The sequence below is a fragment of the Musca domestica genome, unplaced genomic scaffold (assembly GCF_030504385.1).
Source record: "Musca domestica strain aabys unplaced genomic scaffold, Musca_domestica.polishedcontigs.V.1.1 46, whole genome shotgun sequence".
NCBI classification, from domain to species: domain Eukaryota; kingdom Metazoa; phylum Arthropoda; class Insecta; order Diptera; family Muscidae; genus Musca; species Musca domestica.
Window position 1 is genome coordinate 761,284 of NW_026712336.1, and position 144,179 is coordinate 905,462.

At 34.4% G+C, this 144,179-nt stretch overlaps 7 protein-coding genes and 1 long non-coding RNA gene across 13 annotated transcripts; 1 reads left to right on the top strand and 7 right to left on the bottom strand.

The window, feature by feature from the left end:
• Window positions 1–12,331: 12,331 nt before the first annotated feature.
• Window positions 12,332–41,316, top strand: LOC101890283 (protein EFR3 homolog cmp44E). 6 transcript variants are annotated; one of them, XM_059127539.1, is made up of 10 exons: window positions 12,332–12,522; window positions 19,864–20,068; window positions 23,724–23,877; window positions 33,783–34,034; window positions 36,118–36,159; window positions 36,297–36,427; window positions 36,496–37,359; window positions 37,827–38,289; window positions 38,368–38,526; window positions 40,906–41,316. In XM_059127539.1, the coding sequence occupies exons 1-10, from the start codon at window positions 12,438–12,440 to the stop codon at window positions 41,038–41,040; spliced, it is 2,490 nt and encodes an 829-aa protein (XP_058983522.1). In that variant the 5' UTR covers window positions 12,332–12,437; the 3' UTR covers window positions 41,041–41,316. The 6 variants fall into 6 exon arrangements, with proteins under 6 accessions (XP_058983522.1, XP_058983524.1, XP_058983526.1 ...); XM_059127543.1 differs by lacking the exon at window positions 12,332–12,522 and adding an exon at window positions 14,277–14,434; XM_059127542.1 differs by lacking the exon at window positions 12,332–12,522 and adding an exon at window positions 19,367–19,599.
• LOC109614164 (uncharacterized) lies at window positions 18,504–19,352 on the bottom strand. Its single transcript, XR_002195410.2, has 2 exons — window positions 18,758–19,352; window positions 18,504–18,680 (listed from the first exon to the last, which is right to left on the bottom strand). It is a non-coding gene; the product is annotated as an uncharacterized LOC109614164 (long non-coding RNA).
• On the bottom strand, window positions 30,834–31,708 carry LOC101895455 (large ribosomal subunit protein uL16). Its single transcript, XM_005192099.4, has one exon. The coding sequence runs from the start codon at window positions 31,650–31,652 to the stop codon at window positions 30,996–30,998; it is 657 nt and encodes a 218-aa protein (XP_005192156.1). The 5' UTR covers window positions 31,653–31,708; the 3' UTR covers window positions 30,834–30,995.
• A 4,130-nt stretch (window positions 41,317–45,446) lies between the features above and the next one.
• Window positions 45,447–90,107, bottom strand: LOC101887761 (protein germ cell-less). Its single transcript, XM_059127573.1, has 6 exons — window positions 89,760–90,107; window positions 56,385–56,734; window positions 56,100–56,320; window positions 50,103–50,874; window positions 46,092–46,310; window positions 45,447–46,031 (listed from the first exon to the last, which is right to left on the bottom strand). Exons 2-6 carry the CDS (start codon window positions 56,525–56,527, stop codon window positions 45,581–45,583), a joined length of 1,806 nt encoding a protein of 601 aa, XP_058983556.1. The 5' UTR covers window positions 56,528–56,734; window positions 89,760–90,107; the 3' UTR covers window positions 45,447–45,580.
• Window positions 90,108–91,086: 979 nt separating this feature from the next.
• On the bottom strand, window positions 91,087–92,357 carry LOC101887923 (protein lin-37 homolog). Its single transcript, XM_005189187.4, has 2 exons — window positions 92,123–92,357; window positions 91,087–92,023 (listed from the first exon to the last, which is right to left on the bottom strand). The coding sequence occupies exon 2, from the start codon at window positions 92,005–92,007 to the stop codon at window positions 91,219–91,221; it is 789 nt and encodes a 262-aa protein (XP_005189244.1). The 5' UTR covers window positions 92,008–92,023; window positions 92,123–92,357; the 3' UTR covers window positions 91,087–91,218.
• Window positions 92,358–93,063: 706 nt separating this feature from the next.
• Window positions 93,064–96,200, bottom strand: LOC101887420 (uncharacterized). Its single transcript, XM_005189184.4, has 2 exons — window positions 95,413–96,200; window positions 93,064–95,355 (listed from the first exon to the last, which is right to left on the bottom strand). Exons 1-2 carry the CDS (start codon window positions 95,774–95,776, stop codon window positions 93,461–93,463), a joined length of 2,259 nt encoding a protein of 752 aa, XP_005189241.2. The 5' UTR covers window positions 95,777–96,200; the 3' UTR covers window positions 93,064–93,460.
• Window positions 96,201–97,939: 1,739 nt separating this feature from the next.
• LOC101887597 (peptidyl-prolyl cis-trans isomerase Fkbp12) lies at window positions 97,940–99,609 on the bottom strand. Its single transcript, XM_059127575.1, has 2 exons — window positions 99,448–99,609; window positions 97,940–99,199 (listed from the first exon to the last, which is right to left on the bottom strand). Exons 1-2 carry the CDS (start codon window positions 99,486–99,488, stop codon window positions 98,914–98,916), a joined length of 327 nt encoding a protein of 108 aa, XP_058983558.1. The 5' UTR covers window positions 99,489–99,609; the 3' UTR covers window positions 97,940–98,913.
• Window positions 99,610–102,166: 2,557 nt separating this feature from the next.
• On the bottom strand, window positions 102,167–112,287 carry LOC101888095 (longitudinals lacking protein, isoforms H/M/V). Its single transcript, XM_059127609.1, has 3 exons — window positions 111,733–112,287; window positions 105,535–106,824; window positions 102,167–105,340 (listed from the first exon to the last, which is right to left on the bottom strand). Exons 2-3 carry the CDS (start codon window positions 106,645–106,647, stop codon window positions 104,279–104,281), a joined length of 2,175 nt encoding a protein of 724 aa, XP_058983592.1. The 5' UTR covers window positions 106,648–106,824; window positions 111,733–112,287; the 3' UTR covers window positions 102,167–104,278.
• Between the last annotated feature and the right edge of the window lie 31,892 nt (window positions 112,288–144,179).

Here is a 144,179-nt window from a genome sequence, read left to right on the forward strand (position 1 = left end):
GTCTTTTCTTTATCTTTAAAATGAGATTTCCAGAGAAATTCCATTTATGGCTGGACATTATTTAGGCTACGAAACTTGGCGTTTTTTTTTTTGGATACGAGAGCCATACAAGTGCCACGACTATAGACTGGCTTGACGATGGCTGTCATTATAACAGCTAGCACCGCCATCAGATTTACTTATTTTTTGCGATTTTCTTCTGATGTCTCGGACATTTCGGGCAAGTAAGCAATCAAAACGTATCGCACATTGAGATCGCTTACAATGTGGTTGCCAAAAAGTGGCTACTCTTTTTTTGACAAAAAAAGTGTTCTTGGCCAAAATGGAAAACATTGCTGAAGTACAGCAACAAAAAACAACCGCCTCAACAACAACAAAAATGACGTTGAAAGACCATTGAAGGTAATAAAGCTTAAGGTGGCGACAACAATAATTGCCATTATAAAGAGACGAGATATGTATATGACGATGATGATAGAGCTCGTGATACGGTGGTGATGACGGGGTACACCGATGACGATGTGTGACGCTGGCATATATGAAGTGATGAGTCGTTTTGGGTGTTTTGCTGAGGCACTACTCGAGATGGATGGATTATTAAAATTCTCCACACATTCAACACCCCACGAAAAATTGGCAGCACACACACCGCAACCGAAGACAACATCCCAGTAGTAATAATCATTTTTGGCTTCTTGAAATAATTTTAAGTTTACAAAAAAAAAAAAACACGAAGAAGATACAAATTATGATCTTCCGAACTTGCCATACACATAAAAATAATAATAATTATTATTAATATTTTGCAGGAGACTTTGTTATTTATTCGAGAAAACTAATAACATGATTTACCGCAAAAAAAATATTGAAAATAATCTTTGCTTCTTCAAAGCAAAGACATTGAAATGGCAAGAGCGCTACTTTGTCGGCATTTCAATGACTCGATTTTGGAAATAAATTTTATATTATTATGATAATAATTCTAATGTCTGCAGTCAGGTCTTGTGGCGTTAATGATGGCCGAGATGGGCGGGATGATCTATCATGTCTAAATTGTAATAAAATATTTTAAATATTATTTATTACTAGTCATTAAAAATATGAGTTTGTTGCAGAATTTCAATTCATCACCCAGTGGCTCTTCTAGGTGAAAAAGAGCTCTTTCCCTTTTAGGAGAAGAACTTATGATTCTCTGGGAGTAAAGCTCTTGCTCTTCTATGAGAAGAGCTACTAGTGCTCTCCTATGAGAAGAGCTACTACCGCTCTTCGGTGTGAAGAGCTACTACTGCTCTTCGGGGAGAAGAGCTATTAGTGCTCTTCTAGGAGAAGAGCTACTAGTGCTCTTCTATGAGAAGAGCTTCTACTGCTCTTCTGGGAGAAGAGCTACTGCTCTTCTGGGAGAAGACTTACTGCTCTTCTGGGAGAAGAGCCCTTGCTCTTGTATGAGAACAACTATTTCTGCTCTTCTATGAGAAGAGCCTTTGCCGCTCTTCTATGAGAAGAGCTATTGATGCACTTTCATGAAGAAGAGGAGCCAGTGCTGCTCTTCTATGAAGAAGAGGAGCCAGTGCTGCTCTTCTATGAAGAAGAGTAGCCATTGCTGCTCTTCTATGAAGAAGAGTAGCCATTGCTGCTCTTCTATGAAGAAGAGTAGCCATTGCTGCTCTTCTATGAAGAAGAGTAGCCATTGCTGCTCTTCTATGAAGAAGAGTAGCCATTGCTGCTCTTCTATGAAGAAGAGTAGCCATTGCTGCTCTTCTATGAAGAAGAGTAGCCATTGCTGCTCTTCTATGAAGAAGAGTAGCCATTGCTGCTCTTCTATGAAGAAGAGTAGCCATTGCTGCTCTTCTATGAAGAAGAGTAGCCATTGCTGCTCTTCTATGAAGAAGAGTAGCTCTATTGCTGCTCTTCTATGAGGAGAGGAGCTCTATTGCTGCTCTTCTATGAGAAGAGGAGCTCTATTGCTGCTCTTCGATGGGAAGAGGAGCTCTATTGCTGCTCCTCTAGGAAGAAGAGGAGCTTTTGCTGCTCTTTTATGAAGAACAGAAGCTAATGCTGTTATTTTATGAGAAGAGGAGCTATTGCTGCTGCTATGAGAAGAGCTATGGCTCTTCTATGAGAAGGGTTATTGCTCTCCTAGGAGAAGAGTTATTGTTCTTCTATGAGAAATGCAATTTTCTCTTCTAGAAAAAGAGTTCTTGCTCTCTTCTTTGAGAAGAGCCATTGCTCTTCTATGAGAAGAGCCATTGCTCTTCTATGAAGAAGAGCTATTGCTCTTCTATGAGAAAATGGGCTCTTGCTCTCTTCTATGAAAAAAAAGAGCTATTTCACTTCTAGGAGAAGAGTTCTTGCTCTTCTGTGAGAAGAGCTGTGGCTCTTCTGTCAGAAGTGCTGTTGATACTAAAGTAGGCCTTTAAATTTTGATTTTTTGTTGTTAGGCCCCAAATAACATTCTATGTCATTTGCTTGTAGAAAAATTGTTAAGCCTTTTATTTGTTGTTGTCGTCGTCATCATCGTTTTGTTAAAAGGCCTCTAGACAAAAAAACACACAACGAAACGCTTTGTTAGCAAATAAAGTTGTCGTCTAATTATGGTCACAACACGCACTTAATGTGTCAAACTGACGGAAATGTCAATGTTACAATCTCTGTTTAGGGTCACCTTGGTGCGTTTAAGATGATCGCTATATTAATTGATTTGGTACGCTTTGTCGACATTGATGATGCTTTGGTTTAGAAGCGAAAAAATGCTTTGCCTGTTTTGTGAAGTGCGAGATGTGTGAGGGTTGGAGAATTCGTGTTTTTGTGATTTTTTTTTCGTCAAAGTTTTACAGAAGCTCAGAAGTGGATTGGTGATTAATTTAATGAAACAAATCAATTGAGGTGTCTTTTGTGAGGGGATTTTAGTGATGGTGTGTTTTTTTAAGATGAAGTTGAATTTGGGTGGAGGGAGAGACGCGGATACGAAGAGGATAATTTTGAGTTATTTTTAGGAATGCAACAGGAAAAGTTCTTTGGAATTCCGATTTCGAAAGACATTTTTCTACTACAGCCTGGCTGAATGGCGATTTTGGTAGGAAATCTTCAATTCATCTTTGGCTGAATGGGAATTTCGTTAGAAAATCTTCATTCAGCCTTAGCTGAATGAGAATTTCGTTAGGAAATCTTCAATTCAGCCTTGGCTGGATGGGAATTTCGTTAGAAAATCTTCAATTAAGCCTTAGCTGAATGGGAATTTCGTTAGGAAATCTTCAATTCAGCCTTGGCTGAATGGGAATTTCGTTGGGAAATTTTCAATTCAGCCTTGGCTGAATGGGAATTTCGTTGGGAAATTTTCAATTCCGCCTTGGCTGAATGGGAATTTCGTTAGGAAATTTTCAATTTAGCCTTGGCTGAATGGGAATTTCGTTAGGAAATCTTCAATTCAGCCATGACTGAATGGGGATTTCGATGTATGTTTTTCTATTGAAATATTTTTCTGTTTGACAATTTGTGTTTCGTCAACTTCGTTGCGGTTGGATAGCGACTTTAATGAGGTAAGGTTTCGAAAACAAGCTTTTTTTGGCAAGCCAATTGTCGGCAAAATACATGTTATTAAAGGGGACCATCTAATTGCCAATCTAGCATAAATGTGTGAATTTTCAAACCATTAGTTTTATTTATAGAATCAATTTCTAGTTCACATTTCGTGTTTTTTCTCGTGAGACCCAAAATTTGTTTAAAAAGTTTTTAAGATTTTTTGCTGTCGCACATTTTGATTTGTTTTATTCGAATTTAAAGGAATGCAGAACTATAAAATTTGAGATCTGTTTTTTTTTTTAATAATTAGTGGCCTGTTCCAGAACCTGCAAGAATCTACTAGTTTTGCAATTTTCTCCGATATCATAATGGGAAAATCGGTTATCGAAGTAAAAACTTTTACATTCTTGCAGTTCTGGAACATACCAAAGGTAACTTGCAATTAAATTTTATTATACCCTCAGCCATATGGCTACAGAGGGTATATATAATTTGATACGGCCAAAACGTGCCACATCGAAATAACGTTTTTAGACCCTAGGTATCTTTGCACCAAATCCGTTTCAGAACATTTGGAGTCGATCAGCGATATTCGTCCGTCTATCTGGCTGGCTTGTGCTCACGATAACTCTCGAAGTGAGTACCCGATTAGGTCAAAACTTGGTAAATCGTAATATTTTTGGCAAACTCCTTCTGGCACCTCCCCCTCAAAACGTCAAAACATATATTTTTTTGTACAGAAAGAGAAAGGATAATCCAATTTTGCTGCAACTTTGCGGATCCTAATATTTGCGTCAGTGCTAGATCAGGTGTGAAAACTGACAATATCGGTCCACTCCATCAAGTACCTCCCCCACAAAGGGTCAAAATTTTGAATTATTACAACTCTTATAAAATGTGATGTAGGTGTCCGAATGTCTTCAAATTTTACACATCCTAATAATTTCATTAACCCAAGGTCTGGTGTTAAGATTTAGTATATCGGTTCACTCCTTCTGGTACCTCCCACACAAATGGTCAAAATTTGCAAAAAAAAATATATTTTCTGCACAGAAAGAGAAGCAATAATCTGATTTTGCTCAAGCTTTACAAATCCTAATATTTGCATCAGTGTTAGGCCTGGTGCAAAAATGGACAATATCGGTCCACTCCATCAAGTACCTCCGCCACAAAGGGTCAAAATTTTGAATTTTTACAACTCTTATAAAATGTGATGTAGGTGTCCGAATGTCTTCGAATTTTACACGTCCCAATAATTTCATTAACCCAAGGTCTGGTGTTAAGATTTAGTATATCGGTTCACTCCTTTTGGTACCTCCCACACAAATGGCCAAAATTTGCAAAAAAATTATTTTCTGCACAGAAAGAGAAGCAATAATCTAATTTTGCTCTAACTGTGCAAATTCCAATATTTGCGTCAGTTCTAGGCCAGGTACAAAAATGGATAATATCGGTCCACTCCATCAAGTACCTCCCCCACAAAGGGTCAACATTTTGAATAATTATAACTCTTTTAAAACGATGTAAGAGTCCGATTGTCTTCAAATTTCATACATCACAATATTTTCATTAACCCAAGGTGTGGTGTGAAGATGGGATATATCCATCTACTCCTTCTGGTACCTCCCCCACAAAGGGTTCAAAATTTTGAATATCCATGAAGCTCATAAAACACGAAATTAACATTCGATTTCATTCAGACTTGACACATCACAATTTTTCTATCAGCCCAAGATTTGTTATAAAGATGGCAGAGATCGCGCCATTCCTTTTGGTACCTCCCCCACAAAGGGACAAAATTTTAAATAACCAAAACGATCATAAATTCCGAAATAAGCATCCAGTTCTCTTCAAATTTCACACATACATTATTTTTGTTAACCCATTTTCTGGTGTTAAGATGGGATTTACTCCTTCTGGTACCTCCCCCACAGACGGTCAAAATTTTGAATATTCATGAAGCTCCTAAAACCCGAAATTAACATCTGATTCCATTCAGATTTGGTACATCTCAATATTTCTATCAACACAAGATCTGTTATAAAGATGGTAGAGATCGGACCATTCCTTCTGGTATCTCCCCACACAAAGGGTCATAATTTTGAATAACCAAAACGATCATAAAATCCGAAATAAGCATTCGGTTCTCCTCAAATTACACACATTACAATATTTTTATTATACCAAGAACTGCTGTGAAAATGAGATATATCGGTCCACTCCTTCTGGTACCTCCGCCACAAAGTGTCAAAATTTAAAATAACAATGAAGCTCATAAAACCCTAAATTAAAATCCGATTCCGTTCATACTTGGCACATCCTAAAATATCCATCAACACAAGGTCTTCTTTAAAGATGGTAGAGATCGGACCATTCCTTCTGGTACCTCCCACACCTAGGGTTCAGGATTTTGAAAAACAAAACGCCCCAAGAAAGCGAAATAAGCATCCAATTCTCTTCAAATTTTACACAACCAAATATTTTTGTTAACGCAAGTTCTGTTGGGAAGATGATATATATCTGCAAACCCCTTCTGGTACCTTACCCGCAAAGGGTGAGAAATTTCAATTCATTTATCTGCCATAACTTGAGAAACAAATCAGCGATTTTTTACAACTTACTATATCTAGATATTTCTCTCAACCAGAAACCTGAGATGATTATGGAATTTATGGTTTCGCATAAAATTGGATATAAAAATTTCAATTTTCTTGTAATTTTTCCCATAGTATAAAAATGGAACACTTCGGTCGACTATATCTGGTACCTCACGCATATTTCCGCATTTTCCAAAAAATTATCACATATCTCATATAAAATGAAGGAATATTTATATCATATTTATTTAGATTTGATACGAAATGGACAATATTGGTCGATTTCTTCAGAACCTACTCAAATGTCTATTTGAATAATAATAACAGAGGTCAAAATATATTTTAATAATCGTACATTTGCTGATGGTATTGATAAATCCATCTGTCAGCAAAATCGTCTGATACTTTTTAATTTGTTTTTTTTTTTTTTTCAATATGACAAATTCCACAAAGTAACGAGTTTTTGGCCCTCATTTTGGAATTTAAAATATTTCATTTAAGCAAAAAAAAACATGTTAAAGATTAATTACATATTTTAATTAATTTACACACCGCAGACTACAAACTGAACATAATTAATGACATTTAAGGGCGTGTAAATAATTTGAGAACTACAACAATTTATTTACATATATCTTTAATTAATCGTTATAACCCAACTTCCTCCTTCCCCTATTCCTCTTCTCTCCAATATTTGTAATGGAATCTATTTAAAAAAAATAAATCACCCAAAACAATAATAAATCACAATTTAAATGCTGTAATAAATTTAACGCGCTTTAACCTTGAAAAGCCTGTTGAGTTGTAAAACTCCCGGTGAGTCTTTATGTAAATCTAAGCTCAAAGAGTTAAGCAGCTACAGCAATAATCGATTTATTCACACTCTCCCTGTCAATATGGGAAAAATACATACTTACATAAATATATTATTTATTTATTTTCACATAAATATATTATTTACAAAAATATGGGGAAGTATGCTAGGGGTATTTTGAAAAATGAGAAAATATCCCATAGTGTTTGATTAATGATGGTTGGGAGACATATGAAATGCGGAAAATGTGACGATGAGTAATTAATATTCTCTCGGGAGAGAGGGAACTCATTTCTCTCAGAAGAGAATAAATATGATAAATATGAACGGTTAGTGTAGAAAATTACAATTCTAGTAAATATTGAATATTAGGGATTATGATAATTCAAATTGTTGATCCTCTATGGAGTAGGTTCCGAAGGAATGGGCCAATATTGTCCATTTCGTATCGGATCTAAATAAATATGAAATAAATATTGCGGCGTGCCAGATATAGTCAAATATCGACCACTTCCTTTACTTTATATGAGATATGTGATGGTTTTTAGAAAATGTGCGTGAGGTCGACCGAAGTATTTCATTTTCACATTTCATATAATACAGATAAAAATATTGGCATGGGCAAAATTACAAGAAAATCGAATATTTATAACCAATTTTATGGGAAATCATAAATTCAATATTCATCTCAGGTTTCTGGTTGAGAGACATATATCTAGATATAGCAAGTTGTTGCTGACTTGTTTTGCAAGTTATGGCAGATAAACGTTTTGAAAATTGTGACTTTTTGTGGATGAGGTACCAGAAGGTGTTAGCAGATATCTAACATCTTCACAACAGATCTTGTGTTGGCAAAAATGTTTGTATGTGTGAAATTTGAAGAGAGTTAGATGCTTATTTCGCTTTCTTTGAGCGTTTTGTTTTTCAAACTCCTGAACCCTATGTAGGGGATGTACCAGAAGAAATGGTCTGATCTCTACCATATTTATAACAGATCTTGTGTTGATGGAAATATTGAGATGTGCCAAGTCTGAATGGAATCGGTTGATAATTTCGCGTTTTATGAGCATCATGGAGATTCGAATATTTTTAATCTATGGGGGGAGGTACCAGAAGGAGTAAACCAATATATTCCATTTTCACATCAGATTTTGAGTTAGTAAATATAAAGGGATGTGTAAAATATGAAGAAAACTTGATGCTTATTTCGGATTTCATGATAGTTTTGGTTATTCAAAATTTTGACCCTTTATGGGGGAGGTACCAGAAGAAATGGTCCGATCTCTACCATCTTTATAAAAGATATTGTGTTGATAGAAATATTGAGATGTGCCAAGTCTGAATGGAATCGAATGTTGATTTCGCGTTTGATGAGCTACACGGATATTCAAAAATTTTGAACCCCAGAAGAAGTGGACCGATATATATATATTCCAACGTCAAAGCAAATTTTGAGTTAGTAGAAATAATGGGATTTGTAAAATATGAAGAGAACCGGAAGCTTATTTCAGATTTTATGATCGTTTTGATTATTCAAAACTTTGACGCTTTGTGGGGGAGGTGCCTGAAGGAATGGTCTGATCTCTACCATCCTCAGGATAGATCTTGTGTTGAAGGAAATATTAAAATGTTTGAAGTCTGAACGGAATCGAATGTTAACTTCGCATTGTATGAGCTTCATGGATATTCGAAATTTTTGACCCTTTGTGGGGGAGGTACCAAAAGGAGTGGACCGATATATCCCAACTTCGAAGCAGGTCTTGTGTTAGTGGAAATAATGGGATGAGTGAAATATGAAGAGAATCGCATGCTTATTTCGGATTTTATGATCGTTTGATTTATTCAAAACTTTGACCCTTTGTGGGGCAGGTACCAGAAGGAATGGTCCTATCTCCACCATCTTCATAACACAACTTGTGTTGGTGGAAATATTGATATGTACCAAGTCTAAATGGAATTGGATGTTAATTTTGCGTTTTATGAGCTTCATGGATATTCAAAATGTTGAACCCTTGTGGGGGAAGGTGCCAGAAGGAGTGGACCGATATATTCCACCTTCATACATGATCTTGAGATAGCAAAAATAATGGCATGTGTGAAACATGAAGAGAACCGAAGGGTTATTCCAGATTTTATGATCGTTTTGGTTATTCAAAATGTTGACCCTTTGTGGGGGAGGTACCAGAAGGAATGGTCCAATCTCATCTATCTTCATAATAGATTTTGTGTTGATAGAAATAATGAGATGTTCCAAGTCTGAATGGAATCGGTTGATAATTTCGCGTTTTATGAGCTTCATGGGAATTCCAAATTTTGGACCCTTTGTGGGGGAGGTACCAGAAGGAGAGGACCGATATATTCCATATTCACACCAGAACTTGGATTTATAAAAATATTGCGATGTGTATAATTTGAAGATAATCGGTCTCTTATATCAAGTTATAATTATTCAAAATGTTGACCCTTTGTGGGGGAGATACTTGATCGAGTGGACCGATATTGTCCATTTTTGCACCGAACCTAGCACTGAAGCAAATATTAGGATTTGCAAAGTTGGAGCAATATCGGATTATCGTTTCTCTTTCTGTGCAAAAAGTATTTTTTTTTTTTTGAAAATTTCGATCTTTTGTGGGGGAGGTACTAGAAGGAATAGACCGATATGTTCCATCTTCACACCAGACCTTGGGTTAATAAAAAAAGACAGTCGGGCTCTTTCATCACATTTTGTAAGAGTTATAATTATTCAAAATGTTAACCCTTTGTGGGGGAGGTACCAGAAGGAGTGGACCGATATTGCCCATCTCCGAACTCGATCTAAGTTTGACCAAAATATTACGATGTACCAAGTTTGGATCAAATCGGATACTGCCTTCGAGAGTAATCGATTTGGTCCAAATTTGGTACAGCCAGACGGACATCGTTAGATCGACTCCAAATGTCTTGAAACGGATTTGGTCCAAAGAGACCTAGGGTCTAAAAGCGTTATTTCGATAAGGCCTAGTGTCAATGAGACCTAACGTCTAAACCATTATTTCAATGAGACACGTTTTGGCCGTATCAAATGACATATATCCTCTCTAGCCACATGGCTAAGGGTATAAAAATAGCATACTTTAAAATTGCCATAACTCCTTAAATATTGACATTTCGGGGGTATTTAAGAACAACAAATTTGCGAGAAATTATAAAATTTGGACTCTTCCTTGACCTTCTTGACGTTTATGAATGGCAATTGCTTTTATGAATGAAATAAAAATAACAACTAAAACGTGACCAAATAAAGATAAAAGCTCTCAGCCTAAAAACCCACAAAGCTTCCGTAAACACACAAAAAGTAAAAAAGCTCTAGAAACCTTAAAAAAGTACCCAATAGAGGTAAAGCTTTTTGGCCAAAGAAAAATTTCACTGGTAGCAAACAGTTGTTTATAGATAATCTTAGGATAAAGAAATAATTTAATAAATAGAAAAATATATAAGAAAAAGAGAAATAAAAGTAAAAAATTATAGAGAAAGGAATAGCTATCAAAAATTGATTAGTGAAATAAATTGAAAATTAAGAAAGTGTTAAATTTGTAAAAGAGAAAATTAAAGCCAACTCGTGATATTTTCCCCGAGGTTGTTTGCAAAAGAAAATAGAAGAAAACGTTACAAGGTTTTTCCTAGTGCAAAATTAGCAAAAAGAAATTGTTATGGAAATAAGTTTTAAGATTTCCGAAAATTACGTGATATGTTAAAAACGTGTTACATAAATTATTGTTGTTATTGAGTGTTAATACAATTTTGATTCTAAAAAAAATAAAAGAAAAAACGACAAAAAGTTCTTTATGACATGTGGTCTTACCAAATAAGTCTACCTTCAACCCAACTTCCATAAATTATTAAAAAAAAAAGAAATGTTACCGTTAATCATGCCTATAGTGACAGTGCGACTAGACTCTCCACTTATACACACAAGTCCAAAGACATTCACAGCAGACTCGGTGTCATCGCCATCACCAGCAGCATTGTCTTTGTCATCAGCCATCCACATCCTCTGCAGGCAAGAACCGAGTCAACAAGACGTGGGTGCTGCCAACACTTTTTAAATGGAATAACAAGTCATTTTCGACTCAAAGATTCTAAAGAAAACAACTTGAAATTTTTTTTTTCAACATTGAAGTGAACCTAAACCCTACCATAAATAGCATAAAGCTTTTTTGGTTATAAAAGAGCAATAAAAACAACAGCAACAATAAACAATAGCAATTTTAAACAACAAAATCATGCCACCTATGTCAGCCAACAAAGATAGTTCTTTAAAATAAAACAGCATTTAAAATTAAAAACTAAAATACTCAATAAATAATACTCTAAAAAATGCAAAAATATTAAATAATCCCTTGGGAAATTCATGCAGCAGCAGCACTAACAACAAAAAAAGAAAACAACCCCCTTTAAAATATCTGTGTCAATAAAGCTCATTTAAGATAAATACCAACAACAACAAAACAAAACCTTCTAATAGGGCAACACAAAACAGCTGATTTCTGTGACTCTTCTTCTTCTGCTCAACAAACAAACAAAACGTCATTTGCCCTCTTTCTCTCTCTTTCTCCACCATTTCTCTGACCCTCGCATAATAACTAACCTACCAAAACACCCCACTATCACTGAATATAAACACAACAACAACAAAACCACCGTCGTTATCGCCATCCCAATTTGTTTGATAACAACAAACCATCAAAAATCAACACACACTCTCTCTCTCAGTATTACAACAAACTGCCTGACTGCATATGTGTGTTTTCGTTGGCTGCCTTGCCTGCCCCACAACGTTTTACAGTTCAAGGTTAACCAACGACAATTTGTTGCTCTTTGCACTTGTTAAGCTCTTGTGAGAGTGTTTCGCACCCGCCACAGGAAAACATAAACAACATCAAAGTAAAAGTGCTGCCATCCCCCCATTAAGACAGACGCAACGCATGTAAACAACATAGAGGGAAAAACTAACAACAAAATAATGTAAAATGCATAACGGAGCAAAGTAGTAGAAGAAGAGAGCACCTGGAAATACTGAGGTTACAGTTACTGCGTTAACCATAAAAAGTATTAAAATTTAAAGGAAACTAGGATATTTCAAGAAAATTGTTGTAAATTCTTGGTGTTGATGTTAATTATTGTTAAGAATCCAACAGTTAAGAAAAATATATATAAAGGTAGACATAACACAGAGCACAGCAGACAATACTCAATAACGAAGAGAGGTCACAAGTATTACATTAACCTTGGATAACATTGGCGCCAATTTTTAAGGAAACGGAAATATTTGAAGAAGTTTGCTGCAAACTCTTACTTTTGTCATTCTTTGTTATTGTGGGGTTAAAAAAGCAATTGACTAAAATGGAGGGCATATAAATGTCTAATAGTGTTTGAGCCACAATTTGAATCATCAATCAAGTTATTAATTGCAACATTAAAAGCAATAGAGTATTCGACCAATCAATTCGTAGAAGAAAGTAGCAAATATGGCCCTATTCACGTGCTGTTTTGAACCTGTGGAATTTCCCGAATTTCTTGATACATTTGTTCAGAAATGTACCGATCCTTCATGTAAGTATCAACATATCAAAAATATATGCATACATACATATATATCAGATAAATATACTCATTAAAAATCTACATATTTGCATACGTTATCAAATATCATTGCTGTGGATTACATAATACGCATGTGACGGACTTAAAACCCCAAATCGAATGAAACATATATATAGGAGCTATAGCTATATCGGAATCGGTTTTCACCAAATTTTGAAGTACTTTTTTCTAGACTTAATTCGGTCGGATGTGCCGAAAATCCGTCCATTTGGGCTGATATTAGCCATTTGGTGCACAAAAAAATCTGAAATCGGATAAAGATATACATAGGAGCTATATCCAAATCTGAACCAATCTTGATAAAATTTGGCGGAGGTATTTTCGAGCAGTATTTGATGCCCGGTATCAAATATCATAGCTGTGCGATATATTACGAACTCATACTGGTTCTTGCATACTTTTTGACCTTTGATAATTTAAATTTCATTCAAGTTTATATTCTTCAATTCAACTGTTCAATCACAATCGGAATTGTATATAGTAGATGGCACTTACTATTCGACACGAATAACTGCGATGCTCAATTATTGAGAAGAGGAATATCAAAATAACTTGGTGTTTTAATATAGATGTCCAATTTTTATAATTATTGCACATATTTCTTTTTTGACTCAAACGTTGTCATTTTAATATTTTATTTCTGCTGCTGAATACTTTCCATTTCAAATCTAGCAGTTTTTCCACAACCAACTACTTTGAAAACTTGGCACCACTTTATGTCAGCTGATGTCATGCTACAACACTTCGATAACAAATGTGTGTTAATTGGGTGACACTTAAACAAAGACGCATGTACTTTCATTGGTCAAATGTAGATATAATGACAAAAATTTAATAATTTGAAAAAAAAATAATATACATTAACCGATCAGAATTTTCTATAAAGGAATTTTTTATATCGAAAATATATTTGAAAATAAACAGCTGAGAGAGTGTAAAGGAGAAAGTTTGTCGAAAATGCTATTGCATTTTTGGGGCTGTCTATATTTAGCTTGTATTGCACCTTGTATGGAACCTCCCATAGTACAGTAAAAAAAGATAAGGTAGAGCTGCTTAACATTTTTTCTAAGTGTGCCCGACTTCTGCCAATTTTTGCTTTGTCCCAGAACCTGGAAAAATCTACTACATTTTCAATTTTTTTATACCCTCTACCATCGTATGGAGGGTATATTAACTTTGTCATTCCGTTTGTAACACCTCGAAATATACATGTAACGGTACCTCCCGATATTCGGTTTTTTGATGATGATGGGGCGCGCATTAATGATATTAACCAAATACTAACCCTGGAATTGACAGGTTGAAGACTTTAAATCACATTTTTTGAGAGAAATCCTTGCATTTTTTTCGCGTTATTTAACTCATTTTAAAAACGAACAAAATATATCAAATAAATTAAAAAACTTGTTGTATATAATTTTAAGTAATTTCGACAGGTAGCGGGCATAGTCTCAGGGCTGTATTTTTGTAGTTTTACCTTCTTATAGTATTATGGGACCTCCTTAATACATAAATACGAATAAATATAATAAGTATTTCAATCTGCTGCTCTATGAATTTATTACAGCGGAGTTTAATTGTACATGTCGTCCATACTAGGCAAACGCCATAGTTTAAGTATCCCTTAAACAACGGCGATAACAATGTACTATCGGTCATCGAGCAAATCCGATCCGTTGAAATATTAATCGACATGCTGTCATCACAATTGTTTGTGTCGATGTGTTGTGTGTTGTGATTAATTTTTTATTCGAGTTTTGCAAGTAAATTATTAAAATTCTGTAGAAATTGTAACAACTACAACGAAACTTTAAAGTTACTTCACACATCAATTGGGTTCAAAGTTTATCCATAATGTCAGGTGAGATTTGTGGCCAAGGAAAAATGGAAAACGAGTGGAAGAAAATAAAAAAGTGTGTCATAAACCATCTCATAAGAAACGAAAAACGATGAAAAATTGATTAACTGATGTTGATTTGTGTGTTGCTGCTGCGGCCTGGTTAACGGGCTGACTGTATGTTGTTATTAAAAGTGGGTGATGAGGTGGGATGGATTTGGCCCAACTAGTGATACTGTTCCATTCAAAATGGTTGGCCGTCATGTAAACCCTGCACGGAAATAAAGGCTATAAATTTTTTGTTTTCATCAAATCTGCAAAATGATAAGATTACTTTTTGGCCATGCTTTTGCCAAAGGCAAAGAAACTAGCTATATATATGTAATAATTTCAGTGTGTTGTTGCTATTTTCTATAGATATGGGCATATGTTTATTTATGTCCAAGACTGATCATCACACTTGAATGGTTATATTAAATTGTGGGGTGGGGGAAGAAATGTTGACATACATATGTATATTAACCAATATTTACATTTATAATGTCTATTTCCATTATTGATGTTAAACGAAGGCTGCCTTATTTCCATGACCCTGAGTGATTGATTTTTGATTAGAATTGGTTTGATTAGAAATAAATAAATACTAATAAATACTAATTTATCAGTTAGACTGATAATGTGGCGTTTCCACTGCACTTGATTCGCTCTCTATTCGTTGTTTGACCCTTAACTATGAAAAAACTACATTATTCTTCACACAAAATTTCTTGAGCGAACACTCATATTTGTACGTTGTTCAAATCAAATTACTCTCAGAACAACGAAAAAATATGTCCCATCCCTAACAAATGAGAGCATTTATCGAAAAAATAAATTATGACATTTAAAAATTAAAAATAGAAAAATTTAATGAAATTTTAAAAATTTTTGGGAAGACTGAAAATTATGAATGAAAACTACAATATTGAATGGCGTATGTACATTCAAACGAAAGTACATTTTGTTTTCTCTCTCATTCGAGGTACGCATTTTATCCACGAGTTGAAATTTCCACAGAAAACTGCAAACAAAAGAGGCAATATTTTCAAAAACTTTGTATCGGCAGAAAAAATGTTTGACAAGTGTCTCTCCAGCAAAATTTAAAAATAGAAAAATACAAAAATATGTTCAAAATGTCAACATTTGCACAAAAAGTTGAAAACGTGAATGAAAATTATAAAATTAATGATATAATAAATCTTTGGGAGAAAAACAATCATTTCTTCTATTCATATTAGTGAGAATTTCATGTATTTTCGTATGAATTCCCATTAAAATCAACAAACAAAATTTTTGAAAAAAGGAATTATTTTACTATGAATTACGAATCGTGCCGTATGAACGGGTTAATTCGTGTACATAATTCTGAGAGCGAACAACGTTGTTCGGTTTCCAATGGAAACATGCTATAAGAAAGAGTATTGTAAATGTAATTTATTTGTAATTGTCTGTAAGGGAGTTGGCTAGCATATGCGGTTTTATTTTAAGTTCAATGACTTCTGATTGTAAAGGGTGCATGTCTTTGTTATTGCAAGGTACATATGTCCATCATGGTGTTGTCATAGCATCCACCCAACCGCTTTTTGCTATTGGTTGTATGGGAGTTTTTGTACTTGGCAATATGTATGTTACTTTACATAAGGAAGGTTGTGTGGATATTAGAATGGCTTCAACATAACAAGAACAAATGGAAAAAAATGCATAACATATATTAAAAAGAAATATTTTCAGTGACTGGTAATTATGAGTAACAAAATTCAAACTAAAATTAAAAAAGTAATTGCAGGTTACGGCAATTGATTAACACTTGACAAAAATATTTCTAAGTAAGTTTTTAGAACCTTCCAAAAATCATTATTTACTGGTATTTTTTAGGTATGTGGTTTTCATGCCCTCCACCATACATAGTATGGAAATAATAATTGTAGACCCAACAAAGTACATATATTCTTGGCCAGCTTAAAGTTTTGAGACCATTTAGCCATGTCCGTCCGCTAGAGTCGAAACGATAAAAGATAGGAAGCTAAAATTTTGCACCAGTCTGTCCTTTGTCTGCAGGCAAGTCAAGTTCGAAAATGCACTATATGGGTTCACGATATCGTATAGCCTCCCGACATTCGGTATTTTGATGATTATAGTCACATTTTTCAATGACATTGTCTGAAATTCTACACAAGATATTTTCTGTGAGTACTTTACCCCCTGAAAAAGAATTTTCTGTATAGATCTACGATATTGAATAGCCCCCATACAATGGTGCCCCCCAACATTCGGTGTTTTGATGATTTTAGCCATATTTTTCAATAGAATAGTCCACGCAAGGAGTTCCTTCTGAGTACTTTACCCCCTGGAAGAGAATTGTCTACATAGGTCTATGTTTTAGTATAGCACCCATATAACGCTACCCCAAGATATTCGGTATTTCCAGGATTTTCGCGACACTATTCACTGGAATTGCGTCAAATTCCGTATTTGAAGTTCGTAATGGGTACTGCAACCTATGATGGAAAATTGTCTATGCAGGTTCATGTCTTAGTAAAGCGACCATACAATGGTACCTTCCTTTATTCGGAATTTTGATATTGGTGACATTATTCACCGGAATTGTTTTGAATTTCGTATTTGAAGTTCGGAATCATTTCTACAGGGTGAGATAAAAATACAGCAACAAAGTCAAACGCCATAATTTTTACAATTTTTGTTATTACATTTTATTGAATGAACCCAAAAAATGTCGGAAATAGCATCAAATTTTAGAATAAGTTTAGATTTGTTCGAATTGGTCACCTTTGCCCGAATGTTGCTCTGCGGTATTTTGGCCCATTCCCGGCGAAGCGCTTGCTTAAGGTGATCGACAATTTTGTTTTTTTTTTTTTATAGTGCCAGCCTTGCTTTCCAAAATACTCCAAACACAATAGTCCAACCGATTGTTATCCGGAGATTTTGCTGGACATTGTGCGTTGGAAATGAATCGAGGAACCTCATTTTGTAACCTTTCTTGGGTGGCGCGTGCTGAATGCGTTGATGCTGAGTCCTGTTGGAATGTCCAAGGTCTGCGGCCAAAATGTTTGCCTGGCCAAGGCTTAATTACACCCTCCTGAATATTTTCGCGATAATATTCGACATTTATTCTGATACCTAGGTTGATTAATACGACCATCGGCTGTTATGGCGACCCACACGTTCACCATGGCCGGCGCTTGAGTTCTAGTGGCCAATCGAAGGTGCACATTTTCAGCTGACCTCTTTGGCAAGTAAACACGTTCATTTTGTTTGTTTACAAACTGCTGGACAACGCTACCAGTATCACGGTATCACAAGCGATGGTATGAGACACAAAAGATTTATTCACATTTAAATGCTGGAGTGCTCTAACGATAGCCCCTTGTGGGTTTCCAGCCAAATATAAAGAAATCACTCTATCACGCTTGAATTCCATCAGGAATAACTTATTTTCTGGAAAATTTCTGGTACGCTTGTAAACAATATAATGAGCTGTCACTGGAATAATTTTAACAGCTTTCGGACGAGTGGCTTAGAAATGACAGCAGTCTGAAGTTGGTTGCAGTTTTTTCGTCTCACCCTGTATATACTTTGTGGGGTCTAAAGCATATATTTCGAGGTGTTACAAACGGAGTGACAAACTTAATATACCCTCCATACAATGGTGGAGCGTATAAAAGTATTGTCATAGGTCAATGGTATGAAAGTGACAATTTGTAGGCAAAGCTACATTTTTAAACCTTACACCTACGGCTGTGATGTGCAAAAGAAATCGATGCAGTCCTATAGTTCAATTTCATTATCTGCATAGAATCACATTCTGCGTCGACGTATCGATTTACGCCCGTCCATCTGTCTATCCACGTATTTTTGTATGCTAATTACAGGTCATATTTTCATATTCATATTCGTTTTCTTTGGCCCAAGGTCAAACCCTATTGAAATTGGTGGCAATCAGTTCAGATTCGGATAAAACTTCCATATATATCTCCACCCGAATCCACTCCATAACTTTGATACTCAGTACAATGTATCAGAAACAGCCTAGAAATACCTTCGACATAATTAATTGATATCGGTTTAGAAGAGTTATATTTCATCCAGTCATAACATAAACTGTAAAGAAGTAATATTTGGTATCTCCAAATATCTCCAAATGCCAATTCGACCGACTCATTCAAATAAAGGAGGTGTACAATCTTCAAACTTTCGCTCTCATATGAGTACCCTGCAAAAATAAAACAATACCAAAAAGAAAATTAGATAAACCTTAAATAACTCTTATCTTTAAGAAACTTCGCCCACCTTCAGCAAATAGATTTTTTTGTTACTGGCTGGCTACACGACTAATTTGAACGATGAACGACGATATAGACTCTGCTGATGATTACTTTCAGAACGATAGCCAGCGAATGAATGGCATTGCGGCGTTTGCATGTTAACTGGGGGCCGCAAAAAAAAAAGAGAACTCCAAAAAACGCGCACACACTCTAGAACATCGATATCATCATCATCATCGGCATGGTGTATTGTAGTAGTAGCCGTCGTAATAGTCACCGCCAAAACAAAGGCCATTGCCGCCGTTTTGCCGTCACAGCAATCGTTAAACAGTGGAAAGGGCTCTCATAACAATTTGTAAACACAACAATTTTCTTATTATTGCTGTTGTTGTTGTTGCTGCTGCCTGCTACTGTTGGATTTTCATTGTGAAAATAAACGTCACTTTTATATGTTATTTTGCTAAGCGCGAAAACGAAGAGGTAGAACGGTAGAACATAAACATTCGCAGTAATAACAGCTAGCCAGTCGACCAGCAGCTAACAACTGCGCCAACAGCAGCAGCAGCAGCAGCAACAACACGACCAACCGACCATTGCCTAGACACCTCTAAAAGGCAGTCGTCACTCAGTTCGTCAGGGAGACACTGATATGCACAATCTAACCGCTATGTGTACTTTAGAAATGTTAACGGTTGTTTAGTACTAAAACGTCTTCCTCGGCATAAAGACCGGGCCAAAGATTCTTGCCAAACCCACACACACATATATTTAAATATTCATATTTTTTTCAATTCCCTCATCGGGTCCAAAAACAAAAGAGATTACAAAGCGCGGAAATGTTTTGCAATACATTAATGGCCAGTGTTTGTCAGTTTGTCACAATTTAATGAATACTCTCTCTCTCTGTCTCCCCCATCTGTTCGGAGATAACACCTATTTAGAATAAGCCAAAACAATAAACAACAAATTAACATCATCTATCTATCGTTCATCATCACCACCACAACCACAACCATCATCTAACCGATCGCGGCATGTTTAGCTACAGATGCATGCGTCTTATAATACCGCGTCCCTCCGTATCGCGTCCACCATGTTCGTGTTGTTTTCAACCCTGTCTTATACCCTTAGGTTGTTGCGGCTGTTGTTCGGCTTTGAGGCCGCGTTACAAACGTCTGGTGGATAACATCTTTCCGGTGAATTCGGAAGATGGCCTGGTCAAATCGAACATGGAGAAGTTGACATTTTATTCGCTGAGCTCACCGGATAAACTGGATCGTATTGGTGAATATTTGTATCAGAAGGCCTCGAAGGATATCAATCGCAAACGTTACAAGTAAGTAAATGATGTATGTCTATTGCTTTGCTTTTAAATTTGTTTTTGCTTTCTTTTTTATTATTCCATAAATGAGTCACAACAGTGTTATGTGGCAATTGCTTGGTGGCGGGTGTTTCCTGTTTCATCAATGTTTTAGTTATCCTTGTTATTGAAACACTCTTTGCAACAGTTAGCTTGGATATGACTCAGTGGCGTTAATGCATTTTGTTGGTCTTTGGTGATATAAAACAGCATTAAATATGGCTGTTTGTCTCAGGAATGCTTAGGCCTATTGAAATATAAGGACTCTTCTGGACCATGTGGCAAATGTGATGTATTTTCAAGTCTTTCATTACTTATTGAAAAAATATAGACCAAAGCTGTATTGAATTTATATTTGGTTGTCGGTAAAGTTTATATACCCTCAGCCATATGGCTATCATTTGATGCGGCCAAAACGTGCCTCATCGAAAAAACGGGTTTGACCCTAAGTCTCTTTGGACCAAATCTGTTTCAGGATAATTTGAGTCGATCTAGCGATGTCCGGAGTCGATTTAGCGATATTGGTTCACTCCTTCTCATACCTCCCCCACAAAATTTCAACATTTTCAAAGAAAATAATTTACTGCACAGAAAGAAAAAAGTGATCCGATTTTGCTCCATCTTTGCAAATCCAAATATTTACATCAATGATAGGACGTGTGCGAAAATAAACAATATCGGTCCATTCCATCAAGTACCTCATGTCCATTCATCAAGCAGGATTAAGATTGTTAATTATTATAACTCTTATATAAAATGTGATTTAAGGATCCGATTGCCTACAAATTGCACACATCACAATAGTTTTATTAACCCAAAGTCTGGCGTAAATATGGAAAATATCGGTCCCCACCTTCTGGCACCTCACACGCAAAGCGTCAAAATTTTGAATATTCATGATACTCATAAAACACGAAATTAACATCCGATTCCATTCAGATTTGACACATCTCAATATTTCAATTAACACAAGATCTGTTAGAAAGATGGTAGAGATCGGACCGTTCCTTCTGATACCTCCCCCACAAAGCGTCAAAGTTTTGAATAACCAAAACGGTCATAAAATCCGAATTAAGCATCCTGTTCTCTTCAAATTACACACAGCACAAAATTTATTTTTGTTAACACAAATTCTGGTGTACAATTGAGAAATATCGGTCCACTCCTTGGACAGAGTTATATCTAGGTCCTATTGATTTGCCCGAAGACTCTCAACAACGTTTTTATGGTTCAGGCTCAGGCCCGCACTTTCTTCAAGCATCCTGTTCTCTTCAAATTACACACAGCACAAAATTTATTTTTTTAACCCAAATTCTGGTGTACAATTGAGAAATATCGGTCCACTCCTTGGACAGAGTTATATCCAGGTCCTATTGATTTGCCCGAAGACTCTCAACAACGTCTTTATGGTTCAGACTCAGGCCCGCACTTTCTTTCCAAATTTGGAAGCACGGTCCCATTGATCTGTTCGAAGTTTCTTATAGTTCATGCCCTATAGTCTCCAAAAGTTCGGTCAGAGTTATCTAGTCCCATTAATCTATACAAAGTTATCGAGTTTATCATACACTGGCAGACACCTCCTAAGTATTCTTATGTGGAATCAGCGTAGTATCACACTATTCGACAAAGTAGTGTCCTATAATAGCCCATCAGAAGCGCTTTTCCGGTTCAGGTTCCCTCCCCATCCTCCTTGTCGCAGTTTCTTGTGGTTCAAGCTCAGGCCCTCAATGTCCTCCTAAAGTTTGGACAGAGATATAAATTTAGGGTCCCATTGATTTGCCCGAAGACTCTTCAGAGAAGAAAGTTTTTATGGTTCAGGCTCGGGCTTGCACCTTTTTTCAAAAGTTTGATCAGAGTTATTATATGGTCCCATTGATCTGTCCAAAGATTCGTGTGGTTCAGGTTCACGTTGCCATCGTAAAGTTTGAACAGAGTGAAGAGCTTTAAAAGGTTCTGTTTCAGGCCCGCAGTCTCCTCCCAACGCTTGGGCAGAGTTATTATTTGGTCCCATTGGTTTGTCCGGCGACTCCCAGGAGCGTTCTTATGGTTTAGGCTCGAGCCTGCGTCCCCTCCCAAAGTTTGTGCAGAGTTATTTTCTGGTTTTATTTATCTGTTCGATGTTTCTTACGGTTCAGAGCCGCACTCCACTTCCAAAGTTTGGACAGAGCTATTATCTGGTTCCATTGATCTGTCCGAAGACTTCCAGAAGCATTCTAATGGTTCAGACTCGGGCCAGCACTCCCCTCCCAAACTTTGCACAGAGTTAGTATCCTGTTCCATTAATCTGTTCGATGTTTCTTATGGTTCAGGCACAGGCTCACATTGCCATCCTAAAGTTTGGACAGAGTTAACAGCTTTCAAAACTTCTGTTTCAGGCCCACAGTCTCCTTACAAAGTTTGGTCAGAGTTATTCTCTCCTCCAGTTTATCCCATTGGTTTATCCGACGACGTTCTTATGACTCAGGCTGGGGCTGCACTCACTTCCCAAAGTTAGGACAGAGTTATTTTCTGGTTCCATTGATGTTATTTGTGGTTCAAACCCTCATTATTCTCCTGAAGTTCCTTCATGGATATTAAGGAGATTCTCTCCAGAAATAACCTTTAATTCATATTTTATTAATACAGGACCTTTCGAAGTTTATAACTGGTATTCCTTTAACTGATATTCTACTTAGATAAAGTCTTTAGGAGTTTTCTACTCATAGAAGATTAATAGGAGGATTTCTAACACATCTTAAAAATGCTCCTCTTAATAGGAGATTTAAAAGGGTTCTTTAAAGAAACGAGGTATAAAAATGACCTGTTTAGCAATTTACTGATTGCCCTATAAGTACTTTAAGCGGGCTTTGCACTGACAGAAAATCTTTCAAACTTCCTCCAAGTTCTTCCAAATTTCAATAAAATACCTTGACAACATTTTCTACCGGGAATGAACCCTCCAAATGATTTTCGAAATAAATGTTTTTAATGTATTTTATATCAATGGAAGATATTGACGTTTAAAAAATAGATTCTCTGTTATCCTACGCCGGACGCATGTTTACATTTCAATATTTTAACATTTTCCTTTTCTCCACTCTTCACCAAGGCTTCATTCTAAAAATATTTTGTATTAAGATCGTATTTTCCCCCCCATTCACGTTGCCAAGTGTATTCTAGCCTTGATATTCTCCTCCTCCTTATAATTATTTAAAAGGCTAAATAAAGCCTTCATTTGCAGTTCAATTGTATCAATACACATGTAATGGTGTTATCACGTTTTCTTCCTGCCACTTACAGCTGGGTGTCATTTGCCAATTTGTTGCTGAGTTTATTTTTATAACACGCTGTGGCTTCAAGTCAGCCAGCTTGCTTGCCTGCCACTGCCACTGTGGCAATTACCTGACTGACATTGTTGTTTCAAACATTATTGTTTGTTATTGTTGTAGTTTGTTTTTATTATTCTTCCGATGTATAATTTGTATCATATTACTGTTACGGAGGAGATGGTTTTAAAAACCAACAACCTCTCCCGTATATTGTATTATGCTGTTTATTAACTATTTTCTCTCATACTATTTTATTATCGCTGCTGCTGCCGTTGCTGCTCTGGCCTTTATCTTCAACAACAACAAAAAAATCAAAACAAAAGGTTTGTGGAAATTGCCATGGAAGCCATGGATAACTTGTTGCAGGCATGTCATGCCCAGACCACTTTGAATCTATTTGTGGAATCATTTTTGCGCATGGTTCAAAAACTGCTGGAGGATTCAAATCCAAATTTACAAATTTTGGCCACCAATTCGGTAAGTTGCGTTAACTTAATTTGTTTTAATTAAATTAAGGAAATGATACCAAACACATGTACACACACCCGCACTTTGTTGACCTTGCCCAATATATATTAAATTAAGGATTAACACAAATATGGCCACGGACACAGCGCATCCTTTTTCCTGTGTGTGCATACATGTGTATTATTATTTATTTGCTGTTACTAAATTGTCCATGACCTCAATTAATGAATAGCCCTTCTGGTAATTAAATGTCATGTGCGTTAACATGTTCCTCCTTCTTCTATTTGCTATTTACTATTTAACAAAATTCTTTAGCGAATGTTATCACATTTGATGTTGATAAGGGAACGAGGGAGGTTTTAAATAGCCAGAACAATGTTGAAACGATAGAGGTGTCAGTTTGGGTTAAAAGTGTTTGGGATTATTTAAAAGTGGGGACGTATTCAAATATCTAAAAGAAATGTATTTCGGACAGGGGTATGAAAAATTCAAGTTGAGAACAAAATTTAGTTGACATTGATATTTGATCTGTTCCGGAACCTACAGGAATCTACTACTTTTACAATTTTTTCCGATATCATAAAGGGAAAATCGGTTATCGTTGCAAGAACTTTATTATTCCTGCAGTTCTGGAACAGAAGTTTCCCAAAAATTTCAAAAATACAGGGTGAGATAAAAAAACTGCAGCAAAGTCAAACGCCATACTTTTTACTTATTATTGAAAGAAGGCAAAAAATGTCGGAAATAGCATCAAATTTTAGAATAAGTTTTGATTTGTTCGAATTGGTCACCTTTGGCACGAGTTATGGCCTTCAAACGGCCAATGAAACCGTCACACGTAGCCCGAATGTTGCTCTGCGGTATTTTGTCCCATTCCCGGCGAAGCGCTTGCTTGAGATGATCGACACTTTGGTATTTTTTAGTGCCAACCTTGCTTTCTAAAATACTCCAGACACAATACTCCAACGGATTGGTATCCGGAGATTTTGGTGGCCATTGTGCGCTGGAAATGAAGCGACGAACATCATTTTGTAACCTTGGGTGGCGCGTGCTGAGAGTTCTGTTGCGATAATATTCGGCATTTGTTCTGATGCCACGGTCGATTAATACCACCATCACCATGGCCAGCGCTTGAGTTCTGGTGGCCAACCGAAGGTGCACATTTTCAGCTGACCTCTTTGGCAAGTAAACACGATCATTTTGTTTGTTACAAACTGCTGGACAACGAATGTCATCGGAGAAAACGAAATTCGGCAGTTCACCACTTTCTGCCAAGCGAAGCAACTCTTCGTCTCTTTTGGGTCTATTTTCTTTCTGTTGCGGTCTAAGTTCTGGTACTTTTTGAAATTTCAATGGGTTTACCCCGAGCTCATTTTTCAATATTGCCGATATGTTCAGCTCACGAGCCATTTTTCGGCCACTGCGACGCGGGTTTCGATCAAGTCGCATCTTTACTTTTCGAACCATTTCAGCTGATGTTGCTGTTTCTTCCGTCCACTTCCTTAACGTCGGGCTACGCTACCAGTATCACGGTAACGAGCGATGGTACGAGACACAAAAGATTCATTCACATTTAAATGCTGGATTGCTCTAACGATAGCCACTTTTCGTTTTCCAGCCAAATATAAAGAAATCACACAATCACGCTTAAATTCCATCACGAATAACTTTTTTTCTGGAAAATTCTCACCAAAATGCTTTTGTACCCCTTTAAACAATATAATAAGCTGTCTCTGCAATAATTTTAACAGCTGTCGGACGAGTGGCTTAGAAATGACAGCAGTCTGAATTTGGTTGCAGTTTTTTCATAAGTAAGTCTTCGACATCGGGGAATTACTTTAATGGCTGACCTTCAGAGTTTTGATTTTTTTTCACGAGTCCAAAAAGAATTAGTATTAGATCTTGTATTCACGAACAAATAATTCATTTATTTATTGAGCCAATCTATTTACCCATAACCTGACAAATGGATTCACATTGCTAGCAGAAACAATCTCCAGAATCTAAGAAAATATGTCTATACAAACTCCTTTATTAACACTTTATTTGTCGATCAAATGGAAATACATATCCCTCAATGTTCCAAATATAGAAGCTTTTGTTTTTAAATGGAGTAAAGCGACCACTTAAACACAAGTTTTTTGGAGCCTCTACTCTGCACAACAGTTTTTAAATGTGTTTTTTTAACAATAAATAAAACAATTTTGAAAGTTATTTCCTCTCGGAAAATAATTAGATTTTGTGGGAACATTCCTTTCGTGTTAGTGTTTGTCATTCTAAATTTACGACATTTGTAATGAGACTCTACTGCAGAGCTCAATGTTTTCCATTTCTTTATACGTTTTTTGCCAGAGTTAAATCAGTTTATTTCAATAATGACATGCGAAGAACATACATTCGCCCATTTTATAAAATTATCGTAAATTTCAAAATTGCCCGGATTGAATTTTTCCCACGAAACTATATAATTTGGAAGACCTGCAATACTTTTAATTTGGCTATTATTATCATATCTCGTTACGTTACATTACTCACTTTTCCCCCATTTTGCACGTCACGACATTACTAGGTGCAATGTCACACATTCTTATCAGAAAAAAAGCAAGTCGTTACACGATTATTGCTTTTGTCAATAAGCGAACACATTTAAATTGTAATTATGATATAACTTAATTCATGTGTACTTACATACATACGTTTCCATTACAAATAAACAGATTAGAAAAAATTAGTTGTGGGATATAAGTTATTTTCAGATTTAAAACTGTACGTAAAAAGATTTTTTATTTTTTTAATTTTTTTGTTAAATAGATTTTCATAAATTTTGCCCAGCCCTCCCACCGAAATCTCTACAAACAGTGACAAGTAAATAATTGAATAGCTTGCAAATAGTTTGTTTCCGATAAGACTTTATTGATCAATAGATTTAATTTAACATTGAAAACAAAGGGGCGAAAAACATGTTATGTTACCGGTGTATGATAAAATGGATAAGGGAATTCTCCGCAAGAAAAGGTGGAAAAAAGTATCGATACGAAACAAGATTTAAAGAGTAGTGACACGCCATGACTAGCATGTTTTTACTTTGATCAATGTACAAAATTCTAAAGTTTAAAAATGTACGTAATAAATTTGGTGTCGGTCCCCTATTGAATTATCATTCAAAAGATGAGATTTATTTTCATAGAAAACATCGATTTCGGAGCACACAGACTTTTTAGGGCGCCGAAGACAATAAGACTTAAGTGTGAAGTTTAAAGCAATTTTACATTTTTTTTTTAAATTAGCAATTTATTACAATTTTAATTGAAATAATTTCTAACACTTTTTTATTTATTACGAAAGTGCAACTTAAAGCTTGCATGTCCGATAATAAATAAATTTCTGGCGTTAAGATAAAATTTCGACATTTAATGTCTTCTGGGGGACATATAGTAGAATTTTATGAAAAATAAAATGTAGAATGTTTTGATTTCTACGATTAAGTTCCGAAAGTCGAGTGCCTTGTTAAAAAAAGGTATTTGAATATTTCTTCTCAGATCCTAGTCTTCTAATACATTGGCTCTCCCACTTCCCATAAAACTAATACAAACCCAAACTATTGTGGAATCGATGGAGAATAACTTAAGGACCTAATTGTGGAATACGGCACAATTATAAATTCCAAATAACGGTTTTAGACCCTAGGTCTATTTAGACAAAATCCGTTTCAGGACATTTGAAGTCGATATAGCGATGTCAATGATGAAGGGAGTAACTGGTGACGATGGTACAGATCCCACCATTTCTTCTGGTACCTCCCCCACATAGGGTCACAAATTCCAATACTTATATCTGTCATAACTTGCGAAATAAGTCGGCGATTCGTTACAACTTGCTGATATGAATATGTAAGTTATAGGAATTTATAATTTCGCAACATTTTTATTTTCATTAGATAGGTTATGAAAACGAAATACTTCGGTCAATTATATCTGGTGCCTCACGCACATTTTATAATTTTTTAAAAAAATATCACATATCTCATATAAAGTAAAGGAAGTTGCCAATATAGTCCAAACCTGGCATGTCGCAATATTTCTATTTCTTAGTTCAAAATTTCTTAACTAGAACCCCTCAATTCCACTACCATAAATTGAGACATAATCATAAAACTTGTCCCATTGCAAGGAATTTTACAAGGATTGCACTATCTAAAATCTTCAATAATCCCCTAAATTAACTGATTAATTTATACAATATACCTTGAATCAAGCTGGAAAGGACTGGGAATATCTTCTTGCACTCGATGTCGAATAAATTTCTTTCAAGCTTGGATGTGTGCATGTTTAGCTTGATTAAATTGAAATTTCAGAAACAACGGTATATCGAATGTGAGTGCCACTAGGGACCAAATTCCAGACATTTATATCGAACATTTAGATGGAAATTGATTTGTGTATGAGCACATATTGAAATTCATTTCGATTGCTGTATTCAAATTTATTCACATATTCAAATTCATTTCGATTGTAGCATGGTACAATGAAGAGAAGGTAGGTCAACTTTGAAAAAAATGCAAGTATAGAGGTCTACCTGTTTGGCTTGTAATGTCAGAATTACTATCAAAACAATAAAAAAGCAAACAACTTGTTGCATTGATTTTGAATAAATAATTTAAAACCGCGAAAACTGAATGAATGGTCAAAATTTCTTTTCAATATCATGTTCTATATATCTGTTATGGTTTATTTCGCGACAAAAACTGTAAATTTTGTCGATGCATTCGTTGCAATAAGCATTTTGAAAACACCCGAATTTGAATATTTTCTGAACAATTTTTTATTATTGAAAAGAAGACACACACATAAGCAAATGAAGTTGACATATTAAGCCAGAAAAATAAAAAAATTAAATCATATGGTAGTTCTGCCCTACCTTGAATTCATTGTACCATGGATTGTAGTATTTCAAATCTTCCATAAGCCCCTAAATTAATTGTTTAATACGAATAGATAATATACCTTGAACAAAGCTGGGAAGGATAACAAAAATGTTCACGCATTCGATGTCGAACAAATTTCATTCAAGCTTTTATGTGTACATTTTTACCCTATTTAATTAAAATTTTCCACAGAAACAACTGGGTATCGAAAGTGAGAGCCAGACACTAGCGACCAAATTCTTGCCATTTTTATCGAAATTGATTTGTGTCTGGCCATTTTTGGTGGATGTAAAGCAAAAGTTTGACAAAAACAACTTGTGTTTTATTCTAACATTTTATATCTTGTGGATTTCACCGCATTATTTTATTGTAAACAAACTTTAATTTACATATTAAAATTCATTTCGATAGAATTTTTTCGACATTGTCCCGAAATTTCCATTTTTATATTAAAATAAAATGCGCCTGTCCATATTTATTTCGATCGAAATTTGTTCAATTCAATTTGAGCGCTTCCATGACCCGCATACTATTTAAAATTATGTTCCATGGAATATTCCCTTCTTAAATGTCTAGAAATAAAAATAATGGACATCAATGACTAATTTTCCCAGATTTCCTTAGCATTACTAAAAAACTCAAGGTCTTAAGACTCACACGAATGAATCATCAACGGTTTTACAAAGAAACCGGTTTGCGTATTAAAAATAACAACAATGAATAAACAAAGGTTGCTGCTTTATAAATATAACTACAATCATTTAAATTTACTCGATATATGTACCCAAGTATTCCCATAAACTACATTTTTCCACCTTTCCAATTTAAGCCAATATTTTAAAATTATCCAGGTGTATTAATTCTAGTAAGAATTGAAATTGTTTTATCACAAGTCCGCTAGTTTGGGATAATAAGATTTTCTTCACTTTTTTCTTTTGAAAATTGTTTATTTTTTTTTTTTTTTTTCAAGACTTCCTTATTTGTTAAGGCGGCAGACGGGCTATGGATACTTCTTTAGACCTATTTTTATTAAAACCCAAATTCCGAATTGATTTTCTGTTCCATTTAAAACCCACGCTCCTAATGTAGGCATCAACTATAACTTTGAATTACTTTAACAAAATATGAAAATTAGCTTCAAACTTGACGGAGGGTTTGGTTGGTTTATAACTTTGAAACAATTCCCTCAGAAAAATTTGAACATTTTCCCTAAAAATGCTTCTGTAATCTATTTATAAAACATATACAAAATTTACAGAATTTTAGGATTCTAAAACAAACCTTTTCACCGGAATTGGTAAAAATTGAGGGTCCTTTTTGTAAATAGATATCAAAGACAAAAATCCCCTACTATAATCATAAAATATAATAACCTATGGTAAAAATATATCATGTTGCTTTACCACAAGGGGATTATATTTCTTTCCTTCGATAAACTTCCAAAGAATGGTTTAAACCTTCACCATGAGTGCGGTTTTTTTTCAATTTGAAGTTCAAAATGAATTGGCATTTTCGGGAGCTTCTTGTCGCTTTTTTCTGTGTGGTTTCTTTTTTGCTAAATGCCATTAATCGATAATGACTCAAATTACTTCTAGACACCCGCCTGTGTGCATTAATTCAAGAATTTCAATTTGAAATTGTCAAGTTTATCCATTTGTTAGGCAAATGTTTTCCTTTTTTTCCAATTTCTTCAATCTCGATAGTCAACAATTCCCCAGGATAATAAAAGAGTGACTGTTCCCAATAGAAGTCCAAAAACTCGTGTAACCTCCAGATTTGTTTACTTCTTTGCTTATTACAAACATGTTACCATCTTTTCCTCATTTTTTGCTAACTGGAATTAAAAGATTGATTAAAAATGGCATATAACTTTCATTTAATACTCACCAATTGTCCCCTTCAGAACTTCAGTGTGGCATCAAAACCTCTGCTGCTTTTAAATACTTCCATTGTTTCCGACAAGTTTCACCTCCCACCCCCATGTTTTCTTCAAACATTTTCGTAGACCCCTTGGCTATTCCCATCATTAAAAACAATTCACTTTTTGTATTTTTTTTTTTTTTAAGAATTGAACAAAATCAATTGTTCAACTCATTGATTTTTTATTAAATTTTTAATTTCACAATAGATGGTAACATGTGTAGTATCTTCACTTATTTTCTTCTTCAATGTTGTTTAACAACACACCAAGCGATGAACAAATTTAGGCATAAACATCACGTTGTACTTTTTCCCAGGCAGCCATGGGTCCATGTTCGGGCCTGTATTTAACGTTGCAACCATCGGGTTCCAAACGGTTGTCGTCACGCAATTCTTCGTAACGCTCACGGTCGTACTTGGTGAAGCCCCATTTCTTGGAAACGTAGATCTTTTGACGGCCAGGGAACTTGAACTTGGCACGACGGAGAGCCTCAATAACTTGAGCCTTGAATCTGTCGCTGGAACGCACCGACATGATGGGTTGTCCGATGCGGACACGGGCTACAGTACCTTGGGGTTTGCCGAAAGCACCACGCATACCAGTTTGGAGCCTATCAGCTCCGGCACACGATAACATTTTGTTGATGCGGATAACATGGAATGGATGCAAACGCATACGGATGTGGAATTGATCCTTACCGCAGAATTTCACCAAGTATTTGTTGCAGCAAATACGGCCTGCCTCCAAGGCTTCGGATGAGAGCTGTTCATATTCATCGGACACCAAGTGCACGCACAAGGGGAAGTCTTCTACGCCAGCCTTCTTTCTGCCCAAATCGAAGATACGAATCTTGGGATCGGGTACACCACGACAGAAACGGGATTTTGGGTAAGGCTTGTTTTTACAGTAACGATAACATCTCGCTGGACGGCGACCCATTTTTCCAACCGAACTTTACTCCGTCAGAAAAAGAAAGAAAGAAATACAGACGGAAGTTACTGAACACAGCAGTGGGAAGTGTTCAGAACTGTGTTCAGTGAATCACATTTTTTCTGTACGCCAGAGAGATAACGAGCGGACACACTCACACAAATTGTGGCGTGTTTGCCAAACGTATGACGTACATCGTAAACATGGTGCTGTCTGTTTGCGTTTGTTAATGATTGTACGCTTTGGTGGCAAAATATTTGTTGGTAAAATATGACTAGGAATTTGTTGGAATATTGATTTAATAGGAATAGAACAATTAACTTTTGTTATAAACTTCATAAATGTGAAAGGGTATAGTACGGATTTTATACATAACTTTCGAGTTTTATATATTTAGAAAAAATTCTTGGAATGTTTTTTTTTTTTTTTTTTTTTTTTTTTTTAAATATGGAGTGACATTTTTCACTTGACTTTTTGCATCTGGTATAGCTCTCTTTTAGGTGGTTGTAAATTTTGGAAAATGTTGGATTTATTTTAACTCCATCATCTTGATATTAAATATGTAATTTTGATCTCTTGCTCTCACTGTGTCTAAAATGTATGCGGATAATTGCTCTGACAAGTTTTTTTTCATGAAAATTCTGACTGTCGGAAATGTCTGTCGGTATATTTGACTGTGAACTTCATTTCCCGTATTGACTTTAGAAAACATTGTGCGTTTTTTTATATCTTCTTCTATAGAGTGTCCTCGTCTTCGCTCCGCAAAAGTTTGTTATTGGCCGCAGATGATAGTACCTCTCCATTTTTGGTACTAGTTTTTTGGTCCCTCAATAGATAGAAATTCGTCCAGGAAAAAGTTATTATATTACCATTTTTGCTGATGAAGGCGTTATGCTTCAATATTTTAAGTTAGGCACGACTTCAAATTGACTGTAATAAGGGATTTCGGATGCTCCAAATAGTTGTTCAGGTATTTGGATGGCGTTAATCTTCTATTAAAAATATTTTAATTAAAAAGCGGGTAATTAACTGTTTCATTAATAACACCCATTGTGAACATTTTTTAATTATCAACAATCAAAAATGTAACTTTGTAATTAACAACCCAAAAATAATTTATCTTTTTATACATATGACATTTTTCAATAGTTTCTAATATTTTAATCTATAAAAATTCATAATTTTTTCATTAACGTCCGACATGGTCAAGCGTTTGCCTTTGTAAATATTCTGTACGTTACACGTTGACGTATGCTCAAATACGTTGGCGTAAGATTATTTCATGTACGTTGACATTTACTTACAGAACACAGCTCAAAACACGAAACATGGCCAACAAGTGTTGTCAACATTGCGCATGACAAAAAAATCGACAAAACAAAAAATATTAACCCGCCTTTTAATGCAATGCACATTACATACAATGGGAATTTTATTTATTTATAATTTTCATTTCTATCAATTATTGTAATTTTAAATAAACCTTAACTTTTAAATTGGACTTTTAGATGCTACTTTTTACATGAACACTTGAGCCTTTTTCCAGTAAAACTCCGTTATTAGGATTTATTTTGAAGTACAGGAAATTGACCATATAAATCCACTGGGTTGTTTAATTCCGGTCTACCGTAAAAACAATAAGCCTTAGGGTTATATTCTTACCAAGACTTAAATCCTATAACTGTGATACTTATTTTATACATATCCATAGCTCCTTGGTGTAATATTTTTAAATATTTATGTACATATTAAGGATTAGTCTTTTCCACACGTTATTGAAGAAAATACTTCTATTTCATATTTAGTTTAAATCAAGTTCTTATTCCTTTTCCTTGTCCTTTTATTAATTGAACTTTAAAGCTTGCAAAATAATGTTAATCAATTTTTGTCACGACAACCACTTAAGGACACAATTTTTCATATTTATCCTTATTGCCCATCCCTACTTCCTGTTCGTCCTTTATTGTTTGCATATTTTATTAAGAACTGACCTACAATGTTTGTGTGTATGCGTGTGTTTGTATTATGGTAAAACACTTTTATTGACCTCTCCATTCCATTTTAATTTTATGACCTAACCCTTCCTCAATACCATTCATACATATTTTATTAATTTTACCCCCATTTTTCTATTTGCAGTTTGTGAAATTTGCCAACATTAATGAGGACACTCCTTCCTACCATCGTCGTTATGACTTTTTCATTTCGAAATTCTCTTCCATGTGTCATGGAAATAATGATAATATCGAACTGCGTGACAGTATACGTTTGGCTGGCATCAAGGGTGTTCAGGGTGTGATACGTAAAACTGTTTCCGATGACTTGGTTGAGAATATTTGGGAAAAACAACATATGGAGAAAATCGTACCATCGTTGCTATTTAATATGCAGGTGAGAATTGTCCGAGGCACAAAGAAGGCGTGTGTGCCAATTTTGCATTGTTGGGATTGTATCAATTATTTAGTATAACATTTTAATATGCACTTAGATGCTATATTATATTTATTATATTGATTAAGTGGGGTTTTAAGGTTTATACTGCAATCTCAAAAATTGAGGTTAGGATTATTAGATAAATTTATGTCTTTAGGAGAAAATAAATTAATGATAAGAAATTTTCTAATTCTCGAATTAGAATTAGAATAAAATAAAAGAATGGAATACATGTAAAGTAAAACTCAGAAAAAATAATTGCACCATAGACTTATTTTTTATAACATTTTGAAAATTTCAAATAAATGCAGAAAATACTATTTCAACATAACCTCAATTTAATTTTTTTTTTTGAAAATTTAACATTTATTCTATTCAATAAATGAGCATATATAAAAAAAATATATAGATTTTTTATTACCAAAAAAAAAAAAAAAAAAAAAACTGAACAAATATTTCTACTTTAACCTCACTTTTTTATAAAAATGTTAATAATTTACCATTTGTTCTTAAAATTTGGTATTTCTTCCACTAAATTAATGAAGATAGTAGCTAATTCAATTAACTGTTCTGAAAACTTCTCAAGTTTCAAGTAACGGAAAAGATAATTTAAAAAAAAACCTACATTTTTTTGAGATTTTGGCATTAAAATAAATAGCTAATTCAATTAAATGTCGACACAATGTCCGATATATTTTAATTAAAAATAACTGCGAAAAAAATATTTCTTTACCATAACCTTAATTTCTTAAAATTTAAGTTTATTCCATTAAATAAATGAACTTTAAGCTAGTTCAATTAACAACTAAAAAATGTATGTCTAATACCTCAGTTGTTATTATTACAAGTACGATTCTGAAAAAAATATTTCACCATAACCTCACTTTTATTAAAATTTTTTAAATTTTGTTATTAAATTAATAAATTCAATAGCTAATTCAATTGACTTCTATAACAACTTCTCATTAATTACAAATAATAGAAAAAAATTAAAAAAAAATAATAATTTCGCCATAACCTCACTTTTTATGAAATTTTTAAAATTTTTAATTTATTTCATTAAATAAATTAACACAATAAGCTAATTCATTTAATAGTTTAAACAACGTCTGATATATTTTAATAAAAAACAACTAAAAAAATATTTTTTCACCATAACCTCACTTTTTACAAAAATTTTGAAGATTCTACATTTGTTCCAGTGATAAATGAACATAATAGCTTATTCAGTTAACTGTTATAAGAACGTCTCGTTAATTACAAATAACAGAAATAAAATAGTTTAAAAATAATTTCACCATAACCTCACACTTTTTCATAAAATGTCTTAAAATTTGATATTTTGTTGCATTAAATAAATTAAAACCATAGCTTAATCCATTAAAAGATAAAAAAAATTTTTTTACAAATTTTTTGATTTTTTTAATTACAAATAAAATTCGAAAAAAAATTTCATCATAACCTCACTTTTTTATGAAATTTTGAAAAATTGATATTTTGTTGCATTAAATGAATAAAAATCATAGTTTATTCTATTAGAAGATAAAACATTTTTTTTAAATTACAAATAAAACTTGAAAAAAAAAAACAATTTCATCATAACCTCACTTTTTTATGAAATGTTGAAAAGTTCACATTTGTTTGAGTTGTGGACACCACTGAAGATCTGAAACACAAATAAAGTCTATTAAGATCATGTTTTAACTTCTATTAATGAGAATATCAAATAAACCTTTATAACCTCACTTTTTCAATGGCTTTATGAAATGGTTTTTATATAAAATATTTAAATTTTTGAAAAGTTTTTTTATTCTGTATTGTTGTTTGTTTCATTTTTCTTTTGTGATTTTGTTTGAATAACCCTTTGAAAAACACAAAAACCTCCCTTTTCCCTTAAAAAAATTGCAAATCACATGCAACAAATTCACAAATTAATAATTAAAAAAACAACAAATGAATTTTTTCTTTGCTTTCCACACATATATGCCACAAATTAACACACATGAAATACACTACTCGTCTAACGCGCGAAATACAAAAGTTTGGCGTTAACGTTATGTTTGTGAAGAAAAACATGTTGGCGGTAATATACGATTTTAATATAATGCAATTTTTCAATTTGTTGTTAATAAATTATTTAGATGTTGTTTTGGATCTAAATGGAAAAAGGAATAGTTTTTTTAATATAAAATGTTTTTATTTTCTTAATTCCCCATCTAGTCTGGCGATTTGACACCGGTGGAGGATGCCACCGTTGTTACACCACCGGTTTTGGCTGAGGAAGTTTTGCGAGAATTGGTTGGTCGTGCCTCATTTGGTCACATACGCAGTGTCTTGAAACCCTTGCTGACGTAAGTTTTATTTTCCATTTTTTTTAAAAATTTTAAATTAATATTTTTGTTCTTTATGTTCCCCACAGCCATTTGGATCGCCATGAACTCTGGGTGCCCAACACCTTTGCCATACACACATTCCGTATTGTTATGATTTCCATACAGCCTCAGTATTCGTATACTGTGGTCGAGACGCTCATGCAACATTTGGATAACAACTTTAAATCCTCTCCCAAGACTCGCACCTCTTTGGCTGTGGTCTTGTCGAAAATCATTGCCATAGCGGCTGGCGAGAGTGTAGGCCCCTCAGCCTTGGATATTATCAACAATCTGCTAACTCACTTGAGAACCAGCGTCAGTACAACAACTGAAATAACACCCGAAGAATCCCAATATCAAGAGGCTCTCATCAATGCTCTGGGTGAATTTGCCAATCATCATCCGGATTATCAGAAAATTGAAATTATGCTTTTCATTATGAACACCGTGCCGGATCTATCGAAGAAAAGCAAAGGCGATCAAATGTTACAGAATATCCTACTGAAATCGTTACTTAAAGTTGGCACTCAATACAGCACCACATCCTTTGAAAAAGCATTCCCAGCCAGTTTTCTCCAACCACTATTGAAAATGGCCCGCGCACCTCATGATCCGACACGTATTATTGTAATGCAAATATTCCAATCGCTTTTGGATCGTCATCAGAATGAAAAGGTTTTGAGTACGGTTAGTATTAAACCGTATGCTGCCCTTTCACAGGAGACACCCTCACGTTCGGACATCATATTTACCCATAAGTATGGGGCAAATATAATGCAGGCCCTTATCGATAGTATGGCATTGTCGGAGAAGCTGGATTCGTTGACATCAAGTTATAATACGGCGGCATTACTTATTGTGGAAATGGCTTGTGGCGAGACGGTGCAGGAGTTTCTACTATTCATATTGGGGTAAGTTGGCATTTTCAGTTTTTCAGAATTAAAATAATTTTTAAAACTATAAGTGCTATTTTAGTTTTGTAGACAATTCCAAATTGTCAAATCATTCCTCGATATTATTATAAAGTCCCATTCACATAACCTAAAATGTATACCTCTACCGCCATTTTACAACCTAACCTACAAATTTACAAAAAAAAGACTATGTTATTCAAGTCATTCAACCAAATTATTTCATAAAATATCTGAGAGTATGAGAAAAATTACTGGGAATTGTATTTCTTGTGAACCATTTGTATTACAACAACATTATTTCATCAACTTTGTGGTGCTAACATCATGATGTACCTCCTTACAGCCAGTGTCATTTTTTCAGGCCATCATTATTTAAAAAATAAACATAACCCTACATTTTTTTAATTTTATGATTCAAGACCTTTATGTGTTTAAACTTTAATCATCTCTATTCCAACTTCCAGCATTCAACAGGTTGCCACCACATCCGATGATCTGAGTAATATACACAAGTGTTGCCTTCACATTATCGCCATTGCATTACTTACGCTTACGGCCCGCGTTACGGGCATTAATAATCTACTCGAATATGCGCAAAAAATCATTGAAGATCGCAAACAAGAGGCTACATACTTGCTGCCACCGCTATTGGATTCGAAGAAATCGAATAAATCGTATAATTTAAATCTACCCCATTTGGCCATTGATAAAATGGCGTTGGCTGAATGTTTACAAAATGCTGGCATGGATTTCAATCGTCTACAGACCGGTGTACCATATGCTCTCAATCAAATCGATAATCCTGGTCATCGTCATTCATGGGTCGAGTCGGTTAGTAATCACATGACACATCGCAACAGTTCAGCCGATTTGACGGCCTATAATGCTGATGCGGACAGTATTAGCAGTTCACCGGGTGTTTCTAAGGTTCGTAGGGAGGCGAGAGAGAAAATGTGATTTGAAAGAATAAGGAATAATTTTGTTTTTTTTTTATTTATTTTGCAGAAAGCCTTGGCTCCCGAATACACCGTTGATGCCATGAAACGTTATTTGGCCGAACCCCCAGAATCTGTCAAGAGAGAACAACAGGAGAAACAAAAGCAAATTGTTCGCGCTTTCCGTGAAAGCGATTTTGAGGATCTTATGAAACGTACTGAACCAAAGGTAAGGAATGGGCATGGAATTAAAAAACCTGCCATAGTAAGGGAAGAATTGAAGAAAGTATTAAGTATTTGTACAATTAAAATAATTATTATCAAAGAGTTTTTTCCTTGACTTATTCTATATATAGAGAATGTCTAGAAGTTGGATGGATGGATGGTTAAGTCTGTAGAAAACTCGTTAAAGTTTTTTAAGTATGGTTGGCATGTAGAAAACATCCAGTTTGTTTAGTAGATCAGTAATGCCTGGTATATCGAGAAAAACAATAGAAGCTTTTCTAAGCCAAGAAGGCCTGCATGAAATCCTCTACGTCTAGAAGCCCTGTACAAAATCTTCATGGCCTAGGAGACCTGTATAAAGTTTTCTACGTATTGAACACCTGTATGAGGTAGTCAGCGGGTTCTACGTATGGAATACTAAAAAATACCTATAATACCTATAAAATACTCGTATAAGGTCTAATACACCGAGAAAAACTGTAGAAGGTATTCTATGTCAATTACGCTTCGAAAAGGTTCTCTGCGTCTTAAATACCTGTGTAACATATTTTACTTTTAAACGACTTATATAAGGTCTTATACGTCTAAAAGACCTCTACGTTTGAAGGATTAGTATAAGATCTTTTACGTCTTGAAACATGTATAAAGTCTTCGACGTCAATAATACCTGTGTAAGGTCTTTTAAGACTACAAGGTCTGTATATAACCTTCTAGATCGAAAAAGATTTGTGAAACTCTTCTAGAAGACCTGTGTAAGAAGTCCTACGTCTAAAACGCTTGTACAAGGTCTACTACTTCAAAAAGGCCAGTATAAAAATTTCAACATCTCGCCAACGCAAACTCGCCAACGTCTAAAAGACCCACATAAAGTCTTCTAAAAGAAAGACGCCTAAAAAACCTGAATAAGGTCCTACGTCTGAAAGGTTTGTACAAGGTATTCTACATCAAAAAGGCCTGTATAAAACCTTCTACATCGAGGAGATCTGTAGAAACTCTTCTACGTCTAAAAGGTCCACATAAAGTCTTCTACAAGAAAGACATCTAAAAGACCTCAATAAGACGTTTTACGTCTAAAAAACTCGAATAGGGTTTCTACTTTAAAATAGTCTGTATGAAACCTTCTGAATCGAAAAGATCTGTAGAAACTCTACTACATATGGAGGACCTATAGAAGGTCTTTTAAATATAACAGACCTTCCGAAGGTTTTCTTAATCTAGAAATTCTAGTATAGGGCCCTGTATAAGACCTTTGCTTTGTAATACTTTATTTAGGCCATGAAGGCTTCTGTGTTACAAGTGTAGATATAAATAAATAAAAAAAAAATAAATAAATAAAAAAAATTTAATCATGAAGACCTTTTTAGAGTCTTCTAAGTTTTGAAGACCTGCTAAGTCGCGAACCCCTTTAACATTTTTATACCCTCCACCATAGTATGGAGAGTATATTAATTTTGTCATTCCGTTTGTTACACCTCGAAACATACATTTAGACCCCACAAAGTCAGCATAAAATTCTATGTCGATTTAGCTATGTCCGTCCGCCTATCCGTCTGTGGAAATCACTCTAGCTTCCGAAAGAAATGAAGTAGGATGATAAAATTTTACTTAAATATATATTATGTCTGCAGGACTTTTGGTATTGAAAATGAGCCATGTAGGTCCACCATATAATGGTACATCCGCCCCCATATAATGGTACATCCGGATATTCGGTCTTTTGATGATTTTAGCGACATTATTCACAAATTTTTTTTTTTCATATTTGGTATTTGAAGTTCGTAATGAATACTACATCATATGACAGAAAATTGTCTGTGCAGGTCCACGTCTTCGTATAGCCATAATATAACGGAACCTCCCGATATTCGGTATTTTGATGATTTATGCGACATTATTCACCGGAATTGTTCCACATTTGGTATTTGAAGTTCGTATTGGATATTACAGCTTATGACAGAAAATTGTCTGTGCAGGTTCACGTCTTTGTATAGCCCCTATATAACGGGACCTCCCAATATTTGGTATTTTGATGACTTTAGCTCATTATTCACAGATTTTTTTCAAGTTTCGCATTTGAATATTGTAATGGCTTATAAAAAAAGTTGCCTATGCAGGTCCTTGTCGTCATATAAACCCTAATATAACAGAATTAACAGATTAAATAAAAATTTTAACGGATTTTTTTTTTTTTTTGAAAGTTGGAAAAATCGTTCCCTATGGTTAAAGGGTATTCAAAGATCGGCCCGGCCGAACTTACACCTTTCTTAAATATTTATGCTAAAATTAACTTTCCCAGCCTCTTCCAGATGAACTTCTATATACCTTTCTATTATAACTTTAAACATTCAATTTTTAATTTATTTAAATTTTTTCTCCATTTCAGCACGATGTCATACAAAATCGTCTCAATGACCTCTTCAATTCCCTGTCGATTGACAACAAGACTCCACAGAATGCCGCCAATCAAAATGAGAAACCCATTTATGAAACTAACTTTCCCGAATTATTTTACTACTAAAAAACAACACCACCACTCTATCTATATATCATATAATATAAAAATATACAAAATACATATGTATTTAAAATGTTGAAAATTTATTTCTAATAAAAAAAGAAGAATTGGCTTTGTTACTTGGTTTTTAAGAAATAACAATAAAATTGTTATATTTCTATTAAGTATTAATTATTAACAAATTTTTTATATATACAACACTAGTAGCCCCCACTTTCCCCTCCCCCTGACACAACACTCCCTTAGGAAAAGAAAATAATAGATTTCAATACCTACAAAAGAAAAGACGAAGAAGAAAAAAAAGAGATATTTTTTGGTTTAAGGCGCAAAAAAAAAACAGATTACGATATTTCCTTATACATATAATATACCTATACAAATTATATACATTATATAACCTTAAAAAATAAAAAAATGTAATAATCTTTAGCTAATTTGTTTGTTGTTTAATTGAAAAAAGAAGAAAATACTATTGTATTGTAACTTATATATATATATATATATATATATATATATATATATATATATATATATATATATATATATATATATATATATATTATTTTTTTGTTTGTTCCATATACTACTGGTAGTAAAGAGGTATGCAGGTGTTATCATCCCTTTTATAAGTTGTTGTTCCGTTTTTTATTATTATTATTTAATAAGATTTTTTATTATACATACTAAAAAAACAATTCAAGCATATATACATATAAACTTTTGGAATTTATTTATGTATTTCTAAAAAAATTGAATAAATAATAAAAACAATAAAAAAACAACCACCCCTACACACAAAACAGAGTTTTATTAAATTTGGTAGTGGGTTTCAATTAATATTTTTCATTCAAAAGGCATTTGTATTTTCCTCTTCTTCAATGTTATAACATAGCTATATTGAGTATGGACACCAACCCAAATTTTTCACATCGCCTCCATACGAATCTTTCAATTTCTTGTTATACCCTCCACCATGAAAAAGAGGGTATATTAACTTTGTCATTCCGTTTGTAACATCCCTAAATATTCGTCGTAGACCCCATCATAAAGTATATATATTCATAATCAGCATAACATTATAAGTCGATTTGACCATGTCCGTCTATCTGTTGAAATCACGATACAGCCCATGGTACAATGAATTCAAGGTAGGGCAGAACTACCATATGATTTAAATTTTTTTATTTTTCTGGCTTAATATGTCAACTTCATTTGCTTATGTGTGTGTCTTCTTTTCAATAATAAAAAATTGTTCAGAAAATATTCAAATTCGGGTGTTTTCAAAATGTTTATTGCAACGAATGTACGACAAAATCTACAGTTTTTGTCGCGAAATAAATCATAAGAGATATATAGAACATGATATTGAAAAGAAATTTTGACCATTCATTCAGTTTTCGCGGTTTTAAATTATTTATTCAAAATCAATGCAACAAGTTGTTTGCTTTTTTATTGTTTTGATAGCAATTCTGACATTACAAGCCAAACAGGTAGACCTCTATACTTGCAATTTTTTCAAAGTTGACCTACCTTCTCTTCATTGTACCATGATACAGCCCACCTTATTTGACGAAGAGCATGAAAATTCGGCAAACTAATTTGTATTGTGTCTAGGATGGTTAGTATTGGAAATGAGATATATCGGTTTTGATATAGCGGTATCTCCCAATATTCTGTATTTTGATGATTTTCGCCACATTTTATCACGGACTTGTCTAAAAATTGGTATTTGTAGGTAATAACGGGTTCTAGCTCCGGTGGCGAAACATTGTATGTATAAGCATAGACAAATAAAGGTATAGACTAAAAAGTTGTCTCATCTGTTATCTTCGAAAAAAGTGCTTCAATAGATGTCGTTCATGCTGTGAGAGAGGTTCAGTAGACTCACTCAATTCTCTCAAAATATAAAATATTGAATATTTGTATGATTCATTATTATTTATCAATTGAAAACGAAACAGTGACTTTGTTTACTTTTACATTATCCAACTATGTTGTGAAATATAAAAATATAGAACTTAAATAGCAGAAAAATGAATAAATTGTTTTCGAAGTCGATTGACTTCACTAGCCCTGAGTGACTTTACTGGCCCAAGATCAACCATAGTGACATCTGCCGGCAGGGGTAAATTTTAAAACTTTTTAGTCTAAACCTTTATTTGTCTATGGTATAAGTCCACGTTTTGTTATATCTCCCATATAACGGTACCTCACGACATTCGGTATTTCGATGATTTTCGCAACATTTTTTCATGGATTTTTCTAAAAATTGGTATTTGTAGTTCGCAATGGGTTCTAACTTCGGTGGCGAAACATTGTATGTATAGGTCCACGTTTTCGCATAGCCTCCACATAATGGTACCTCCAGATATTCAGTATTTGGATGATTTTTGCCACATTTTCCCACGGATTTGTCTAAAAATTGGTATTTACAGAACATTGAATATTTAGGTCCACGTTTTCCTATAGCTCATATATAACGATACCAACCGATTTTGTCTCAAATTTTATATTTAAGAATATTCGGTAGATGACAATCCTTGAAGTATAAACTTGTCTATAGAGGTTTCCGTTTTTGTGTGTCCCCATATCACGGCCTCACCCACTTTATGTTTTTTTTTTTTAATTTTAACAGCATTATCAAAACGGCCTTACTGGTGTTTGTTGTTTCAAGTGGAACACGATTGAATTTAGATACTTTTATATAAAAATGTTTTCTTTGCCCAAAGGCTGAGGGTATTAAAAGTTCAGCCCTGCCGAACTTATTAATGTTTTTCTTAATTTTTTCTAATTAACATTGTGTTGCTGAAGTATGCCATACTGATTTTCGGCCACTGGTGGCTATCTGTCATTTTGGGATGGAATAACGTCTACAGAGTGTTTACTACTGTCGACTAGGGTGAAAGCGGCCTGTTTGTGTCACCTTTCCTGGTATCCTTGTCTGTATTTTGTAGTGTACTGTTGACGTCGGATCCATGCATTTCTTAACCATTATAATTAAGCAAATGTTTAACGTCTCGAAACCATCATAAATTGTAGTGGGACATTTTCGCTCTGAGTGGCTTTAAAACAGCGGTGCTCAAAAAGAAGTACTCTTTTCAGTAAAATTTCTCTTTGCTTATTTAAATCAAGAACAAAACAGTGTTATGTCATTATTTATACAAATATTTTTTATCCATTTGCTTTATAAATTATTTTGGCAAACATTCGTGTTTAAAAACAATTAAATACAACCGTAAAATATAAAGAAAAACAGAATTTTAATTTTCTCTTAGATTATCTCTTTTTTCTCTTCGTGTTCTAGAACACGGGTTTGAGCACCCCTGCTTTAAAATGACTTAGCAGACTTCTCTTTGTGTGCATTTTGAGAATATAACTATAAAACGAGTTTTCACCTGGTGGAGGAAATAAAAATTTCATCCCAGTCGAAACTTATTATACCCCAATTTAAACCACCTAAACTCCAAAATAAAAAATTTTTGAATATTTTTTCCATACAATTTATATTTTATTATAAACAATATCAAAATTATATAACAAGTGCTTATTTATTATACAATAAAAAAATAATAATTTACGAAGAGAAATTTTTATTAGGGAAAAATTTCTTCTTTAAAAGATTTAGGATTCCATGGCAAAAGAAAAATTGAGTTAGGAATTTTGAAAATGTTCATATATATAATTTCTAAAGATATTTTCAGGTTATAATAATACGAAAAAAATTGAATTCTTGTGCGATATTTTTTCTCTTCACTGAATATCATATATGAAAATGAATATCTTCGTTTTAATATCCAAAAACTTATATAAAAAATATATATAAAAATAATTTTATTGAAAAATTGTATAAAAAAATAAATGTTAGTATATACTCCATTGCAGTGATTTAGTACATATGATTTTAGATTAATAAAATAAGAATATAGGCCTTAGAAAAATTAGATATATAGTTAGATATAAATACACAGAGAATTTATGGCAAATGGTAGTTTTCTGTTTTAATTATAAAACACATAGGTATTTATAGATTTCATGAAATTAATTTACAAAAGTATGAATTGAATTTAAGGTTGGTTATATGCCAATAAAGAAACAGACTCACTTAAACGAAAGTTTGTAGATTATTTCTCTGTTGAAATATGCGAGCATTTTGATTAGTTTTTTTTTTTTTTTTTTTTTTTGTTAATTAATTATGGAAAAAATATTATTATTTATATATAATATAAATATCTAATATTTACAGTGTAATATAAAAAATTGTATATATAACAAAAAATATATATATATTTGGAATCAATCCCAATGATATATATAGTACATAACATATATCATTTATTATTATGAATTATACAACGAGAGTGCCGCAAATGCACATATGGCGATTTTTTTTTTGTTTGTTTGCTTGATTTGATTTACGCTTCTTTTTTGTATTCATTTTCTCAATACAAAGCACCGGTTTTTTGTAGTTTCTAAGTAAAAAAACAAAGACAGATTGCAGCATTCTCTTTCCCCGTCCTCCTTAGCAGTAATACTCTCTAGAGTTCTACAGAAAATCTGTAGACGAAAATGAAGAACTTGAGGCAGTTGATGATGATGTTGAGGTCGCCGAAGCTGAACGATGACTAGTTGCCATTGATGAGGATAAATGCAGAGGGCCAGCATTTGGTGGTGACGGTGGTACCAAACACACCGCATTGCCCTCATCCAACATACCACTGCTGGTGGGTGTGCTGGATCTTTCACAATTTGCTCCTATTTCCGATATGGGTACCGAAGCATTGGCAAATTCATCACAGATTAATAGATTTTCTTTGAACGTTTGTGGTGCTGGTGGTACAACCAGAACATTGACTGAGATCAGCAAAGGATGCACCAATTTGGCATCCATCACCATAAGTGTGACTTCTTCGTTTTTCTCCAAACACAATGAGGTAATGTCGGATTTTTGTGTGTAGACAGGTTGGCGTTGATTGTTAATGGATGTTACGGAAGCTCTGAAATTAGAAGAAAAAATTATTGCTGTCCTAGAAAAAAAAATTTCGGTTCATCCTCACCTGATCATAAACTGCCGCTTAGTTTGTAAACTCAACAGGCGTTCATGTTCATTACGATGATGCCTACGTATGCTAAGTATACGAGAGTCGGCAATGAGTATAAGATCCAGTCCAAAATTAAATCCCGTCCAACGCCATTTTTGATAGCCCGGCTCCAGTAGAATCCGTCCACAACGCATACAGTTTTTAAAGAATTCATCTGGATTGAGATCTTTGGGACTGTAATGAAAAATAAATAGGAAAAAATGTTTTATAATGGAATTTACAGTTTTATTGGAGGACATAACCAAGCTGAGGAATTGTATCCCAGCAGTTTGAAATTAAATCATTTAAGAACAAAAAATATTGTGATCACTCGTTTTCCTCTGAAAATACCCTCTACATTTATATCTCAATTTTACGCTCCCTCCTTTTTCTCTCTCTATCTCTCTTTTTCTCTCCAGTCAGCAGCACAACCAAAAAGCGGAAATTAAATGGCAATGTTCATCTGTTGAATCATTATAATAGTTGTTAATTATTACTTCGGCATAATCCGGCAAAAAAGCATACCTCATAAACACATTTGCCTCATCATTCTCCCACATCTTCCGCTAACTATTCATTAAATTTTCTTCAACAAACTCGAAAAGGGAGACTTGTTCACAATTGGAAAGGAAAGTATTTGATTGAGGTAAATAGTCCCTATTAGAGGCAGCTATTCGTCCTGTAATCGAATCTAAGATAACGGGCTTTGCTTTCTAGATAAATAATGTCTATCTTGTCTTGCTTGAGTGGAAAAATCCTGTCTATAATACTATTTCGAGAACTATCAAGTCTTGCCTTGGAAGATTCTACATCTTATATGAGACCACCACCATTCCACCTGTTCCTTATCCTAACATTGTCCGCAGAATTCAAATATAATCAACAATAATTTGACAATTTTTAACTGGGTTTAATTGATAGGTAGTAGAAATAGAACTCTTCGAGCTAAAGTTTCTGGCCACATCGAGAACGAAACCTTACTCCTGAACTCAATATGTCAGATCTTCGCAGCTGCACTCCGATAGAACTTAGGTTTTTTGATGTAATCTCCCATAATATTTGAGTGTCCTGGTACGCAACAAAGGATTTGATGAAGAAAGACTTTATTGCCCAAAGGCCAGCCATACGATCTACATAAATTGTGAGCATGACCCGTCTTTTTCTTTCAAAAAATAACACTGCATTTAGTAATAGATTAGAATAGACTTTTAAAGGAATACAGTGCGTGTTCATTCTTCACCCAATTGGGAGACGGATCTTTGACCCGATAGGCCGGGTTCAAGGCTAGGCTAGGATCCACAATATAGGTTTCGCTTATGAAAATACCTATCCAACAAGAGGTCACATGATAGGGTTATTTAAAGCGTTTCGGAAGTTATAGTCAAATTATCAATTTTTTGGACCCGGATTCCCCCAAAAATCGCAAAATGGCCCGTTGTGGGTGTCAATAAAATTTAATATAAAATCTGGTCAATCATAGTAGCAGTTTCCCGGAATCAGGGTAAAAATTCCTCCTTCTGAAAAAAATGTCGAAAAAATCGAAGAGTTGAGTTGAGAGCATTGAGGTTTTTAGCGCTAGGATCTTAGTAGTCCAGTGTCCGAAATGACTTAAATATTTCCAAATTGTTCTGCTGTTGTTATTTTCATGGTCAAATGTCAAATACAAAATGGTTAAAATATCAAAGTCGACTAAAAAATACAATGTCGTCACAATTTTTTGCGACGACAAATTTTCTCTAAAAACGACTTCACGTCGACTGTTGTATCGACAATGATTAAAGCAATTATTCATCGCTGCCGACAAAAAACGATAACCCTAATAACGTTATTGTCGCCTTGACTTCATTTTGCGCAACGACAACCGTAATAGGGCCGAATATAATTTACTCTTAAGCGGCCGTTGAAGCATTGGAGAAATACAGAGTGAATACCGCCATCGATAATCATCCGCCCCCTAACACAATTGAAGATCGAGAGCTGCATTGACAAACCAGTGTAGTTTTGTCGCTTCAATTTGTATTGGGTTCGAATTGACAGCAATGGGCAGAACACCTGACCACATGACACGCCGCACCTCTTAAACGGACCAGCCAAACCTACCCGCCTAGCTCGCTATGCAGTTTAAACCATAGAAATACCATAAGAGAATACATTGCGTATTTTCCACCGAAATTGGTAGTCCAGAAGAACATTGAAATGCTCCTCATCCAAGGGGAATTTAAATTCTACCCAGAATTGTTGGCAAAAAGTAGTCAAAGATTTCGGCCTGATTAATAGTTCCAACTCTTTTATTGGCTGGATTTACTTCGAGTTTATGTTACTACTACTACTTTCCTAAAGAGCCCTGCATTTGTTCAGACAAAATAAAAGAGAATTTCCCACAACATATTTGTAGACACAACCAAATCATGGTTGTGATTAAATAATAGGATAAAAGTTTCTGTTCTCCCAAATGTTTTCTATGCAGTCAAATGGGATGAATGATGTAGGCTACATGATGTGGAGGGCTACCTAAATCGGCCTTCGTGAAATTCGATTTTCTATATTTGCCTTTTAAAATATAACTTCAAATAGTGCCACCCATACGGATCTGGTCTGAGTGAAGTGATTCTTGCAATTTCTCTCCTACTCTTCATAAAGTAATTGGGAATAAGTTATAAGATTTGAGAATTGATTGATAAAAAACAAAGTGGGATACTGAAGGCTTAAATGAAGGTACATATTCCACAAGTTTACATCACAGACGTGTTAGAGATGCTTATTCAGACTATTTCCGGAAAGACCAATTGGCAAAAAAAACCCCAAAAAATACATTTTCCGAATAAAAATATTTCCATTGGGGATAAATTATAAGATTTGAGAATTGATTGATAAAAGACAAAGTGGAATACTGAAGGCTTTAATAAACGTATATATTCTATGAGATTACATCACAGACGGGTTAGAGATGCCATTGAGACTATTCCGAGAAGCCTAATTGGAAAGAAATAACTTTTCCAAATCATATGCCCTAAAATGTTAAAAAAAGCTCATTTTGGAGAATGAAACCTAAGATTTTGGGCCCTTGGCTATACTCGATTTTTACATTGGAGTAGAATGGATTACTTAAAACATTTTTGAGGTTATGACAGCAAAAAGTAAATGACATGCGAACATAAATTGAAATCAAAATTTCCATTTCCAATTTATATATTCTAAAAAAGTCTAATTCAGAGATCCAATATCTCATCTCCCTGTATTCGATAAAATATCTTCTTCCCACAGTCAAATACCCCACCCCCAAACAAAAGAGAAAAAAAAAACTAAAAAAAGGTCTTTGTTAAAAACGTAAAAGAAATAAAAATTTATTCAGTTCGAATATAAAAATAAAAACAAACTCATATAACCATTATCAACTACTATATATAAAAAATGTAATAACACAATGAGAATTCAAAATCTTTTAAATGCAAGGCATTGAACTAATATCAAACAATTATAGTCTATACATATATGTAACATGTGTGTATGTATGTCAATTGGGAGAAAGGAAATCAACTTCAATTACTAGGTACACTGAAGAAGAAGAATAAGAGAAAGACGTTCTGTCTGTATGGCGGCAGTTTGGATTGAACTTTGGTTTCATTTAAATGCGCAGTGCAATGCAACGTTACACGTTTACATTAAACAAAGAGCCTATATCGAGATGTTGGACTACTTGATGTACAAATGAATTGTATTCTAAAGCATTTATTTGTACTTGTTTTTTTATAACAATGTCTGTTCCCAGGTCTAGCATCTTGCCTTACTATAATATATGCGTGGAGAGAGAGAGAGAGAGAGAGAGAGAGAGATAAGAAAGAAAAGAAATATGATAAAAAACACATACACAAACTCAAATCGATTCTGCAAACAAAGAAATGAGATGCACATAATTTTATTATCCATATCAAATCTTTGGCTGGAATTGATCTTTTGATTTAACCTATAAATATTGCCTTCACTTACCCCTCTTCTGGCAAATGATCCACCTTGAGTATGGAATTCCAATTACTCAGCACATGATTGTGAAGCCATTCTTTGGGTATAATATTGTCGTTAAGTACAATTTTCAAATCCATATGATGATTGGTAAGATATTGTGTGCGCAGTGCTAGGAAAGGTTTTAGAAATTGTTGACCATCCGGCGTCGAGAGGAATGAACGTTTTTCTCGACGGCTGGTGAAAAAGTTTTGTACAATATCATTTGAGGTTACGGGCGCCCGATCCGAGGGTGAATTGGATAGTGACGAGGAAGATGAGGTGTTATTCGATTCATTTGATTGCTGCTGTAATTTTAATTCCTCCAACTGTTGGGCCTGATGTTGAGGATTTTCGGGATCATAATTTGGATGTAAACGTAAGTAAATCCAATTACGCAGTAGCGTATACAGCGAATATTCTGTCTGCATAACATATAGATCTGGACTAGATATCAATGCTGTCATTAGTTCAATACTAATTTGACGTAATAAATTCGGATATTTTGTATATATACACAGGAGATTGATCTCCAGCCATACAAAGGCAGATTTCTTGACATTTTGACAGCCATATTGACAGGCAGCTTCATAGTAATTTATGGCAGTTTCAGCATTTATTGATTCAATCATAACCTCAGCACATTTGTCAATGATGCCATCCAAGTGGAAAAGTGTGGCAGTCGCTAGCACAGATATGACACCCTTGGCATCGATTTCAATTTCATCGGAGTACATGGAACCAAAAACAGCATCCAAAGCTAGAAACAAAGAAAAAGAATTTTATTAGAAAAATGAAATATCTAAAATGGTATTGTTGTATCAAATCGTATTTCAATAAAATCCATTTTAATAAGTTAAAAAACATCAGTCGGTTTTGCCGACAGATGTATACCCCAGCCTAGAGTTATAATTATTCAAACTGTTGACTCTTTATGGGTGAGGTTCTGCAGCAGTTGCCAAATTCGTATCTGACCTAAGACTGATATAAATATTACAAAGTGCCAGATTTGGACTACATCCACTACTTCCTATACTTTATATGATATGTTCAAATTTTTGGAAAATATGCAAATATGCGTGAAGTAACAGAATACCGGACCGAAGTATTCCATTTTCATACTTCATCTAATACAGATAAAAATATTAGTATGTGCAAAATTTTATGGAAATCGAACCTTTATATTCTATTTATGCGAAATCATAAATTCCGATAAATTACTTGTTCATATTAGATTTCTTGTTAAGTGAAATACCAGAAGTAATGGTCCGATATCTACCTTCTTTACAACAGATGTTGTGTTGATGCGAATATTGAGATGTGCCAAGTCTACTCAAAATTATGACTCTTTGTGGGTGAGGTACCAGAAGATGTGAACTGATATATCCCATCTTCACACCAGACCTTGTGTTAGCAGAAATAATGAAATTTGCGAAATTTGAAGAGAACTGGATGGTTATTTCGGATTTTATGATCGTTTAGGCTATTCAAAATTTTGACTGTTTGTGGGGGAGGTACCAGAGGGAATGGTCCGATATCTACCATATTTATGACACACAAGATGGTTGATGGAAATATTTAGATGTACCAAGTCTGAATGGTATCGGATGTTAATTTCGCGCTTCATGATTATTCAAAATGTTTACCCTTTCTGAGGGAGGTACCAGGAGGATTAGACCGATATATTCCATCTTCATAGCAGATCTTGTGTTAGTAGAAATAACTGGATGTGTGCCACATGAAGAGAACCGGATGTTTATTTGGGATTTTATGATCGTTTTGGTTATGTAAAACTTTGACCTTTTGTGTGGGAGTTACCAGAAGGAATGGTTCGTTCTCCACCATCTTTATAACAGATCTTCTGTTGATGGAAATATTGAGATGTGTTAAGTCTGAACAGAATCGGATGTTAAGTTCGCGTTTTATTAGCTTCATAAATATTTATAATTTTGACCCATCCTGGGGAAATACCAAATACCTTGGATTAATAAAAATATTGTGATGTGTGTAATTTGAAGACAATCGGACACTTACATCACATTTTACAAGAGTTATAATTATTCAAAATGTTGACCCTTTGTGTGGGGAGGTACTAGATGGAGTGGAGCGATATTGTCCATTTTCACACCTGACCTGGCACAGATACAAATATTAGGATTTGCAAAGTTGGACCAAATTCGTATTATCCTTTCTCTTTCTGTGCAGTAAATTATTTTCTTTGAAACTATTGACATTTTGTGGGGGAGGTACCGGAAGGAATGGACCGATATTCCCATCTCCGAACTCGATTTACGTTTGTCAATAATATTACAATGTACCAAATTTGGATCAAATCGGATACTCCCTTCAAGAGTCAAGCAGACAGACGGACAGACATTGCTATATAGACTCCAAATGTCCTGAAACGGATTTGGTCCAAAGAGACCTAGGATCTAAAACCCTTATTGCGATGAGGTACGTTTTGGTCGTATTAAATGATACCCTCTGTAGCCATATGGCTGAGGGTATAATCAAATGGTATACATACTCTCTCTAGCCATATAACGGGGGGTATAACAATTAGAGGAAATAAAGGATTTATTTATCACCTATGAAGTTTTGAAATAGAGTTAATTCAGTTGAAACATGTTGAAAAAACTTCTATAGATCTTAAATTGATCGAAATACCCGTTTTATTTGATTCTAGTAAAATACGTTGTGCCCAAAAAGTTGCTAAAAAGCCTGGAAAAAGTATGTCCATATTGACAAACTTCTAAGGATTGATATTCCTTCCAGACGATTCATATGGTTACAAAACTAATTCTACCGTCAGGAATTTAGCCAATTTTATTTGTAGACATGACATTAATCCTTTGTGTAGATAATTTATTTCATATAAAAATCGCAATTTTCATGACCATACCAAAGGATGTAAGACTTGTCTTTTGAAGTACAATCATTTGAGAAATTTTTTTTGCAAAAGCTATGTAAACACTTCTGTTTATCTATATAATCAAAAGGCAATCAAAACTTTTTGAAGGGCCTTTTTGTTTTTCTAGACGATTCGTAGCCTTAACAATCGTATATAAATAGTTCTTTATCATGGTCACGGTCAATAAGCAATCATTAATTAGGTCATTGCGATAAAGAAAATAATAGAAGAGATTTCCTGAGGGAGGAATATACACCTTTCAAAAGAAGAAACAACAAATCAAATTTGAAAAATCTCTTTGTTCTTCCAGACATTTCGTTGCCTTGATAAGCTAAAAAAATAAACACAGGTTTATTTTATGGTCAGGGTTCTTTATTTGCACTTAAAAGCCCAATTCTAACAGGAAAATCAATTGTCTTAGCAACAAATAACTACTATTCCACTTACATACACCCTACAGCATTTGGAAATATCTACAAAATCAGCCTTACCACTTATATTATCTATAAAATGTCTATATAAATTTATCAATGATATGATACTCACATTGCCACCGACATGCTAATCAGACACAATGTTCTTGTCTATTCATATAAATCATATCAGTTTATGTTTAAATTATAAAATTTTAAACGTGTGGACTATTATGGTGGAATTTATGACTCACATTAATTAACTTTTGTGATAGTTCGCCGATTCTACATGGCCTGGTTTTAAATGTTCATTCGAAAATGATCCCAAAACAAAAACACCAACTCCTTGTATTTTTTTTATTTTTGATTATTTTAAAAAAATTCTCATGGATGTCTTTCGAAATTAGTCTAGCCATCAGCCTCCTTCATTAAAAGCATTACAGTCTTAAGGCATCTACAATATTTAACATTCGTATCTCCATACGGAAAAAGTCTCTAAATTTTGTTATTCACATCAAACTGAGTCAGACCATCAGCCTCCTTCCTTAAAAGACTTTCACTCTTAAAGCAACTACAATATTTAACGGGCAACTTAAGTTAAAAATTTTCTTCATAAGAGTTTCAGGCCCTTGGTGAGGCAACAACGTTTCATAGGGCAGTTTTTTTAATGTCATTAAAACCATATATTAAATATTACGATTTAAATCGTAGAAATTTCTAATATCTTCGAAATTAAAATCAAATATTAGCTCAAGTCCTTATATTAGGGTATAGTAAAATTTACTGTTTCTTGAATTGAAAAGTGACCTGGGTAACGAAAATATGGAGGGGAAAATGATATGGAAATGTCTTCACTCCATATACTCAGCTGGCTTGGACAGCGAAAAAGGAGATATAGACTTTATATCTACATTCATGACCATAACAACAGCTGATACTATCATTATATGAAAAAATACGCTGCACTTGTTTAATTGTCCTGCCAAACCTACCCAACTCCGTCCAGAGGATCTATGGCTACAGCCCATAAAGGTAGCAGAATTCCTAAACCTGGACATTGAGGAAGAACTAGATTAACAACAGAACGTGTAAAACTGCTACAACAACAACAATCATTATATGAAAAAGGAGAGATCAATTCCGATTAGCATCTTCATACTATTACTATTGCAAATACCAAGGAAAGAATAGAGACTGATGAGTACTTCAAGGAGCTGAAAATCAGGGGCTTAGGACACTAAAAGGAGATAATGGGCTCCCAATAGGAATGTCATTTTTAATGTTGACCATTGTAGGTCTGCGCTGGAAGCTAAGGGTAGACTTCGGGGAGGTACCGAAGCATTATTGGATATGGGAGTGTTAACCTACACCTCTGCTACTACTTTGATACTATCTGTAAGGTATCAAGGTCAATCTGCCGAATATTTTCAAATCGTTCAAAACTTTTTCGTTTTCATAAAATCATGCCATACGGCAGTTGGCTATGGAGTTGGTTAACTTCTCCATCTTCTCCAATCTTCTTCTGATTGTTAAACTTTGCACTTCGCACTCCTTCATCGGCTCTAGTGGTTATCTTGTGATAATTTGGCAACTACACGTCCAAATCATAACTTAGCTAACATACAGAAAGATTATTATAATACTAAACTTCTGTTGATCACGTAACGGATTTTAAATCAGATCTTTAAAATGAAGATATCTTAAATGCCTTATCTAATTCTCAGACTGGTTATGTCAAAAACATTAAACTTATGTTGGGAAGAATCTATTTCCCGTAACGGATTTTAGATCAGATATCACAAATGACCTTACAAAGCTCGCCTACTGATAAAAGACTTCTATTCTTCTATTTAAAGAGAACTTTCCTAAGGGTCAAATTTTATGGAGTATCTCCCGAAATTCTTATGATTGAAGACTCTTTACAGTTAAATTATTGATGGAGAACCCTTTTTTAATTTCGCCCTAAATTCGAACAAATCTTTGAATGAAATTCTGTGAACCGAGAGAAGACTAAAAGAAGATACAAGATGACGGGCAGTATCAAGAAAGAACAAATAAGATCCACCAAGGCGAACTTTTAATACTTTGGAATTTGTAACTTAAAAGTTCATATACCTATGTAACCAGAAACATTAAAGTCGAACCCTGAAATATCAAATTACAGCTGATTTATTTGGGTAATAATTGAAGGACTTTTAAGTTTAGACATGTTTTTTCTATACTCAAAAGATCTTCCACAGATCTTCTATAGTAAGAAATTAATTTCTAGGTCATTTATAGATAGAAAAATAGTTACTTTATAGATAGAAAAATAGATCTTCATCTATAAAAGTCCTAAAAGTCCCTTCTATATATATACTAATCATCTACAGAAAACCGTCTACTACAGAACTATCATCAATAGAAACACCTTAAGCCGTAGATATTAAATAACTAAAATCTAATGAAAATACGGATCCCCGACGACCTTCCATATGTATGATCTACATATTCCAATAGTCTACAGAGGTTCTACCATCTATAGAAACACATTTTTTGGCTTTCATCTAAAGAGATTAAATATCCAAAATCTATCCAAAATCACTCTCCAAAAAGCCATTTCGAGTTTTTCCTAAAACAAATACCTTTCCCTTTATTCACGAAAAAAATCCATGTACTTACCATCCAACGTTATTCGCTCGTCCAAAATTTTAATATGCACGAAATCCTGACACGATTCCTTCCACGAACCATTAAACATGCTATAGAAGTATGGACTTTGCGACAAATAGACTTTGTGCAGATTCCATACTTTACCCAATGCCATAATGGCTATGTCGGAGTTCTTTTGTTCCTTAAACAGGGCCTGATAGATGTATTGCGTTGTGGTCAAAAGTTTCTTTCTGAAAGTAAAAGTAAAATGTCAAATGACCACAAACAAGACATAAATAAACATTTTTGACATACTTTTTGGGGGACTGTGATTCGCTGTTGGACTCTTCGCTGTTTGTTTGAAGTGAATCAATGCTGCGTTTACGTTTGCGACGACCACCCAATATATCGGCAACATTGCTTACCGGTTGAGCTAATTTCACGACTAACTGACCCATGTTGTTCAAGTCTGTGGCGAAGACTGGTTGATTGGTTGTTTGGGGGTATTGCTGTTAGGTGGGTGATGGCAGTCCGAGCTGATAAGTGTGCGCGCCTAAATACCGGCCCAGCTGTTGCTGTTTAAAAACACGCACAGAGAAAAAAGCACACACGCACAATTGCCTTTGCGGTTGGTTTGTTGTTTCTTTCTTTAGGTGTTGCTTAGTCTGTAAAAAAACGAGCGGAAAAAAGAAGAGAGTAAGGATTAAGTAAAGAGAGTGGGTGAGAAAGGTGTAAGAAAATTATATTTAAATTTGATTTATATCTGTTATAACAACTACAATAACTAGGTAGATCAGAGACGCAATAACAACAACGTTATGTTGATAATTATTAAAAAAAAACTCTGTTTTGTTTTCTTATTCTTTAAGTCTGTCTGGGTTACTTATCTTATCTTATTTGCAAAAAATGTGTACTTATAATTCCTTGTGTTATTATTGTTATTGTAAAAAAATATAACACAGTGGTATAGGTATAAACAATAACAACAAATCTTAAAATGGCATGGCGTTAAAGGCGCGAGAGAAAGAGAAACGAAAGTAAGAAATAAAAATCCAAACACTTGTGATGACATACATCTCCAATTTTTTTTAAATATACATTTGTACATATAAACAAATCTATATTATGGAACAACAACGAATAAAACAAGGAAACCAAAAACAAAACATAAACACAATTTTGCGACGATATCATTTAAAAAGTTCATTGCTCGCAAATATACATATTGCACATTAGGTGGGTACGGTTATTATATGTAAGCATTGTTTATTTTTTATAAATAATTTCGAATTTTGGATATTTCAACAGATGGCAAATATTGAGCATTGTTAACATCTGTCATTTAATTATGTCATAAATCAAGACTGTTTTGGAAGAAGAGAGCGAAGGAATTGAAACGAGTATTTGTGAGAACATGAACGTTTTCTATGAGTCTCGGCATGATATAATAACACTGTACAACACAAAAAATAAAAGAAATCCAGCAGGTTATAAAAGCAGAGCTAGAAATAGAAAACACATGTATCGGCTTCTCGTAATTTTCTTTCACATTTTTTAAAAATTTTGGAGTAAGATTCCTTGAAATCCGTTGATTTTAGGTACATAATGTCTTTGCCAATATTGTAGATAAAGAAACATAGACTACTTTGGTTATTTTTTTTTTTGGTCTTTTTGAAAAAAAAGGTATGAAACCCCCTTTGAATGGGATCGTAGCAAGTCCGAAGATTATACACAATCATTTCTCATTAAATTTTTATATAGGTCCTGGAAGACGTCAAACTTCAGACTTCTTATTATGGATCATGCGAGGGTCTTGGTCATTTTTTCTAATCGATTAGGCTGCAGCTTTATATTTTAGTTACTTCTCAGTTTCTTTTTTCAAGATAAAGTAAATTTGTCTCCATTTTTGTGTGGTGTTATTTTTCATATTTTCCAAAATAGCAAATGTGCGATTTTCTAGTGTAATTTTGAAAATAAGGTCGCACGTTTATTTGTTTACTCAAACAATATTTGCACACAGTATTTTTAGTTTTTATCTCAAAAGCAAATATTTGATTTGTTAATGCTACTAATATGTATAACAATAAAAATTCGTACTTTTCGAGATTAAAGCTATACAATTCGTTGAAGGGTAATTTTCATATGTGTTTCAGAAAGTGTGAGAGAGAAGAATTATTCGCTTTTGATATCTTACATATTTTTATAAAATATTTTACGGACTATTATATCAGTTGCTTTTAGAGTAGTTGCCTTACGCCCAATTTACTATAGATTTATCTGTTTGTTTTCCTTCAGTAAATGTCCAGCAGGTTCATTCTGAGAGAGGATGGTAGCTTTCTTCTCTTTTGCGAGAAAACTGTAAAAAAATAAACAAAGGGAATTTTGGCAAAAATTTCCAAGGAATCAGCTGATTTGTCAAAACGAAACAATTTGTCCGCCATAAAAAAATGAAGAATGAAAATTAATATGTAAAAAAGCTGTAAGTTCGTCAGGGTCGATCTTTGAATGCCCTCCACCATTTGGAACGATTTTGGCAATTTTCAAAAAAATCCGTTAAAAATTCTGTTAAAATCTTTAAAAATACCGAATGTAGCCGTTATATTAGGGTCTATACGACGACGTGGACCTGCATAGGCAATTTTCTGTCATAGGCTATAGTATCCATTACGAACTTCAAACACCAAATTTGAAACAATTCCGGTGGATAATGTAGCTAAAATCTGTAAGATACCTTTATATTGGGGCTATACGAAGACGTCGACCTGACAATTTTCTCTCATAGGCTGTAGTATCCATTGCGAACTTCAAATACCAAATTTGAAACATTTCCGGTGAATAATGTCGCTTAAATCACAAAAATACCAAAAAAGGGAGGTACCATTACATGGGGGCTATACCAAAACGTGGGCCCACATGACCCATTTTCAATACCAATACCAAAAGTCCTGCAGACATAATACACTTTTGAGTAAAATTTTATCAACCTACTTCATTTCGTTCGGAAGCTAGAGTGATTTCCACAGAGGGACAACCGGACAGACATCGCTAAATCTCGCCCGGACAGGGCGCAAAATGCATACAAATAATTATGGCCAGTGTGGGCGATCTACTTTGAGGCGGTGGCAATCTTTGTTGCCTCTGTCAAATGTTGCGTTCATGAAAATATTAAAAGCTTATTCAAGAGTAAAAGGACTGTCAACGTTTCTCCCTAAGACTTCTCATTACTGTAGAACGTTTGGGAACTTTACGACTTCCAGTGATTATTGCAAATTTAGGGCAAACGGACACACATTGTGTTTAATTACTCTTTACCTATCCATATTTATATGGATAAATTTATTTAAGCATTTTTTTATTTTTTTTTTTTTTTTTTTGGAGACTCGGATGTTTTTCAATACAAAACAAATTAAATTCGTGAAAAGGTGAACTAAAAATAGAAAAGGAGCTTTAAATGTAATTTTTAAATAAAGAGAAGTTTAAATACTTATAGTTTTATTACCCAAAAGAACTCCTAATCTTAGATCCTGAAATTAATTTGTAATAAATAATTAAATAATTGAAGATTAATTCTGAAATAAAACCACACTTGTGGTTCAGTTCATTTAAAAGAAACCACAATCAAAACAAAAACTTTGATTTGCAATCGAACCCAAATTTGTATCGTTTCCTTTGTTAAATATACTGTCAAACCCTGCCAGACAGAAGCTTAAGACAATAAATACAAAGACCTAAAATGGTAAAGACTAGACAAAATGCATTCTGAGCAAATGGTTTGTGGCTATACTACCTTGAATAACAGCTCATGGCATAGGCATGTTAATATAAAAAAACACAATTATAGGAAAGAATGACAAATAAAAGTTTGGATAATCCAAAATATTGGTTTCAAAATTCTATTCAATATACCTTCCCAAATAATTGCATATGGCCTTAGCGGTTGAAATTGCTTAACATTTGTAACTATGTTGTTACGATATCATAACAACAGAGGCCTTTTTCACAGGGTTGCCATATTTTACTCTGTCTTGTCCTATCTTTATACTTCTATGTCTTTGATAAATAATTTTTTTACAAGTTTGTCACCTAGGCCTGTTTGTGTCATTCAATTTATTTTGATTTTTTGAGTTGTTAACAATTAAACCGAGTATGTGTCTGCAATACAAAATTATAATTTGAATGCTCTTCAAAACATCAATGGAATTACACAAGTCATACAGCACACATACATATATGTATGTGTACATAATAAAGAGCGTACAATCACAACAAACAACAACATTAAAGCAACAAATTTTCGAAATGACCTTGACACAATCACCCTCATTTTTTTATGTTATTGTTCGAAAAAAAAACAGAAACTTGTTCGATCTGAGGCTTGTTTGTAAACAAAGCATTACAAAATTATAAAAATAAACGAAAAAAAAATGAAAGAATGGATTATATTCTATGTATAAGAGTGTGAGTTATGATCGTATATGATATATTTCATTTTTTAATGGGCATGATTGTTCAAAAATTATGTGATAATTTCAATTGTATTATGAGCTGCTTCCCGGGGTTTAACATTGTTAGAAATCTTGGGATATGCGAATTTTGAATAGAATCTACAAATCAGTCCTTCAAGTCCTTAAGATCTTATGACAGAACTTAAATATTTTCTATTTTTTATAAAACATCTTAAAGAGTATCTTCGTGTAAAAGACCCCAGGTTTATAATCGTTTATTTTGAATAGACTTAACACCTGAATTTAACATGAATATATTTGATAAAAATATTCAATATTATTTCCAGCTTTCCATTGATCTTCGTATATATGCAAGTGGGCGCTATAAAGACTACTAGTTTCACATCCAGCATTTGATTACAATTTACAACCACATATACATACATGCAATCACAAAATGCATACCAATAATTATGGCCTGTGTGGGCGATCTACATTGTGACGCCGGCGGTCTTTGTTGTCTCCGTTCGTATTTTGCGTTCATGAAAATAGGGAAAGTTTATGACCCGGTTTTCTGGGATGAAAAATGTGGGAGGAGTTTGTTGAGAAATTTTATTTGAATAAACATTACATCCCACTTCATTTGAGAAAAAAGTTGGCCAATTAAAAAAGTTATCTAATCGCTGCAATCAGTTTTCTTGACCATTCTCTATATTTCAGTATTTTTGAATAACTAAATAATATTAAGCCCAATAAAACACATTCTCGAATTAAAACTTTTTCAGGAAGTATGCAGCTAATTTCAAATATATATCATGGTAACTTGGAACTTGGTCTACAAGCGTGGCAGCTGGTCTGATTTTATAAATAAACTAGCAAGAGCCCGCTACTACGACATGGAAAAAACAATTTTGATATGTTCAAACAGTTCGTTTTAGGCTTTTTTTGCACTCAAAATACAAAATTTATTCAATTGGATGAAATTTTTTTGATCAAAACTTCATGCATCATAGTAAATTTTCAGACTTTTAAGAATTTTCATATTATTCAAGTTTTTTTCTTTTTGAAAAGAATAATTGGAAAATTTTTAAGTTTTATTTTTATAGTATTCAAAATCTTTCATTTTAAAGTTAACCTAGGATGGTAAAATCATTGCAAAATGGACACACATCCATTTTTTGTCCACAGCTATTTTAACGTCTCCATGTGTAAACCCTAAAAACCAACAGTGACCTCAATATAAAATTTCAGTTCAATCCCTTAACTCAACACCAAATTCATTAACATTTAGTACGCATATCCAAAGCAATCAACATCTCTCCATCTTAGACACCAACAGTGATGCAAAATTAGTACCATTTAGTACTTTTTTAAACCATTTTAATACACATTCCTATATCCATTAGCAATTTTAGTACTATTTACTACTTTTCTAATTGTGTTGGCATTTTTGTTTGCGATAACATAGTATTTTGTTGTTGCAAAATGGTCAGGCTAAATCCCATTTGTTTTTATAAAAACAACGTTTATCTAACATTTTAGAATCTTATCTCTATTCCTTCACTCAATACCAAATATAGTATAATTCAGTATTTTTCGAACAATTATAGTACACATTTTCAAAACCACTTCCATCAGTGACTCTCATTCCAAATGCACTCCGTTTGACCAATACCAAGTATTTTGGGTCGCCTAAAAGTATGCTACAAAAGACTTAAATACATTAAGTTAAAAAGTCGCTTTACAGATGACTCTAACATAATGTGTGATTACACATTGTATGGCCATTCCAAATGGCTAAAATAGTCATGTAGTAGTTTTGTCAGATCTTTTTTCTCCCTTTTGATACGCAAGATGTAAATTTTGCTGAACAAATTGCTGTAATTAATTCGGCACTCAATTGTTCTTTTCTTTTCGCAAAAGTCGAATTTTAGACTTTTCTTGTTTCGATTTAAAATCGATATCGCGTCTCAAAATCAACTGAAGTTTTAGAATTCTTTATATCTTTTATTATTTTTATTATCACAAGATCTGGTGTAAAGATGGAATATATCGGTCCACTCCTTCTGGTACCTCCCCGCAAAATTTTTAATAATTATGAAGCTCATAAAACGCTAAATTAAAATCCGATTCCTTTCAGACTTGATACATCTCAATATTTCTATCAACACAAGATTTGTTATAAAGATGGTAGAAATCGGACCATTCCTTCTGATACCTCAAAGTTTTGAAGAACCAAAACGAGGATAAAATCTGAAATAAGAATCCGATCCTTTTAATATTTCACACATCCCATTATTTCTAATAACTCAATATCTGCTGTGAAGATGGGATATATCGGTCCACCCCTTCTAGTACCTACCCACCCACAAAGGGTCAAAATTTTGAATATTTATGAAGCTTAATAAAACGTGAAATTAAAATCCGATTCCATTCAGACTTGGTACATCTCAATATTTCTATCAACACAAGATTTTTTATAAAGATGGTAGAGATCGAACCATTCCTTCTGGTACCTCCCCCACAAAGTGTCAAAGTTTTGAATAACCAAAACGTTTATAAAATCCGAAATATGCATAAGATCCTCTTTATATTTCACACATACACACATTTTTGCTAACACAAGATCTGTTGTGAAGATGGGATACATCGGCCCTCTCCTTCTGGTACCTCCCCCACAAAGGCTCAAAATTTTGAATAACCAAAACGAGCATAAAATCTGAAATAAGCATCCGGTTCTCTTTAAATTTCACACATTCCATTATTTCTACTAACACAACATCTGCTGTAAAGATGGGTTATATCGGTCCATTCCTTCTCGTACTTCCCCCACAAAGGGTCATAAGTTTGAACATCCGTGAAGCTCATAAAATGCGAAATTTACGTTCGATTTACATTCAGACTTGACACATCTCAATATTTCTATCAATGTAAAAAGGATGGTAGAGATTGGACTATTTCTTCTGGAACCTCTCCCACAAAGGGTCAAAGTTTTGAATAACCAAAACGAGCATAAAATCGAAATAAGCGTCCGGTTTTCTTCAAATTTCACACATCTCATATTCCCTCCCTGATGTGAACCTCCTGACCCACAAAAAGTAAAAAAATGTAATTTACAATTATTCGCAAGAAATTGAAAGTAAATGATCGATTTTCTTTACATTTTGCAGGTTCCAATATTTTCATTGATCCACTATATTAACATGTGCGACGCACATTTCAACATTCTCTAAAAATTATCACATATCTGATATCAAGTGATATAGACCAAATATGGCACATTGTAATATTTATTTCAGACATATATCATCAGAAAGGAGTTGGATAATATTTGCCAACTCCTACGGAACCTCCCCCATAAAAGTCTCAACATGATGAATAATAAATACGAATGCCAAAATATGTTTAAATAAACGGGCAGTAGCTGAGGGTATACATCCGTCGGCAAAAACCGACTGAGACTTTTTAACTTATTAATAGGTAAAATCCTATTTGATTTGAGTTTAACGGAAATATTTGAAATGTTTGCCTATGTTACGTGTTATCTGAGGAATTTGTCATCGATTAATATTTCTTTGAAACTCCATTGTTCTTTTGGTAGACAAAAATGATGTCATTTGGTGTCTAATCTTTAAGGAATTTTGTTTGCCAAAAAAAAAAAATCATTAGATGCAAGTCATTCGGAAATTGGATGGCCATAACTCTTCTTGGTGGGAAACATGCATGCGAACATTTCGAAGAATATGTCTATGTGGCAGCAGCATTGATGAATTATAAATATTTCAAATTTCTTTAAGTTGGCCGGCCATAAATGCGATTTTGAGAAATATTTATTTTATTTTAATTGTCTTGTCAAATTGCGCCTCTGAAGCCAGTGATCACTTTACTAATGTCTTTTTAAATATAAATACTCCCATTAAACCAAAAAAAAATCTTCAAAAATAAAAAACAAACGACAATTTATTTATAAACATTAAGTTTTGCATGTTTCGATGGCACAATGACATCATAAACTTTGCTTTGTTCGAGTTTCTTGGGTGAGATATGTATTTTTAAAAAGAGCAACAAAAACAACGCTGCGAGATCAAAATAATCGTTTTTTTTTATTTTTAAACTCTCAGTAATAATACACACCGCGTTGGTGTGTGATTCTTTCTCGGATATTGACTTAGTAAAGTGATATGAGGCGGCATACCTGCCTACTTGCCTGCATCCAAGTCAACAGCTGACAGCAGCCCATACTACACACACATGTGTGACAGGCATTGTGTGAACTTATCAAGAGTTTTACATTTATAATACCGTGAAATGTTACACTAAATTCCATGCATCAGATAGGGGTTAGGAAATTCAATCTGAACATATTAAATGCTTGAATTATTACAATTTATGGTTTGCTTCACGATTTATGTCAAGGTGTCAGAAGGTCTTTCATATCCAGAAATATGTTATGGATTTGATTGATTTGACTTGAAGAAATTGTATTGAATTTCTTCAATTCATTGGAGTCTTTATGTCTCTTCCTTAGATACAAGAAAATCTACAGGACATCTTTTTCTATGGGGAGAAATACAAAAATGGGAGCCATACCAAAACGGAACCTCTATAGAAAACTTTATACTTCAAGGATTGTCATCTACCAAATCTTCTGAAATACCAAACAATTTCGTAGGTGAATTTGACTAGGATTTTTCAAAATACCGAAATACCGAGTTGGGTATCGTTATATGAGGGCTATACAAAAACGTGGAACTATATGCAGGGTGAGATAGAAACCAGTAAAGAAAGTCTTAAATTCGGACGGGCCAACTTTATGATACCCTACACCAGTTTGCTAAATTAGTAGAGCTCCGCATAAGAATTATAATTATAATTTAAAGTTCAAAGGACTAAAAATGCCGAAGCATTTGTACTTTTTAAATTCGGACTTGTATTACCCATTTGGTGCACAATTAATCTGAAATCGGATAAAGATATATTGGAGCCATATCCAAATCGGAACCGATCTCGATAAAATTTGGCAAACATATTTCTAAGCTGTATTTGATATATTTCCCTGAAAATTGTTGTTACGGAGTGCATATTACGGTTGTGGGTACAAACATAACAAATCGGATGAACAGTAGATATGGGAGCTATAGCTATATCTGAACCGATCTTTACCAAATTTGACATACTAGCTTGTAGGCTCGTAAGTGCCAAATTCCATACCATTTGGACAAATATTACACGTTTGGTGCACAATTAAAGGTAAATCGGACGAAGTTCTATATGGGAGCTATATCCAAATCTGAACCGATCTCAATAAAATTTTTCAAATGTATTTCTGAGCTGTATTTGATATATTTTCCCAAATATTGTTGTTACAGAGTGCATATTACGGCTGCGGAGCTATAGCTGGGAGCTATAGCTATATCTGAATGGATTTCGATCAATTTTGGCATACTTATTTTCAAGCTTAATTTGGTTGTTTGTACAAAATTCCATACAATTCAGGTTGATATTACACGTTTGGTGCACAATAAAAACAAATCGGACGAAGATATATATGGGAGCTATATCTAAATTGGGTGGCGCATGCTGAGTGCGATGGTGCTGAATCCTGTTGGAATGTCCAAGGTCTGCGGCCAAAATATTTGCGTGCCCAAGGCTTTAATATACCCTCTAGAATATTTCCGCTATAATATTCGGCATTTATTCTGATGCCACGGTCGATTAATACGAGCGGAAAATGACCATCGTTTGTTATGGCGGCCCAAACCATCACCATGGCTGGCGATAGAGTTCTGGTGTCCAACCGAAGATGCACATTTTCAGCTGACCTCTTTGGCAAGTAAACATGATCATTTTGTTTGTTACAAACTACTGGACAACGAATGTTTTCTCATCGAAGAAAACCAAATTCGGCAGTTCACCACTTTCGGCCAAGCGAAGCAAATTTTTAGCTCTTTTGAGTCTATTTTAACCCCGAGCTCATTTTTCAATATTTGCCGAATGGAATATTGCGATATGGTCAGCTCACGAGCCATTTTCGGCCACTGCGACGCGGGTTTCGATGTTTTTTTTTTTTTTTTTTCTGCTGATGTTGCTGTTTTCTTCCGTCCACTTCCTTGACGTCGGGCTAAGCTACCAGTATCACGGCAACGAGCGATGTTGCGAGACACAACAGATTTGTTCACATTTAAATGCTTTACGATAGCCACTTGTGGTTTTCCAGCCAAATATAAAGAAATCGAACTATCACGCTGTGATTCCATCACGAATACCTATTTTTCTGGAGAATTTACACCAAAATGCTTTTGTACGTTTGTAAACAGTATAATAAGCTGTCACAGGAATAATTTTAACAGCTGTCGGATGAGTGGCTTAGAAATGACAGCAGTCTGAAGTTGGTTGCAGTTTTTTCATTTCACCCTGTATACAATGTTCCGCTACCGGAGCTAGAACCCATTGTGACGTATAAATACCAATTTTTAGACTTATCCGTGCAAAAATGTGGCAAAAATCATCAAAATGCAGAGGTACAGTTTGTATTGCGGCTATACCAAAACGTGGACCGACATATCTCATTTTCAATACCAACCATCCCAGACACAATACAATTGTTCTGCCAAATTTTGAAACTCTACGTCAAATAATGTGGGCTATAGTGAGATTCCAATAGACAGACGGATATCGTTAAATCGACATAGAATTTTATCATGAATATATATATATATATGTTATGGGGATGTTACAAACGGAATGACAAAGTTAATATACCTCAATGTGGAAGGTATAAATTTATGGGAAAATATATATTTTTTGTTCGTTTCCCCCCCTTCCCATCAATTATTTACATCTCTCTCACTCTCTCTCGTTCTTTATACATGTTAACAACTTGTTGAAGCCATCATCATTATCTAACCCACTCCATTATTAAATGCCGTTTCTGATTTTAATTATATCCCACTGTTAGGCCTAGGCCTACATGGTTGATAATCGTCATAACTATGATCTTTATTTAATTGAATTACACGGTTTGTAGCCGGTACTACTGAGCGTATGAGTCAGTCGCTTATTCGCATTAACTCATGGAGAGTAGAGTTTGTTTACAAATGCTAGCAATTAATTTTCTACAATTTATATTCGAGAGAGCGACACGATAATGATGTTGTCAATTGTTGATAATGACGTTGGCGATGATGATGTCATATTTTACATGCAGAGATACAATAGAAGAAAAGTGTGTCAATACAAGGAAATAATTAAAAGTATGTAGAAAAATAGGGAAAATGTATACAAATTTCAAATATATATAAAGTATTTATGAAGACAACGACTTTTAAGGGTTTCCTATTAAGAAATACCATGGGCCATATCGGTTGACGTTTTCGTATAGTGGTATTTGAAGGTCATCATTTAAATGGTAGTTTTCGGTTTTTTTTTAATTTTCAAGTTCAGCTTAGCTTCTTTTTACTTGTTATATATTATGAACACAGAGTTCAAACACTTTTGACAAAAAAGCAAATCAACGGACAATTAATGTTGTTGATATAATTTCAAGGACATTTGGTACTATCAAATCAAACTAAATCAGCAGTAATTTAACATTTCAGTTGGGTGTATTTCCACCTTGTATTTCAACTAAATCAGCTGTAATTTCATATTCTCAGTGGATAAATTTACTTTTACTTCACTTTTATATCCCCGATATAAAATCATCTTTAATTTTTGGGATTTTGGAGGGTTTTGCACAATTTTAAACCAAAATCAGCTATAATTTAATATAAAAAAATATCAATGAATTCAATGAAGGTAAGATTTTTGGTTCTGTACCCACATAAAACTCCCTTCTGATTTTTTGTTTGTGTTCATTTTCGATCACAAATTGGAATTTTTGAATTCCGATGGGTCTATTAAGTCCTCTCAAGCCGTAAGCCAAGTTTTAACCCAGCATAGTTTTTACTCCTTAAATTTTCCAAGCATACTTTGTTGACAAAACTGTAGCCTTAAGGTACTTAAAGTAGACTGGAATAGGAATATTTGATAAAATGTCAAGAAATGGTGCAATTTTGTTACATTGGCACTTTTTCTTAAAGTTCAAAATAGTACAGACTTCAATTCCAAACATTTTCGGAAACAATAGTCTCTTTGACTATCCCAAATATTTTAATTATATCCACAATTATTGTCCGCCTGAAATAGATAAATAATGTCATAAAAATCCTTCTCTTTTTTACTAATCAATATTTTGGTAATATCCCTGTTTATTGTACACATTGTGCCCGCATTCAATTTTTGAAAATTCGAAAAATCAACTTGTTTTTTTTTCTTTTGGACCTCTTTAAGTCATGAAAAATTCAAAAAAATCCTGAAATTTTTGAAATCCACTGTTAATGTCTTCGGACTCTTATAAAAATCACCGAATCACCCCCATTACCCATGCTAAAATCTAGAAATATTCACGTTAACTTATCTAAAAAATGTGTATCAACTTTGGTCTATGTCAGATGTCTTGAAAAATTCCACATTTATAGTCCCATTTGGGCTGCAACAAAATTTTTTTAAAAATTCACGTTTATTGTCTTTTTTGGTTCCACGTAGAGAATTTTGAAAAATCTTTCTTATACAGCTTCTAAAAATCTTGAAAAGTCCACAGTTAATGTCCAGTTTGGGTCAACCTTATATTTTGAAAATCGTTAGGTATTCTGTTCCATTTGCTTCCCCCGAAAATACCCCGCTTAATTGTTCTTTTTTATTCCTCATATGTTGTAAACAGAACCGGATGCTTATTTCGGATTTTATGATCGTTTGGGTTATTCAAAACTTTGACCCTTTGTGGGGAAAATGCCAGAATGAGTGGAACGATATATTCCATCTTCACACCAGACCTTGGGTTAATAAAAATATTGTGATGTGGAGACTATCGGACACTTACATCACATTTTATAAGAGTTATAATTATTCAAAATGTTGATCATTCGTGGGGGAGGTACTTGATGGAGTGGACCGATATTTTCCATTTTCTCTTTCTGTGCAAAAAATATATTTTTTGAAAATTTCGACGTTTTGTGGTGGAGGTACCAGAAGGAGTGTACCGATATCTACCAGGAGTGTACCATCTTAACACCAAACCTTCGGTTAATATAAATATCGGGATGTGTGAAATTTGAAGACAATCGGACGCCTACATCACATTTAATAAGAGTTGTAATTATTCAAAATGTTGACCCTTTGTGGCGGAGGTACTTGATGGGGTGAACCGATATTATCCAATTTCGCACCTGACCTAGCACTGACGCAAATATTAGGATTTGCAATGTCAAAGCAAAATTGGATTATAACTTGTTTTTCTGTGCAGTAAATTATTTTCTTCAAAAAAGTTGACATTTTGTTGGGGAGGTACCAGAAGTAGTGGATCGATACTGTCCATCTCCGATCTCGATCTAAGTTTGACAAAATTTTTACGATTTACCAAGTTTGGACAAAATCGGATACTCCCTTCGAGAGTTATCGTGCGCACCAGCCAGACAGACAGTCGGGCCGACATCGCCAGATCGACTCCAAATGTCCTCAAACGGATTTGGTCAAAGAAGACCTAGGGTCTAAAACCGATATTTCGATGTGGCACGCTTCGGCCGTATTAAATGATATATACCCTCTCTAGCTATATGGCTGAAGGTATAACTAGCTATACAGGGTGAGATGAAAAAACTGCGACCAAGACTGCTTTAGACTGCTGTCATTTTAAGCCACTCGTCCGACAGCTGTTAAAATTATTCAAGTGACAGCTCATTTTATTGTTTACAAAAGTACAAAAACATTTTGGTGAGAATTTTTAAGAAAAAAAGTTATTTGTGATGGAATTCAAGCGTGATTGTGGGTTTTATTTATATTTGGCTGGAAAACCACAAGTGGCTATCGTTAGAGCACTCCAGCATTTAAATGTGAATAAATCTTTTGTGTCTCCAGCAGTTTGAAAACAAACAAAATGATCGTGTTTACTTGCCAAAGAGGTCAGCTGAAAATGTGCACCCTCGGTTGGCCACCAGAACTCAAGAGCCGGCCATGTTGATGGTGTATTAATCGACCGAGGTGGCATCAGAATAAATGCCGAAAATTATCGCGAAAATATTAAAGCCTTGGGCACGCATTTTGCACATTTTGGCCGCAGACTGTGGACATTCCAACAGAACTCAGCACGCCACCCAAGAATGAGGTTCCTCGCTTCATTTCCAGCGCACAATGACCAGCAAAATCTCCGAATACCAATTTTTGCATATTGCCTTAGCGGTTTAAATCAGTTAACATTGGTAACTATGTTGTTATGATATCGTAACAACAGAGGCATTTTTACAGGGTTGCCATATTTTATTTTTGTCTTGTCCTATCTTTACACTTCTATGTCTTTGGTTTGTGTCTAGAAAATATAAAGTAACAGCTCATGACAGACGAATGTTAATATAAAAACCACAATTACAGAAACAATTGACAAATAAAAGTTTTGAAAATCCAAAAGAAAGTGGTTTCAAAATCCTATTCCATAAACCTTTCCAAAAATGTGCACATAGCCTTAGCGGTTTAAATCAGTTAACATTGGTAACTATATTGTTATGATATCATAACAACAGAGGTATTTTCACAGGGTTGCCATATTTTTACTCTGTCTTGTCCTATCTTTATACTTCTATGTCTTTGATGGACAATATTCCATTCATCGGTCCATTACTTTAAATAATCGAACAGGTACTTATATACACACTATATTGCATAATGATATATTATGTAACATATAATACACTACTTACGCCTTAAATAATCTATTTAATTTTTACTCTAAAAATTTTGCGTAGCGCCTAAAAATAAGCTATAAAAAGGTTAAATATAAATGTGAAAAAAGTATCTTTACATATGACTCTAACATGGTGTGTAAACTGGCCTTTAGTTCATCCAACATTTAGCCAACTGCCTAACAATAGCTTTTATCAGCGGTGCTCAAAACCATGTTCTAGAACATGAACAGAAAAAAGAGATAATTTAAGAGAAAATTAAAATTCTGTTTTTCTTTATATTTTACGGTTCTATTTAATTGTTTTTAAACACGAATGTTTGCCAAAATAATTTATAAAAGAAATGGATAAAAAATATTTGTATAAATAATGACTTAACACTGTTTTGTTCCTGATTTAAATAAGCGAAGAGACTGAAAAGAGATATTTCTTCTTGAGCACCGCTGCTTTTATCAAACATATGTTTAAGATCAGTGCCAAGCCAAACTCCCCTCTCTGGCTCTCTCTCTCTCTATCTCTTTCTGTCTCTCTGAAATCTATAATCATCTTAATCTGAAAAGCAAATATTTGAAAAAAAAACTATTTAATCTTATTATAAGCATATCTCAATATTTGCATTTGAATGGAACTCCAGGCACGTTTAACACAAAACTTTCATATTTCAAGTCGTCATACATAATTAAATTTGTGAAAAAAAAAATCATTCCCTTTGTTTGTTCACAATATTGACAATTCATTATCATGTTCGATTGTGATTATGGGTTTCTTTCAACGCAAATTAATCAGGCTTTACCTTATAATGTCACGGAGAAGGAGAGATGAAGAAAAAAATAATTTGTTTACATTTTTAGTTTTTTTTTTTTTTAAACAAATGTTGCCTAAACGTGTAAACAAATTCACGTGTAAATTAATTTAATGAATTTCTTGATATAAAGTGGTAAGGGATGGATATTTCTGATGACCTTGCTTACAATACCTTTGGAAGCAAAATATCTATAATGAACATATTTCTTTTGTTTCCCAAAAAATTTATGGTTTTTCGGTGTATTCCTTTTGTAATTTTTCCTGCCTGCCATTTAATTTATTACGAACGATTCTCGATTAATGTGTTTATTTCTGTAATAATGAAGTCAGAACTATTAAGGCATTTGGCAGCGAGTTTCTTAGCCAACGACTTCTGCTAAACATTTTTTTTTCATGGCCATCAAAAAATGAATGGTGGCCTACATAATTTTTGATGTGGAATGAGATTATGTGGGAGGTAAGGGGGGTTGGTTGCCACAAATTTGTTTTCCCCCAAAGTAGGTCAGTGTTATGTATACAATAAAAGGCGACAGCAGTAGACATATCAGCAACTGGAAGAACATATCACCTAGATATGTATGTATGAGGTAACTTATAGTCGGGTAAAGGTAAACACAGAGAGTTACAATTTTCAAATCAATGCCACATAAGATAAGAGAGCGTTGCGGTAGTTCCGTTTTACTTTAAGGTGAACCATAAATGACGATAATTAATTGATTTTGGGGGGTTGTTAAATGGGAAAATGACAGGTTTATTTATCAAACTATCTGGGAGTTCAATATTACACGTATTGAACTGAAATGGTGTTTCGTAATGGAGCAGAATTTATCAAAGGAAATTTTTGATAAAAAAATTCAAATAATACGACAATCGGCGACGAACACAGAAATGCTTTTCAAAACGACAACGGAGCAAAAAAAATGTCAGAAAAATTAAAATAGGCTAGGACTATGGAACGAGGCCGATTCTGAAATTTTTTACGGCATGCGTTTCTGTGTTCATCGCTGAGCCAGTCAACACATCATGTTAGAGTCACATGTAAAGTGACTTTCCCCACATTTATAATTAGAAGTTCATGGCATACTTTTAGGCGCTCGACATAATGTTTAGACGTTTTATCTAAATACATATATAAACCAGTAAAAAAAGTCTCAAAGTCGGGCGGGGCCGACTTTATGATACCCTACACCTCTTTGCTAATTTAGTAGAGCTGCGCACAACAATTAAAAGTTTTTATGGGAGAATTCAATCATACACGCTATGATTATAATTTTAATTTAAAGTTCAAAGGACTAAATATGCCGAAGCATTTGTATCTTTTAAATTCGGACTTGTATTGCCCATTTGGTGCAAAATTAATTTGAAATCCGATAAAGATATATATGGGAGGTATATCCAAATCTGAATATCGTTGTTGCGGAGTGCATATTACGGTTGTGGTTAACAAATATAACAAATCGGATGAACAGTATATATGGAAGCTATAGCTATATCTGAACCGATCTTCACCAAATTTGACATACAAGCTTTTAGACTCAATTCGGTCGTAAGTGCCAAATTTCCTCCAATTGGGGCAAATATTAGATGTTTGGTGCACAAAAAAAAAGTAAATCGGACGAAGTTATATTTGGGAGCTATATTCAAATCTGAACCGATCTTGATACAATTTAGCAAATGTATTTCTGAGTTGTATTTGATATATTTCCCCAAATATTGTTGTTGCAGGTTGCATATTACGGCTGCGGAGGACAAAAATAACAAATCGGATGAACAATATATATGGGAGCTATAGCTATATCTGAACCGATTTCGATTAAATTTGGCATACTTATTTTCAGGTCCAATCTGATCGTACGTGCAAAATTTCATACTATTCGGATGGATATTACACATTTTTGGTGCACAATAAAAGGAAAATCGGACGAAGATATATATGGGAGCTATATCTAAATTTTGACCGATTATCTCCGATTTCAATAGGGTTCGTCCTTGGGCCAAACAAATGATTTGTGCAAAATTTCATCTGGATAGGGCAATAAATGCAAACTGTACTTTGTTTACAAAAATACATGGACAGACGGACGGACATGCATAAATAGAATCAGAATGTGATTCTATGCAGATCATCAAAAGGAACTATGGGTCTATCTCGTTTCCTTTTGCCTGTTACGAACAAATGTACAAAGACATAATACCCTGACCACCTTGTGGTGTAGGGTATAAAGACTGACTGAGGATCATCGCCCAGATGAAACGTGTGATAAGGCTAGTTTTTTTTGGAAATTCGAACTTAAAGGGTACGAAAAGTACTAAAATGTACTAAAAATTGAAAAATTTGTATTCGACAAACGGAATGAAAAAGAATTCTGAAATTTAGAATGGGAGTCACTGATGGAGTGAAGGATAGGTGTACCGAAGGGATTTGGAAACTCGAACTTTAAGGTTATGAAAAGTGCTAAAATGGTACAAAACTTCTAAAATGGTAAAATTTGGAGTTATGGAAGCTGGAATTTTGAAATGACATATTGGGGTTCCTGTTGACGGCAACTTTGTGATAAAGAGGTGATTTTGGAAATGAGTACTACAAATGCACGAAAACTACTGAATAATCCTACATTTGGTACAATTTGGTATTGGGTTAACAGACAGTGCTTGAAATCTGAAATTTAGTATTAGAGTTGCTTTTCATGTGCAGCCTGGACATATGGAGGTGGTTTCGGAAATGTGTACTATAATTGTACGAAAAATACTAAATGGTACTAAATTTGGTATTGGGTGAAGGGATGGGGTTGGAATCCTTAAATTTGATATTGGGGTCAATGTTGGTATCTAGAATTGAGATATAAAGGTGATTTTAGAAATGTGTACCATAATTGTACGAAAAGCACTAAATGGTACTAAAGTTGGTAGTGGATGAAGGAATAAAAGCTGAACTCCTGGAATTTGATATTGAGGTCTCTGTCGGTTTCTGGGATGGAGATTTAAAATTTTAAGGGGAACTTTTCGCTGACGAAGTAGCGGACACTTGCTAATATGAATGCATTTATAATATTGAACAAGTTTTTCAAGCTCGAGGTCTAATTCTATTAATATTAGAAAGAAGAAAGATCGAATAAATTATAAAAACAAGTCAAAGAGCTGTAAGTTCGGCCGGGCCGAACTTTGAATACCCTCCACCATTTAAAACAAATTTGGCAATTTAAAAAAAAAATAAAATAAATAAAATTCGTTAAAAATTCTGTTAAAATCTAAAAAATGCCGAATGTAGCCGTTATATTAGGGCCTAAACGACGATATGGACCTACATAGACAATTTTTGTCACAAGCCATTATAATATTCAAATGCGAAACTAGAAAAAAAATCGGTGAACAATGTCGCTAAAATCATCAAAATAGCGAAAATCGGGAGTTACCGTGATATGGAGGCTATACGAAAACGTGGACCTGCACAGGCAATTTTCTGTCATAGGCTGTAGTATCCATTACGAACTTCAAATACCAAATTTAAAACAATTCAGGTGAATAATGTCACTAAAATCATCAAAATACCGAATATCGGGAGGTTCCGTTATATGGGGGCTATACGAAGGCGTTGATCTGCATGGACAAATTTCTGTCATAGGCTGTAGTATTCATTACGAACTTCAAATACCAAATTTGAAACATTTCCGGTGAATAATGTCGCTTAAATCACCAAAATACCGAAAATAGGGAGGTGCCATTATATGGGGACTATACCAAAACCTGGATGTAGGTCCTTTTTCGATACCAAAAGTCCTGCAGACTAATATCCATTTGAGGAAAATTTGATCAACCTACTTCATTTTGTTCGGAAGCTAGACTGATTTCCACAGACGGATAGACGGTCATCACTATTTCGACATAGAATTTTATGCTGATTAAGAATATATGTACTTTGTGTCTTTGGGTCTAAAATGTATATTTCGAGGTGTTTCAAACGGAATAACAAACTTAATATACCTCCCCCCCACCCCCTTAGTATGGAGGAGGGTATAAAAATAATTGAATGCATTTATAGTATAGGTATAATGTTAAATATTATATAGTATAGCGTTTTAAGTTTAAATTGTCGGAAGCGCTTAAAAGTATGCTGTAAAAATGTGAATTTTTAAGTATTGCATAAATTGGCAGTTCACACATCATGTACAAGTCATATGTAAATATATTTTTGGAAAAACTAATTTCTAAAGGTCATTTCTACATGGACAACGTGGGAATGCATTTTCTTAAAGATTATAGTCCGAAAAGCCTCATTGTTAATTTTATTATTCATTTTTAATCTCCCTCCCTATGTATATTCAAATTTTCAAGCCACCATATGATATAACACAAACCAAAACATCTCATTTCCATATAGAAAAAATATCAACAATTTAAATATTCAACACATGTCGCCGTCTTGCCATTTGTTGACAAAAAAAACGCCAAACCCCTTTTTCATTCACATAAATACATATTTATGAAAGAAAAAACAAAATGAATTTTGTTTTTGTATTTATCGATCGGTTGATCCATATCAATATCAAAAACCAAAAATCGAACACTATTCAAGCAATACAAATTAGCTGGTGTGCTTTTTCGTGCGGGAGATATGCTTGTAGCGAAACGCGAATAGATCGTTTAACACCTCAATGTTGTGGCGATGAATACTTTGACATTGCGATTTGGTTGATTTGAGGAGGCATCATTTCATGAATTCTTTTATTTACTGTGTGTTTTTCTGGCGTCTTGCCGCTCAAGAAAATGAAAGTGGTTTGTTGGGTCGGTTTTTTTACGTTTCAAAGTTTTCTTTATTCGTTTAAACTGAAACTGCAAACAAGTTTGATTGTTTGAAAATCAAAAATGTAAGCAAGGCACACACACATTAATTTAGAAACAATTATTTGCATTTTATTATAATTTTAGATATTTGTCGCAGTTTGAAATAGCTTCTGGACGTGAGAGTGTATCATATTTTATTTTTGGATATTTCAAGTTCGCATATATTTTTCCTCAAAAATCAAAAATCCATATTTCTGTCCTGTGTAAAGTCTTGAGAAAATTTATATTTTTTGTTTTTTATAGGAGATTCTTAAAAACTCCAAAAAATAGGGCTTACATTTGTTTTTGAACACTTTTGAAATTAAAAATAAACATTCACTTTTATTTTCCTTTACTAAGTCTTCCTTTTTATCGTGGATTTCTCAAAGATTTTTTGGTTGACCCAAAAATACTAGATAACTCTCTTTTTTGAACCCAGTCGATTGATCTACCGTTTGGCGGAGACTGTTCAACCACCAGCAATAAGCTATTATGTCAACTGCTTCAAAAAATCTCTTATCGAAGAAGCTTGAGGAAGATGTTGTTGGGTATCTAAGGCCATCTGGCCATTAATCTCGAGAAGAAGAAGAACCAGCTCCCTATCAAAAAAGCTTTAGATGCAGTCAATCATGACACACTGTTCGAAAACACTAAGCGCACCGCCCTTCGGCCAAGTTTGAAATGTTGGATAGTAAACCACATGTATGGACGCCAGTCGCACGGGGAATTCAGAAACAAGAAGTCGAGCATCCGTAGAGTAAAACAGGGAGTTCCCCAAGGCAGGGTGATATCTCGCAACTGTTTAAACTCTGCCTTTCTGACATTCCACGCCCTCCAGATGGCAAAGAGATCATAACGTACTCAGGTAATTGTACGCTCGTGGCGTCCGGACCCATCATTGATGACATTTACGATCGGTTTTCCACTGCGAGGAATACGCAGACATCCGCAACTAAATCGACGGCCCCAACCGGTGGACCTAACCGGTAAAGGTTGCGTCCTTTTTTAGACTGGACTTAGAGGAATCAGAACGAACACAGCAGTATGTGCTGCTACAACAACAGCTAACTATACTCCCTCTCTCTCTCCCTCTCTCTGTCTCTAAAAACCCTTCCTTCTATTTCTCTATCTCTCCTAACACCAACAACTTTATTCTTCCTAGGATGAACACAATGGACCAAAGATGTCCGAGTGAAGCAACTGCCGACTCCACTGAATCAGCGCATCCTTAAACCGAACCAAAAATCTACCTTGCTCACGTTTTTTATCCACATTGAACCGTTTTGTACCCTCAAGAAATCTTTAAGTATTCTACAGGGTGAGATAAAAAATTGCAACAAAATGAAACGCCATATTTTTTACATTTTTTTTTTTTAATTTTATTGAATGAAAGCAAAAAATGTCGGAAATAGTATCAAATTTAAGAATTAGTTTAGATTTGTTCGAATTGGTCACCTTTGGCACGAATTATGGCTTTCAAACGGCCAATGAAACCGTCACACGCCGCCTGAATGTTGCTCTTCGGTATTTTGGCCCCAACCTTGCTTTCCAAAATACTCCAGACACAATAGTCCAACGGATTGGTATCCGGAAATTTGTTGGCCATTATGCGAGGAACCTCATTTTCTAACCATTCTTGGGTGGCGCGTGCTGAGTGCGATGGTACTGAGTCCTGTTGGAATGTCCAAGGTCTGCGGTCAAAATATTTGCGTGCCAAAGGCTTTAATACACCCTCCAGAATATTTTCGCGATAATATTCGGCATTTATTCTAATGTCAACGTCGATTAATACGAGCGGAGAGCCACGTCCGGCCAAGCGAAACAACTCTTTAGCTCTTTTGAGTCTATTTTCTTTCTTTTGCGGTGTAAGTTCTTGCACTTTTTGGAATTTCAATGGCTTTACCACGAGCTCATTTTTCAATATTTGCGTATGGAATATTGCGATATGTTCAGCTCACGAGCCATTTTTCGGCTACTGCGACGCGAGTTTCGATAGTCGCTTCTTTACTTTTCGAACCATTTCTGCTGATGTTGCTGTTTTCTTCTGTCCATTTCCTTGACGTCAGGTACGCTACCAGTATCACGGTAACGAGCGATGGTACGAGACACAAAAGATTTTTTCACATTTAAATGCTGAAATGCTCTGACGATAGCCACTTGTGGTTTTCCATCCAAATATAAATAAATCACACTATCACGCTTGTATTCCATCACGAATAAATTTTTTTCTGGAAAATTCTCACCAAAATGCTTCTGTACGCTTGCAAACAATATAATGAACTGTCACTGGAATAATTTTAACAGCTGTCGGACGAGTGGCTTAGAAATTATAGCAGTCTGAAGTTGATTGCAGTTGTTTCATCTCACCCTGCACTTTGGAGAAAAATCTTTAAATAGTCCCTGTTCAATACAACCTTTGGGCCTCAAAAACATTTTTTTTAAACCCACGTTAGTTGTAATCTTTGGGTCCACCAATTAAACTTCCACAATTATAGTTTATTACATTTAAAAATCCACGATTATTTTCTTTTTCCTTTGGAGCCCTTCCAGAATCATTTAAAAAAATATTTAAAAAAAAATCCTGATTTTTGTTCCCTAATTGTACTTTTTTAGGTTCTCTTTTGTAGTTGTTAAAAAATCCTCCGTTATTTCAACCTCAGATTCTTTTTCTCGTTTATTCCAATCTTCATCATTACTACCCACTTTGAATACACAAAAGTTCTATTGATTCATAATTTGTTCTTAACAAATTCTTTTCAATGCCATTTAAATTCAAAGCTCATACTCCAATGCTCTTCAATTACGATTGTTTACCTTCTTAACTGATTGTTCGTTCTCCTTTCCTCATATGTCACACTTATTACCGAAAAAACGTTAATTGAAATTTAATGAATTTCAAAGCAAAATAACTTTAAGTAGCCGTTTTTGTTTTAAACAAAAATAACTCCTTCAGGCCAAGATGACGTCATGCCAGTTATGGTAGTAGAATTTACCCAACTCTGGGCAAATATGGCAAACAAAACCATAACATACATAGACAAAAAAAAACAACCAAAACAAAACAAAAGCCGCCAATTTAAAGTCGTCATCGTCGTCGGTATTTGTTGTTTTTCTCAGTTTTTGGTAGTAAAAAAGAAAAACTGGTTTATTTCTTTTGGTTAAATGAAAACTTTAATGCGATGCAGTCAACACACAACATGCAGTCGAGAGAATGAGAGGGTGAGAGCGAGGAGTTTTCCACAATAGTACAACAGCAACATATTAAGAAAACGCTTGTATTTCTTTTAGTTTGTATCTTTGTATTGGTTACATATTGTGGTCTCCTCTGTTGTTGAGGTATTACATTACGTCATTTAATGTATTTAAACGACGACTTGGCGGGTTTGGACATGGTTATAGCTATGCATTTGAACAATTATCACGAGACGTTAAACAATGGGGCAAACATCGCAACACACCAAACAACACCAACGAAACTAACATCTCCTCCCCCTCCCCCTCATCAGCTTTATATTTTCATTGCCGATGAATGAATGAGCAAACGAATGAAGTAATTGCGTTGTTATGGTGTTGAAGAATTCTTCTGTTTCAGATGCCATCTTCAAGTCAAATTCATGGTATGTTGGCCAACACCATTTGAGGTGGGTAAGAAGCAATTAGTGTTGCCTCATGGAGAAATGTTTGTAATTGTCTCAAGGAGAACTTGTGACAAATATGGAACAATTAACAAACCGGTGATTCAAGGTTGAAATCTAGAAAGGGGGCTTCAGTTCATTTGTAGTTGACACAAATACGAGATTCGTATCAGCAGAAAAATTGAAGAAGGTTTTCTATGGTTATGTGTTTCAGAAAGATCCAATGCCAGAAGAAAATCTGCAGGATTAGGAACATTGGCTAGGAAAATGGTTAGAAAAATATCTTACCAGGTCTTCATTCACCCTACCATCTTCTATATTCGTAGTTTTCAAAAAAAAAAAAATGGAATAAATTGATATTTGGCAATCTCTCTCTCTCTCTCTCCCCTCTGGGATATCTGGTAATCTCTGTTTAAATAGTTGGCCAACATTATTTCAATTGTTTACAAAAATGTTTTGAACCAAAATAAACTCTTCAAAACACTTAAAAAAACTTCGTGACATTGAAATTTAATTACGAACGGGGGCTTTAAGCGCTACAACACAAAAAATGCTGCAATAACAAGAGTTAAATGGTCGTTTGAACATTTTTTTGAAGTCCATAGTAATTTGGGAACGTAATTACGCACTGCTCTGTTATGAGGCACACAGAGTGGGCGCATGCGTCCAGTTCTTGTTGGCTGGTTATTAGTATTCAGTTATTGTAAAACGGCGTACGTCATCCTCTCCTTAAATAGTGTTTGTGAACGAGGTCCGAAACGTGTTAAAGTTCAGAGATCCAAGCCGCCGACCCACCACATCAAATATCAATTTGTTGAATAACATTTCGTTAATGATGTTTGACATTTAAACATCTGACAAGAGCGAACGCAAAGAAAAGCCGCATAACCACTTCCGTTTTGGGTAAAATATGAACGGGAACTTTGTAATTGAAATTAGATTACGGAATGCCGACTAGAACTATATCGCACGTGCCGGGAAAATAACCATAGGATCTCAAAAAATGAAAAATCAACTTCGTTCGGGCGGGCAGAACTTGTTATACCCTCACCTATTTGGAAGCCCTTTAGAGGACATCTATAGAGACGCCCTTTAGAGAACGTCTATGGAGACGGCCTTTAGAGAACGTCTTTGGAGACATCTATAGAGACGCCTTTCAGAGGACGTAGATAGAGACGCCATTTAGGGGACGTCGGTAGAGACGCCTTTTAGAAGATGTCTATAAAAACTCCTTTTAAAGGACGCCAATAAAGACGCCCTTTAGAAGACGGCTATAGAGACGCCCTTCAGAGGACGCCTATAAAGAGTCTCTATAGACGTCCAGAAGCGAGTCTCTATAGACGACCGAAGCGAGTCTCTTTAAACGACCTGAAACGAGTCTCTATAGATGACCTTAAGCGAGTCTCTACAGACGACATTAAGCGGGGCCATTCAAATTTTAAAATTTCCGAATATTAGATGCAATACGAAACGTGGATCTGTACAGCAAATTATCTGCCAGTGAAGGTGGTGCCGTTTACGAACTTTAAATACTAAAATTGAAATAACTCCGGTGAAAAATATTGTTAAAATCTTGAAAATGCCGAATATCGTGAGGTACACTTGTACGGGGGCTATACAAAGACGTGGATCTGTAAAGGTAATTTTCTGTCATAGGAGCTAGTACCCATCACGAACTCCAAACACCGAATTTTAATATTCAGCTCAAAAGTGTGGCTAAAATCGGGAAAATACGGAATAACAGATATATGGGGATGTAGGACCCAGCACCACCTCCAAATATCCCGTAAAAACACAGAATATGGCGAGGTACAGTTGCATGGGAGCTATACGAAGTCGTGGATCCGTTAATGTAATTTTCTGTCATGGGAGGTCGTGCCCACCACGAACCCGAAGTACCAAATTTGGAACAATTCCGGTGAAAAATGTGGCTAAAATTGTGAAAATTCTGAATATCAAGAGCTACATTTTAAAAATTAGACGTGGATCTGTATAGACAATTTTCTGTTATCTGACGTGGTAATCATTTCAAACTCCAATCATCAAATTTGAAACAATTCAGGTCAAAAATATGTCTAAAATCGTGAAAATACCGAATATCGGGAGCTACAGTTATATGGGAGCTATATGAAGACGTGGGTCTGAAGAGGCAATTTTCTGTCAACGGACGTAGTACCCATCACAAACTCCAATTAACTGCTTTGAAACAATTCCGATGAAAAATGTATCTAAAATCGTAAAAATACTGAATATCGGGAGCTGCAGTTATATGGGAGCTATATGAAGACATGGATCTGTAGAGGCAATTTTATGCCATAAGAAGAAGTACCCTTTACCAACCCCAAATACCAAATGTGGAATAATTCCGGTAAAAAATGTGTCTAAAATCGTGAAAATACTGAATATCGAAACAACATTTATATGGGAGCTATACGAAGACGTGGACTTTTAAAGACAAATTTCTGTCATCGGACGTAGTACCCATCATCACGACCTCCAAACACCAAATTTGAAACAATTCCGGCGAAAAGTGTGACACAAATCAAAAAATTCCGAATATTTGGGGGTACAGCTATATGGGGTCTATAGCAAAACTTTGTAGACAATTCTCTATATGGGTGTTTCCTATATATTGGGAACCAAAATGTCAATTTACAACAAATTCGGTTTGAAATTGTGACTAAAACACCCAAAAACCCCTAAAATCTGTCGGTACAGTTATATGGGAGCTATACCAACACGTGAACCTATATAGCCGATTTTTTACTGTGAACATAAAATACATCTGACTAAAATTTATTGAAGAAGAGGAAAGAGAAAAGGAGAAGAGATTGGGGAAATAATAATAGAATTAAATTGAAGTCCGCGACTGAAAATCATAATACCCATTTTTGTTGGAATCTCTCGAAGTAGTTTTATTCAAAACTTTTAACCTTTGCGGGGGAGGTACCAAAAGAAATGGTCCGATCCCTTCCATCTTTGTAACAGATCTTGTGTTGATGGAAACATTGAGATATACCAAGACTGAATTCAATCGAATGTTAATTTCGGTTAATTTCGGGTATTCAACATTTTGACCTTTTGTGGGGGAGGCACCAGAAGGAGTGGACAGGTATATCCCATACTCACAGTAGATCTCGGGTTAGTAGAAACAATGGGATGTGTAGAGAACCGGATGCTTATTTCGGATTTTATAACCATATTGGTTATTCAAAACTTTGACACTTTGTGGCGGAGGCACCAGAAGGAATCATCCGATCTCTACCATCTTTACAACAGATCTTGTGTTGATAAAAATATTTAGATAAACCAAGTCTTAATGGAATCGGATGTTAATTTCGCGTTGTATGAGCTTCATGAATATTCAAAATGTTGACCCTTTGTGGGGGAGGTATGTATTGCACGAAAGAAATGGCACAGGAGTGGTCTTACCGAGTTCTCAACTTCAAAGACAGTTGATTCGCAACCCCTTCTTGCCAATTAATCTGCTGTTTCATTACCTGGAATATGTTAATGGCCTGGTACCCAACAGAGCTTGATTGACAACCCAGAATTTTCCAAGGCTATTCTGCTCTCCAAAAATGCCATAGATTTTACGGATAAAAATTAAAGCCGCTTAACTGTCGACGTATATAGTTATAGTATTGCTATTTGACCGAAAATTGCCTTTTTGACCGAAAATATTTCCGCCTGGAATATATTACAGTCGTTGCTAAGTTTGTGGGATTTACTTATCTTCAGGATATCACAGAAGAACCCAGCACCACATTCATCTTTGAATATAGACATCTATACCACATAAAAGTGGATTGTTACGGGTCTAGACGTTCCTGTCAAGTATGCGGATGTCAAGTGGTTCGAAGTACAACCGTGGTGATATGTAGTCATTAGTATTGACTTCTCCTCTTATACATTTCTAAGATAGGAGGGTGTGCAAAGGATTGACTGCACCCTAGTCCATAGGTTATATTGATATTTTATCTCCAAAATTGTTGTAAACGGCAAACCTATTATCTTCATTCACAGCAGATATCCAAAAATAGCTATTAAAGATTACAAAAAATAATTTCAATTTATTTGTAACTCAGGGAGTTTAGACCTATAACGTGGCTATTCATTCGTTATATTTCAACAAACTGAGTCGTTGAGTAATCTAACAGCTTATTTTGATTTTAATTTTTGAGAACAAATTGTATTGAATGTATTTAACAAAATGTCTCAATGTTAAGCTGTCAACAAATGTTATCACACGAGTTAATAATGAAATTGATGATACTCCTCCTTCACCATCATACAACATTAACAATAATATTAAATATCTATTGGGTGCTGATCTTGAGTATCGAACCTGAAACCTTTCGATCGAGCACACAATATTAAGTTTTATGTCACAGCTGCTAGCACTCTGAGCCATGCCATGGTAAGTCAAAAACATTGCTACAAAGTTAAAGGTAAAGAAATCTAACACAACAAGTCCCACACATGTGAATGAATGAATGAACAAACGAATGGAACGAAGCAACAAAAGAAATAGCTGATAAGCTAAAAATAGACATTTAAAAATTGTGGCTGGCGGCACAGTAGCTTATATTGTAAAAATGGGATGTGTTGTGGTTACATCTCTTCCGTTATGACAATGGAAAATGAGAAATAAAGTTAGAATCAAGTTAAATGGAATCAGTCGGTATTGCCGACAGCTGTATACCCTCAGCCAATATTTAAATATATTTTTACTTGTGTTATGATTATCAAAACTGTTGACCCTTCATGGGAGAGGTTCCCAGGGAGATGGCGAATATTTTCCATTTCGTATCTTACATAAGTCTGATAAAAATATTAAAACATATCATATTTAGATTTTATATCGACTACTTGCTTCACTTTAAATTAGATATTTCATAATATTTCGAAAAGTTCGCGTTTAATGAGAGTTATAATAATTTGAAATTTTGATTTGGTGGTACCAGAAAGAGTAGTCCGATTTTGTCCATCTTCAGAACACATCTTGTGTCGATAGAATTATTGGGATGTGCCGTGTTTGAAGGTAATCGGATGCTCATTTCGCGTGTTATGTGCTTAATAGTTATTCTAGATTTTGACCCTTTGTGGGGGAGGTACTAGAAGGATGGGTCCGTTCTTCATACCACGCCTGGTGTTAGTGGAAATATTGAAATGACAATTTTAAGATAATAGGTTTCTTAGTTAAAATTTTAAAAACGTTTGAATTATTGAAAATGTTGACCCTTTGCGGGGGCGGTACCAGAAAGAGTGGTCCGATCTCTACCATCACCAGATTTTGCTTCAGTAGAAGCATTGAGATGTATGAAATTTTAAAAGAATCGGATGTTCATTTCGCTTTTTACGAGCTTCTTGGTAATTCAAAATGTTGACCTTTGTGAGGGAGGTTCCAGAAGGTGTGGACCGAAATATACCATCTTCACACCAGACCGTGGGTTAATAAAAATATTGTGATGTGTGTAATTTGAAGAGAACCGGATGCTTATTTCGGATTTTATGATCGTTTTGGTTATTCAAAAATTTAACCCTTGGTGGGGGAGGTAACAGAAGGAATGTTCCGATGTCTACCATATTTATAACAGATCTTGTGTCGATAGAAATATCGAAATGTGACAAGTCTGAATGGAATCGGATGATAATTTCGTGTTTTATGAGCTTCATGGATATTCAAAATGCTCACCCTTTGTGGGAGAGGTACCAGAAGGAGTGTTCCGCTCTCTACCATCTTCAAACCAGACCATGGGTTAAAAAAAATATTGTGATATGTGTAATTTGAGGACAATCGGACTCATACATCACAATTTTAAGAGTTATAATTATTCAAAATTTTGATCCGTTGCGGGGGAGGTACTTGATGGAGTGGTCCAACATTGTGCATTTTCGCTCCTGAGCTAGCACTGATACAAATATTGGTATTTGCAAAGTTTGAGCAAAATTAGATTAATCTTTCTTTTTATTTTTAAAAATTTCGAGCTTTTATGGGGGAGGTACCATAAGGAGTGGACCTATATTGCCCTTCTCCGAACTCGATCTAAGTTTCACAATAATATTACGATGTACCAAGTTTGGACCAAATCGTATACTTCCTTCGAGTGTTATCCTGCGCAACAGCCAGACACACGGACGGGCGGACATCACTAGATCGACTCCAAATATCCTGAAAAGGGTTTGTTCCAGAGACCTAGGGTCTAAAACCGTTAATTCGATGAAGCAAATTTTGGCCGTATCAAATGCTATATACCTTCTCTAGCCATATGGCTGAGGGTATAAAAAGAGATTTCTATACAAATAGAAGGACCTTCAAAAACTTATTTACATAAGGTATACACTTCCCAATTATCTTAAAAATGTAGTTTTATTCGACATTCAACCATAAATGAGATTATGAATGCAAAATAAAAATCGAATAGAATGCGTAATATAAAATTTCGAAACATGAGTGCCAAGTCCATGGTAAAAAGGAATGTACAATTATTTTAAATAATCGACAAAATTCACCGGATAGAAAATAGGATCTCATATTTGACTTATGGATTTTTAAATATATATTTTGACAATGAAATGTCGTCAAAATAATTTCGAAATAATGTATACATATGATTGTATGACCACCTTTTTAATGAGAAACCTACATAGGGAAATTAATAAATGTCAAAGAGATGTTCATAAGTTCCAATTTTTATGAGGAAAAGCTTTCTGGAACTCAGAAAACCCTAAACCTATACTTTTGTAAAAATTGAATTTTGATATATTTTTAGTTCGCATTTAGTACCCTTTCTTCTAACGCGAAAAAAAAAATTCTAAATTGATAAGAAATACAAACAAAGCTGAATGCATTATTGCATAATTAAGACATTTAGAACAAAGTGTTTACTCTTTGCAAACACCTTGATAAGAAACCAACAAAATTCTAAATATGTGTGGAGAAAATTCTGATCATACGTTTGGTAAGGTTATGGTATTTGCAAATAAAAACAATTATCTAGAAGTTTATTAAAAAAAAACATGCTACCATTGTATTTCACTTTTATCAGCTCCATACAATGTTTTGAAACCGCATTTAGAAAACCTCAATCAATTGATACATTTAGTGGTTGTATGACATGTGATGTCTTAATCTGGGTAAGTATTGCAAAAAATTCAAACAAACGCACAGACAAAATTTATTATTAATTCATATTTATTTTACTTAGACAAAATAATAACAATGAGATGAGTTAACAAATATGTAGGGAAACCAAATAAGAAACCTTAATTTTTATTAATTAGCAATGCCAAATAATTAAAACAATATTGAGTTGTGACCACACAAAACATTTATTATTGCTACTTCTATTTTGCGACCATACTCTACAGGGTGAGAAGAGAAAACTGCAACCAACTTCAGACTGCTGTCATTTCTAAGCCACTCGTCCGACAGCTATTAAAATTATTCCAATGACAGCTCATAATATTGTTTACAAGCGTACAAAAGCATTTTGGTGAGAATTTTCCACAAAAAAGTTATTCGTGATGGAATTCTGGCGTGATAGTCTGATTTCTTTATATTTGGATGGAAAACCACAAGTGGCTATCTTAAGAGCACTCCAGTATTTAAATGTGAATAAATCTTTGTGTGCCTTGGGCACGCAAACATTTTGGCCGCAGACCTTGGACATTCCAACAGGACTCAGTACCATTGCACTCAGCACGCGCCACCCAAGAATGGTTACAAAATGAGGTTCCTTACTTCATTTCCAGCGCACAAAAGCCACCAAAATCTCCGAATACCAATCCGTTGGACTATTGTGTCTGTAGTATTTTCTAAAGCAAGGTTCGCACTAAAAAATAAAAAAAAGTGTCGATCACCTCAAGCAAGCGCTTCGCCGGGAATGGGCAAAAATACCGAAGAGCAACATTCGGGCAGCGTGTGACGGTTTCATTGGCCGTTTGAAGCCCCTAATTCGTGCCAAAGGTGACCAATTCGCACAAATATAAACTTATTCTAAAATGTGATTCTATTTCCGACATTGTTTGTTTTCATTCAATAAAATTGAAAATAATTAAAAATTATGACGTTTGACTTTGTTGCGGTTTTTTATGTCAGCCTGTACTTCTTCAATCAAAAAAAGGTTGGCAATAAATTTCATTTAAAATCTGGGTGGCCAGTGGTTCAAACAATCGCTATAAATGTAACTGTTTTATTCTTTCCATGGCTTGACTATCCAGAATGTTCATCGTAAAGCTTCTAACGTTCAGGACGGACCAAAGTCGTCTGAACAAAATGGCTGCAGTTATGGTGTCCATGAAACGCTTAAGCTTAAAAACCCACTCCTCATGCTGGAATACGAATGTTATCTTCTGGGACGTTCGCAGGTGTCCTTCAAGAGTTGTTACTTTTGCGACATTCTACTTCTTACATGGATAAGTACATTTTTCCTCATTAAACACCCTCGAAAGGTTTTCGAGGTGTGTTGCCATGAACCTACCTATATTGATTTGGTTTTTTTTTTAATTCATTTAAAACAACGGACCACTCTCAGTTTAATTTATACTTCTGCAGTGATATATGAATATTTGTGCATCTTCTATAAAATACGAACGTTTCAATGTAAAAATATAGTTGCAATGAGTTCAGAAAACACAATCGGATTTCTCAATATGGAGGAGCCTCTCAGTATGCAGATTCAAATTGGATTTGATCTTATGACTCTCAAGCCAATATAAGCAAACTTCAAATATGATGACCCTAGATTCATAGGAAACAATTCGTAAAAAATTGCTGGCCCTTTTATAGATCTGAGCAATGTTTTATGATTTGTTCGGACTTGACCTAGTTTCGCAATAGCAATTTCTCAGCATGCAACACAATAGCTCGGTAACAAAAACTAATTCTTTAACGTGCATTTCAATCCTAAATACTATTTCGTCTGATATTATATTCCACAAATAGTATCATTTCCACCAACATATTATTACGTTGGCTGGATGTAATGGAGGAGACACGTAAAAAAAGCTCAAGAAACCCACAAAAAACGTGCACCCAAAAAAACGAGAAAAAGAAATGCAACGAAAGCAGACACATAAAATGATATTTACTTGGTCTGTACATATATCAACGATTGTGTGTGTGTCTATATATGTACAATCTGTGAGAAAAATGCACAGATGAAAACTAGAAAACTTATGGACGAACTTCGTCTGGAATTCACTTACCACGACAAGATAATTTTCACAGCACTGATAATTAAATGCAAATATTATTTTTGTTTTGTTGTTGTTGTTGTAATCTTAAGTAAGCAATGCACAAATCAAATTCATCCTTCAGAATTCACAAAACGAAGCAATCACAAATTGAAACGCAATTTTGAATGCGTTTCCTATTCTTTGATTTTCTCACAATTTGTTGCTCTCTTTTTATTTTTTTATTAATACATTTAATATGTCATTGGAAAAACTTGTTCATTCATTAATTTTATTTGTTTATTTATTATTTTGTTTATTAAGTTAATCCCACATCCGCGACTACCGAACCGCACGTCTCCGACTTAAAAAACAAATAACAAATATTTTTTTGTTTTGTTTATGATTTCCCAGGTAGGTCTCTCTCTCTCGCTCTCTTCAGTGGTTATCGGTTATGTCAGACGTCGGCGTTAGAACACAATTTAGACGCATGGCGTTTTCTTCATTTTTTCATAGTTTTTTTTTTTTTGTGTCAAACATGGTAGAAGAATACAGGTAAACGCATCGATACAGCTGCTGGGACAACGAACTGTCAAACAAATTTCGCAATTGATTGAAAAACTATTCAAATTTTTAAAAATTGCATATAACAATAACACCAAATTGACGTTGTATAAGAAAAAATATAAAAATCTACTTATATTTGAAAAAACATTTTAAAATTGTTGACATATCAATATTCCCAAGCGTTGATGCATCTACCTATATTCTTCTACCATGATAAATGCTCTGTTCAGAATCTGCAAGAATCTACTATTTTTGCACTTTTTTGCGATATCATGAAAGGAAAATCGGTTATCGTAGTAAAAACTTTTACATTCTTGAACAGGTTGATTGAATTTTAAAAATGCAAAATATAAATTAAAATTCCAACAGAATTTGAATATTTTCAAACTGTTTTAGCATAACAATGTTACCATAAGAAAAATTATATTAAGAGATTTCTATGGACTATCTTGTAAATTATTTTACCATGGGGGTAAGCACGCACAGTATAATAAATACATGTTGAGTAATGTTCTGTTCCAGTACCTGAAAGAATCTACTAGTTTTGCAATTGTTTGCGATACCAAAAAGGGAAAATCGGTTATCGGAGCATAAACTTTTACATTCTTGTACTTCTGGAACAGACCATAATTTGTAAAAAAAGATACCCATTATCATTTGGCCTGATCCAGAACTGCAAGAATTTACAATTTTTTACAACGATAATCGATTTTCCCTTTATGATATCGAAAAAATCTTTTGTAACTAAGAACTATTTTGTCTCGACCAAAGTGATGTTCGTTGGGTTAAATGATTTTCAATTTAATTTGCAAGCATTATTTTCCAGCTATTTATTTTATTTTCATTTATAAAATGAATAATAAAATCAAAACTACATGCCAACATAAATATAAACAAAGCAAATATGAAAAATCATGCATTACATCTAAGGTTTAAACAACTCCTGCAATAAATAGAAATTGATGTTGTTTCTTTGCTGATAGCGTTTGTTGTGTTTTTGCCAATCGCTTTTTATGCGCTTCCATTTGCCTAAATGTTCTCCCAATATCTCTGATTTACTGGCGTATTTTGTTGGATCGTCGGGTGTTACCAAATCCTCATGGGCGCTATATCTTTTGGGCTCCTGTTGTGGTGCTATTTTTGGCAAGTCAGTTTCTTTGGGCTTTGGCAAACTTGTCACCTCCTTGATATAGCCTTTTCTCAGTTGTGTCACCAATTCCAAACCATTATCTTCGCGGTGGGCTGGTGATGGAGATCGGGTTTCACGATAACTTGGTATATTCGGATTACGTGGCTGATTAGCCATCCATGCCCGGCATATGGGATAGAGGGCAGTTTGTTCGGTATATTTTGATAGATCTAAGGTGCGATCGAATAGTTTCATAACAAATGATTCAGCTTGTATTTTATTGTGTCCCGTTGATGTGGCCAAATCACGGCGACGTCTCTTGCTGGGTGTTGTAGGCGGGGGAGAATATTTTTGTACATTTTCTTGTATGGGCTTTTTACGTGGACGGCCTCGTTGTTTGGCCACTGGCCGTTGTGGCTCCTCTTCAGGCTGATATTCCTCCTCCTGTCCATCTTCTTCTTCCTCTTCGTAGGAAGACGGTATGTCGTCCACTTCTTGATTGTGTAAACTTTCATGTGAGGCACTTCGCAAACGAATCTTTTCCACCTCAGCCTGTTGTTTTCGTTTTTGTGGCGGTGTCTTCATCTTGAATTGAATCCTTCTGTAAAAAAGATGAAAGAAATTGTTTTAAAATTATTGATTGAGTTTCAGAAAATAATCCACTAAGGATTTTGATTTAAACGAACCAACCCGACGATACCTTTTGAACTGAAGCTGCCACTTTCTTTAAGGAAATGGATGTGACTTCTGGCCAATATAGTATTTTTTGGAATATATCAATTTAAATTGATAACAGCAATAATTGAGAAATTAATATTTCCAATAAATATGTCAATAATAATTATTTTTTAGATTTTTTAGAAATTCAAAGAGTCCCAAAGCTACCCCACACTCACAGACAGTACTTGGTTACAAAGCTGCTCACAAAAACTAACGCCGTCACTATAGGGTTATGCAGATCGATAACGGGTGGTCTTAGTTTCAGGGGTTTAAATGTGTATTTGTCCGGTAAAACCGCCAATTATTAGAGTTAAGAATTTGAGCAAATTATCAATCCCTGTTATGGCTGTCTATAGGAAATACTGCATCTAATAGCGCAAGAATTGTAATGCTTCTTTCTATTTTGAGGTTTTTGTAAAGAAAACGTTCGTTCCAAGTAAAGTGATAGCTCATCTTACTTGATGTTTTGAGACACACTGTGCTTGGGGGCACATATATGTGTTGTATAGAATATAATGGAGTTAGTATCCACGTCTAAGACTTGCAGGAGTGAATCCATTAAAATTGTCAACTTTATGACAAATTTTAATTGTTTCATTGTTCGTCTTACTGGAATTCACATTGAAATATGTTCCCACAGGGTAACACACAATACTACAAACTGATTTGTAATAATTAGTACTTTCAATTTTACAATAAAATTTATACATATTCTCTCCATGTAAATGTAGTTTTATCAAATGCAAGAAAATCTAGACTGACTCGAAAACAGACTTAATTTTGAATGACGGGAGAATTGATACATGGAGAAAACCATGTAAATCCCCAATGTAGTTCATACGCTACATGGCAGTTTTTCTTTATTACTATGGTTATTTGGTATGCCGTAATTAATATTTTATTAATTTAAAAAGCAATAAATAAAGTTTTCCATTTAATTTTTAACAAATACTCTGTATTTTGTTAATTGAAATTCTTGGGTTTCTTTGTGGAGAATAAAATATTTTGTTTTGCCTTAGAAAATTAGAATAATTTTAGTAAAATCTAAAAAATAAAATATTAATTTAGCTCACTTATAAATAAGACAGGTCAGGTTTTCTTTTTTGCTTTTGCGAAACACTTGGCAATTATTTTTCTGAAGCAAAGTGCATAAATAACAAGCGGTGCTAAAAAGTTTGCCCCTTCCATAGCACTCATCGAGTAATACCACGCTCGAAGACGACAAACAAACGAATGAATGAAGGAAAATCAACGGAGATCATCAACGGTTATTTAATAAAATAGTAGTAGAATAATTCCATCCGTCCACGTCCACAAATTAAACAATATCTCGGGGAGCACTCAAAAAGTGTACAGTATTGGAAACTTGATGGGTAATTTCACTAAGTGTTTCTTTGTGAACACCGCCGAATAATATCAATTCACCATGACCCGGTACCATTGTTGATAGTATTAGTCGTTCCGGGGCACCGGGTATGACACCATAATTCTTATACTCTAACCATTCTATATAGGGTTCTGTTGTTTCGGATAAGGCATTCGATAGATCACATACAAACAACGACAAGACATTGCGTTTTGCCCTTTTGGGTGATGGCTCTTTGATAACTTTCTGCTCGACCATGGCACTGCGTCTGGAGTTGCGTAAAGCATTCATTTTCTCCTCCATGCGCCGAATACGTTCATTGTGATCCTTCGAAAGGGATCGTGGACGGTTTTGTACATTAAAGGCAGCCATGCGGAATTGATCCTCGTACAGTTCATCGAATCTTTTGGGCAGTAAAGGCTCGTTTTCTCGGCATCTCAGGGCCAGGTTACGTTGCAGACGATTTGCCGCCTCCTGATCTAAGCCTCCGCCATTGGCCTCATTATCTTGATGCTGATGAGAGCCATTAAAGCGTGGCGACGATCCAGCCGATGTTGAGGGCCGATTTTGATTTCTCTCCTCTGGTGAGGGAGCCTGATGCAAATCTCTTAAACTACCATAGCGGGGTTGTAAATTATGAATGTTGTTGTGATTATTGACGAAATTATTGTTATTGGCATTTTGCTGGTGTTGATTGAGAATGGCTCTTCTTTGGGCAAAATAGTGATCATCGGGACCATCACGTGGTATATTTCCCTGACCAGCACCTGGCCTCCTTTGGTTTTCCAAACGATTGTGATTTACGGCGGGTATTCTAACGGCTCCACCACCATCTAACATCGCTCTGGGTCTGTGTCTGTCCAAGGGGTTATTATGATTATTGTGACCCAAACCTCCACCAGGCCGTGGGGCAGCATGACCACCGCCCACTGGCACTCGAGCTTGTTTCATTAGTTGGAAATCTTGAGGCATATTGGGCGTGGGTCCTAACACAACCAATTTCGAATCAATTTTACAGGCAGGATTGCACCACATATGTGAGGCGGCATATTTTTTGTTACGCACCGGTATGGATTTCCATTGCCACAAATCCCTGGACATATCCAGAAGCCAGGCATCGGAGTACACACTGTTCGGCCCACCACAACCTCCTACCACCAGCAAATGTTTATCATCTAAGACCAATTGGAATTGTCCATAACGGGCTGGTGGTTTTAGAGTACCCAAAAATGTGGGTTGCCACCAGCGATGTTCCGCCAGGTCCAAACACCAGGTTTCGTTGGAATTTGAATTGACACCTTCAATGATTTGATAACCACCAAATATGACCATTATATCACCATGAACACTCGCCGAGTGACCAGCCAGTGGAGGAGGGCTGGTCATTGTGAGGGCCACAGACCAACGATTGGTCAACAAATCGTAATAATGCAGCTCGTCGAACAGACACCACTGCTGATATGGCGGATGCAGCGAAGGGTAACGCCAACCACCAAATAAAACCAATTGTTCACGCCAACACACCATCGAGGCACTGCCTTTGGGTGACGGATATGAGCCCATGGACAATGGACGTTCCCAACGCATTTCCGACAAATCGAAACGCCACAAATCATTGAAAGTGGTATCTGAAGAACTGCCGCCACCAAATACATACATTGAATTTCCATGACGTACCGCAGAATGAGAAAATCTTCCAGCAATGATGGGCGTTGTGGGACTACCACAATTCGTGCCACCATTTTTGGCCTCTATAGAGGCGGCAGTTTGTTGGGAATACACTTGCCAGCTTAGGCGATAATCCACCAATCCCTTATGCAAATTGATTTTGGAGCGTCGTATTAAATCTGAAAACGAAAACGATGATTGGTTTTTTCCCAATAAGAAACTGCATAGTTACTTACTTTTTACAATGCCATTCCAACGTTTACACACCAATCGGCAATTTTCCAAATCCTTGTACGGCGGCAGGTAGGTTAATATAAATTCCAACATTTCATCGGGCAACATATTTACATGGTATTCTTCTTCGTCTTTGGCCACACAACAATTACCATCGTCAGTTCGGTCCGCCAGCTCTTTCTCATTTACAGTTTGGTTGGATTCATTAACTGATTCAGCAACGTTGTTGTCGTCACCGCTGCTGCTAGTGCTACCGTCCTCGTCATTGGTACTTTGTTTTTGCATTGTCGCCAGATTGACCTTGTCGTTTTGGCTGCATTGGCATTGATCCTTAACCTTCATTTTCGTCGTTGTATCATCGTCCATGATCTTAAAATAGCCTTGTTGAGTTTCTTGGCTGGCTGGCGCTGACTGACGTCTATTGTTGGTTTGTGTTATCCTCTTGCACGACGTTATTGGCCTGCAAAGTTTTTTTCCTTTGTTTTTCGCCTCTTTATTTTTCCCGTCGTCGCTGTCGCCGCCGTTTTTGTTGTAACTCTTGTTGTCTGGTATGTATGGTTTCTTTGGTCTCTTCTCCTTTTCATTGGCCGTATCGTGGTGTCCACTAGCTTTGTTCTTGCACTTACCACCTTTTCTTGTTATTGTATTTACAATTCAAGTGGTTTACACTTGATTTTCTATTACTTTGCTGTTCGTTTGCAGCCAATTTTACTTTTTTTTACAATATTTTCATTAGGGATAGGTAAGTCGTTTTTCGTTGCTTTTTCATTGCTCTACCAAGTCAGTCACCAGTATTGAGAGAACAAAGCTGAGCAAAGTTGCGGGCGGCGTCGGCGGCTTGAGTTGCCCAGAAATGTTGTCGTCGGTGAATAAAACAAAGTGAAAAATTTATTTTTAACATATAATTTATATTTAATTTATTTATAACGGCAACTAAATCGGACACTTCGATCTTATTTATCAAAGCTAGCTATTTGATAGGTTTAAAACAAAACAATTTAAAAACTTTCCAAGCGATACGAAAGGAAAGCTAATAAAATGGAAAGCTAAGAAATTAGTGATTCCTGTAGGGTTTTTGTTTACGAATGAGAATAATATATAATGTCTTGTTTACGAATGAGACTTGAGGGAAACTAGGTTACCTGCATGAATAGTAGAGGTTCTAAGATTTACACAGGTTTCTATAGTTATCAATTTGCAACTGAAAACTCTTTTCCCTGATAATTAATAACGCATTGAATTAGTAAACATATTTAAAATTGAATGAAATGAACTTAGTCATAAATCATTGTAAAATATGTCCCATAAGGGAGGTCTAGATCGATTTTAAACTAATTGTAATTATCGATAACAATCGAATGCATGTAAGAAGCAAGAGATAATGAAGGAACCAGCAAAGACGTAACGGAGTTTGAACAGCAAAATCATTTAAAACAGTTTCAAGAAAGGTTTTGCTTAAAGTTTACTAAGGAAAATTAAACCAGCAATTACCTTTGTATATTCCACTTTTCCCTGGATTACGGCGTTGTGATCGTTTCAAGAAACTTATGAAAATGGAGTTGAGGACTTATAATGGGAACTGCATCATTGTGCACAGACCAATTTTACTGTATTGTGATCTTAATATGAAATACCTAAGAGTTGAATTTAAGTTTGGAATTGCTGAGCTAGAGATCCATTGCGTGTATATTTCTTCATTAATAGCCATGAATATTAAAGAATTACGGACGCTGCTTCTCGCTTGAAAAGTTGATGTTTCTTCAGTGTCATGCTGCAAAATGTGCTCCGGAAACCCATAATGGGGCATATTTCCAACTGATTCTACAGCTGTGGTGAAATGTTTCCTAGTGATATCCAAAATCCAAGCTCAATGTAGGAACGACCGTAGACTTGAAAGAGTGCCAGAATGTAACTCCCGAAGTGTTGTTTCCGATTTAGTACTCATCATAGAGAATTTCAATAACTTGGAAAATAGGTAATCGTATCATTTCTTGCACGACCAGACATGTTTTCCAAAAATTTGGTAAATTTCTTTTTGTAGAAATATTTCTTCTTTGAGCTCATTCCGTTTAGCACTCCTCTTCTCAAGAAACCATCACGAACTGATGATTATCGTCATGGGAATACTTCAATTGCGATTTAGAATTGGAAACCGATTCGGCTACATTTTGCTACTATTGAAAAGTAAAAATGTTTTCCAACTGAAATTGGATATAGTTTGGGTTGGAGAGCCTAAGAATGAAAAATGACAACATCGAAGGTAGCCGCTCTCGGACTTTCTGACCGAAAAGATTTTTTCTCCTAGAGCCTAAAAATATGCTTTACAAATACCAAGTTAACTTGGAAATACTGAACAATTGAAAAATCGTTTCCTGACCAACAATTTTGCAATTTTTAACAGATAATTTCGGATTTTAGAGAAAAGTACTTTAAAGCTTATTTGCCTGAAGCCATTTCAAAATCTTAAACCTAGGTATTTCAACTCCCACTCAATTTCCCTCACCATTACCATGTGAAATAAAACACTGATTTGTTTTTGTTTTAACTTCTGACGATTTTTCTAAGATGTTATTTGTTTGAAGATAATATTTGATTCACAATTCATATTAGTTGTTGACTTTTGGAATTTTTTTTGGAAATAAAACATGTCTTTTGTTTACTTCTTTAAATACAATTAGCTTACAATTATAAAGTATGGGAAGATTAAGTTTTGTTTTTTTTTTCTTTTTCCTTAACATTTAGGCTACATTCAATTAAGATTAGCGCATACAGCTTCTTGCAATTATTCCAAGCCAGTATTTCTTTTTGTTATGTTAAATAGAGTAGTTGTTGTAGTATAAATTGGGCGGAAGGAATTCAGAGGTATGGAATTCCTTTAGACCACACCATAAATATTCATCATCATTTTATGAAAATCAAAAAAAAAAAGTTATATAAAAAAGGAACACAAAATGAATGCCGGACAAACATTCATTTCGTGTTGTATACAAGTTATTATGTATAGTATAAGATTGTATAAAATTGGTACATTTAGTAATAAGAATAATATATATTGAGTAGGTTGTTCATTGGTTTTTTTCATGATTTGCTTGCTGTTTTTTTGTTATTATGTTTAAATATAGAGTTTTGATAAAGTACTTTCTTTTTAGGTTTTTTTAATAAGTTTATTTTTTATGCATGCATAAATTGATTTTTTTTTGTATTTGAATTGTTTTCGTATATGAAGAAGAATAATGTTTGTTTGTTTTAAGAGTATAAGAAAAATTGTATTAAATCTTGTTGTTGTTGTGTAAATGACTACATATTTTTGTTTATTCTTTCTTTCTTGTATAATCTTGTGGGTTATTTTACTTGGGGTAGAGCGATTAGTTTCCGTTTTTTTGTGTTGTTTAAATGCAACTTTGATTCATACATTTCCAGATGTTTGATGTTGTTGTTTGGTTATAGAGTTGTGGTACTAATGTGCCTCCTCCACATATCTTTTTGTGCATATGCGCCACATTTTACTCGATCTTAAGCAATTCCACATCAAAGTGAAGGGTGGCATTTGGTGGAATGACACCGGGATGACCACGTGATCCGTAGGCATAATCGGGAGAGCAAATCAATTTAGCACGCTGGCCAAGGGACAATTGAGCCACGCCCTCGTCCCAGCCACGGATTACTTCGCCCCTGCCAATGGTGAACTTGAAGGGCTTGTTGCGATCCCTAGAAGAATCGAACTTGGTTCCGTTTTCCAAGGTACCGGTATAGTGAACAGACACTGTGTGGCCATTCTTGGGGAATGTGCTACCTGTAGTTGTTTGTTTGCGATGAGTTTTTTTTGTTTTTTCAATGTGTGGACAACATACACAAAAAAACACAAACGCAGTGGCAGCGCACGTACGCACACAAACAATACACATACAGAACAAACACAAGGAAGATAGGAAAAAATGCGAAAAATTAAGGTTAGTTTTTTGTACTCGATGATATGCATTTAATTTGCAATGAATTTTTTAAAACTATCAATTTATAACACAATAAGTTGACAAAACCTACCATCACCGGGAGAAATTGGCACAATTTGTACACCCATGTTGTTTCTTTTATGCTAAATGTTTAACACTTTAAACAAACGAATTACCGCACGCACGGCTTTTTGCAGAATCAAGTATCTATCCAAGTAATCAAGGTTGCCACATTTGGTGGATTTTACCAAAATCGGCAAGTTTTTTTTTCGGGGGGTTGGTAACTTGGCACAATTGCAATTATCACTTTTCAACAATCGATTAATCGAAAGTCGATTCTCTGTAACACAGAAAAAAAATCAAAACGAGTGGCCCGCTCACTAAAGTCTCTAGAAAAATGTGCTAGAAGGGGTTTTCTCTCAAATTTAATAAAAAAAAGCATTATTTAATACATAATATGCCCTACAAATATCAATTTGAGCGGGAAATGACGGCGATGACACTCAAATAATAGTTGGTCGGCGTCAGACGTCATTATTTTGTCGTACGTCCTGTCTTTATACCATGTTCCCATTGGCTGTAAATTAAGATACATTTTAAGTTAGAAAATTGAATTAATTAAAAAAATGAATATCATTAATATTCTTTGAAATATATGCATATACACAACTATATTTAATCTTCAACATTGTTAAATATATGATCAAATGTTCTTAAATTAAAAGGTGTGATTTGTTAGGCAAACCATGGTAGAAGAATAAAGGTAGTCGACAACGCTGCTAGGACAATGAACTGTCAAACCAAATTTTGAATTGAAAATGTTGAATGAAAAATTATTTAAATTTGTAAAAGTGGTTGAAAATGCGTATTTTAATAATCTCCAATGACTTGAAGCTTTTTATGTACTTGCACCTTAAGGCAGAGCTACCAGCCGATAAAGATATTAACTAGTTTGATTTTTTTTTGAAAAAATACAGGCAATTCATTCATTTTTCGTGCCACTTAACTCATATTAAAAAATAAATTAAATGCCTTAATTTGATTAATTCTGACAGGAACAGGGCATAGTTTCAGGGCTGTTTTTCTGTTGTTTTATTACATGCTTATTACAACGTATGTGTGGCCAGAATGTAACCTTTTTGTGATGAACTTAATCTATAGAGATAGGTGATTCTGAAAAGAAATCTTGAAGTTTATTTCAGCAGTCTCGTTTTTTGCTTATTTATTCAAATGTATTGCTACAAAACAGCTGACTGCATTTGTTGTGATGGTAATTCTGACATTATAATCCATACAGGTTGGTCTGTTTACTTGCAAATTTTTCTAAACTAGCCTACTTTGTCTACATTGTGGAAGGAAGAAAACCTCACTCTCCCGGAGGAAATTTTCGTGGACGTCAAGTAGAATTTTTTCGTGGGATATACAAAGAAAGATAGTCAAGTTAATCTTATCGAAACTATCGTTAAATAAAATCGATTTTAACTTGAAGCCGAAGGATATCGACTATGCTAACGGCCTCCACGATTTTATGGTAATATCAGGTTAATTTGACTAAAACCAGTAACAAAATGTCTATTTCTCAATGAAAAAGAAAAAAAAAGGAAGTTTACTCTACTAATATATATATTTTTATTATTTTTCTTTGTTGGCTAACAAAAAATATAAGTAGGGTTCTATAAATCGATAATTTACTAAAGTTGTATACATGAGGACATGATTAATTAAGATGAGAATACATAAAACCCTTTTTTGACTGCTGACTTCTTTGGAAAATAACAAAGGAGCGTAGGGCCAAAATCGAATATAGTCAACCTGAAACAACTTTGTTCCTCTACGAAGAATCCAGCCGAAAAATTAAGCCAGTCAAAAAAAGCTTTTTATGTACTCTCACCTTTAGATCTTCTTGTTTGCAGTTATTTAGTAGGAAATTTGAAATTCCGGACAGTGCAATATGAGCATTATAAATAATGTAATAAATATGAATATGAAGGACAGTTTGTTTGTAATTTTCATGCAAGATAATTAAACAGACTTACCCAATAGAACGTTTATAGTTTATCCGATTCAGTAAAACCAGTAGATTTACATTGCCAATATTCCATTGCTTTTACGTCAAATAAATCCTCATAAAGGAGGTTAACACGGCAAAAAGCTGTAATGTAAACATGCTGTAAGTATCTTGAAAATAAGGTCTGGAAATACAGAAGACGAAATGAAAAGAATCCGATGCTGCCAGATCGCCGTCTTTTTGGAATAAGAAGGGGTGCATTTCAACACATCCTTTGATACGATAATCTCTGACGGAGGTTTGGTCAACATTCTATTGATTTTTCGCCAAATACATCCTCATAAAGGGGGTTAATTCGGCAAAAAGCTCCAATGTAAACTTGTTACAAGTATCGATGGAAAGCTATGGAAATACAGGAGAAGACAAAAAAGAGTCCGATGCTGCCAGATCGCCGTCTTTCTGGAAAAAGAAGAGGTGCTTTGTGCCATATCCTTTGATACGATAATAATAATAATATCCTACAAAAGATTGCTGAGAGCTTGTCGTGCCAAATGTATTTCCAGGTTCCCAAAAACATTGCTTCTTCTTGATAACCACAAATGTTCGTTGTTTCAACGCGAAACAGAATCAAATTTCTCGCTTCGTTGAAGGCATATTATAAAGTTAAACGGCGTTAGAATTTCTTAGCGGCCTTTATAATTTGACATAAGAAAATGAAGCAAAGTGTTGACTGTGTTTCCGCCTTCCCGTCCCGGGTTTCATTCCTAGAAGATTTCCTGTCACTTCAATTAAAAATCATTTTCTTTTTTTAATATAATTTTGTGAATGTTTTTATTGTTGTTGTTTGTGTTTTTTTTGCATTTTTTTTCAATATTTTTGTTTTTCTTTTTCTTCAGTCATACAATTTAGCTAAATGGTAACTAAAAATAGAAACTTAACTAACAAGATGTTTGGAAAAAAATTTGATTGTTTTATAATAGTTTGCTTTTATCAAAATAAAATAAAAAAAGAAGAAGGGAAAAATTAACAAATCACTATATGTACATGGAAATAAAACTTAAGATAAAATAAAGAAATACTATATACAAAATTAAAAGAAATAAAATTTAAACTAAGAGAAGTAAAAAAAATTAACTAAAAATATTTTGAAAATAATTAAATTTAAGTAAATTAAAAAAATTATTAAAGAAAGCCTATTGCATTGCCCCCAGCGTTTTATTCCATTATTAACACCAACTTTATGTTGGTTGGAAAATCGAAGTTTTTTTTTTATAAATTATAATAAATTTTTTTTTTCAAATATTTTCTTTTTGTACATTTATTGGTGCATTAAAAAGTGCTTATTTAATGTTAAGTTATTTGTTTGTTTTTCAAAGATTTCCAATTTTTTTTGTTTTGAATTTTTATGTTTAATAAATTTTTAAGAGTCTCAGTCTTATGTATAATTAGGAAAAAAAATTAAAAATAAAAAAATTAAATTATTGAACACAGTTATTTTTTAAAAAATAATGAAAAAAATAATAATATTTTTAATAGGCTAATTTGTACATATTTTTCATTATTGTTTTGTTTTTTGTTTTTTTTACATATAATATTGTATTGCTAATTATTTGAGGTAGTTGGGTTTCTCTCGATGAGTTTTTTAAAACAAAAACTAATTAAAATTAACTAAAAGATTTTTAAAACAAATCACTGGCATACTTTTCTCTGTTTAATAACAAAAAGAAAACTATAATAATATAATTGTCTTGTTTTTTTTCTTTTTTGGGAATGTCAAATCATTGGCGGTGTCAAATTAGGTGTTGCCAATAACACCACATGGCAGTGTTTGGCAACACTTAAAATGATGTTGCCATTGATTTACTCCCCTTTTGATTAGATTACATGAGCTAGGTAAGTAATTTTGTTGTGTTTCTTTAATTCTATAGAATATTGAGCCTCTTTTCTGTTTTTGTTGTTGTTACTTAATTAGATTTTAGCTTAGTTTGAGCCCTTGTTATCAGTCTTTCAGTGGCTATAATAATATTAAGCAAGGGCTTAGCGCTAACATTTTGGGGCGTGAGGTGAGTGATAGTTATGGCATGGTTTTATGTTTCATTTCTTTTCCCAGTTATCTTAACCTTAAACAGCTAACCTATATCTAAAAGTTATTCCCTATTTTAGGAATTTTTTTAATTTTATATTTTTTTTGTTAAAATTTCTTGTCTTGTTTTAGGCACACGGTGATATTTTAATAATAACAAACGAATTTAAATCTTTCATATTTTTTTTGCTATTCTTATGTTCTTATCCTAATACGAAAAAAAGTGCAGTATTCCATTTGAATTTGAAGAAAATATTGTGCATTGAAAGAGAGAGAGTTGAAGAATATTTCCTATAAACAAAGTATTATTTTCCGCCCTTTTATTTTACATGGATCCATTTTGGATCTCTTGCTTTTTTAGGAATATACATTTTGTTGTTTAAAGTAAAGCTAATGTACCGACATGACGTTTTTCTCGTGGAAAACCGTGTTTCAAAAGGAAAATAATTAAAAAAAGAGAGAGAACAACAAAACTACGTTTAACGTCCCTGAAACTAAAACCTGAAAATAAAAAAACTCCTATTGCACTCTGGTTTAAAAAAAATAATAATTTACATAAAAGAAATGGCTCCTAGGAATTTGCAACATTTCTCCCCCAGGTTTTTAATAATAAATAATCACATGGCAACCCTATGTACCCACAAAACGCCATTGACCGTTATCTGTGTGGGCATGGAATTGCCAACCTTCTTAAACTATATTCACCTCTTTGCCAGCAGCTCCCCACATTGAAGGCAGAGTTGCCGTGCCGTGTTAAACTAACGCGAAGAGAATAATGCATCATAACATGTATCGGCCGCATATTGCCAAGCCATGGTCAGCATCAATCAGTCAGCTCTAACATCATCGATTATTACCTCACGCTTCAGTTTGGATTCATGAATGAAGCTATCATTTTCCGCCGTGGATTGTTGGCTGGCTGGCAATTTGGTGGACATAATAACGGATTTGTCATCACCATTGTTTGTGGTGGTGGGCGAGAAGGGTGATTCAGATCTGGGACGTCCCGAATCGACTGGGGTGTGGGCAGCTTTACGGGCCAATGACAAGTCCTCAACATGATCGTCTGCTTCACGTTCACGTTCCTCATTGCTACGCTCATGTTCTTCCTCTTCCTGCTCCCGTTCCAAATCTCTTTCACGTTCACGCTCGCGTTCCATTTCACGTTCCCTTTCCATTTCATGACGTTCCAGGAATTCCTGTTCCACAGCATTACGCATGTTGCCATATTTCAGCGAAAAGCTGTTGGGACTTGGTGAACGCACAGCATTACCATTTGGTCCCGGACTGGCTGACATGCGATTGGCAGCAGCATGGGCAGCTGCAGCCAAGGCCATGGCATGTAGGGCCTCTCGGCCGGCAATATCACCACCACGATTTTCCAAGGCCTGTTGCAAGAAGGCGGGGTCTAAAAGAGCGGCGGCTGGGTGTGGAATTGTGGCAGCCATGTGATGATGCTCAGAATTACGATGATGCTCCTTCATTTCCCGCTCCTCACGAGCCACCGCCTCATGCATGGCCGCAGCTGCTGCCTGACCATAACCATGGGCAAATGGAAATGCGGCCGGAGATTCAACATTACTGGGGCTACGTTTCATGGTACGATTCATGGGACGGCCAGTGGTAATGCCCAACTTCTTGACCTTATCGTATAGGGTACGAGAGGGAACGCCAAATTTACGAGAAGCTTGCAGAGCACTCATGCCATCGCGCACACACTGAATGGCGGACATAATGTCATTGCGTGTGTACTGCTTGTAACGCTTCCATTCGGGTTTTTGATTGCCATTGTTGCCAAAGTTATTCGAATAGTTGCCTTTTTGGTCGAAACTTTCATCTTCGAACGAGCGATCCGTGTAGGGCGAATGGGGTTCATCGGGATATTTTAACTGTAAAAAAAGAGAGGGAGGAAATTAGTATGACGTCATCAAGGAGAGAGAAAATCCAATAATTTTAAATTTTCAGAGAGAGATAGAGTAAAATCTGAAGTTTGTCAGAGAGAAAATTGACAAATTTTGAAATAGAAAAAAAAATCTCTTGACCGAGAAAAAGAAACGTCAAAAATCGAAAAACAATCTCTTACCTTATCATTACTGTAATCGGAACCATTGAAACTGTGATTGCCATTGCCCTTTTCCATGCTGCTGGGTGTGGAGCTCATTTTCTCACCCTTGCCACCCGAGGTAGGCATCATGAGGGGCATTGGCTGCGAGGAGTCAGCGGGATTTGCCTGAGCCAAAACGTTGCGTAAAATTGGAGTATCACGATTCATGAGCATCGAAGAGATTGAGGAAAGTTTCTTGCGTTTCAGGGGATTCATGTCGGGTGCAGATTCATAGACAGAACTCAACATAGCAGCGGCCGCAGCAGCCGATGGTGACATGGCCCATTGTCCTGAACGTTCCGAAGCCGAGGCATTGTTGTTGTTGTTGTTGTGAGTGGGTGTCTGTTGGGTCGATTGGGCGGGTGAGTTGTTATTTGATTGATTTGCAGCCGGAGATTTGCTGTACAGACTGGTATAGGGAGATTTGTAATTACTATAGGGCGGTGAGGAGGATGAGGACGGCGCAGCCGAGGGTGAAATATTCGATGAGGTAGAGATCACGGAGGAGGAATTGTGATGATAATTTTCATTATCATTGTGTTTGGTGGTTTGTTGCGGGGTTGCCGCCGACGATGTGCTCACCGAAGAGTAGGGATTACTAGGTGCCGATGTATTGGCATAGGGATTATTGGCTGTGCGTTCGGCATGTTCTTCGCTTAGCTTGTGGAATTTCTCCTTTAAATCGGCCATATCGAACAGGCCCTTGACCTCCAACTCTTCGGCAATGCGCATAATTTTGGGTATTTGACTTTGGGTGACATTCACCTCTCCCGTATACATATACTCCAAGAGGGCACGCATTTCAAAGGCCTTAACGCCGGGGAATATTATGCTACAGTGGTCCATGGGCATATCCTGCAGTATGGATTGGAAATATGGTGAATTGGCAGCCAAAACCACACGATGGGCCTTGAATTGTACCTGATCATCGACCACAATGGTACAGTCGACATAGCTCTCCACCTTGATGAGGGCATCGAGAATTTCAATTAAATTTGATTTGTGATTATTCCAGCGCAAACAGTATGTCTGGCCCTCGGGATGGCCCGATGATGATGTGGCGGGATTAGAGGTAGCTGGTGGACCACCCATGTTGTTGTGGCTGCTGCTCGAACGGCTGTGGGGTGTGGGCGATGTCGATCTCAGATCGTTGCCGCTGGGAAAATCCTCGGGTGGGAAATTACCAAAAGCTTGATGGGCAAATTGTTTGCGAATTTTGAGAGCCAGTTTTGCGGAATTTATTTATTCACTGATTTTAGAAAATAAGGGCTAAAAAGAAACAGAGAAAAAACAGAAAATTAATAAAATTTTGCAAAACAAAACATAACCTTAAAATAGTTTTGAAATGAAAAAAGAAATTTGCATAAATTTTTGCTGTACATTTTAAAATTTCCAAACATAATAAAATGTGTATATGTGTGTTTTTTATGTGCTGGTCCTGAAACATCCCCCAAACCATGGCGATAAACTTTGGCAGGCAATTTTTTTGCCGCCTTTGTTTTGTTTTCAGCTTTCGCTTCCTTGTTGTTTTGTTTTTTTTTTGCTGTATTTTTTTGGGCAAAATAAGCACGTTTTTATGCCATAAAAAAGTGGGGGTAGATTTCTTTAGAATTCCATGTCCTGTTCGCTTTCACTTTTTGGGGTGAGTTTTGTGCGTATTTTTTTAAAGCAGGTTGGTTATACCAAAAAATTTGGCTACTTAAACACGAGCGCCACTCGCACACATTAAATGGAGTACATATTTGCCAAATGTGTGTGAGTGTGTGCGTTAATGATTTCTCAAGAGCTGCTTACTCAAATGACAAGGCCGCCATATGTTCAAGAATGATGGACATGAAATTCCAATTAAAAAAAAAAAAACCTTTTTTGCCCTTAATTTTTTTGTAACTGCATGGCCACCCTATTTGTCATTAAACGAAAGAGAGCTGCATTTGCAATTGCATTGTTATTGGTTTTGCATTTGCTCTTGCACGCTCTCCCTCATATCTCAAGTGTGCCGTTAATATTGTTGCCACCGCCATGCCATATGTTAACCATATTTTGTTCCTTTTTTTGAAGAAATGCCTGCAAATATGCCATGTGAGCATTAAAAAGTGCATGAAAATGCATTCTCACAACACATGCCATGCTCAGCAGGGGCGTAACTCAGTGGCAATTTTTTTTGAAGTTATTTTTAGAAATGTTTATCAAAAATATGGCGCCCAGAAGACCGCAAAAACTGGCAGGCAGACATGTGGTGGTGATCGGTAAAGGCAAAAAGAACATTTCCGGGAAGAGAAAGGATAAGCGATCTTTTTTGGCAATTTTAAAATTGTTTTCACATTCCCAATTTTGATAGAATACGTTAAGAATCAAAAACCTCAAAAATTTTCATTTTCTTTTAAAATTTGGGTAATTTTTTCAAATAATACCAAGTAAATCTTCTACATAAGGGCGTAAACGTATTATAACTTTAAAAAAATAGTTGAGAAATGTCAAGGTTTTGCCAATTTATGATAAGTTAGGTTAGGTATTAGAAGAAGAATATCACATTTTTTTTTAAATTCTCTTTGAAAAGCTACAACTTTGCCTCTAAATTTTATATTTTTCGAAATTTTAAGGTAATTTTTGTCAAAAAATTCCAATTATTTTTTTTTTGCCGGGCTAAACTACTCCAGAAAGAATTTAAACGTACTATAAATTTAGAAAATATTTGGGAAATGTAAAGTTTTTGACAAATTATAATAAGTGAGGTTAGGTTTTCTTTGTGAAAAGCTAATACTTTGCCTTTAAATTAGTCGATATGATTTATTATGTCTGATTTATGATTTATCTTGTCAAAATGTTTTATTTTTGAGATTTTTGCCAGATTAAACTCCTTCAGATTTAGAACATAGATGATAAAACACAAAATTTTGCCAATTTATGACAAGTGAGGTTAGGTTTTGGCAGGAAAATACCACGTTTCGGCAATTTCTTTATAAAAATATATAAATTTATCTCCAAATTTTTAAAGGTTTTAAAATGAAAATATGCTTTTTTGGCATTATATTCAAATTAGTATTAAGAAAATAGTTTTGAAATGAGATTTTTTTTTTAAATTTTAGGCGATTTATTGAATTTGAGGTTAAGTTAGATTACTGGAAGGTAGGAGGAACTTAAGTTAAAAAAATGCAATTTATGGCAATATTTTTATAGATTTCAAGGAGAATTGTTCCAATTTTAAGAAAACTGTTTAAATTTTTTTTCCTGTTTTAGTGAATTTTTACCAAAAATTGAGGTTAGATTATATCAAGAAAATCTCAAGTTTTGACAATTGCTTTATGAAATGATCCAAATTTGCCTCCAAATATTGAAAAAAAAAGGAAATGATTTTTAAAAAATTGTTTGAAAAAGTGATATTTTTGTAAATTTTGAGCGATTTGTTGAAAGTGAGGATAGGTTAATGGCAAGTATTCACAATTTGATGATCAGTTCTTCTGAAAAACTATTTAAAATATTCAAAAAAAGTTTAAATTTTCTAAAAATCTTCGGGGTTTGGGCTAAAAATTAACAGACACTTTTTGAATCAAATGTTTTATTCAGAGGCCATTAACCGTTTTCCCTTCTTCTCATTTCCAAATTTTCAAATAAAATCCATTGAATTTAATATGAAGCATTTCAAAATACAATTCAATAAAATTATAAATATTTCAAAATTCTTAGATTTTTGTGGTTTTTTTGGATCTTATGTTTTTTTCCGAGGCCATTAACCTCTCTCCCTCCTTCTCATTTTCAAATTTTCCAATAAAATCCATTAAATTTGACATCATAATGGATTCTAAATTCAATTTTTGCAATTCTTTACAAATATTTACACATCTTTCCTTTTTGCAAAATATCGAATTTCAATAGAAAAACCAAGAAATATTTGCCATTTCAAAGAATGTAAATGATATGACCCTAGAAAAGAAAAATATTGGACGACGAAAAGAAGATTTCACTTTCAAAAATTTTTGGCGATCATTTGTTCTTTTCCTCCACCCCTGGAATATGACAAAGAAGAAAAGGCTGACAGCATTATTAATGGCCTGACAATGATGACGATAGAGATCAACCTGCCTGCCAGCCTGCAACCTTGCAGCAAATCGGCCTCTATTGTGCAATTTTTATTATTTATTGAAAAAGATTGAAAAGTAGGGAAATCTCATCAGGGGATAAATTTCGTTTCTTTCTTTCTTTCAATTCTCAATTTTTGACAAAAGATAAGAGATTTTTTCTTTACTCTGACGCCATGAAACAAAAGAAAAAGGAAACCCTGTGGTGCGTAGTCATCCAGCCAGCCAGCAAACAAAAACTGCATTATTGATAAGGACAGGTTGCTTGGGCAATTGGAAATGTGGGAACCCGGAGCAGGTAGGCAGGCAAGCAAGCAAGCAGTGGTGCAACAATTGGACACACACACACATTTGAGTTTTGAAAAATGACACAATTTTGTTACAAAAGGAGTCAATAATTTTTAAGTCTTTGTCCACATAAGGGGATTAGTTACAAAGAAGAAAGGAAGAAAGAAAATTGGTAGCCCAAAAAGTCAAAAAATGTTAACACCTTAAGGAAATCATTAATCCCCCAACAAATTACAACATTTGGCAACCCTACAAAACAAATGAGAGGAAGAGAGCAATAAACGTCAAAAAAAGCTGCAATAACACAACGATCAGCATTTGATAATTGATTTTTATTTGAATCTCTTTCTCTCTCTCTTTCCCTCTCTTCCTCTTTGCATAAATTGTATTACAAAAAGCTTTTCGTGTATCAAAGCTCCATATTGCAGTTTTATCACCAAAGCTTCTGTTTACATTTGAATGCAAAACACGCTGGTTTTGTTATGAATATCGTTTTTGGGGAGTAGCCAAACTTGCCGAAGGTTATTTCTATTTTGGTTGTGGGTATGGAAAATCGAAAAAAATCACATTGCGAGAGGGAGCGAGCCAGCGCCATACGTGTCAAATTTGTAATGACTTGGATTTTGCTGTAACTTAAACCGGTTGTGTGGCGAAATTTTTTGGTGTATTTTTTTCATTACAACAAAGCCTGTCTAGATTTACATTGTTGTAAATGCAAAGAGCATTTTCAAGGTTTCAAAAATTTTGTGGTCTGGCTTAGCTTGATTCGTAAAAGGGCCAATCAAGGTAGCAAATTGAAGTTATACCGAATTGAATTGAATTTGTAATAATAAACGAGAATATTTATGCATGGAGAGGCATTGAGAAAAAAAATCAAAACTGAAGGTTAGCCATCAAGTGGTGCTTGGAGTTTTGGAGGAATGGGGTTTTCGATAAAGCAAAAAATATAAAAAATGGGAAAAATTAAAATAGATTTTTGGAAAAATGGCAAATAAAAAAAAAAAATAAATAAATAATAATAAATAAATAAATAAATAAAAAATTAATAATAAAAACCAATCAAATATTAAATTTATTCCTCAATATTATCAAAAAAAAAAAAAAAGTATTTTAATAAATTGTATTTTAATTTTTTTAGTGAGAAAAATAAAAATTTCCCTTGGTGGGAAATTTTTGTTTATGCCTCAAATTCAAAAATTCTTAGAGATTTGGTTTTATTTTAATGCAGAATATGAAATTTGATGAAAAACAAAAATTTCCCTAAAAATTTCCCAAAAGGGAAAGTTTTATTTTTTTGCATAAAATGCATTTTTTTGTTTTTTTTGTTGTTGTAGTTATTAAAAATGTAAAAATTGTTAAAAAATTGGCAAAAACAAAAATTTCCCTTGGAGGGAAATTTGTATTTTTCACGCAAAAAAATTGAAATCAAAATATTTTAAAAGTACTAACTTTTGTTGATTTTTATGGATAAAAAAAATATGTTTTTATTTGTGTTGGAATATTTTTTTGTATTTTTTAATAAAAAGTATTTTTTTATTTTTAATTATTTTAACTTTTTTTTAATTTTTGCTTTATTTATTTTTACTTCTAAAAATGTCGGAAATGCAAAAAATAGTTGAAAACGTGTGTGGGAATTTTTTTCATAAAATAATTCAAAATTACATTTTGCAATAATTTTTTTTTTAGTTTAAAAAAATATTTTTGTATTTAAATTTTGCTAAAATATCCCCCCAAAAATTTTTCTTGACCATTTTATGTGTTATTATTTTTTTTTCTAATATTATTTTTTTTTTTTTAACTTTTTCACACTTACCTTTTTTATTGTGTATTTTTTGTGGTTTCTCTTAATTTTCCAATTTCATAACAAAATTGAAAACTTGTTTTCTCAATTTTTCCTCTTTTTTGGATTAACAAATTTTGTACACACACTCGAGTAGAGCCAAAAAAATTAAAATCAAAATAATGCCAAAATAAAACAAAATACTGAGTGTGGAATGTTCAAGGTTTTGTTAAATTTTTGATGTGTTTGTGATTTCGAAAAAATTGCACTTGAAAACACTTGTTTCGATTTTTAAAAATTCTTTTTTATAACTTTAGTTATGGTTGATGACTGGTAATCCTCTGCTGGTTTTCTCCAAAATTCTGGGTAATCCAATTAAGTTTTGTTATCACTTGATTTTTTTTTGCTGTTCTCTTTTTGATTGTGAGCAAATAATTTTTCTTTAAATGTATGTTTGTAATGTATATTTTTTTTGTAATAATTCACTTAGATTTAGATTTTTAGTTTTAAGATTCGAATTTGTGAAAAACTGCGACACCGTTGCGTTGTTGCAGATTCGAGAGTTCGAAGTGGAATAAATGTAGTCTGCCAATGCATGCATAAAGTCATTCAGACACGCAGCCAGTTATCACCATTTGAAAAACGCAACGCAGCCAAAGAAAAAACCCTCTCAGAGACCCAAAACAGCAATAACAACAACAATAACAAGAAACGGCACACACAAATCTAATATCTCAAATGTCTGTCCAGTCAACACAACTCCAAGGGCCATGGAAAACAGGGGAAAACTAAATGGGAAAAACAAAAACAAAGCACACACAAGAAATTCAAACAACAACAAAAAACTACGCACTCACACACATCATACTCTCCCTGCTCTCGCTCTCAATGTAACAGGAAAATCTTCTACATTCTACAAATCCATTAACAAAAGGGGAAGTTGTAAAACTGCACATTGAACGCATGCCCTTTACAACAACAGAGTATGGTCACCCAACCAACCAAACGCACACAGGGCATAGCACACACACACACGACTCTTTGCCTATGCTCATTTATGCTCTCACTCACCCTCTCATGGCTTACAAAACTGTGATACTTTATAACAGTTTCTCAAGTCATTCAGTTTCTCATCCTTGCAAAGGGGAATGTGCAAGCCATAGATTTGTTAAGAGTGTTGTGTTGAGAGTGCGTGTGTGTGTGAGAGAAGGAGAGCATGTTTTCTCTTTCTGGTTTAAGCCATGATCATGCACTTTCTCCAACACTCATGTAATGCAGTTTTTTTTGCTTTGTTTTTTATGGAATTTTGTTGTTGTTTTCTTTATAGGCAAACAGAGAGAGATAAGGCCGTTAGATATGTCTCTGAGGGTGTTAGAAAAGGAGGGTGGAGTAAGTAAGTAAAAAAATGTGCATTTCAGACCCACTCACACACGCGTATGTGATTATTGCGTACGAAATGCGTAAAAAAACCTAGGCATATTTTTTTGTTGTTTTTTTCTTGTTTATGTGGTGTGGTTGGTGTTGTGCTGTTATTGCGTCTAAGGGGGGCACCCACATTTGCGCGTAGAGTGCGTTCACACTGTGTAGTTTTTTTTTTATTTTTTTCGTTAGTTCATTGCGTTTTTTTCACCACACACCAATAAGAGTTTTAACTATGTGTGTGTGTATTGTAGATAGGTCTATTATCACAGGCTCGTTGAATGCATGTGGTTGTTGTTTTTGCTGCAGTCATTTTTTGTTATGTGTTTTTTCTTCTATTTTATTGTACAGTCATTTTCTCTATCACAGCATAGTTTTTTTGTGTTGTTTTTTTTTCACATAAAGCCGGTTTATGCAGGTTTTTTTTTTATTGGAACACCAGTAAAAAAAGGGTTTCCGTCATCATAATTTCTTTCTGCTTTTTTGCTGCGTTTGTTGCGTACGATTTTCTCAAACTGGTGTTTCATGGTATATGTGTGTGTGTTGGAATATTGAAGTTAGGTAGGGCCCTAAAAGATGTATGAAAAACATGAATTTTATAATAAAATAATATTCAAAATTAATATTTTTTGTAATTTTTCTTGAACTACCCTTTTTTGAATGCATTTCGGCAATTGCTTTTTTATTTTTTCTATTATTTGTCAATTCATTAGGCAAATTTTTTATAATTTATTCATGATCATTGTTATTGTTGTTTCTCATTTATTGAATTTCTGGTGGTTAGTTTGGCTGGAAGTGCTCTCTAAAATTCATTGTAAAAATAGCTGGAGGGCTTTTTTGTAGTTTGGGGTTTGTTTTGATGAATTTTAAATACTAATCTACAAATGGTGGAAATAAGCAATGAAATGCTGGTAGATTTATTTCAAATTCCTAATGATATTTACTTCCTATTTTTTTTCTTTTTTTATCAGATTATAAACGAATGTATCTTCTTTCTTTCGGAAATTGCAAAAAGTTGTATTGCATTGTCTTTTTTTGCCAAATAGGAAATAGAAATAGAAAATTAAAACAAAAAATATTGGCTTTGTTCCAGATCCTGCAAAAATAAAAACTATTTGGAAAACGTGGTCAAAACTAAAAAGCACTAGAAATCGAAGTTATCCTTACAAGTGCACTATTCCAAAATTGGACATTTTCCGTACCAATGAGTGTGGCACATCCACATCAAAAGATTTCTGTCAAATTTCATAGCTCTATCCTAAATGGTATTTTTTATACCCTAAGCCATATGGCTAGAGAGGGCATAACGGCCAAAATGCGCCTCATGGAAATAACGGTGTTAGACCCTAGGTCTCTTTGGACCAAATCTGTTTCAGGACATTTTGAGTCGATCTGGCGATGTCCGTCCGTCCGTCTGTCTGGCTGGCTGGTGCGCACGATAACTCTCGAAGGGAGTATTCGATTTGATCCAAACTTGGTACATCGTAATATTATTGTCAAAATTAGATCGAGTTCGGAGATGGGCAATATAGGTCGTCCATTCCTTCTGGTATCTCCCCCACAATGAGTCAATATTTTGAATCCGATTACATTCAGACTTGACAAATATCTATATTTCTATCAACACAAGATATGTTACAAAGATGGTTGAGATCGGGCCATTCCTTCTGGTACCTCGCCCACAAAGGGTCAAAATTTTGAATAAACAAAACAATTATAAAATCCGAAATAAGCATCCCATTAACTTCATATTTCACACATCATTATATTTTTATTTACACAAAGTCTGGTGTAAAGATGGGATATATCGATCCACTCCTTCTGGTACCTCCCCCACAAAGGGTTAAAATTCTGAATGTTCACGAAGTTAGAAAAAACTCAAAATTAACATCCGATTCCATTCAGACTTGGTACATCTTAATATTTTCATTAACACAAGATATGCTACAAAGATGGTAGAGATTGGATCATTGCTTCTGGTACTTGCCCCACATAGAATTCAAGATTTTGAAAAACAAAACGCTCAATGAAGGCGAAATAAGCTTTCAACTCTCTTCAAATTTCACACATACAAACAATTTTGCTAACACAAGATATGTTGTGAAGATGATATATATCTGCGAACCCCTTCTGGTACCTCACCCACAAAGGGTTACAATTTTCAATACTTTTATCTGTCATAACTTGCGAAACAAGTCGGCGACTCTTTACAACTTGCTATATCTAAGTATTTCTCTTAATCAGAAATCTGATATGAATATGGAATTTATCGGAATTTCTGATTTGGCATAAAATTGGATATAAAAGTTCGATTTCCTTCAAATTTTGAACGTATTAGATGAAGTATGTACCTGTATTAGATGAAGTATGAAAATTTAATACTTCGGTCCGCTATATGTGTTACCTCACGCATTTTTCCACATTTTCCAAAAATGTGCACCTATATCATATAAAGTATAGGAAGTAGTAGATATAGTCCAAATCTGGCACGTTGTAATATTTATATCAGTTTTAGTTTACATACTAATTGGTAAATACTGGCCAACTGCTTCGCAGCCTCCCTCATAAATATTTGAATTATAACTCAAGGCTGGGGGTATACATTTGTCGGCAAAATCGACTGACACTATTTTACTTGTTTTTTTTTTGGGAAAATCGATGCAAATATTTTTTTTTTGATATACCGTGGAAATATAAACTTAAATATATAAATATATCTGATTTAAAACTATTAGATATCTGTCAGTTGTTAGATGCACGAATTTAGATTTAGAATTCAAAGAGGTGCACATTGGACTCCTGGTCCCACCAGGTGATTATTTATTGTAAAACATGCATAAAAACTAATTTTGAAATAATTATTCAAAAACATTAATTTCTTTCATTTCGATTTTTGTTCCATATGCCCCGCGTTGGGCGCCATGTAAAAAAGTCTGCCCAAAAATTGGTGGTATGTTTTCGAAGAAATAGATCTTCTTTTCTTCTTTTTAAGAAGGTATTTTAAAGGTATCCTAATGTGATTAAAAAAAACTTAATATGGCGCCCAACGAAGGGCATAGATAAATAAAAAATAATATTAAAAAATACCATCATAGTATGGAGGGTGTATAAGGTTTTTTATTCCGTTTGTGTATATTCTTCATCAACATACAATTCTGTATCGGGTTACCGATGTCCATCGATTTACAATTATTGTTTTCTATGCTCAGCTGCATTGCAATTTTAACCCTTTACCTAATACTCTGTCTCTATAGATTTTGATGTCTTAAAGTAGGGTTTAAGGTAAGGAACAACTAATTTGCATAAAAATGCAACATTTTTGACATGTTTTTGTAAAATTTGCATAAATTATTGCTAATTTGTATCCCCTTTCATGTGCCAATATGGCAAGACACCGAAATCTTTATTGAGCTCTAGGAATATAAGAAGAGAAAGAAAAAATGTTTATAGTTTTCGGGAACAGGTATTTTAAAAAAATCAAGGGTGGAACCTGTCACAACAATAAAGTACCTCGTGAAGAAAAAAAATTGAAAAAAGGCAGTTGCTGGACAGCAAGGTATAATGTTTTTGAATTTTGAAATATCAGTTTCCCACAAAATAATTTCGAGCGAGATTACCGAAACATAATTTTTGCGGCCAAAAATTGCAAAGTCATAAAAATGTTACTCAATTCAAGCTATAAAAGTCTCTTTGCATCAATATAGTCAAATATTATTCGAAGAATTATAATATAAATTCAGAAATAATATCGAAATTTAAATTAACTTTAGAGATTTTGAAAATTTGGAATATTTTTTTGCAGAACTATTCGATGATTGAAGTCTATGTTCTAATATATCACCTCACATGGAAATGTAACGTATATTTTTGCATAGATTTCTTTTACCCATCATCCATCAATTTCCATAGGAATACCCCTTTTCCTCAGACACTCCTTCAGGCAAATTTCTCCTCCCAGCTGCCTTCTTATTTTAACGACATTTCAAATTTTCTATCTTCGATTATTTAATGTCTTAAAGTTGGGTTTTCGGCAAAATCCCACAAATTTGCATAAGAATGCAAAATTCTTGACATGTTTTCCGAAATTTTGCATAAATTATGTTAGGCAAAAAATTAATCCTCCCAACCCCTTCTTATGCTGTGGCAAGAAGATACCGATGACAATTTTTAAGGTCAGCTAATCGAAAAAGGGGTTAAATATTAATTTTCATAATTATTTTGAGGGTTCTTTGGAAGAAAAGGAATTGACAGTTTTGGAAAAACAGGTAGTTGCAGGAAGTAAATGTAGTCATCCTTTATAAGGTCAAAGTCCAAGTTTGCAAATTCATCCAAATTGGGAACTCAGCTATCGAACTCTTTTAAGATCAACCTATATTATTTCTGAAAACTCTAGGGTCTGTTCGAAAACTACAAGAGTGTAAAAGTTTTTTACTACGATAACCGATTTTTTCTTTATAATATCGTAAATAAATAGAAAAACTAGTAGATTCCTGCAGGTTCTGGAACAAGCTTATGTCTCGTAGTTTTGATGGGAGTTCTATGGGAGTTCTTCAATAATTATTTCCCAATAACGATTTGTGTAATAATTTCGAATTCATAACACATGATTTGCATTCTTGTTAAACTTTTTTATTTTTGGCGCCCAACGAGAGGCATTGGTAGCCTCCAGGGAAATTTTAAGAATTTTTAATTTTTTTCTACCAAAATTTGGGCTGAGGTAACCCTTGGAGTAATTTCCAAAATTCAATTAAAGAATCATTCGTAGGCAAAGTCAAGAACTGATCCTAGCTCCCTTGCATAGCCTACCATAAAATTGTCTAATCGTCACCAAAAAATCCAGACGATAGTTGAATGAAGAAGACTTTTTGGGGTTTTCTGTTTTTTAGAAGGCTATTACATGGCGCCCAACGAGGGGCATAGGGAGCCCCTACAGAAAATTTAAGAATTTTTAATTTTTTTTCTACCAAAATTTGGACTGAGGAAACCCTTGTCATTTCCGAAATTAAATTCTAGGTTCGTTCGTACCTAAATTCAAGAACTGGTCCCAGATCCCCTGCATTCTCTTCCACAAAATTATCTAATCGTCACAAAAATCCACAGGATGAATGAAGAATTCTTTTTGGGATCTTCTGTTTTACATGGCGCCCAACGAGGGGCCAAAAATTCAGGCGATATTTGAATGAAGAAGACTCTTTTGAATCTTCTTTTTTTTAAACCATTACATCGCGCCCAACGAAGAGCATAGGGTGTCTCTTTGTACAATTTTAAGAATATAAAATTTGTTTCTACCAAAATTTGGCCTGAAGTAACCCTTGGAATCATTTCCTAAATTCAATTCAAGGTTCATTCGTACCCAAAGTCAAGAACTGGTCCTTGTCTAATCGGCACCAAAAAATCCAGACGATATTTGAATGAAGAAGACTTTTTGGGGAGGGAGCCTCCAGGGAAATTTTAAGAATTTTTAATTTTTTTCTAGCAAAATTTGGCCTAAGGTAACCCTTGGAGTCATTTCCGAAATTCAATTCAAGATTCATTCGTACCCAAAGTCAAGAACTGGTCCTAGCTCCCCTGCATGACCTTCCATAAAATGGGCTAATCGTCACCAGAAAATCTAGACGGCATTTGAATTAAGAAGACTTTTTGGGGTTTTCTGTTTTTTAGAAGGTTATTACATGGCGCCCAACGACGGGCCAAAAATTCAGGCGATATTTGAATGAAGAAGACTTTTTTGGGTCTTCTGTTTTTAAAGGACCGTTACATCGCGCCCAAGGAAGAGCATAGGGTGTCTCTGTGTGAAATTTTAAGAATATAAAATTTGTTTCTACTAAAATTTGGGCTGAGGTAACCCTTGGAGTCAATTCAAGATTCATTCGAACCCAAAGTCAACTGGTGGTAGTTCCCCTGCATTACCTTCCATAAGATGGTCTAATTGTCACGAAGAAATCCACACGATATTTTAATGAAGAAGATTTTTTGGGGTTTTCTATTTTTAAGAAAGCTATTACATGGCGCCCAATGAGGGGCATAGGGAGCCTCCAAGGAAATTTTAAGAATTTTTAATTTTTTTCTAGCAAAATTTGGCCTGAGGTTGCCCTCGGAATCATTTTCAAAATTCAATTCAAGGTTCATTCGTACCCAAAGTCAAGAACTGGTCCGAGATCCCCTGCATAACCTTCCGTAAAATGGTCTAATCGTCACCAGAAAATCCAGACGGCATTTGAATGAAGAAGACTTTTTTGGGTTTTCTTTTTTTTTAGAAATCTGTTACATGGCGCCCAACGAGGGGCATAGGGAGCCTCCATGGAAATTTTAAGAATTTTTAATTTTTTTCTAACAAAACCCTTGGAATCATTTCCAAAATTCAATTCAATTTTCATTCGTACCCAAAGACATGAACTGACCGTAGTTCCCTATTCAAATCCTTCCACAAAATGGTCTAATCCTCGCCAAAAAAAATCCATTCAATTGTTGAAGTTTAATCTTCACCACAAAAAAAATCCATTCAATTGTTGAAGTTTTATAAATCTTCCAAAAAAAAATCTTTCCCATTTCTTCCCAGGATTCAGATATTGTGCGCCACGCACAGGATGTGTGTAGATTTTTAATTACAACTTTTCAACACACACATACATCCACACACACTCGCAACGCATAAAATCACCCGCTGATTTTCATATGTTCCACTGCCACCACTACAATTAGTAATTTCCTACCATAAGCCACAAACGCCAGCAGTTGGCCAACTGGTCATTCATCCATCAGCAGAAAGGAAAACGAAATGAAAACTTGGCGATCTGCCACAGCCAAACATCGACGAACCCCGTATTGAAGATATTTGTGGTATTTTTAATTATCAGTATGAAATAGAAGTAAACGCCCACCTTTGCGAACAGAAAAACAAAGAAAAAAAAAACGAAAAACACCAAAAAGTACCGAAAAATTGTAACTCTTTTCCCCCACCCTTGCCGTTCTCTTTATGCGGTAAATTGCATGCAGAAACCTTTTCCGTGGTCAATAAAAACAATAACAATGACTGACCAACATTTCGGGATCATTACATGTTGTTGTAATTATTTGTAAACAACAACAACAATAATAATTACAATTGCATTTCCATTGTAGTTGTTGTTTTTTTGGCTGATAATGATGATTGCCCTGCATGCAGCGGCGAATAACAGCAAAAGGGGAAAAGGGATGAAATAAAATGGCATCAGCATTTGACCACTTTGGCTTGTTCTCTTTGACCAGTTTCAATCTTCCATTGTTAAGAGTAATGCAATTAATCATGCGCTGAAATTTAGGTCACAATATGGGCCATGAAGAAATGCTGTATAGAGGTTTTATTGGAACCCAAAAGTGACAGGAAAAACTGGTATTTTATTGTTAATAAATAAGGGCATTTAAGAGAAATATGAGTTGATATGTTCGAAATCTGCCAGAAAATTACTTCTAAATATGTGGAGTACTGTCGGTTTCCTTTCCATGCACTAGAGACCATCCACGGTTCGTATAAATAAAATACATCTTTAATATATATAAAAGACTCATATAACATCATACCCCACGTTGGGCGCCATTTAATTCATGGAATGTTGGTAGTATAACATCCAATCACTAAATCTAAAATTTTCAGAGTAATAGTGCGCCAACTTGGACGCAGGTTGTAGTCTATTATAATATTGGCAAAAAAAATGATGGACAAAGACGTGGAGGTTTTATGGAAAGCCAAAAGGGGTGGGAGGAAAAAATGTCATTTTTATAACTGGGGGAATTTTAGTAGAATTTTATTTTTATTTATGAAAACTGCCAGAAAAATTATCCTGTATATGGAAGTCCTTCTATGTGCCCTTTACGGGCTGGGATCCCTCTAAGGGTTCTCTATATGAAAAGAAGATCTCGAAACGGCTTTTAATAAAAAATGAACAAGTTCGCAAGTTATGACATATAAAATTTTGAAAATTGTGACCCTTTGTGCGTCATACCCCACGTTGGGCGCCATTTAATTCATGGAATATTGGTAGTACAACTTCCAATCACTAAATCTAAAATTTTCAGAGTAATAGTGCGCCAACTTGGACGCAGGTTGTAGTCTATTATAATATAGGCAAAAAAATGATGGACAAAGACGTGGAGGTTTCATGGAAAGCCAAAAGGGATGGGAGGAAAAATTGGCATTTTTATAACTGGGGGAATGCATTTTATTTGTTATTTATGAAAACTGCCAGAAAAATTATTCTGTATATGGAAGTCCTTCTATGTTTCCTTTACGGGCTGGGATCCCTCTAAGGGATCTCTATAGGAAAAGAAGTTCTCGAAAAAAAATATTGACAATTGTGACCCTTTGTGCGTGAGGTACCAGAAGCGGTTCGCAGATATACAACATATCTTGCGTTAGTTTTGTTTGTGTGAAATTTGAAGAGACTTGGATGCCTATTTCGCCTTCTTTGAGCGTTTGGTTTTTTAATATCCTGAACCCTATGTGGGGCAGGTAGCAGAAGAAATGATACGATCTCTACCACCTTTATAACAGATCTTGTGTTGATGTTAATATTGAGATATGCCAAGCCTGAATTGAATCGGATGTTAATTTCGTAACTCATGAGCTTCATATATATTCAAAATTTTAACCCTTTGTGGAGGTACCAGAAGAAGTGGACTGATATATTTCATCTTTACAACAGACGTTGGGTTAATAAAAACATTAGGATGTGTGTAATTTAAAAAGAACCGGATGCTTATTTCGGCTTTCATGATCGTTTTGGTTATTCAAAATTTTAATCATTTGTGGGGGAGGTACCAGAAGGAATGGTCTGATCTCTACCATCTTTATAAAAGATATTGTATTGATGTAAATATTTAGATATGCCAAGTCTGAATGGAATCGGATGTAAATTTCGCGTCTTATGAGCTTCATAGATATTCAAAATTTTGACCCTTTGTGGGGGGGGAGGTAGCAGAAGGAGTTGACCGATATATTTCACACCAGACCTTGGTAAACATTTTGTGATGCATGTAATTTGAAGACAATCGGACTTTTACATCACATTTTGTGGGGAGGTACTTGATGGAGTGAAGCGATATTTTCCATTTTCGCACCTGACCTAGACCTGATACAAATATTAGGATTGGCAAGTTGAAGCAAAATAGGATTATTCTTTCTACCTCTGTGCAGTAAAATATTTTTTTTTTGTTAAATGTTGCAAACGATTTTGAAAAGAATTCGACTTCATATTTTTTTAAACTTTGAAAAGAACAACTGGGTGTGAGAGACTTTCAATTGTTCTTCCATGGACAGGATACCATCTAAGGGTCGTCTATAGGAAATACCTGCAAATATTGATAATATAAAAATCCACAGAATATCTTTTAAGGAATACACACCAATACTTAAATACTTAAATCGCACATTCATACCCCACGTCGGACGCCATTTAAGTTGTAGAAAACTTGAAGTCTCACTTTTAGACCATACTTTGGGCGCCATTTAAATAGCGGAGAGCAAACCTCAAGCTGTTCAAGCTGTTTCAATAGAAAAAATTGTTAAGTGGCTGCTATTATTTAACGCGTGTGTCGGCAAGGTACAGCTGCTGAAACGATTGTGATACAATAGTGAACTCCTAACTGCGAAATCAGATTTTAAGCCCAACCTTGGGCGCCATGTCGTAAATGCTCTCTGAAATCCTATCGTATCCTCTCTGCATTGTAAAATGTCATACTCGGCTCTATCTAGAACAGTTCTTAAAAAATTTCATAACATGACTGGAGTCCATGTTGGGCGCCATGCCAATTATTCTCCCAGTAAGTCTAAGGTATTCTCTCAACATTATAAAATAAGGAATTGGTTACTTGAATGAGCAAGCAGAGAAGCTGTCGAGTGGCTATAAAATATATCGTGCAGACCCGGCTAGTTAAACGAATATGATCCAATTTCATGACCTACGTTGGGCGCCATCATAAAATATCGAAATTGTTACATCCAGCAAAGACTGACCTAATAGAGCAGTTTTGTATAATGAACACATTTCATAGGCCCAGCAGCTAAAATAAATATTATTGAATAGTGAAGTTATAAATCCGAGCTAAAGCTGCCCCGATACCTATCAGGTACATTCTGCATTACAATATTTGCCGCTGTCTGCAATAATTTAGAATACAAGTCGCGTTGCAATACCCAGAAAGGTTTTTTATGTCTAACTTCAAGACGTGCATTGGGCGCCAGTCATTGCATTTGCCAGCATGGAATTTTGAATTTACAAAAAAAAAATGATAAAGCAGCTGTTATAGCGTGGTGTTTTTATTTATTTTAAGATTTATGTCCAGTTTTTGAAAATATCGCACAAATCATGAAAGGCTCATTCTAAGATAAAACTCCAACTACCTGTTCTCCAAAACAATAACATCCCTTCCTTCATAAAACCTCAACATAATTATGCAAATTTTTGTTGAACCCTTTTTGGATCAGCTAACATTTAAAATTAATGTCATCAATGTCATCCCACTTTCGTATAGGAAGGGGTTGGAGACTTTGAGCAAAATCGATTTGCCTTAAATAATTTATGCAAATTTTGGGTAAACTTGTCAAGAATTTTGCATTCCTATGCAAATTGGCAACATTTCTTAGATCCGACTTTAAGAAACAAATTCTCTTGGGACAGAAAATTAGGTAGATGGGAAAGTTATGCGGCAGCTGGAGAGAGAAAAGAGCCTGGGGCCTAATAAGAAGAACTCTTTGAAATAATACGTTACATTTTCCAGAGGGAGAGAGAAATATAAATAGAGAGAGGAATGATGTTGGGAGAAGTTAGGAATTGGGCCAGTGTCATTTTGATAAGTTTAGATTGACTGAGAGCTGGTCCCATGATTTTTCTCTTATGACGGTGAAATCACTACCTAAGGACAATTTTTATAGACCAAACTTTTCTCTCATAGAGACAAAAGAGTCCATCTATTTTTTTCAGCTACCTGTCCCCCAAAACAAAACATCTCTTAGTCAATTAAACCACAACATAATTATGCAAATTTTTATGCAACCCTTTGTGGGTCAGCTGACCTTTAAATTGTCATCGGTGTCTTGCTGCTCTGTGAAATAGAAGGGGATGGCGATTTTGAGCAAAATCGATTTACCTTAAATAATTTATGCAAAATTTGAATAAACTTGTCAATAAATGTGCATTTATATGCATTCCTTAAACCCGACTTTAAGACACAAATTCTCATGGGACAGCAAATTAGGTAGATGGAAAAGTTATGCGGCAGCTGGAGAGAGAAAAGAGCCTTGGGCCTAATAAGAAGAACACTTTGATATAATACGTTAAATTTTCGAGAGGGAGAGAGAAATATATATATATAGAGAGAGAGAGAGGAATAAAATTGGGAGAAGTTAGGAATTGGGTCAGTGTCTTTGTGATAAGTTTAGATTGATTGAGAGCTGGCCCCATGATTTTCTCTTATGATGGCTAAAAGATTTCTTAAGGACAATATTTAGGGCTCAAGCTTATCTCTCATCGTGAGAGAAGGGTCCATTTAATTCTTTTAGCTACCTGTTCCCTAAAACAAAAAAATTCCTTAGTCAATTAAACCTCAACATAATTATGCAAATTTCAATTCAATTGTGTGTCAGCTGACCTTAAAATCGTCATCGGTGTCTTCTCAAAATGCAAATAAAATGGTTGCAGATTTTGAATTTTTTTGCCAATTTATGCAAATTATTCGTAATCTTGTCAATATATTCGTATTTCTAAATTCCAATTTAAGACAATGCATCCAATCCAAATTTAAGACAGTTAATGTATTGGAAGAGAAAAATCATAAGGCAGCTGTGGAGAAAAAAAAAACACCCGAAGTTAACTAGAGGAGTTCTGTAAAAACACGATTTCCGAGAAATAAAAAGGAAATTTGGACCATGACTGAGGGAGAAGTATTGGATTGGCATTGGGCCAATCCAATCCAATCCGTATGTTTGGCCAGATGGTAGGTGGGCCCTCCTATTTTCTCCTGTGGATTTTTCTGGATTCTAACAAGTTTCTTGGGTATAACTTTTATAGACCAAGGTGTGTCCATCTTCTCTCTCCAACTACCTATTCCCCAATATCTGTAAAATCTTTTCAATCTAAGAAAAATTATGCAAATTATTGTTTAACCCCATTTTCGATCGGTTGACCTAAAAATTATTTTCAATGTCGTGCCTCTTTGGCAAAGGAAGCCATAATTTATGCAAATTTTCCGTAACTTGTCAAGAATTTTGACATTCTTATGTAAATTTGCAGTTTTCCCTAAAATCAACTTTAAGAAAAGGATAAGTAAAGGGTAACACCAAAATGACAGCTGTTAAAATTAACAGATAGCTCAAATCAATCTAAGAAAAAATACGTTTCATATTTTACTTTTATTTAGTCGAAAGGTAGTTGTGGATAAAACTGGACTTAAATAATGACATATTGGAATTTGTGGGTCTCCAAATCAATTGTTAAAGAGAAGTTCGGCTGTAGTTTTTTTAGTGGGGTAACAAAAAGACTTGAAGTACTTATTTCAGGGTTTTATGAAATCATATTTTCCTGTCACTCCTTCGGCTCCCATTTAATTTATGAAGTGTGATTTGGACTTAAGATTTTTATTCTGAGAATACAGAAACAACCAAATTTCAAAAAAAAAAAAAGAAAAAATTAAACAATAAATGGCGCCCAACGAGGGGTGCGAAACTAGGATTTCCTGGTTTTTAATTTTTATTGAAATTTTACTATTTTACTTTACATAACCTATTAACCTAACATAACCTTTACCCCCTGGAAGAGAAATGTCCATATAGGTCCACAATATCGTATAGCCCACATGCAACGATATCCCCCCATATATTCGATATTTAGATGATTTTAGGAACATTTTTCAGCGTAATTGTTTCACATTTCGTATTTAGAATTTGTAATGGGCACTACAGCCTATGTCAAAAAATTATGTATGCAGGCCCACGAATTCGTATAACCTCCGATAACGGTATTTTGATGATTTTGAGCGAAATTATTCACCGGAGTTATTCCAAATTTCGCATTTGGAGTTCGTAATGGAAATTACAGTCTGTGACGGAAAATTGTCTATGCAGGACCGCGTTTTCTCATTATAACGGCTATATTCGGTATTTTTAAGATTTTAACAGAATATTTAACGGATTTTAATTTTTTGAAAAATTCTAAATTCTTTCCAAATTGTGGAGGGTCTTCAAAGTTCGGTCCGGCTGAACTTACTGCTCTTTTACTTGTTGATATTGAAAATGGAATATGTAGGCTGTCGTTTATGTATGGACCTCATATTACGGTACTTCTTGGTTTGGTTTAAGTATGATCAGATACACGAAATCGGCAACAGCTTCACAAGGAGCCCTTTGATTCATTGTCTTCATCCTAGGAAGAAATAAAAAATCTGGATCTCTACCTCTTCTTCATATTCACATAGTAGTCAGGAACACTATTTTCCCATCTTGAAGTCAGTTATCTGACACTGCAGTGTGCCCACCGCGATTCTTAGATTAGACCTCATAACTGATGGAAAGAAACTTGTTCTTCTCCTCGAGATAGACAGGTCATATAGCCTTAGATGCCCTCCCAAAAGTGGTCTCCAAGTGCAGTCTTCTTCCATTTTCTTCCAGCTTTTTTGATAAGAGATTTTTTAAGTAGCTTATCAATTGGTATATAAATAGTCTAGGATCCGCCTCAAGATAATTCGTCAGCCACTTCATCGGTGCATCTTGATTTTCGGAGTTTTGGAGGTTCTACCCTTATTTCCAATAATGTCAGCTGTAATTCAGCATTTCGTGTTCTCAGTGGAAAAAACAATTCCCCTTTTTAGGATTTTAGATACTGACGATTTGACCACAAGTCCAAGTTTCGCGTGGTAAAGGGTATATAATTTTGGTGGAATGTGGACGTGATTCTCGATATTACTTAATGGCGCCCAACGTTTAAGAAATCCGTCTAGGTTTCAAAAATGCGATTTTACATTTAAAAATTTCTAATTTTTTTAGTAATGGGTCCGTATAAATTAAGCTCCGATCTTAGGTATTATGAATGCAGGTGACCCTCTACATTTTAAGCTATAGTTAATATTCTTGACAGTTTATAATGTCTTGCCTCGGATTTTGATTTTCTCAAGAAATTAAATATTCAAATTTATTACAAAATTATGCAAATTTATGCAAATAAAGCAATCAATGAATAACGTTTTTTTAAATCGCTTCACCAAACTGACCTTCGGAGGGGTAAAGGGTGGATAAACCACCCAAGGCAAGGGGTTGCCTACATTGGCAATGCAATTTTCTCCAATTTTAATTTATGCAAATGCCTTGACGAATAAAACTACCTACCTACTTTTATTAAAGAATTGCCATTCTTATGCAAATGTGCGCAAGAAATCTTTAAGACAGCACAAAGTCGATAAATAAAAATTTCTCTCGCTCTATGGTCACAAAATAAAAAAATTGAAAATAAAAATTTGCATAAAAATGACACATTAGATTGATTGAAATGATCGTGACCTAGGTCGCCCGGAATTGAGTATGGAAAGGGTTGCAATTCTGTGATAATTTGCATAATTTAGCAAAGGGATTAGGCGATTTGACCTCGCTTTCAAGGGGAATGTTAAGGTATGCAATGTGACCTTTGAAAATCTTAAGGGAGGGGAAGGCTTTTTCAGCAATGAAGAAAGAAAATTATGCAAATTAGCTATTTCTAATCAATAAATTTTTAAATTTCTTTAAGACATGCAAAAGGAAAATTGTAACGGTTTTTAGTTGGCAAAAGAATTGGGTAGTCGACAAAAAATAGTCCATTTATTTTGCATATGAATGACATTAATTACCACATAATTTTTAATATTTAAATTATTTTTAATTTTTTTATTTGATTTATTGAATTTTAGAGGATTTTTAATTTTTTTCAATTAATTTTTAAAAATTTAAATTATTTTCATTTAATTTTATAAAAAAGGTGCTTTTATTTCCTTATAAAATATCCAAGCCAATCATTTCTCTCTGTTTTGATATCTCTTAATACTCCTCAACCAATCACATATCGATTATTTCCACATATGCCATTTCTAAGGGATATTATAACAGTTCTCACATGCTGAGAGAATAAAGGAAGGAGAGATCTTGTGTCTGTGTGATTTTGTTTTTGGCAAATTGCAAATCAAAGACTTGCACATTTCACAGTCAATGTCTTTTCATGATGCATGCATACATGGTGGCATGCATGTGTGATAATATCTCCCTCTCTGTCTCTTTCTCATCTCTCTCACTCAATCCCTTACTTGTTTGCAATTTATGAATTTTCTACTCTCCTTGCATGCAATCGTTAGTCACTGAGTTCACCTTTCCATTGAATAGATATGTATGTGTGCAGGGTTGTTGTACTATCGATATTAGTTTTCTTAATCTCCCTCTCACTCACTCGCTCTCTTAATATTTCCAACTATCTCTTTTACTCTTTTTTAATGCATTGCGGTGTGTTTTTAATATGATTTTTATTGGAAAAGGTTGTTATTGATTGGAGTCTATTTTATTTCTCTTTGATTTCTATTCGATAAAAATAGAAGAAAGATTGGAAAATGTGGTCTTCCTTGGTTTTTAGTTTATTTCTCTCTTTTTTCTGTTAGACATTTTAGAGAATATTTTATTGGGTATTGGTTTCTTTAATGCCTTACGGGATTAATTCACTAATTAGCATATTTTTGTTATGGGGAATTTTCAATAAGAATTAAAACTCCAGGTAAAAAGGTTGAATGTGTGGCGGTATTATTCTAATGATAATTCTTATGATTCATAAAAATCTTTATTAGGATTTTCAAAAAAAAAAAATAAAAAAAATAAAAATAAAATAAAATAAAACACAGACAAAAAATTACATTAGATTGGTAAAGAAAACACTTTTTTGTTCTTCGGATGCCCAATACTACCATGAAATATATGCTCAGATTCACAAAGTCACAGTACTGAAGTTTGAAGTCAGAAAAACTGCAATCAACTTGACTTGAAATTTAAGCAACAGTCCTTTTTTATTCTAAACTCCGCTTATATTGTAGCATTTTTTAAAGGATAACAAAATGCCAATGAGGTTTTCTCAAAAAATTGTGGGATTTTGCAGACTTTTCAGATTAAACTTCACATGGCGCCCAATGCGTGGTACGGTACTAGAATAGAAATTAAAGGTATATTGTAGCATTTTTTAAAGGATAACAAAATGCCAATGAGGTTTTCTCAAAAAAAAACTTGTGGGCTATTGATTTTGCAGACTTTTCAGATTAAACTACAAATGGCGCCCAATGCATGGTACGGGACTAGAATAGAAATTAAAGGTATTCTATTTTATTATATTCATTTCAAGAGTACTGTCGCGCGATCGATCTTTTTTATGTGGGTGCGGAATGTGGATATCAGGGGTTTGAAGTCCTTTAATTTTCCTATAGAAATTAAAAATTGTTCCTTTGTCAGGTATTTCTTGGCACAAGTGTTCTGCCAGTAAAACTTTTACTTAATTTTAGATTTTTAATCAGAACGGAAAAGGTAATCCAAAACACTTTCCAAAAAAAAACTTGAGGCATTGATTATGGGAGAATTCTCATACAAAACTCTAAATGGCGCCCAATGCGGGGCAAGAAATATGAATTAAAATAAATGCTTCTGTCATTAAAACAGTGAAAAATGTTGCAGGAGTTCCAAAAAATGTATCAAATTCAGGAAAGTTACTCTGAATAAAACAAAGTTCCATTCATTTCTCCGACAATACTCGAAATGGCGCCCAATGTAGAGCACCAACCTAAAGTTCAAATTAATGGTTTACAATTTAATAATACTTATTTAATGAGCTACTGGAGGGCCTCCTATCTGCTTTTTAGTACACATATACACCGGTAGGTCCGTGCAGAATGTCTGCATAAATAACTTAATTTTATGAGTCATATTACAGTTATTTCAACGTTTTTATCCAGACAATAGTACGAGCATGTCGCCCAAAGTGTTGTAAGAAAGTGAAGAAAGCTAAGCTAATGATATTCTATCGATTTAGCAGAATTCTCGGACCAAATCGGATATTAATTTCGCGTTTTCTGAGCTTCATGAATATTCAAAATTTTGACCCTTTGTGGGGGAGGTACAAGAAGGAGTAAACTGATATATCCCATATTCACAGCAGATCTTCTGTTAGTAGAAATAATGGAATATGTGTAATATGAAGAGAACCAAATGCTTATTTCGAATTTAATGATCTTTTTGGTTATTCAAAACGTTGACCCTTTGTGGTGGAGGTACCAGAAGAAACGGTCCGATCTCTACCATCTTTATAGCAGATATTGTGTTGATGGAAATATTGAGATGTACCAAGTCTGAATGAAATCGGATATTAATTTCGCGTTTTATGAGCTTCATGGATAATCAAAATACCGACCCTTTGTGGGGGAGGTACCAGAAGCAGTGGACCGATATATCCCATATTCACAGCAGATCTTTTGTTGGTAGAAATAATGGGATGTGTGAAATAGGAAGAGAACCGGATGCTTATTTCGGATTTAATGATCGTTTTGGTTATTCAAAACGTTGACCCTGTGTGGGGTAGGTGCCAGAAGAAATGGTCTGATCTCTACCATCTTTATAACAGATCTTCGGTTGATGAAAATATTGAGATGTATCAAGTCTGGAATCGAATCGGAGGTTAATTTCGAGTTTTATGAGCTTCATGCATAATCAAAATTTTGACCCTTTGTGGGGGAGGTACCAGAAGGAGTGAACTGATATATTCTATCTTCACAGCAGATCTTCTATTAGTAGAAATAGTGGAATATGTGTAATATGAAGAGTACCGGATGCTTATTTCGGATTTAATGATCGTTGTGGTTATTCAAAAATTTGACCCTTTGTGGGGGAAGTACCAGAAGAAATGGTCCGATTTCTACCGCCTTTATAACAGACCTTGTGTTGATGGAAATATTGAGATGTGCCAAGTCTGAATGAAATCGGATAGTTATTTCGCGTTTTATGAGCTTCATGAATATTCAAAATTCGGAAGGACTGGGCCGACATGTTCCATCTTCACACCGGACCTTGGGTTAGTAAAAATATTGTGATATGTGCAATTTGAAGCCAATTGTACACTTACATCACATTTTATAAGAGTTATAATTATTCAAAATTTTGACCCTTTGTGGGGGAGGTACTTGATGGAGTTAATCGATATTGTCCATTTTCGCACCTAACCTAGAAGTTATGCAAATATTAGGATTTGCAAAGTTGGAGAAAAATCGGATTATCTGTTATCGTTCTGTGCAGTAAAATATTTTTTTTTTAAATTTCGACATTTTGTGGGGGAGATACCAGAAGGCATTTCTCCGCATTCTTCCGTTTTTCTATCAATTACAACATTTATATTAATTAAATTAAGTAGCAAATTTTCCACAAACCATCATATTTCCCCCCCTGACACGTGTCCCTTATCAAAGACAAAAGCTAAAAGAGAGAGGGAGAGAGAGAGATAGAGCCAACCACGACTTAAAAGTTGAGTGACCGACGACCTCTCCTCGAGCGAAATCTTTGACCCCGGGGGAAAGCAAATCTGAAAATCAACAATTGCAATTTATTTATCAAAATATTTGAGTTGACATGCGTAAATTGATTTGGGCAGACAATGGAACAAACAAGAGAGACTGGCAAAAATAAGAAATGGGAAAACAAAGAGGAAAATGTAAAATTGATATTGGCATAAATGACCTTTGGATGTCTACAACATACGTGCAGACCTTTGTCTTGGTGCGAAAAAAAGATTACAATAGTTACATACGTACATATGTATGAGGGTAGTGGTGGTGGATCATTTAAATGTCGGCGGGTTCATGCGGGGTCAATCAATGCCCAGGCGTTGATAATTTTCTCAAAAAAAATGTGTGGAAATATTTCTGCACTAAAATCAAAGATAAGAAACATTTTTGCAAATATTAGGGTGGACTGCCCGTCCATGAGGGTACATTCTTCATGTAGCGTTATTCCAAACTCGTGTTTGCCACACACTACCGCAGCAGCGAGGAAAATGTGTTTTCATTTCAAAATGATTTCCCAGAAATTTTATTATTTTCATTGAAAGACCTTGAAACATGGTTTATGACCATAATTAGTGAAAGATATTTTTGAGCATAAATATTTGCCAGGTTTAGATGGTCATTGTAAACGGCTTAAACCCTTTAACTTAATTTAGTTCGAGTTTGCTTTTTTTGCATAGTTTTTTCGCACTTAAGTGCAAAAAATGCGATGTTCCCTACCTGGTTAACCCTTTAGCGGTTTCAAAGTGGTTTACCTGGGAATTATCTTTTTTTGGACAGAGACATTCATAAAATAGACATTTTTCTAAGGATTTTTTTCTCCCAAAATATTAATGAGATTTTTTACCTGAAAGGAAAGGATGGAGAGAGGGTGTTTATGGTGGCAACTGTTGAATATGAAAGGGTTAGACAATTTGAAATATTAATACCAAAAGTCCAGAAGACCTAAAACACATCAGAGTAAAATTCATAAATTTCATAAACCAAAATAGACTATAATTTTTTAATGGTATTTATTAAGTATACACATTTCTTTTGTTCAGAGACTCATAATGAATTTTGATTTAGAAAATTTCTTCCTTTGATACTTTCCCCAAAAACTGAAGTTTTAAGGGAGATTTTGACTTAGCATGGAAACGTGTTAAATTAGCAATAAAAAAAAACGTGAACATATAATCTCACTTGAAATATACATATATTCGAATGTAATTTTCTTGAAATCTGTTATACCTACATACATAGTTTATTCTGAGATTTATATTAAAATTTGAAGTAGAATATTTCTTACTTTGAGACTTTCTGCCTTAGACCTCATTTTATGTAACTTTTATTCATCGACTCTAAAACAGGCCGAAGAAAAAATTGATCAAAAGTGAGTTTATATTTTCGCGTTTTTTGTGGCAACCTTAATGCAAATATTTTCCTGATATATAATGGAAATAGAAATTTCTTTTCTTTGGTGACTTATAGTGAAATTCGATGTAGAACATTTTTTTCTTTGACATTATCCTTATATAATGATGCGTTGTAGAAGAATTTTGAATTCGGAAAAAGTGCTAAATTTTTCGAAAATAAAAAAAATATATTTTTTGTAAACTAAAATCGGCGATAATTTTTAATGGTAAATATTAAGTACACACATTTCCTTTGTTCAGAGACTCGAAATGAATTTTGATCTAGAATATTTCTTTCTTTGATACTTTCCCCAAAAATCGAATTTTTAAGGGAGATTTTGACTTGGCATGGAAACGTGTTAAATTAGCAGTAAAAAAACTCAAAATATAATCTCACTTGAAATATACATATATTCGAATGTAATTTTCTGTAAAACTGTTATACCTAGATATATAGTTGATTTTGAGATTTATAGTGAATTATGTGTAGAATATTTCTGCTTTTGACAATTTCTGCCAAAAACCTCATTTTATCTTACTTTTATGCCTCAAGTCGAAAACAGGTCTTGGAAAAAAATTTACCAAAAATGAGGTAATATTTTTGAGTTTTTTCTGACAACTTTGATGCAAATATTTTCTTGATATATAATGGACATAGGGATTCTTGTCCTTTGGTGACTTACAGTGAAATTTGATGTAGAATATTTTTGTCTTTGGCACTATCTTCATATAATGATGCTTTGTAGCAGAATTTTGCATTTGGAAAAAGTGCTAAATTAAAATGAAATGAGTTTTTTTTTAAACCAAAATCGGCGATAATTTTTTATTGGTACATATTAAGTACACACATTTCCTTTGTTCAGAGACTCATAATCAAATTTTATCTAGAATATTTCTTACTTTTATACTTTCCCCAAAAATTGAAGTTTTAAGGGAGATTTTGACTTAGCATGGAAACGTGTTAAATAAGCAGTAAAAAACTCAAACATATAATCTCACTTGAAATATACATATATTCGAATGTAATTTTCTTGAAAACTGTTATACCTAGATATATGGTTGATTCTGAGTTTATAGTGAAAAGTTGTGTAGAATATTTCTTCTTTTGACAATATCTGCCAAAAACCCAATTTATGTTTCTTTTATGCCTCAAGTCGAAGAAAGGCCGAGGAAAAATTGACCAAAAAATGAAGAAAATATTACGTGTTTATTTGCAATATTGATGCAGATATTTTCTAGATATATAATGGACATAGAGATTCTTTTTCTTTGGTGACTTGTAGTGAAATTTGATGTAGAATATTTTTGTCTTTGTCATTATCCTTGTATAATGATGCTTTGTAGCCGAATTTTGCATATGGAAAAAGTGCTAAATTTGACGAAAATGAAAAAGGGTTTTTTATAAACCAAAATCGGCGATAATTTTTAATGGTAAATATTAAGTATTCACATTTCTTTTTTTCAGGGACTCACAATGAAATTTGCTCTAGAATATTTCTTCCTTTGATACTTTCTCCGAAAATTGAAGTTTTAAAGGATATTTTAACTTAGCATGGAAACATGGTAAATAAGCAGTAAAGTACGTCAACACACAATTTTCTCTTATAATATATAAAATTCGAATGCGATTTTCTTGAAAACTGTAATACCTAGATAAATAGTTTATTTGGAGCTTTGTATTGAGATATTGTGTAGAATATTTCTTCTTTTGAGACTTTCTTCCTAAAACCTCTTTTTATGTTGCTTTTATGCATCAACACGAAAATAGGCAGAGAAAAATTGATCAAAAGTGAGGTTATATTTTTGAGTTTTTTTTGGCAACCTTGATGCAAATATTTTCTTGATATATAATGGACATAGAGATTCTTGTCCTTTGGTGACTTACAGTGAAATTTGATGTAGAATACTTTTGTCTTTGGCATTATCCTTTTATAATGATGCTTTGTAGCAGAATTTTGCATTGGGAAAAAGTGCTACACTTTTCGAAAATAAAAAATATATTTTTTATATACCAAAATATACGACAATTTTTAATGGTACCTACTAAATATACACCTTCCTATTGTTCGAAGACTCGAAATGAATTTTGATCTAGAATATTTCTTTCTTTGATATTTTCCCCAAAAATTGAAGTTTTAAGGGAGATTTTGACTTAGCATGGAAACGTGTTAAATTAGCTTTAAAAAAACGTGAACCTATAATCTAACTTGAAATGTGCATATATTCGAATGTAATTTTCTTGAAATCTGTTATACCTACATACATAGTTTATTCTGAGATTTATATTAAAATTTGAAGTAGAATATTTCTTACTTTGAGACTTTCTGCCTTAGACCTCATTTTATGTAACTTTTATTCATCGACTCTAAAACAGGCCGAAGAAAAAATTGATCAAAAGTGAGTTTATATTTTCGCGTTTTTTTCTGGCAACCTTGATGCAGATATTTGCTTGATATATGATGAAAATAGAGATTTCTTGTCTTTGCTAACTTACAGTAAAATTTGATGTAGAATATTTTTGTCTTTGACATTATCCTTGTATAATGATGCTTTGCAGCTGAATTTTTTATTCGAAAAAAGTGCTAATATTTTCGAAAATAAAAAAAAAATATTTTTATAAACCAGAATTGGCGATAATTTTTTAATGGTACATATTAAGTATACACATTTCTTTGGTTCAGAGTCTCATAATGAAATTTGATCTACAATATTTCTTCCTTTGATACTTCCCCCAAAAATCGAAGTTTTAGGGGAGATTTGTACTTAGCATGGAAACGTGTTAAATTAGCAGTAAAAAAACGTAAACATATATACATATCGCTTGAAGTGTACATATATTCGAATGTAATTTTCTTGAAAACTGTTATACCTACATACATAGTTTGTTCTGAGATTTATAGTCAAATTTTGTGCAGAATATTTCTTACTTTGAGACTTTCTGCCTTAGACCTCATTTTATGTTACTTTTATTCATCGACTCTAAAACAGGCCGAAGTAAAAATTGATCAAAAGTGAGGTTATATTTTTGAGTTTTTTTGGCAACTTTGATGCAAATATTTTCATGATATATAATGGAAATAGAGATTTCTTTTCTTTGGTGACTTATAGTGAATTACGATGTAGAATATTTTTGTCCTTGACATTATCCTTGTATAACGATGCCTTGTAGGAGAATTTTGCATTTGGAAAAAGTGCTAAATTTTTCGAAAATAAAAAAATATATTTTTTATAAACCAAAATCGGCGATAATTTTTGAATGGTATTCATTAAGTATGCTCATTTCTTTTGTTCAGAGACTCACAATGAAATTTGCTCCAGAATATTTCATCCTTTGATACTTTCTCCAAAAATTGAAGTTTTAAGGGGGATTTTGACTTAGCATGGAATAATCGTAAATAAGTAGTAAAGAACGTCAACACACAATTTTCTCTTATAATATAGACAATTCGATTGGAATTTTCTTGAAAACTGTTATACCTAGATGCATAGTTGATTTTGAGATTTATAGTGAAAATTTGTGTAGAATATTTTCTCCTTTACAATTTTCTGCCTAAAACATCATTTTATGTTACTTTTATGCATCAAGTCAAAAACAGACCGAGGAACAAATTGGCCAAAAATGAGGTGATATTTTCGCGTTTTTTTTCTGGCAACCTTGATGCTTTTATTTTCATGATATATAATGAAATTACAGATTTCTGTTCTATGGTGACTTAAAGTGAAATTTGACGTAGAATATTTTTGCCTTTGACGTCATCGTTGCATAATGATGCCTTGTAGAAGTATTTTGCATTCGGAAAAGTGCAAAATTTGATGAAAATAAAAAAGTTTTTTACTAACCAATAATGAAGTTATTTTATATGGTACATTATAATATTTCCATCCAATATTAATATTTTTATCGAAATAATCTTAGAAATCAATACGATTCCTATTTCAACATTATTTCTGTCTTCAGAATTTTACACCATTGTCTTGAGTGCCATGCGAACGAAAGAAATCCCCCTTCAATTCTTATCAAATTCCCCAGGCAATTGCATTTATTTGTCATCAAAAATAAAAAAAAACATAAACAAATACTAGATTTAAGATTCTTTCAAAATAATTGTGAAAAGTTTCAGAATTCTTTACTCACTATCAAATAATGTTCGTGTGTGTGACACACATCATAAAATCGTTGCAGCAAAAAAGTGATAATTATTTTTTTAGGAGGACCGTTGTTAGAAAAAAACTTATACTTTAATTTAGTTTTATGCTATTGTTGTTTTTGTCGACTGACCTGATAAGATTATAAACGCACATTTTATTTACACTGAATTTAATTTAGAGCGCACGCAGTTTTTTTTGTCAGCAATAAAAATTTTGAGATTCGCTGTGATAAGTTTTTTCAGTATTTTTTCATAATTCTTTACGAAATGTGCATATGTTGGGTTAAATGCAGAGAAGACTGGTTTAGAGTTCCCAGATCTGAAAATCAATAGAAAAGACCAAGAAGATCTATGGAAAGCCATCTTTGCATAAAAGAGAATCTGTAGGTCTAGAAATTTTTCGGATAAACTTAAATTTTCTTAAACCCCCGAAAAAGTTTATGGCCATCCAGAGAAGTTCGCAGGGATGCCATCTCTAAAATATTTATTTCTCTAATTCAACGTCTTCATATGTAAACCCTAGAAACCAACAGTGACCTCAATATCAAACTACAGAATTTTAAGTTCTATCTCTTCACCCAATACCAAATTTATTAGCATTTAGTACGCATATCCAAAACAATCCAGAATCTCTAAATCCTAGACATCCACATTGTTTCGAAATTTGTACCACTTAATATTTTTCGAACAATAAAAGTATGAATTTGCAAAACCACCACCAGGTCTTAACACCAGATATTAAATAAGATTCGAGCTCCATGCCTTCACCCAATACTAAGTTTAGTACCATTTAGTCCTTTCCGTACAATTATAGTATACATTTCGCAAAACCAGCTCCATATCTCAATTCCAGATACCAACGGAGACCTCAATATTAAATTTTAGGTTTGCAGACCTATCCCTTTAGCCAATTTCAAATTTAGTACTATTTAGTACGTGCAAACATAAGACGGATTTCACAAAAACGTCTCCAGATCTCATTTTCAGATATCAACAAAGACCTCAATATCAGATTTAATGATTCCAGCTCTATCTCTTCACCCCATACCAAATTAAGCTCCATATATCACTTGTCGTTCAAATATAGGACGGATTTCCCAAAACCACCTCCAAATCTCAAACAGAGATACCATCAGTAATCTAAGTATCAAATTTCAGGATTTTATCTCTATCCCTTGACTCAATACCAAATATAGTACCATTCAGTACTTTTCGTACAAACATATGACGTTTTCCCAAACCACCGCAAATCTGAAAAACAGATGCCATCAGTTATCTAAATATCAAAAATGAGGACTCCAGTCTTATCTCTTGAACCAATACAAAATACAGTAGAATTCTGTATTTTTTGTACAATTATGGTACACTTTTCCGAAACTACCGAAACCAGCTCCATATCTTTATTTCAGATTTCTCAAAATCACTCATATATCTCAGTTCCTGATATCAGCAAAAAGTCAATATCAGATTTGAGGATTCCAGCCCTATCCCCTCAATTAAAACCAAATTTAGTACCATTTTGTACTCTTCGTACAAATATAGGACGCATTTCCCAAAACCACTCCAAATATCAAACACAGATACCATCAGTAAATCCTTCACCAAATACGAAATTTAGTACAATTTGGTACTTTTGGTATAATTATAGAATTACCTCCATATGTCCAGGCTACACAAGAACAGTAACCCTAATATTAAATTTCAGATTTCAAGCACTATCTGTTCATTGAAAACCATTAGTACCAAATATAGTACTATTTAGTACTTTTCTAACAATTATAGTACACATTCAAAAACCTGCTCCTTCACTGAACCACATACACCAATAGTGGTGGCACCTATATCTTTATATCTAAATTTCCAATCCTATTCCTTTAACCAATACTAAATTTAGTACCATATAGTAATTTTTGTAAAAATATTGGACGAAATTATAAACCACCATCAAATCTTAAGCACAGATAATTTTAGTATCAAATTTCAGAATTTTATCTCTTTAACGTCAACCAAAACCGAATATAGTACCATTCAGTACTTTTCGTACAATTATATAGTACACATTTCCCAAAACTACCTCCATATATCCATGCTATACATGAACAGCGACCCTAATATCAAATTTCAGATTTCAAGCAGTATCTGTTCACCAAAAACGAAATGGTACCAAATATAGTACCAGTTAGTACTTTTCGTGCACTTGTAGTAAATATTTATAAAAACATTTCTATATCGCAAACCTACCACTAACAGGGACCACAATACAAAAATTTTAAAATTCCAGCTCCATCCGTTCAACTTAAATCTAATTGCTCCAAAATTAAGTGCCATTTAGTACAGATCGCCGACTTAGTACCCACTTCCAAAACCAGCTTCATATATCAAATTTACTTATCAACCATGATTCTCATACGAAATTTCAAGTTTTTACCTCTGTCCGTTCACATAATACCAAATCGTACCAATTTGGAAGTTTAGTACCATTTTAGAATTTTTCGTAACCTTAAAGTTCGAATTCTCAAAAAGCCTTTGGTACATCTATCCTACACTCCATCACTGACTCTCATTCCAAATTTGAGAGTTTTTGAGTCTTCCTTTTTAGTACATTTTAGTACTTTTCGTACCCTTTTAGTACGAATTTCCAAAAGTCCATCCTTATCACACCTAAGACCAAATGTCTAGTAGTTTAGTACCATTTTAGAATTTTTCGTAACCCTAAAGTTAAAAATTCTAAAAAAAAAACTTCTAGTACATCTATCCTACACTCCATCACTGACTCTCATTCCAAATATTAGAGTTTTTGAGTCTTCCATTTTTAGTACATTTTTGTTTTTTTCGTACCTATTTAGTATGAATTTGCAAAAACCCATCCTTATCACACATAAGACCAAATGTTACTATTTGAGAAGTTTAGTACCATTTTAGAACTTTTCGTAACTCTATAGTTCGAATTTCCAAAAAGCCTTGGGCACATTTATTCTGCACTCCATCAGTGACTCTCATTCCAAAATTCAGAGTCACAGAATTTTCAATTTTTTGTACATTTTTGTACTTTTCGTAACCTTTTAGTACGAATTTCTAAAAATCCATCCTTATCACACATAAGACCAAATGGTACCATTCTAGTAGTTTAGTTCCATTTTAGAATTTTTCGCGTTTGGTACACCTATCCTGCACTCCATCATTTCTCTCTCTCATTCCAAATTTCAGAGTCACTGAATTTTCAATTTTTTGTACAATTCAGTACTTTTCGTACCCTTTTAGTACGAATTTCTAAAAATCCATCCTTATCACACATAAGACTAAATGACACTATTCTATAAGTTAAGTACCATTTTAGAATTTTTCTTAACCCTAAAGTTAAAAATTCTAAAAAAAACTTCTGGTACATCTATCCTACACTCCATCACTGACTCTCATCCCAAATTTTAGTGTTTTTGAGTCTTCCATTTCTAGTACATTTTTGCTTTTTTCGTACTCTTTTAGTACGAATTTTAAAAAATCCATCCTTATCACACATAAGACCAAATGACACTATTCTAGAAGTTTAGTACCATTTTAGAATTTTTCCTAACCCTAAAGTTTGAATTTCCAAAAAGACTTTGGCACATTTATTCTGCACTTCATCAGTGGCTCTTATTCCAAATTTCAGAGCAACAGAATTTTCAATTTTTTGTACATTTCAGTACTTTTCGTACCCTTTTAGTATGAATTTCCAAAAATCCATCCTTATCAGACGTCTACGCACCAAGACTGACCCTCGTGTCAAAATTTTAAAATTTTAGCTTCTGGTGTTACACCTGGGTGAATTTTCAATTGTTGTACATTTCAGTACTTTTCGTACCCTCCTAGTAAGAATTTCCAAAAATCCATCCTTATCACAGCAAGACTGACCCTCGTGCCAAAATTTCACAATTCTAGCTTTTGGTGTTTTACCTGGGTGTTGATTTTTTGCCAGTTGCCTCCCCACCACCAAATTGGTTATGAAACGCATTTCTGGAAACGTCACTGTGGCCACCCCATTCCTTATCAACCAGATGAAGTTTTGACAAAATATAGCCAATGTAATTGTATTGGTGTATGGACTCATTGCCACTTTTTTCAGCACCAGAAATAAAAAAATAAAAAAAAATAATAAAATAGAACAATGCACTCATTTCACATTTGCGATAAGCTCTCGGCGAATGGAAAAACACAATGTTTATTTAAGGCAATTCCAATGTTTTCCACCTTTCCATGTGAACTGAAAGAGAAAACAACAACGAAAAAACTAAAAACGCAATTTTTCCAATGTTGTTGGTGGTGTTGCTCTTGTGTTTTGTATTGCAGTGTTTGTTTGTTGTTCTGATATATTTTTTTATTTGTTAACTATTTGTTGAAGATAATTTCCAAATTTTTTTCCAAGTTTCAATTTCTTGTTGATGTAGTTTTGCATTTTTTGGTGTTGAAGTAGGTATTTCGGATGAAAACATTTTTTGGTGAAAATAAACGAAGAGAGGGTGAATGAACCTGATCAGATAATAAATGCATGTCTCCATTTTTTTGTTGGGTGTTTTATTTTTTTTTTGGGGACTGGCTAGATAGCTAGTCAGCCAGCTAGCCGGCCTACGTGAGTGTGAGTGGTGTATTGGATGGGAGCTCGGCTATGTGCTGTGTGCATTTTTTCACTAATTGAGGAATTGTTTTTGGTAGATTATGGCTTTATATCTTATTGATAGATGTTGCTGTTTTAGATTCGAATTCTTGTTGGTATCTAACACGAATTTGAGTCAGAGGGGAAAAATTATGAAATTTTATAGAAAAAATGCTGGGTATGATATACAGGGTGAGATAAAAAACTGCAATAAAATCAAATGCCATAATTTTTATTTTTTTTTTTGATATTTTATTGAATGAAAGCAAAATATGTCGGAAATAGCATCAAATTTTAGAATAAGTTTAGATTTGTTCGAATTGGTCACCTTTGGCACAAATTATGGCCTTTAAACGGCCAATGAAACCGACACACGCTACCCAAATGTTGCTCTGCGGAATTTTGACCCACTTCCGACGAAGCGCTTGCCTGAGGTAATCGATACTTTGGTATTTTTTGGTACCAAAATACTCCAGACACAATAGTCCAACGGATTGGTATACGGAGATTTTAGTGGCCATTGTGCGCTGGAAATGAAGCGAGGAACCTCATTTTGTAACCATTTTTGGGTGGCGCGTGCTGAGTGCGATGGTGCTGATGGTTCCTGTTGGAATGTCCAGGGTCTGCGGTCAAAATGTTTGCGTGCCCACGGCTTTAATATACCCTCCAGAATATTTTCGCGATGATATTCGGCATTTATTTCGATGCCACGGTCGATTAATACGAGCGGAGAGCGACCATGGGCTGTTAAGGCGGCTCACACCATCACCTCTTGAGTTGTGGTGGCCAACCTTGAGTTGTGGTGGCTAACCAAAGGTATACATTTTCAGCTGACCTCTTTGTTTACAAACTGCTGGACAACAAATCTCTTCTCTTCGGAGGAACCCAAATTAGTCAGTTCACCACTTTCGGCCAAGCGAAGCAACTCCTTAGCTCTTTGGAGCCTATTTTCTTTCCGTTGCGGTGTAAGTTCTTGGACTTTTTGGAATTTCAATGGCTTTACCCCGAGTTCGTTTTCCAATATTTGCCGAATGGAACATTGCGATATGTTCAGCTCACGAGCCCTTTTTCGGCCACTGCGACGCGGGTTTCGATCAAGTCGCTTCTTTACTTTTCGAACCATTTCTGCTGATGTTGCTGGTTTCTTCCGTCCACTTCCTTGTCGTCGGGTTACGCTACCAGTATCAGTATCACGGGTGTCGGATGAATGGCCTAAAAATGACAGCAGTCTAAAGTTGGTTGCAGTTTTTTCATCTCACCCTGTATATATTACAAGTGAAAGTTGTGACTTTATGTTTTCCATAGAAGAGTTGGAGGTCTTCTCCATAGAAGATCTGGAGGTCTTCTCCATAGAAGATCTGGAGTTCTTCTCCATAGAAGATATGGAGTTCTTCTCAATAGAAGATCTGGAGGTCTTCTCCATAGAAGATCTAGAGTCTTTTCCATTGAAGACCTCTGCGATTTTCTTTATAGAAGATCTGGAGGTCTTCTCCATACAAGATGTGGAGATCTTCTCCATAGATGATCTGGAGGTCACTCCATAGAAGATCTGGAGGTCTTCTCCATAGAAAATCTGGAGGTCTTCTCCAAAGAAAATCTGGAGGTCTTCTCCATACCAGATTTGGAGATCTTCTCCATAGATGATCTGGAGGTCACTCCATAGAAGATATGGAGGTCTTCTCCATAGAAAATCTGGAGATCTTCTCCATAGATGATCTGGAGGTCACTCCATAGAAGATCTGGAGGTCTTCTCCATAGGAAATCTGGAGGTCTTCTCCAAAGAAAATCTGGAGGTCTTCTCCATACCAGATTTGGAGATCTTCTCCATAGAAGATCTGGAGGTCTTCTCCATAGAAGATCGGGAGGTCTTCTCCATAGAAGATCGGGAGGTCTTCTCCATGGAAGATCTGGAGGTCTTCTCCATACCAGATTTGGAGATCTTCTCCATAGATGATCTGGAGGTCACTCCATAGAAGATATGGAGGTCTTCTCCATAGAAAATCTGGAGATCTTCTCCATAAATGATCTGGAGGTCACTCCATAGAAGATCTGGAGGTCTTCTCCATAGGAAATCTGGAGGTCTTCTCCAAAGAAAATCTGGAGGTCTTCTCCATACCAGATTTGGAGATCTTCTCCATAGAAGATCTGGAGGTCTTCTCCATAGAAGATCGGGAGGTCTTCTCCATAGAAGATCGGGAGGTCTTCTCCATGGAAGATCTGGAGGTCTTCTCCATGGAAGATCTGGAGGTCTTCTCCATGGAAGATCTGGAGGTCTTCTCCATACCAGATTTGGAGATCTTCTCCATAGAAGATCTGGAG

Bases quoted from the DNA above. Each gene is read 5' to 3' on its own strand.
- LOC101890283 (XM_059127538.1), top strand. From the start codon at position 19,767: ATGTTTAGCTACAGATGCATGCGTCTTATAATACCGCGTCCCTCCGTA. The intron at 34,035-36,117 runs GTGAGAATTGTC...GAAATACAAAAG, and splicing joins CGTTGCTATTTAATATGCAG to TTTGGCGTTAACGTTATGTT. The intron at 36,160-36,296 runs GTAATATACGAT...TTCCCCATCTAG, and splicing joins TGAAGAAAAACATGTTGGCG to TCTGGCGATTTGACACCGGT.
- LOC101895455 (XM_005192099.4), bottom strand. From the start codon at position 31,652: ATGGGTCGCCGTCCAGCGAGATGTTATCGTTACTGTAAAAACAAGCCT.
- LOC101887761 (XM_059127573.1), bottom strand. From the start codon at position 56,527: ATGGGTCAGTTAGTCGTGAAATTAGCTCAACCGGTAAGCAATGTTGCC. The intron at 46,311-50,102 runs GTAAGTGAAGGC...TTTTCATTACAG, and splicing joins GATCATTTGCCAGAAGAGGG to TCCCAAAGATCTCAATCCAG. The intron at 46,032-46,091 runs GTGAGGATGAAC...TTCTAATTTCAG, and splicing joins AAGCGGCAGTTTATGATCAG to AGCTTCCGTAACATCCATTA.
- LOC101887923 (XM_005189187.4), bottom strand. From the start codon at position 92,007: ATGAAGACACCGCCACAAAAACGAAAACAACAGGCTGAGGTGGAAAAG.
- LOC101887420 (XM_005189184.4), bottom strand. From the start codon at position 95,776: ATGGACGATGATACAACGACGAAAATGAAGGTTAAGGATCAATGCCAA. The intron at 95,356-95,412 runs GTAAGTAACTAT...TTTCGTTTTCAG, and splicing joins TTGGAATGGCATTGTAAAAA to ATTTAATACGACGCTCCAAA.
- LOC101887597 (XM_059127575.1), bottom strand. From the start codon at position 99,488: ATGGGTGTACAAATTGTGCCAATTTCTCCCGGTGATGGTAG. The intron at 99,200-99,447 runs GTTTTGTCAACT...AACTACAGGTAG, and splicing joins ATTTCTCCCGGTGATGGTAG to CACATTCCCCAAGAATGGCC.
- LOC101888095 (XM_059127609.1), bottom strand. From the start codon at position 106,647: ATGGGTGGTCCACCAGCTACCTCTAATCCCGCCACATCATCATCGGGC. The intron at 105,341-105,534 runs GTAAGAGATTGT...CTTTTTTTACAG, and splicing joins CCGATTACAGTAATGATAAG to TTAAAATATCCCGATGAACC.